Source organism: Silurus meridionalis, chromosome 10 (genome assembly GCF_014805685.1).
Source record: "Silurus meridionalis isolate SWU-2019-XX chromosome 10, ASM1480568v1, whole genome shotgun sequence".
NCBI lineage: Eukaryota > Metazoa > Chordata > Actinopteri > Siluriformes > Siluridae > Silurus > Silurus meridionalis.
The window spans coordinates 28,438,461-28,582,639 of NC_060893.1; the positions used below are offsets into that span (position 1 = coordinate 28,438,461).

At 39.3% G+C, this 144,179-nt stretch overlaps 2 protein-coding genes and 1 long non-coding RNA gene across 7 annotated transcripts; all 3 read left to right on the top strand.

The window, feature by feature from the left end:
• The first annotated feature begins 2,876 nt into the window (after positions 1-2,876).
• On the top strand, positions 2,877-11,657 carry LOC124392081. The gene is made up of 5 exons (XM_046858762.1): positions 2,877-2,948; positions 3,156-3,509; positions 6,956-7,111; positions 7,188-7,240; positions 11,532-11,657. Exons 1-5 carry the CDS (start codon positions 2,879-2,881, stop codon positions 11,655-11,657), a joined length of 759 nt encoding a protein of 252 aa, XP_046714718.1. The 5' UTR covers positions 2,877-2,878.
• An 8,089-nt stretch (positions 11,658-19,746) lies between these two features.
• LOC124392179 lies at positions 19,747-97,674 on the top strand. 5 transcript variants are annotated; one of them, XM_046858941.1, is made up of 6 exons: positions 19,747-19,863; positions 21,089-21,172; positions 21,289-21,630; positions 22,608-22,928; positions 23,899-23,940; positions 26,290-27,501. In XM_046858941.1, exons 2-6 carry the CDS (start codon positions 21,127-21,129, stop codon positions 26,292-26,294), a joined length of 756 nt encoding a protein of 251 aa, XP_046714897.1. In that variant the 5' UTR covers positions 19,747-19,863; positions 21,089-21,126; the 3' UTR covers positions 26,295-27,501. The 5 variants fall into 5 exon arrangements, with proteins under 5 accessions (XP_046714897.1, XP_046714896.1, XP_046714893.1 ...); XM_046858940.1 differs by having other exon boundaries at positions 27,134-27,498; XM_046858937.1 differs by lacking the exon at positions 26,290-27,501 and adding an exon at positions 24,020-24,687.
• On the top strand, positions 81,384-96,305 carry LOC124392196. Its single transcript, XR_006927117.1, has 3 exons — positions 81,384-81,440; positions 95,967-96,050; positions 96,166-96,305. It is a non-coding gene; the product is annotated as an uncharacterized LOC124392196 (long non-coding RNA).
• Positions 97,675-144,179: the final 46,505 nt, after the last annotated feature.

Below are 144,179 nucleotides of genomic sequence, written 5' to 3' on the forward strand. Positions count from 1 at the left end.
ACCTAAATGCGGCTTTTGAATTATATCGACAATTGGTTGATATTGGTTGATATCAGCAGAACACTTCAGCTCTGGTTAAAAAAGCACAACAATGCATGTACTTCTTGAGAAGTTTTAAGAAATCTCATCTGTCCCCAGGGATTTTAACAAGTTTCTACCGCTGCATCATCGAGAGCATCCTGACCAACTCCATCACCGCATGGTACGGAGTCGTTATAGAGTTCCCTTTGGGAACTCTATAACGATCCTTCATTTGCTTCAGCTGTGATGCATATATAAACCCCGACCATGAAGGTGTTCAAAGTGAGTTGCAATCATGGGAAAGACAAAGGAGCTTCCACAAAAGCTGAGAGAGGAGATTATTTCATCACATCTGAAGGGCCTTGGGTATAAGAAGATTTCCAAAAGAGTTAACATTCCAAAAGAAACCATTGGGAGCATTATAAGGAAGTTTAAAACCCATGGAACAGCTGCAAACCTGCCTGGCCGTGGAAGAAAGCTCACAATTTCATCAAGGGCCCTTAGCAACCTAGTCAGGACAACTAAAAAAAACCCCATGTGACTGCAAGACAGCTACAGGATGACATGATGAATGCTGGTACAAGTGCTTCAGTGGCAACTATAAGACATGCACTGAATAATCAAGGACTTCATGGTCAGACCCCGAATTGCACTCCACTCTTGACCTCAAGGAACATCAGGAGTCGACTAGAATATGCCAAGAGGAATTTGGATAAAACTACAGAGTTCTGGGAGACAGTTCTATGGACTGATGAAACCAAACTGGAACTTTTTGGACGTATGGACCAGCGGTATGTCTGGCGTGCAAAAGGTCAGGCTTATGACCAGAAGAATACCATTCCCAGCACGGAGGTGGGTCAATAATGATGTGGGGCTGTTGTTCTGCGGCAGGAACTGGCAATCTTGATTGTGTACCTGGCATCATGGATTCCCAGAAATACCAAATCATTTTGAAGAAGAACCTGATGCCTTCTGTTGCCTTCAAATTAATCCTTGTTGATCATTGGATCTTCCAGCAAGACAATGATCCCAAGCACACCTCCAAAGCTTAGTTGGGGAAAAGATGCTGGATTGTCCTGGAGTGGCCTTCTCAGTCACCAGATTTAAATCCAATTGAAAATCTTTGGTGGGATTTGAAGAAGGCAGTTGCAGCACGGAAGCCGTCAAACATCACTGAGTTAGAGGCTTTTGCACGTGAAGAATGGGCAAAGATTCCAATCGAGAGGTGGAAGAAGCTTGTCAACACTTATCGAAAACACTTGTTAGAAGTTATAAAAACTAAAGGGCGCTCCACATGGTACTGAAGCTGGGGGTTGAATAATAGTGCACATGCTCATGTGTTACAAGACTTACAATTTTCATTTGAACTTCAATGTTAAGTCAACTTCTGTTGTCAAAAATAAATATGTATCAATAAATATTTATTGTTATTTCACACATTTTTTTTTTACATTTATTTTCATTGTCTTTCATCAACATCACTGTATTGTCTATAATATGGTTATATATGGATAAATATTAGATTACTGTATGTGTAATGTCAGCATTCATCTCTGAACTGATGAGACCATTCATACCCTGCTCTTAGTTTCATTTATTATTGCACCATTACTGATTTATTATTTCAATTATTACTTTATAATACAAAGCTGTGCTGAGTAAAATTTTTAAATGTGGTACCAGCAAGACTGTTTCACACTGACCTGCATGTTTTTTTGTTTTTTTGTTTGTTTTTTTTAAGCAGTGTGTCATTTCCTTTGTGTGTGTGTGTGTGTGTGTGTGTGTGTGTGTGTGTGTGTGGTTTTAACAGCAGATAGAAATAGGAATATGAGTTTTGCATTGTGGTTTCTGTTCTTGACCATGCAGAGTTGTTTCTTTTCCTTCATCAGTGCTTTCAAACAGAAAAATCTCACACAATTTTTATACAAAACTCAATTCAGCATATTGCAATATGAAGTCTTAATATGACACTGCTTAAAAATCAAAAGTTTCCATTTTCAATTTATAAAGCATTTGATGTAAAATATAATAATTAACTTTTCTGACTTTGTCATGCAATGTAAAATATTTGTATATTTTATATAATTGCTGACCATATTATTCAGTTATAATACAATTAATGTATTTAAAGAACATTGCATTATTAATAATTATGTAATTTTTTTTCAATAAAAATGTAAAATATGTTACAATAAGCCGTATGGTTACACTCTGCCCTGGGCTCCATCAGTGTTTGTTTTTTTTAAGTGTAAGATGGACATTAACATGTGTGTATTCTGTTCTACAAAGATCTATTTGTTTTTTGATTAGAATTTATTTGATACAGTATGTACTGTTGTGCTTTTATTTTAACATTAATTACATTTTGTACATTGCAGCTTCTATATTTTACAGGCAAGTAAAACATTCTACCCACTGTATCACCATGCTGCCTCAATACTGGAAATTTAATAAAACACAATTTATGTAAACTACAGATATTAGACACATACATTATTACACTGTGTAGAATTATTATTTTTTTCTCACATAGATGTTGTCAAAATAGGAAGGAATAAATAACATACATTTGTAATATTACACATTTTAAAACAAATAAATCTAATGATTTCTTTACCATACAGTATCACATGTGACCTACACAGAGTAATTTTTGGCGTTGCTTTTTTTTTTAACTCTGCTCTGTTTACTTGTCAGTTCTGTATTTAAATGTATTTATTTCCTCAGTATGAAGGAAATATAAATGTCAGGATGTAAAATAAGATGTAAGAAGTGTATTGAACTCTACAGCAGAAGAGAAGGACAGGATGTAGGAGGTGAAGCAGTTAAAGCAGAACACTAGAACATCTCTGTTCACATGCTCAGAGGAGGAAGTGTGTTAGAAATGGCAGCGTATCTGCTTCTGTTTACTCTGCAGCTGCTGTTTGGTGAGTTCACTACAAATAAATAGAAGATTTTGGACTAAATCATTAGTACTTTCCACATTAGCTGTGTTCAGGACGTCTGTATAGAGATTAGTGCACTCAGTTCTACAACAAACATGTTTTAAAGGGAGTTGAGCTGTGAGCTGTGTGTTTCTAGAGTTTACAGAGTGGAGATGAATCTTCTCTCTTCATGTGCTGTTGTTCTTTCAGGTCTCATTAGGCCGAGTCTCCTTCAGAACATTTCAGCTGATCTCATATCTGTTTCTCCAGGAGCAAACATCACTCTGCTCTGTAACATCACTAATTACTCAGCAATATCCTGGTATCAGATGATCTCAGCAGAGTCGAGGCGGATTATATCAGCCAGACAAAGCAGCCTGAACAAACACTTTTATGTGGATTATAATGTAGATGAGAGTCACTTTTATTTAACAGAAAGCAGCAGTTCAGTCAGTTTAGTGATTATTGGAGTTCGAGAGACGGATCTGGGGTTTTATTACTGTGGAGGACGAAATGATGAGACACACATTCAGTTTGGGAAACTCATCAGACTGAACTTTACAGGTCAGTAACTAAACTTCATTTACACACTTTACTGATGTTGTCTTGGATTTTGTACATATTTATTTACATAAATTTCAATCAATGATATTAAAAAATATCAGGTATTATTTAGACATTGAACACAAAATTTATAGCACTTAAACTAACATATACAAACATTTACAGTGCCATAAAAAAGTATTTGCCCCTTCCTAGATTTTTTCAATATTTGTTGCAACAATGTTTCAAAATGTTCATATTTCACACAGGTAGACAAAGTAAATACAAAGTGCAATTTTTTTATGATTTATTAATAGGAAAAAACTGTCCAAACCTACCCGACGCTATGTGAAAAAGTTACCACTCAAATATCAACCTAAAGGTTTAAAAAATCAACACATTGTATCAGGATCTAAAGAAATTTTAGAACAGAGCAGATAGTAAATGACATGTATTAGTCTGGAAAGGGTTACAAAAACATTTCTAAAGCTTTGGGACTCCAGTGAACCACGGTCAGAGCCATTTTCCACAAGTGGAATAAAACTGGAACAGTGGTAAACCTTTCCAGGAGTGGCCAACCTACCATAATTATTAAAGGGTAAATAAAAATATTTCTCAGTTGGTTTGAAGCATTTCTTGAATCATCCCTTATTTTTGCAAAGCAGTAATTAGAAAGTGCATTTCTCAAAACAATGTGTACAAACAGCACAAAACATTGGATTTCTTGCAAAAGACTGAACTTTTCTTAAAATCCACAGTTCATCTCCAAAAATTTACAGTGGGGCAAAAAAGTATTTAGTCAGCCACCAATTCTCCCATTTAAAAACAAATCCAGAAAATCAAATTGTCTGATTTTTAAAGAATTTATTTGCAAATTAATGTGGAAAAGAAGTATTTGGTCAATAACAAAAGTTCATCTCAATACTTTGTTAAATACCCTTTGTAGGCAATGGCAGAGATCAAACGTTTTCTGTAAGTCTCCACAAGGTTTTTACACACTGTTGCTGGTAGTTTGGCCCATTCCTCCATGCAGATCTCCTCTAGAGCAGTGATGTTTTAAGACTGTCGCTGGGCAACACGGATTTTCAACTCCCTCCAAAGATTTTCTATGGGGTTGAGATCTGGAGACTGGCTAGGCCACTCCAGGACCTTGAAATGCTTCTTATGAAGCCACTCCTTCATTGCTCGGGCGGTGTGTTTGGGATCATTGTCATGCTTAAAGACCCAGCCACGATTCATCTTCAATGCCCTTGCTGATAGAAGGTGGTTTTCAATACGATACATGGCCCTATTCATTCTTTCCTGTACACGGATCAGTTGTCCTGGTCCCTTTGCCAGAAAAACAGCATTAAAGCATGATGTTTCCACCCCCATGCTTCACTGTAGGTACGGTGTTCTTTGGATGCAACTCAGCATTCTTTTTCCTCCAAACATGACACGATGAGTTATTACCAAAAAGTTCTATTTTGGTTTCATCTGACCATATGACATTCTCCCAATCCTTTTCTGGATCATCCAAATGTTCTCTAGCAAACTTCAGACAGGTCCAGACATGTACTGGCTTAAGCAGGGGGACAAGTCTGGCACTGTAGGATTTGAGTCCCTGGCGGCGTAGTGCGTTACCGAAGGTAGCCTTTGTTACTTTGTTCCCAGCTCTCTGCAGGTCATTCACCAGGTCCCCCCGTGTGGTTCTGGATTTTTGTTCACCGTTAGCATCTTAAAGAAGAAGTGACAGGTCTGTGAGAGCTTGAAATCTTGCTTTTTTGTAGGTGACCAAATACTTATTTTTTCACCATAATTTGCAAATAAATTCTTAAAAAATAAGACAATTTGATTTTCTGTATTTTTTTTCTCATTTTGTCTCTCATAGTTGACATGTACCTATGATGAAAATTACAGGACTCTTTCATATTTTTAAGGGGGAGAACTTGCACATTTGGTGGCTGACTAAATACTTTTTTGCCCCACTATAAGTATTTGTGTCAATAAACATCTCATTCCCATTAGAATGAAAAGTCCCTTTGTTATTGTTCACAAACAAAATCATCAAAATGTTTAGTTGTGTTATCAGTATGATGCACAGTTTCAGTATTTCTTAATATGAACTATGGTATGGATCACAGTTACTGAAAATGTGCAAAATTTTTATTTCTTCTGTTTGATATCTGAATTTCAGCAGCACAAATTAATTTATTTGATTGCATATTTAATTTATATTGACTGTAAAAGACCAGGACATGATTCAAATTTTTACTATACTGTACTCTGAGTGTATTCTCCCTCCAACTGAAGGCTCACAAGATTCACCTTTGACCTGTTTTTGAAATTGTTGATTATTGGTTGATCTGATGTCGTTCACTCGCATTCATTAGTGACATTCAAGATTCAACTGCACAATTAATCAATTCAATACATTTACAAAAAAAAAGTTTAAAAGAAATTTTAGATGACAGATGATGAGAACTGTTTTAACCATTTTGCATTTCATGACTTATACAATGAACTGATGCTGAGATGTTTTTGGTTTAAAACTATTCAGGTGAAACCAGTATAAGTATGATAATGTAGAAAACAGCAGACACTTGTACAAAATCCATTAAATGTATGTACTAAAGCGTTTGCAATTTGATCAAAGCTACAAGAAATGTTTTTATGATGAGCACAAATGACTAAATGATTTGGAGGTTAAACAAGAAGTTTTGAGAATTTAATTTCTGATCTGAGAAACGCTCCAAAGCAACTGAGAAAAACTGTAACACAGTTTACTATTATTATCAACATTTGAACTGTTTTCATTTTTAAAACCATTTTAAATAAAATGCCTGCTTGTTTAAATAATATATAAAATAACCTTTTATAATCTTTTATAAAAAAAATAAAATAGAATAAATCAAATTAATGCAATACACTTTTTTTAATATTGATAAAATTTAATGATCAATTAAATTTGCATAAATGAAATTGAAAAAAAATGTAAATAAACTGAAATTTAATTAAATAGTTTACATTTGTGTGTCTTTTACATTTAATATTAAATCTGTAAATAATATCTACTTAATTATTTTACTTATTTTAGCAAACTTTAACAAACGTTTTCATTTACTCACTTAATGTATGGAATTGTCCAGATTGTCTCCTTTTAAAAGAAATTCTTGAAGTTGGACATAAAACGCTAAAGAATTCATAGCGCTAGCATTAGCCGATAACCACTTCCTGCTTACAGGCTAATGCTGGTGCTATGGACGCTTTAGTGTTTTTACTCAGATGTTTGTAAACATTATTTAAAAAAAATATATATTATTTTATAATATAAATAATTATTGCATTCGACATATGTGTACAGAAAAGAAAGTTCTGTACCAAAAAGTTTTGTTATGAATACGTGTACTGTTACACTCCTAATATATAATATACTATAAAGTACATCACTATACTGAGAGCTCTGTGTGCTTCTGTGTGTGTTTTAGGTGGCAGCAATAATGGATCTTCATCTGAGGCTTCAGATTCACAGCCGCCTGCTAGAAATGTTAACGACTGGATTAGAAATGTGATTGTAATGTGTGTGTGCTTCGTCTCCGTCCTAATAACCATCTGCATGTGTGTGTTCTGCAGCAGGGTTCTAGGTGAGACTAGAGGTGAATTTACAGGCTGAATATTTATTTATGATTTTATATTTATACTAATGAAATTCTCTTTAAGGAAAATTAACATCATGCAGCTTCTTCAGTCACACCACCGACTCCACTGATAAGGTAGGAACTCTTACATTAACTACACAGTTAGGAAAAGTTGCAACTTTTATTACATGTATTATTACAGTTTTTCTCAGTTGCTTTGGAGTGTTTCTCAGATCAGAAATAAAACTCTCAAAATTACTTGTTCAACCTCCATGTAGTCACTTGTGCACATAATAATAATAATATCTTGTTGCTTTGGTCTTCTTCTTCTTCTACCTCTTCCTCTTCTTCTTTCGGCTGCTCCCATTAGGGGTCACCACAGCGGATCATCCGACTTCATACCACCCTGTCCTCCACATCCTCATTCACACCAACTACCTGCATGTCTTCCCTCACCACATCCATGAACCTCTTCCTTGGCCTTTCTCTTTTCTCCTACCTGGTGGCTCCATCCTCAGCATTCTTCTACCAATATAATTCAAGTCCCTCCTCTGCACATGTCCAAACCATCTCAATCTCGCCTCCCTCACCTTGTCACCAAAACATCCTACATGCGCTGTCCCTCTAATAAACTAATTTCTAATCTTGTCCATCCTCGTCACTCCCAACGAAAACCTTAACATCTTCAGCTCTGCTACCTCCAGCTCCACCTCCTGCCTTTTACTCAATGCCACTGTCTCTAATCCATACAACATCGCAGGTCTCACCACAGTCCTATAAACTTTCCTTTCATTCTTGCAGATACCCTACTATCACAAATCACTCCTGTCACTCTTCTCCACCCACTCCACCCTGCCTGCACTCTTTTCTTCACTTCTAACACACTCTCCATTACTTTGCACTGTTGACCCCAGGTACCTGAACCTCCACCTTCTCCACCTCTTCTCCCTGCAACCGCACCCTCCACTGCCCTCCCTCTCATTCACACACATGTACTCTGTCTTACTCCTACTGACTTTCATTCCCCTTCTCTCCAGCACATACCTCTACCTCTCCAGGCTCTTCTCAACCTGCTCTACTCTCACCACAAATCACAATATCATCTGCAAACATAATAGTCCAGGGAGACTCCTGTCTGACCTCGTCCGTCAACCTGTCCATCACCACTGCAAGCAGGAAAGGGCTCAGGGCCGATCCTTGATGCAGTCCAACCTTCACCCTGAACCAGTCTGTCGTACCTACTGCACACTTCACTGCCGTCACACTGTCCTCATACATGTCCTGCACCACCCTCACATACTTCTCTGACACACCTGACTTCCTCATACAATACCACAACTCCTCTCTTGGCACCCTGTCGACGCTTTCTAAATCCACAAATACACAATGCAATTCCTTCTGTCCTTCTCTATACTTCTCCATCAACATTCTCAAAGCAAATAAGGCATCTGTGGTGCTCTTCCTCGGCATGAAACCATACTGTTGCTCACAGATGGTCACCTCTTCTCTCAGCCTGGCTTCCACTACTCTTCCCATAACTTCATGGTGTGACTGATCAACTTAATTCTGTAGTTACTGCAGGTCTGCACATCTCCTTTATGCTTAAAGATCGGTACCAGCACACTTCTTCTCCATTCCTCAGGCATCTTCTCACCTTCCAAAATCCTGTTAAACAATCTGATTAAAAACCCACTGCCATCTCTCCTAAACATCTCCACGCTTCTACCGGTATGTCATCTGGTCCAACCGACTTTCCACTCTTCATCCTCTTAATCGCTGCTCTCACTTCCTCCTTACTAATCCTATCTACATCCTGCTTCACCAACTCCACATCATCCAACCTTCTCTAGTTCTCATTTTCCTCATTCATCAGCTGCTCAAAATACTCCCTCCACCTTCTCAACACACTCTCCTCACTAGTCAACACCTTTCCATCTCCATCCTTTATTGCTATTTCCAGCTCGGTCCCTCTGCCTAGCCCAGGGGTGGCAAACCATGCTCATGAGCCGCATGCGGCTCTTACATTCATATCGATTTTTGTGTGTTTGATTTTTAATGTGCGTGTTCGCTTTGCTTAAGTTTAATACGGTATTTTTAAGACTTAAATGAGTTTGTGCCCCCACTGGGAAACTTTGCGATATATCAGACCTTGACATGATGGCAATCATAAATTACAGGGATGCACCGAGAATTTTCGGAAATACCTAAATCACCGAAACAACATGGCAGAAACACAATTGTAATGACGCAATAAAAAAGCGCAGCAGCACACGGTTATCTGGATAAGAGCAACATGTCTGCGGTGTGCGGAGAGCGATGTGCAAAACATGCAATGCTGAAATTTCAAGCGGGGGTGTATCTGCAAAGAGTTTCTCCAAGTCGGGTTTAATTTATCACCTGAAATCCAAACATCCAGATTGCCTTCTAAATATGAGAAGAACGCGGCGCAGAAAAGTAAAGTCAATCCGAGCATGCACACTCCGTCTGTAGAGGACGTTTTGAAAAGGCAGGAAAGTTTTCCAGTGATGGTGCCAAGGCAAAAGGCATAACACAAAAATTATGGATTTCATTGCCTTTTGAATTGAATTTTCATTTCGGTGCATCCCTAAAATATTATCGTTGGTGTGGCCCTCTGACACAATTCAGGTTTCTCATGTGGCCCCTTGTAAAATTAATTGCCCACCCTGCGGTATATTCATCTCACGCACATGCGCATTTGACGAAAATACCGTATTGAACTCAAGCGAAGTGAACACGCACATAAAAAAAACCCACAAAGTCTGTTTTCTACCCTGAAACACGTGAAATTAAAGCATCGATCTGTTCTGACTGACACATGTGAAAGAATTGCTTCGAGTGGCAACAACGGAATACGAGGCAGATTTGAAGGGATTGTTCAAGGCAAGGAATGCCAAAAGTCCCACTAAGTAACATGCATAGTAAAAGAAAAACGCTATTGTAAATTATTATATTTTGTTTGTGGACTTGGTTAAACAGAGTTTGTGTGTGTGAGACAGTGCACACAATGTTCATTGTTGAAAATGACTGTCCTGTGGTCTTAGAACTGTAGGAGTCAATTTCTGTCATTATGATGGTGTGTGACATTTACAATAAATCTGGCTGAGCAGAGGTGTGTGTGTGTGTGTGTGTTAGAGGAAGGGATGGGTGATGTTCATGTGTGCCCATGTGTATGATGTGGCTCTTTGCGGTAACACAGTCAAAAATGTGGCTCTCGGTCTCTGACTGGTTGGCCACCCCTGGCCTAGCCAATCAGTACAAATTCTTGTAGCTTTGGTCAAATTGCAAATGCTTTAGTACATACATTTAATGGATTGTGTAAAAGTGTCTGCTGTTTCCGACATTATCAGTTGTTTATGTTGATCAAAATATATCATACTGGTTTTAGTCTTAACCCCTAAAACATCTCAGCATCAGTTCATTGTATAAGTCATCAAATGCAAAATGATTAAACTATTTGGCAGAATCTATCATATAACATTTATATTATTATACATAGTTATATTTATAACTTTTTTGTAAAAGTGTTGAATTGATGAATTGTGCAGTTGAATCTTGAATGTCAATAATGAAGGTGAGTGAATGACATCAGATCAACCAATGATCAACTGGTTCTGTAAAACAGGTCAAAGGTGAATCTTGTGAACCTTCATTTAGAGAGACAATACAGACAGAACAAAACACAAAATTAAAATTTCTGAAAATAGACAAACAACTAAGAAACAAACAAACACTTGTACCGTAAAAGTGTGAATCCTGTCCGGTCTTCTGCAATCAATATAAATCAAATATCCAATCAAATCAATTAATTTGTGCTGCTGAAAATCATAGATTCATAGTAAAATGAAATAAAAAAAATTGTGCATTTTCAGTCACTGTGATCCAAACCATAGTTTATATCAGGGAAACCCTGAAACTGTGCATCATACTGATAACACGACTAAACATTTGTATGCTTTGGTTTGTAAACAATAACAAAGAGACTTTTCATTCTGATGGGAATGAGATGTTTAGTGACACAAATTCTTACATTTGTGAGATGAACTGAGAATTTTTTTAGAAAAGTTCAGGGTTTTGCAAGAAATCCAGTGTTTTGTGCTATTTGTTTTGAGAAATGCATTTACTGCTTTACAAGTATTAAGGATTATTCAAAAAATGCTCCAAAGCAGCTGAGAAATCTGTAATATAGCTTGTTGGAAATTAACCTATATTGTAAAAGACAGTAAAATCATTATTACTCTAGGTTTACTGGACTCTTTTCAACTTTAGTGTTGATCAGTGTTGTTTGGCTTAGTATAGAAAATACATTCAAACCAATGAAAGTAATGCAATGACTAAAATAACTTTGCAGTAAACAGGATGCAGCTTCCACAATAAACAGAAAATCATTACCTGAATCTCCCTACAGAATGAAAGCATTCATTATGCCAGTGTTCAGCACAAAAGAAGATCCAGAACATCTGCTACGAAAAACACATCAGATCTGGACAGTGTGATCTACGCAAGTGTCGCCTCACAGCCACAGAGACACTGACAAATACAAGGTGCAAAAACAAATTTATAAGGTTTTTAAATAGATCTTTAAATTCAGTGAAAACATTTACATAATTAAAAAAAAAATTGAATTCAAAATTGCGTTGAGAATCAAAGTAAAAAATAAATACAGCCTAAAAAAAAAATCTAATTACAGACTGATCTAAATTGCATGAGCTTCATCACATCAACTCTTGATGTAAGTCAGTTGTGTGTTCAGTCAGGGATTCCCAGGGCTCTACCAAACTCTGAAAAGGTCTGCTTCAGGAATCCAGTATCCATTGGAAAAATAAACACAGACGCAGAGTGAATGTCAGGGTGCGAGCGAAAACAGAAGGCGAAAGCCGCAGTACAGCTCGCTCGGGCTTCAATACAAGCGTGAGGGAGAGAGCGACACGCGAGCACACACACACACACACACACACACACACACACAAGCATCAGCACATGGCAGTCCTACGTTTGAGAGATTCCGAGGTGCGCTAGCTGACCCGTGATGCACGGGGAGGTGAAGCGCGGCCGGTACGGGATGGTGGAGTCCAAACGGAATGGAAGACATAGAACATGGAACAAAACCGAACAACACGCAACGACCAAACACATTCAATATCGAACGGGGGTTGGGAGTGAATGAGGAGCTTATATAGAAGCAGGGTGGAGTGATGATGAACCCCAGGTGTGCGTGATTAAACCTGGAGCTCTAGGGAGAGCGGAGGCATAGAGAGCCACCAAAGGGGGCGTGGCAGGTGGTTCCCTGACAGTGAAACAGGTCTGCAGTGACAATAGTCTCGGATATTGCTGCAAGTCCTGGAGATCACAGAGTTACTATTTAAATCCCATAAGATTTCAAAACGTTTCAAGAACTGACATCTTCAGCTCTGCTACCTCCAGCTCCACCTCCTGTCTTTTACTCAATGCCACTGTCTCTAATCCATACAACATCTCAGGTCTCACCACAGTCCTATAAACTTTCCCTTTCACTCTCACAGATACTCTTCTATCACAAATCACTCCTGCTATCACTCTTCTCCACCCACTTCACCCTGCCTGCACTCTTTTCTTCACTTCTCTAACACACTCTCCATCACTCTGCACTGTTGACTTTAGGTACCTGAACTCCTCCACCTTCTCCACCTCTTCTTCCTGCAACCGCATCACTCCACTGCCCTCCCTCTCATTCACACACATGTACTCTGTCTTACTCCTACTGACCTTCATTCCTCTTCTCTCCAGTGTGTACCTTCACTTTCCAGAATCTTGTTAAACAATCTGGTTAAAAACTCTCTCTGCATGCTTCTACCGGTATGTCATCTGGTCTTACCGACTTTCCACTCTTCATTCTCTTAATAGCTGCTCTCACTTCCTCCTTACTAATCCTATCCAGGCCTGATTTTTTATTATCTCTACTAATTGTGAGTTTAGAGATAAGTACAAAATTGTTTTCCGAATGTGTTTTACAAAGGGCTCTGTTTTCAGATAGGTAATAGAGTTATATTAGTATGGTTCGTCTGCTGAGATTTAGACTATTCAATGACTATAGACTATTAACGCCCCCTTGAGGAATTACAGAGTATGTGAAATGTGCTGAAAAGTAAGTCATAAGAAGCGTCAGTGTCATAAACCGTAGAGCATGAAGGGAATAAGAGTTTTCCTCATTCCCTAGAGCGGTGTTATTTAATCGTGTGTGCATCAAGAAGTAAACTTTGTGTTTATTGATCCTTTTTAACATGTTGTTTATTGGTTATAACCACAATTATGTTTTATTGAGTTATATACAGTAAGCCTCCGTTTATCGCGGTGGTTACGTTTCAAAACTGCCCACGATAAATGAAAAACCACAATAAACGGACGCCGCCCCAAACATGCTTTTTTTTTATTGTTTAAGCTGTAAATCATCCTCCTACACACTTTAAACACACACAGAAAACATTTGTAAAAATACAGCAATTATATGTTTATAATATTATATATTATTTCAACATTAAACTCCATAACAGCAATTCTCTATAAGTGTTTAGGTCTATCGTGCTATCTGTGAGAAACAGGGGAAAATCAGCCAAACTAATTTGTTATGTGGCAAATGCAATTCTGTGATAAACCGGGGCATGAGATTCCAACCGCGGTAAAGTGGGGGATTACTGTACTTAATATGGTTTATCCAGTTGCATGATTATTATTGTTTACACAGTTCTTTATTTGTCTTTATATTAAGTGGGAGTGTAATTGTCTTTCATTATGTATGTTTATTCATTATTTATACTGCATTGTTTGAATATGTTATGCACAATTACCAGTGTCTTAGTGTTGGTGAAATTTACAGTTGGCTAGTGTTTTTGCAAAAACAACATAACTGTTAACTGTAAATGTACTCTTTAACAGAAGTAAATCAGCTTTAGAGAGTTATTTCAAAACATCTCTTCTTTATTAAACTGTTTTAGTATAAAACCTAAATGACATTAAAGAAAATAACACAGACTGCACTTTTAGAAGTGAAGTTGAACAAAAAAAACTTGATCAAAAGTTAGGTAACACATTCCCATAAGTTTAAATAATTTCTCTAGTTTTAAGGTCTGTTAGAGGACAAACATGGATTACAAGAGAAACTGTTAATATTTAAAAAAAATTTCCGACCTGCAATGAACAAATGTCATTTCCACCACATCTCAATATACAGCTGTTATTAAAAAATAGAATAACTTATGCCACTCAAGAATTGTCTAAGATCATTTTTGTAACTAGTTTTACCAGTTTTTCCACAATGTACATTCATTATATATTTGTTAATGAGATAAATTAACTGCCCTAAGGAATAAATGCTGAACTGTACACCTGTCACACTCTGAAATGTAATATTAGATTGGGTAAAAGTTTATTTGAAAATAAATAACTTGAATATTTATACTAAGTAGAGCACAATATCATAAATTGTGAATAAATATTTAATGTGTGATGAAAACTTTTTAAATATTAAAAAAAAATGTGTGTGGTGGTGGAAATGGCAATGAATGTAACATGAATGTAGAGAAACAGTAGATATATTTATTAGAAAAATACTTAAACTTATAACAGTCATTAAACAAACTCAGCACTACACTAAAACAGGTGTTGTTGATGTATAACACTGATTTGTCTCACAGATGAATGGTTACAGTGCATACTGTAAAGAACTGACACAACTGATGGCCAGGGGAAATACAAGTAATAAAAGACGCATAAAAAATTCAACAATGTGAGATAATTATGAGGTTAATGTTCTGAAATGTTCTTATTGGTCTCTTAAATAAACAATCATCTTCTGTAAAGAGTAACTGTAAAGAACACCTTAAACTGAAACATTTAAACAGAGATGTGGAATATGGAAAATTTTGAGACAATGCTGCTTTGAGACAATGTTCATTGTTAAAAGCGCTATACAAATAATAATGAATTGATTTGAATTGAATGATGCCAGGATAAATATCTCCATCATACTTCACAGCAAACCACTGACCAACGTGTCCCTCGTTCAAGTCCACAATATGCCACAGACCTATTTGAGGTGTGTCAGGATGCGATGTACTGGTTGAGGGAGAAGCTTCGTCCCAATGCTGGAACATGACTGTTTCTGGATTGAAACATTTGCAGTCATGAGGTGCAGAGCAAAAGCAACTGAGGATTCTCCATGACATTTGGCTTGGGCTAGCAGAATGTTATCTGAAAGGAGAGGAAAAACTGTTAAGGCATGAACTTAGTTCATGTAAAATTATTTGTTTGAGACGACTGTGGACTGTCAACCATTACCTGATGAATCTTCATTGTGCCACGGATTGTTTGTAGCTCGTATGGCACATGAATGTCCATACACTCAATTTCCTCTGGCTCAACATAGAAGAGCTCTGTGGCAGACTTTTGCTGTTGAAGCTCCTCAAAGAGCACCCGAGCATTTGGTATGTCCTTCCCTCTAGCTATGATGTCATCAGCTCTTCTTTACACTGCTGCTGCTATCCCATCAGCAGGGCCTTTTCCATGGCCAGTCTCCAGAAAGTTCCAAATGAGTTTCTTCCAGCCCATCTGATATGGAATGTTGGTGAAGAAGTAGAAATTATTTTTGGAGGGGTATTGGGTGGTCGGCCCATCACTGACCACATGTAGCACTGAAGCAGTGGGGTATTGATCCTTCAGGAAAGTGAGGACTTTTGATAGATGTGCCCAAATAGCACAGGGGTCATGACGAAAAGAGGAGCTGATTGAGCAGAATGAAATCACACTGTTTTTGGTGTAGGCCACACCAGTGTGAAGTGAGGCCTGTTTTTGCGAATCACCAAAATGTACAGCTTGCATTTCGCTGCAGTACTTGCAGAAAAAAATTCTCTGCAAAGTCAATATAGAGGACAACGTCATGTTCACTCAGATTCTCTTTTAAACCACGAAGAGCAGCATATTGGTGTCTGATGTTATAGACATGTTTGCCAAGTTTTTCTTTTAGTCCTAAACGAAAGTCCTCAAGCAAAGTATGCAAAGTACCTGTAACCTTCTCTTTAACTGTTAAATGGACTGTGAATTTTTCTTCACTACCATCTTTCTTTTTCTTCATTCTCTCCTCAGCTTTTCCCTTCTACTCATACCAAAATGTTTGGGTCCCAGGGTCAAAGGTTGAGATTTCCAATTCTTTGGCTTCACAAACGGTACATTCCCTGTACATACATTGCTTGGTATTGTTTGGCGAACAGCACAGGGATACAATCAGATCTTTAATGTTGCTGCTTTTAATGACTTTATGATAAAGCAGCTTGCCTGCCATACTCTGCAGATTGGCATGTGTCTTACAGAGGCATATTAAAAATAAATAAAAGTCATATAATTCAGAAATAAAATATTATAATATAAATATAAAAAGTATTGTAATATAATATAAAAAGTATTACACAAATTTACTCTCACAATCCATATCAATTGTACTTTTTAACCATAAATGTCATTTCCACCACATGCTGTCTTTTCCACCACAGAGGTCAGTGTGGTGGAAATGACATTTCTGTAGATTTTTGTAAAAAAAAGGAAGATAGCTTCACTGATTAGCTTTGAATTAATACTTAGCATGTGATGTATGCAAAATACTCTTATTTAACTAAAAATGTTTAGCTTTTTAAAAACATCCTTGAAGGTACAGCATGTTTGGAAATGACGTAGAATAAATATATTATCTGGTCTAGCAATATTTACCTTGATTTTTCTTCATTTGTTGTTGATGAAAATGTAAAATTCCCTCCATCATGTGCTCTGATGTCCCTGAATGTTTCCACAGACAGATTCTGGTGTAACACCGGATTTATCCCGATTAACAGTCTAAAAAACAAATGTGTGTGTTTAGAACTAGTGGAGGGGAAATGATTACTCAAAGAGAACATATAGCAAAGTATATTCCTGTATAACAGTTTTCATTCCGGAAAGAAAACAAGCAACAGCACACAGATCTTTTGGGCAAAAAGTAAAACACAATAACATAAGGTTTTTCTAACGCTGGAGGCTTCACGAATTTCAGAAAAGCAGCGGAAAACACCAGTCGCGTTAGTGTGAAACAAAGACAATGAAATTCCAGTGCAATGGAGTTTGAAAAATTAACTTTATCAAAGGATTATCACATATTTTCTGAATGAAACTCACCCGGTAATTGGGAATAATTCAACCCGAGTCTGAAATCCAGCTGCACAACACAGTGGTGCATTTGGCGTATTAATCACTGAAAATGAGCAAATAGAAGATCGATTAACTTCCAATATCCACCATACATGTTAGCTGCCATAGCAAATGTAATGAATTTTGTCGCGCAAACAAAATGAAACTCACCTGTTATTGTTATGAAGACGGATAAAAGTCCCCACGTGCTCAATGCAGTTTACAAAAATACTGTATAGTAATGTTTTATTTTTCTCTGAGTAATAAATACAGCAAAATGCCGTTATATTGTGTCTACATCATTTTACAACAACAATAAAACAGCAATGTACTGCTTTTGAACATAACATTATTATACTGTTGAAATTCTGCGGTAAATTAACAGCAATTTCTAACAGTGTATCTTTGTTTATTGTACATGTGTAAAGTTCTCCGTTTACTTTAAACTTTTTTAATTTGGATTAGTGCCACTTTAGATATAAGAAAATAACAGAAGTAAACAGAAGCACGGAGAAACTGGAATTAATTTAAAGCTACTTTGAGGAAGGACATTCATATGCAGTGATGTTGGAGATGCTGCAGTATATCATCACATAAAGATTAGTTTGTACACTTTTACACATATGTTCCATCTTTCTCCTGCCGAAGACTGTTACTTCAGACGATTTGTGGTCTGATATCCATAACTGGCTTTACCCAAAGGTTCCCCATCTAAGAACTTTCACTGTGAAGGACAATATCTTTGGACTTGTAATGAACAATAACAAAGACGACTTTCTTGTTAATAAAATACTTATGACTCATTTTATAATGAGTTTATTTCTTTCACAAAAACCTTTAAAGTGATTCAAAAGAAAAATGCAAATATCTTTTGATCTTTATTGAAAAATATGATTTACAGAATAAACCATTGCCCTGTTTACTTTCATTTTATTATTTTTATTATTATTATTATTATTATTATTATTATTATTATTATTATTATTATTAAATTGTATTTATTTATCTATTTTTCCCCTCTTTCCCCTAAATATATGTGAATTTATTTCTATTTTCATGCACCTGTTCTGTCAAGTCAAGTTTATTTGTATAGCGCTTTTCACAACAGACATTGTCTCAAAGCAGCTTTACAGAAATCAACAGTGAAGGTGAATGGTGTGTATTTATCCCTGATGAGCAGCCTGTGGCAAGGAAAAACTCCCTTAGATGTTATGAGGGAGAAACCTTGAGAGGAACCAGACTCAAAAGGGGAACCCATCCTCATCTGGGTGACATCAAGAGTTTGATCATAAATCTTTCAACAATACAGAACACTGGACAGTGAGAACTAACATGATTACTGGAGTATAAGATTATAAGTGATGTTCTTTCTGCAGTCTTCTACAGTCTATATGGTTAGTAGCTCCGAGTTTTATGAGCTCAGCATTTGTGATCATCACAGATCCAGCCTCAGCTTCTCCATGCCAGAGCCCTTAAACACTCCAGGAGGTCCAATGTCAAAACTCCACACATGTAGTGGGATCCAAATGGCACTGGTACGTCTCGGTGGAACAGGAAGTTTGCGAGTTCAGCATCTACTTCTTTAAAGTCCATAATCTTCACGAGGTGGGAGGTGACTGGAGCTGGCCAAACCTCGGGGGTGTCTCGGGATGGGGAGAGAAAGAGAAGCAGTGGAGAGGAATTAGCGTAGCTGCTGTTCATGATATTAACAGCACAAGTTGATGATGTGCATGTGATCAGATGTTCTGGAGCACAAGGTTATGATGTGATGTGTGTTATGTGTAGAACTCGCTAAAAATATATGTTTTTAATCTACACTTAAACTGGGAGAGTGTGTCTGAGCCCCGAACACTAGTGTGTCTGAACCCAGGAGACTATTCCAGAGTTTAGGAGCTAAGATTTGAACAGAGATATGTCTCTACACCAGACTATTTATTTGTATTATTTTTTATTTATATACTGTGGAACAGAGATGTGTGGCTGAGCGTTCATGTGGTTTTCGCCTAAACACTTTAAATGAAAGAAAACAATAAATGAGGGCATCAAACTCTTCCCAACTTTATTACACACACCATATCCTCCAGCCAAAAGCTAGACACTCTAAGACCCCAAGTGCGCATGCCCCTTGCCTATCTATGGCAAGCCCCGAGGGGGAAAATGGATTACACACACATACAATGAGCACCAGTTGATCCAGAATTAGTACAGCATAAGAGAATTTAAATAAAGTCTGTTACATATGTCTCTACACCAAACTATTTATGTTTATTTATTATTTAGTTTTGTTCAGTTTAATTTAATTTAATCTTTTTATTATTATTATTATTATTACTTCGTCATTGGGTCTTTTATTTAGAGGAAATTACGTGGCGGTAATGTTGTAGGTTGGGCGGATCTCATCCTCTTCCTCTTCCGGCTTCGCCATTCTAAAGAGGTTTATTTACGCTGCTGTGATAAACATTTTCAAATATTAAATGTTATTAGTAATTAATGTCCTGCTTAAATAGTTAAATGTAGTGTTATTATAAATGTAGTCATGTTTAATAATCCAGGTGAGTAAAATACCATTTATTTATAGCTAAAGTGAATAAGGGTTCTGTTACGGTGACGTTACGTCGTTATAAAGTGTCAGTGTGCAGTCACGCTACAGAACACAGCAGAGTTCAGATCAGTGTGAAAGTTCTGATTTATTATCAACCCACATAAAATACACAACATTAAAACACGACCACTGCATCTGTATAAAAGCTGATGACCTCTGTGTTCCTACAGGAGTTATTTTATACACAGAGAAAAACTCGTCTCGTGTTTATTAGTAAACTGAAATATTTATTCATTTCTAAATGAATAAAAACAGCAGAAATGGTGTAATGTGGTGATAAAGCAGGATTTGAGCTCATAGTATTATTTACTGAGTGTTAATGGATTTTATTCACAGCAGTTTCTGAGTTTCGGTTTGTGTAAAAGAGTCACGTGATCTACAGGAACTCCTGATTCTCTAATTTAACCAGATAAAATCACTAAAACTGGTTTAATATCTGTAGCAGTGCTGAGAGAGAAATATTTACATGTAAATATAAAACTCTACACTGTTCAGGGCAGTTTGGGGTCCCATGTAAATCTACTTCTTTATACTGGATAAATATTTTACTGCAGTCTCTTTAAAGACTCTGATTCACTAGATCTGAATTTATACTTTTATTTATTTCTTTGTAATGTCAGCACATTGAATTTTTTTTTTTTAAACTATATTTCCTCGTCCTCAAATTTAACATAAAAGCTGTTTGGTCTGCACTTAGCTACACTGCACTTTAAATCATTTTACTGTTTAAATACTCCCAAATTACATTTAAATAAAGTTGTATACAGGAAAATGTAAAATAATGAACATATTAACTTTATAATATTTTAAAAATTCTATTATCTCCAAAGTAAATCATTCATTAAAGCAGATTTCATGATTTCACTCGTGCTCCATCACATTAGCAGCTCTGAGACCAAAATCAATCCACAACAAAGTTCTGTGTGTGTGAAAGTTCATCACTGCTGTTGTGACTCTAAAATCCACCAACAGGGGGCAGTAAAGTCATGGTGCAGTTACTGAGGTGATGAAGCCGTAGTGAAACGTGGGATTTTAAATGAGTGATTTGTGTTTTTTCAGGGTGTAAAATTGACACTAATACAGTGAACACTTGTTTGTGTGATTTTCTGCAGAAGCTGATCTTCCACTTATATTTAATGTGTTTAATAATCTGCCTTTGTTTGTGTTTGTATCAGGAAATCTGTAAAAACCCCACACCAGTCTTCCAGGCATCATGATCCTCCTTTCTATTTCCATCTTCTGGCTCTCTGTCTGTGTGGGTGAGTGACCTGGTTCAAGTCCAACAACACACAAGTGTCCTCACATTCATTACAATATGCTACAATTTTTATAAAATGCTCCAAATCATGTAGATTGTAATGTTTCCCCCCCACAGACCCTATCAGTGCAGATCCTCACATTACTGTAGAAGCTCATGTGGGTTCCACAGCTCTCCTGCCATGTAGCCTGAGTAAAGACTTCAGCAAAACTCCACATGTTCGGTGGCGTGCTGATAATGAGTTTGTGTTTGAGAGAAACATTGATGGTACACATGTGGGTCCAGGATATGAGGGACGTGTGGATGTTCCTGAGGACAAGCTGCGTAAAGGAAACTGTTCTCTGGTGTTGAAGGACGTCAGAATCACTGATCACACTTTCTACAGATCCTTCATAGTGGAACATGTGGAGGCTACAAACACTGACAAAATACAAGAAATCAACACAGTTCAACTCAATGGTGAGAAAATTATTCAACATAAAATATAAAAGTCACAGTAAATCAGATGTTTCTTATTTGCTCACATCTGAACACATTATTTAGAATTGAAATAAAAATATAGACATGAATAAAAGTTGCACTATTGTATTTACTAGAAAGCTGATCAGAAAGGGTCAGAGGTCATCTGGTTGTGATTGGAGATGTGCATCAGGACTGAGATCCTGCAGGATGGAACAGTTTAAACAAGCAGTCAGATATGAAGCTGACAGGACGAGGACACAAAGACAGTTAGAGCAGCATCCAGATGTTTATCAGGTGGTTAGGAAGATGCTGTAGTTCCTCCTCTTGATGTTTTCACAGAGCACAGTTTACACTCTGCTTTGATTTGATCATTAATTGTGAAATCCATCCAGATCACTACAATATTGTCAGGATTATGGACAGGAACTCTGTTTCCCACAAGCCACTGCAGCAGGTCTCATGTTTGTTTTTACACCTGATTCACGTTTCATGATCATTAGCACTTGTGGATGAAGATCTCACCGTTCACTGCACACTTTGTCTTCTGTTTGTTGTCTCATGCTGTCGGTTCCTGCTTGTGCTCAGGATTCGTTTTTCTACTTTACTTTCTGATTGTTCTGGATTTTGTTCCTTGGGGTTTGTTTGCACTTTCTGTAAGAAATGATCTGCACTTGTAGCTGCTCCTGCCGTGTTCCATGACAAATCTACATGAGGTTTTACTCTACAGAGTGTTACATGATATCAGATGCTGCTATCTGAGTATTTTTACTGCTAGAACACATTATTGTACTTCATCTGAGTTTTTACATGAAAGTCAAGAAGCTGAAATATTCTCAGGGTTTTATTTGTGTCCATTATTTATTATAGTTTAATATCTGTGTGTGTGTGTGTGTGTGTGTGTGTGTGTGTGTAAAATAAATAAAAATATATATTCTCATATAAAATCATTTTCTAAAAGTTTTTTGTTTCTACAGTTTACAGTCAGAGTGTATCAGCTCAGGTGGGATCCACAGCAGTGCTGCCATGTGACTGGAGACAACTGTCCATCCAAACACCTCATTTTGAGTGGCGTATTGGTGATGAGATCGTGTTTGAGCGACTGGGTAAAGAGTCATTTCAGGGTAAAGGATATGAGGGACGTGTGGACGTTCCTGAGGAGGAGCTGCTTAAAGGAAACTGTTCCCTGGTGTTGAAGAATGTCAGTGTTACTGATGAAACTCTGTACAGCAGCTACATTTTAATGACAGACACAAAGAAATCTGTGTTGGTCCAGAACATTAAACTCTCAGTCAGTGGTAAGTGGATGAGTATCAGATGATGCTGAATACGACACGTACAGTATCAGTTCCACAGTTATAAAAGAATGAAAATGACTAAACTCAGGTGAACAGAATTCTGGATTTAATGTAGATGTCAGTGTTTCTCAGTTCTGCTTGAAGCTGCACTACACAGTTTACTGTTTGGTTTTGTTAGACTGAGTGTGGAGAACACACACCTCCTGTCCTGCATTTCAGTACTGTTTTATACCTCACACACTCACTGACTTCCCCGTACTAGATCAAGTGTGTTTCCTACATTACACACAGGAATTTTTCACTTCTGAAGTGTAGAGTGACGTTCAGTCCTCATCTAAAAGACACATGAACTGACATTTGACATGAGTTTCTATGGTAATGTGAGTAATTTATTATAAATGTGATGTTCTGATCTAAAACTCCTTCAGCATCTGCAGTGTGTAAATGTTTGAGTAGAAAATGAAAACAGCACAACAGCTTCATAAACTGTATAAAAATCCCAAAGCAAACAGCAGAAGTGTTTAAACACATGCAGGAGACTGAAGAAAATCCCTCATCAGATCAACACACACTGAAGGATGTTTGCATGTGATTGACACGTGTTCATGTTCCAGTGAAATCTGTCAGTTTGACAATGACATGATAGGAGTCTTATGAGCTTCATTATTTTATTAGATTTACTGATCAATTATTGCTCCTGTACAGTCATTTGTGCTGCTGATGCACAAGGAAAAATGTGAACTAAATCCTGACTCAGCAATAATATTAACTGTGAGAATGAGTTTTATTCCACACTGAGACCAATGGAGACGAGGAGAAGTAGATCCATCAGAATTAAAATGCAGGACAGGACTGGGAGAAACTCTGCACTTTTATTTATAGGAATTTTGATGCTTCTGCAGTTATGAAGTAAAATGTTTGGAAGAAAAGAATAAAATGTAAAATACCTTTATTTCTTTTTCCGCAACAGAAAAATCTGAAGATAGGAAAGATGATCGATCAGCTCCCTCAGGTGAGTAAATCTCATATTTATTTGTTGTATTAATAATTATTAAATGATTCATTAACCTTCTAAATCTCTTTTTCTTCAGTAATCATCATTTCCATCGTGTGTTCTGTTTTCATATGTATTGCAATTTTCATATTGATGAAATATCTGAGAAATCTCTCAAACTTCAGAAACTCCTGTAATCTCAGGAGATGCAGTTGAGAGTATGTATAACAAAGAAGATCTCAGTGTGTCTTCTTTAAAACAACAAGTGACAACCATGAGATGCGGGAGAACATTTCTGATTGATGTTCACATGAAGCCGCGATGCTGAAACACCACAATATCTGCACATGAGAAGGACTCCGTATTTACCCAGAGCATTTTTTAAATCCCAGATGCCAGCAGGTTTAATGGGTCTTGCACTGAGGAGAGGCTTCCATCTAGCCAGTCTCCCATAAAGCCCATATCAGTGGAGGGCTGCAGTGACGGATGTCCCTCTGGAACTTTGTAAACACAGAATCTCTGGAGCTCAGTCAGAGCGATCATCTGTTTCTTGGTCCCTTCTCATACTACCAACTAAACAAAGATGGATCCAAAAGACGTCAATTTATGTCATTGTCATCCTTTCAAAAGACGTCCAGCGAGGATCCAGAATGAAAGTTCTTTCCAGCATTCATTACTGACGTCAGGGGGAAAATAATGATAATATTTGATGTTAAAAAGACGTCTTTTTTAAATGCCAGTTTTAAATAAAAAAAACGAACAATGTTTTTCTCAGTTAACTCTTTTTTTAAACGTTCAGTTGGCATTTAAATTGCGATTCAAGGCAGATTATTTTTCTGGTTTGGCGGGACTCCTCTCAGATTCAACCATATAGACTTTTTGGATTCATGCTGACTCAAATAGTAAACTTGAACTTGACTAAGGTGAACTTGAAAACAACACTCAGTTCAGTATAATATTAATATCAAGTGGCCATGGCTGATTACATCATAATTCATCATATGGTTTGCTGCTGGACTCACTGATTACAATATTCCCATTCAACAAACAAGGGAACAATAAACTTTCAGCAAATAAAATTCTATTATATTTCACACTCTTTTGCACACGATGCACTTTATGTGGCAAGGACACTTACTTTAGATCTGAGCTCTGTGTTCTGTATGAAGCTCCATGTTGTGTCTTGTTGCTCTATGTTCCTACATAGAACCAGGGTTCTGGAGGAACGTTGTCTCATTTCACTGTGTACTGCATCAGATGTACACTTACTGGCCACTTTATTAGATACACCTGTCCAACTGCTCGTTAACGCAAATTTCTAGCAGCAACTCAATGCATTTAGGCATGTAGACATGGTCAAGACGATCTGCTGCAGTTAAAATCGAGCGTCAGAATAGGAAAGAAAGGTGATTTAAGTGACTTTGAATGTGGCATGGTTGTTGGTGCCAGACGGGCTGGTCTGAGTATTTCAGAAAATGCTGATCTGCTTGGATTTTTACACAAAACCATCTCTAGGGTTTACAGAGAATGGTCTGAAAAAGAGAAAATATCCAGTCCAGAGGGTGCAACCAGAGTTCTGTGGATGCAAATGCCTTGTTGATGCCAGGGGTCAGAGGAGAATGGCCAGACTGGTTTGAGCGGATAGAAAGGCAACAGTAACTCAAATAACCACTCATTACAACCGAGGTATGCAGAAGAGCATCTCTGAACGCACAACACGTCGAACCTTGAGGCGGATGGGCTACAGCAGCAGAAGACCACACCGGGTGCCACTCCTGACAGCTAAGAACAGGAAACTGAGGCTACAATTTGCACAGGCTCACCAAAATTGGACTATAGAAGATTGAAAAAACGTTGCCTGGTCTGATGAGTCTCGATTTCTGCTGCGACATTCGGATGGTAGGGTCAGAATTTGGCGTCAACAACATGAAAGCATGGATCCATCCTGCCTTGTATCAACGGTTCAGGCTGGTGGTGGTGGTGTAATAGTGTGGGAGATATTTTCTTGGCACACTTTGGGCCCATTAGTACCAATTGAGCATCGTGTCAACGCCACAGCCTACATGAGTATTGTTGCTGACCATGTCCATCCCTTTATGACCACAGTGTACCCATCTTCTGATGGCTACTTCCAGCAGGATAACGCGCCATGTCATAAAGCGTGAATCATCTCAGACTGGTTTCTTGAACATAACAATGAGTTCACTGTACTCAAATAACCTCCACAGTCACCAGATCTCAATCCAATAGAGCTCCTTTGGGATGTGGTGGAACAGGAGATAACTTTCACATCAGGTTTCTATGCAGTTTAAAGTTTGTGTTTCAGATGATTAAAGTCTGTACTGATTTATTTTTATTTTATTTCAGTATAGTGACGCATTTCCAACCCAAATGTGCTCCACCCACACAGTTCTGGCATACATGATCTGGGAAGTAAAAACACTTTTAAAAATTTAAATATATATTTTCTATGTTTTCCTCTAAGTCTATTTAGCTTTTGTGATATTTACAACTATTCCCAAAGTGACCATATACATAATCCAAATGATCTGTAACACAAGACAGTCCTGCAGCAATGAAGAGGCTGACACCAGTTTAAAAGTTCTTGTACTGCACTGCACTGAAAGCTTTGTCTGTTCATCCCTGTTTATGGAATGTCACTCTTCTGGTGATGTACAGCAAAGATGCATCTCTCACAACTGTGATGGTTATGATGATTCTTAATGCACTTCAGATAAACTCTTGCTGGTGCATCGCAGATCAGTGCTTTATCATGAACTGTGTAGGTCTCCATGAATCATCCCTTGTCTGTGAGATTTTTACTCTCCATTAAAAAAGTCATCAAGATTTTCCTCAAGAAGTTATGGTTTATTGTCCCCACAATAAAGAGCCACCACAAATGGCTTGAAGTTGTAAAACTGCCAGTATTTGTCAGAACTGGACTTTGCTGCTTTTGAAGAGTGGGACACCATCAATACTGATGCTGAGGTTTATTGAATCATGATCATGTCTGAATGATGTTGTCTGACTTAGTAAGAAACAAATCTCCTTTTATAACCCATAATAAATCTATTGCCCACTACATTTCGGCTCCGATCCTACGGCTCCTGGTGCAGCGAAGAGTGTCATTGCATCCTTCAGTAGCAGGTGTCCTGCTTTCCTACATTGCTAATCATTCATTTAATAATCTTTGTGTGTTTTATTTTTGTAGACCACTGACTTGAGTTATGTTCTTACTCTGGAAAATCCAACTCAGCATCATCATTTAGATCGGGAGTGTCAAACTCAGGCCTGTAATTATATTTGGCCCGCAAGGTCATATCAAATGTGTATGAGAGCTGGCCCACCAGTATATCGGGCACATACTGCTAATACTACGCGTGGCGCGTCAGTCGAGACCGCTGAAAAACTCCACGAACTCAGCGCTGAATTTACCCGGTGTTTTACTGACTTTGCAGCCCAGAAATGCAGGTTTGAACTGCTCAGTAATCCATTTGTGGTTGACGTGGAAGCGCACCAACCAACCTCCAAATGGAGCTGATTGAACTCCAGTGTAGAGACACGATCAAGTCAAAGTACGACCCTGTGTGTGCTGCACAGTTTCCATGTTTCCTCCCCGACACACTGCTCCAACTCCGTGCCCAAGCTGCTCAAACACTCTCTGTGTTCACCAGCACATATCTGTGTGTGTAACTTCTCTTAATGAAGATCAAAACACCACTCAGGAGTCTCACTGATCATCACCTTCACTCAATCCTGAGGATTTACTATTATAAATAGTTCAGAGCCTAAACCCAGACATGATGCACTTTGGTTTGAACTAATGTGCATTAGAGTAAATCAGAGTGTAAAACCTGAGCTTGAATGAATGTTGTTTTTTTTGCACTTTTTCTACTCCAAGGCATAAACTGTTAATAGTTAAAAGATTGTTTTTTTTAATTGAAGGAAATTGTTATTATTTTGATTGTGTTGTTGTTGGCCTGTGAAAAAAAGATTTACATTATAAAGGAATTAGAAAGTCTATAGAGAGAGAGAGAGAGAGAGAGAGATAGCGAGATAGATAATAAGAAACAAATACCACTGATGTGTGTTTTATTTCAAATGTAATTTCTCATCAGTTTATAATATTTTACCAGATGTTTCCGATTTAATGTTTATGCAAAACTAATGTTTGTTTCCATATGAGGTTCAACATTACACATCTTGAGAGTCTGATTGATCTGATGTCAAACTGTCAGTTGCTGAATTAATACTATTAAAACTACTTGCACTGTTTGTTATAAAATCCACACGATCTTCACTGATCAGTCACTGATCAGTCACTGATCTTTCACTATCATAGTCATCATCACTATCAGAATGCAGGAACTGATGCATTTCTACCTTCCTTCTGCACCACACTTATAAATAAACCATCTGTAACACATAGTTTGATCCTGTATGTATGAATAAAATATATTTGAATGAGTTCTGCAGGTTAAGGTTGCTGTGACATAGCCAGACTAGAAGTGTAGCTTAATTGATTTTACTTTTTTATAAATTAAAAAAACACAAAAGTGTTATCTATAATTATTGGTTTAATAATAAAGAGGGTTTTTCGGTCAAACCAAACTCATTCCTTTTACAATCAATTTGGTTTAAGTTTATTACACACTCCACACAATAATCTTATTTATTTATTTTCTTTACAGTGAGACAAATACTGTAGGTTTTAGTTGTAGTCAGATGCCAGGACCAATTTGGTGACACTTAATTGCCACATTAATGATAAGCAGGGTGTCCCATACAGAAATCTGATATATAGCAGTAAATGTAGAGCAAATATACTGCATATGTGTTCATGTTTGGATTTCACAGATATACAAATATCTTTAATACTTGTCCATATATGTTACATATATTTCAAAATATAAAACATGGCTATTTTTATAAATATATACAGTATGACAAATATATACATATATAATACATGTTCATGAATGGGTAAATAATGTTTATCCATGTGTTTCTAACACACACACACACACACACACACACACACACACACACACACACACACACACACACATATATATTTAATATTTTTTCAATTTTCAATTTTTTTTTCCAGAATAAATTATATTTCTTCTTTGGTCTCCTCTGATTTTTATTTTACTTTCTCTAAGTAGGTTTATCTTCATTACATTCACTCAAAGACACTCCTTCACTTTATGTTGTATAATGTAATTTATTAGATAGAAATACACTGAAAATAATTTACTGGTTCCAAGGGAAGAAAATAAAGCTGTAGGAACGGCCCTTTACCCTAATGTGATTATATTTAAGTTACAGATTACAGATTCTATTCTCACACTGTGGGATTTATGTATTAGACAATAATGAGAAAAACTTCAGAACCTGTTTGACTGATGTTTACACACACACACACACACACACACACACACACACACACACACACAGCTGCTTGGAACTTGTTGTTCACAATGAAAGAAAGTATGAAGTGTGTAGTTGATGGCACAAGGACAACTTGGGTTGTCCTTATCCTCTTTAGTCCGGGTGACATGGCATATTTTGTCATATTTAGATTCGTCTGACCACAGAACAGTTTTCCACTTTGCCACAGTCCATTTTAAATGAGTCTTGGCCCAGAGAAAACACCTGAGCTTCTGGATCATGTTTAGATACGGCTTCTTTTTTGACCTATAGAGTTTTAGCCGGCGACGGTGAATGGCACGGTGGATTGTGTTCACCGACAATGTTTTCTGGAAGTGTTCCTGAGCCCATGTTGTGATTTCCATTACAGTAGCATTCCTGTATGTGATGCAGTGGTGTCTAAGGGCCCGAAGCTCACGGGCATCCAGTATGGTTTTCCAGCCTTGACCCTTACGCACAGAGGTTGTTCCAGATTCTCTGAATCTTTGGATGATATGATGCACTGTAGATGATGAGAACTTCAAACTCTTTGCAGTTTTTCTCTCAGAAACTCCTTTCTGATGTTGCTCCACTATTTCTCACTGCAGCATTGGGGGAATTGCGGATCCTCTGCCCATCTTGACTTCTGAGAGACACTGCTACTCTGAGAGACTCTTTTTATACCCAATCATGTTGCCAATTGATCTAATAAGTTGTAAATTGGTCCTCCAGCTGTTCCTTATACGTACATTTAACTTTTCCGGCCTCTTATTTCTACCTGTCCCAACTTTTTTGGAATGTGTAGCTCTCATGAAATCCAAAATGAGCCAATATTTGGCATGACATTTCAAAATGTCTCACTTTCAACATTTAATATGTTTCTATATTCTATTGTGAATAAAATATTAGTTTATTAGATTTGTAAATTATTGCATTCATTTATATTTCACATTTTATACAGTGTCCCAACTTTTTTGGAATCGGGTTTGTAAAAGACAAAGTAAAAAGTGATCCTGCTAATTGAGGGATGAATGTAGTAAATATTTGGTTGTTTTTTAAGTGGTTTTGTTTGTTGTTTTGGTCTCAGTTCACACAGAAGTATTTTTTCTTGTTTGCACTCAAATTAGGATAATATACATATATCACTCTTTACCCTTTTTTTTACAGGTATCATATATTTTCATATCCACTTTATGCACAAACCTGTGCAGAGCTGTTTTTTATAGGTGAGATTCCTATAGTCACCTGCATGACTCCAACCCTTCCAACACAATGCTCTGCCCCAACACCATTCAAATCATTTACAACCATCTATATAAAACCTTAAACATATAATAATCATTGCAAAAATGCCTGAATTCAAGTATGTAAACATATACAGAATATTAAACTTCAGCAGAAAATCAGATTTTTAACAATTATAAGGGACGAGCATGCCCTCAAGCCTCTACCTAGAAATGGTACTGACCCCTGCCTTTACTCACACTGTATAAGAGAGTCAAAAGAGAGTCAAAAGTCAAGAGGCTTTTATTGTCATGTCTAATACACAGTGGTACACAGTAAAAATGAGACAACATTCCTCCAGAACCCTGGTGCTACACTAAACAACACAGAGCTACAACACACAACATAAAGCTACATAAAGTGCATTGAGTGCAAACAGTGCAGACAACATACAACACAAAACAGCATGGGACAATACACATAACACACATAACCAGTAAACCTACTTTATACTCTAAAAATGCAATACAGTGCAAAGAGGACTATAAAGACTATAACTGAGAGTACATGTAAACAAACACAATGCAGTGCAAAAACAACTGAACAATAAACTGGCTTGTAAAACTCCATAGAAACATTTACAGAAATTACACCGATATCAAAGGATTATTTGATTAGAGAAACTACAATGAGGCCCTCGTAATAATCAGTCACTATGTTTATAACACTTCAGATATACACAATATACACATGTCCTTTCATCTAATATTCACTAACTAACCTCTTTATTAGGAACAATGTGTGTGTGTGTGTGTGTGTGTGTGTGTGTGTGTGTGTGTGTGTTTGATCTGACAGGGCTGATAAATAAATGCTTGTATTGATTTATATAGTGATCATATCAGTCTTCCTTTATATCTAAAAAGTGTGTCTGCATGTGTAACAAAGGAAATGGATTTATTTTGAATGGTGCCAAAATACTTTTTTACTGTGAAATAGTTCACTATACAGTGTATATATTTTCTGTGTAATTCATTTGTTTTTATATTATACCTGAGAAGAGGGGAATTAGCGACACCTATAGGTGAAGTAAGGAAAGAATAAAACGCAAGTTGCATCGGCCATTTTCTCTCAGTTCCACCTGAACTGTTGAGGTAAACGGTAAGCAACAAATGTTCTCTCTGGTAATATTCATACACATGCTGTTAATAAACCTTTTTATTTATTTTACAAACGATATGATTTCACTAAAGTGTTTTTTGACAACTTGGAGTAGTTGAGTTTTTTTATTTATTTTTTAGCTCATAATTAAGTAGCAGCGCGCTATACGTGTGTGAAAATTATCCCTTTTTTATTTTTGTGTACTTATTGTTTCCCTTAATTGTATTATTTAACAGTTTTGTGACCAGATGAGCTGTGTAACTATGCAACCTGCGTGTCTTTTTATTTTACCCTCAGGTATGGTGTATTATCTTTTTTTTTTGTGTCGTCATTATTATTATTATTATTATTATTATTATTATTATTATTAGTGTGTTCATAAAATCAAAAAATAATGAGTTCAGCCATTTATTGAATATAATCTCAGTTCCACCTGAGCTGTTGAGGTAAACGTTTTGTGACCGGATGAGCTGTGTAACTATGCAACCTGCGTGTCTTTTTATTTTACCCTCAGTAAAACACAACGTATGGATGAACTCCAAAATGGTTTGAAGGTGGTCTTTTTTCGGGCGAATCTGACATGAGAACCAAGAGGGGTTACAATGGTGCCGTGATTCCCGCTCGTGGTCCACGTGGTGCTGATCATCGAGGAAGTGACGTTGCAGGATTCGTCTGGACGGTCGGACTGTGGTTGCCAGATTCTCCGGTTATAGACTCTTTCCCTATTTTTTTTTTTTTGACTTCACAATATAACCGATGGACATCGGACAGGTTGTTATAATTGAAAATCTTGTTTCTGCTTAATATAAATTGTTGTTTTTGTTTAACTTAGTGTTTTATTTGAAAACCTTTTTGTGGATATCATCAAAGATGGCTGAGGGCGGCACAGATACTCCCTTGTTTGGGGCTGGGCGGGGAAAATATCTGATGCAGTTTTCTGATACTAAGGGTTAGGTGGTGTTAAGTATGAGCCCAATACTTGTGCATCAGGGGAAGGTTATGATATTAATCAGACTTTCCCTATCACATCTACTCCTAAACCCTGTGTAGCGAAGGCATCTAGCGGGCATGACACCAATGAATTTGGTGCCTTGGTTGAAGAATTGGGTCGGAAGATTGGTGATTCAGTAACCGCCAGACTTTTATCGGGAGGTGGATTTGCTAGGACTTCTAGTGATAATAGCTCTGCAGGTTCTCAGTGTGCTACCCTTGATCTGTCACAGTTAAATGTTGTTTTGAAATCTGATGAGAAGGAACCACCTGTATTTAGGGGGGATGGTTCGGGGAAATGTAACGTTCAGGAGTGGGTTGATATGATGCAGCGTTATTTACGGAAGAGAAACATCGTCACTGAACAAGCTGACGAGATAATCAGTCATCTCATGGGTAGGGCGAAAGACATAGTGAAGGTAGCTTTGCGTAGTAACTCTGCATTGGACAGCAAACATCACCCAGAAGTAATCTATAGTATACTTAAGCAACACTTCAGCGAGGTGTCCTATTCTAGTATGCCACTAGCTGATTTTTATAGCACACTACCTAAACATGGTGAGAATCCTGTGGATTACTGGCTTCGTTTAAACAAGGCAGCGGATATTGCCAATGAGTGTCTTGGAGCTCAAGGGAGAAGAATGGACAATCTGAATTCTGAGGTTGCAATGATGTTTGTGAGGAATTGTCCAGATACTGAACTGGCACGCGTTTTCAAAGTGCGCCCGTTAGAAAGCTGGACAGCAAAGGATGTTCAGGAGCTTTTGGACAGTTTCCAGCGTGAACAAAAGTCCAGAGTAAGCGCTAACGTGTATTCAGCTTGTCAAAATGCTCATATATCCTTACAGAAATGTGAAAATGTTGATATTGGTCCTGAAGCTGTACTTTCATGCTTTAAACAGGGAACCACTAGACCTGATGAACCTAAACCTGAAGCAGTAGATCGGTCCGGTTTGAATAGAATGGCCGAGATGCTGGCACAGCTTCTTGAGGTTTTAAAGAATAAGGAAGAGAATAAGCCCGCGTATGTGGCATTTGGGAAAACACGAGGAAAAAAGGGATGTAGCATTTGCAGCGACACAACACATACCACTATTGACCATTGTAGATCTGATCACTTGTGTTTTAAATGTCATGCTGCTGGTCATTCAAAACGACTGTAAAAACAGGCTTCTACTTTGCGTCCTGTTTCAGGTACATTTAGTGATCAGGGAAACTGAGTCACCTGCATTCGGAGAGGGGGAGTGTGGGTGATTCTGAAAATTCCCTCAATGTTGATACTGACTTGTTTCTTTCCATAAAGAACATTTGTCCTGATTCGCAGAGAGTTGTTTTTCAGAATACTCAACGAGTTGCATGTTCAGATACACTTTTCTACACACCTGTTGTTCTTAACGACTCGGTCACTGTCAAAGCAATGTTGGACACTGGCTCGATGGCCTGTACCTTGAGTGATTCAGTTTTCAGTAAGTTAAGGGAACATAGTGCTTTGGATGCAGTTAATGAGGAGGACACAGATGTTGTTTTGATTGGTTGTGGTGGCAAACGGGTGTTCCCAAGAAGCATGCTTGAACTTAAACTTGGATGTTTATGGTTGAACTGTTATTGTCCCATGTCTTGTTGTGCCAGGTCAAGGAGATGACCTAATTTTGGGATACGAATGTCATTAAACATATTGTCCATAGGCTGAAGAGTTCGGACAGATATTGGGAACTGATTTCTGCACCTAGTGAACGTAATCGTGAGTGTGATGAGTTCTTGTTTAAGGGTAAGTATATGTGCAGTCATTACTTTTTCCACTAACTAGGTAATATGTGAGGCAACCCAAATCATTACCAATGTTGAGGCAAAATGGCCAGGATCTGTGCATGATGCAAGAATTTACCAGACATTTCAGCAGGGTATGTTTTGCTTTATACAATTGTTATTTTTCTCCTTTTTACTACATTTGTGTTGTACACTTCAGTCATTACAGGACAGTACAATGGTTTTTGCTGGGGGACAGAGGATACCCTTGTCTGCCCTATTTAATGACACCCTACCCTGAACCTGAGCCTGGACCACAGACACGGTTTAACCTGCCTCACAGCCGAATACGGGCCAAGGTGGAGATGACTATAGGGATCCTCAAATCTCAGTTTCAGAGTCTGCGTGGGCTCCGGGTTAGTCCAGAGAGGGCATGCGACATTATAGTAGCGTGTGTTGTGCTTCACAATATTGCCACTATAAGAGGAGAGAGCCACCCTCCTTGTATTGAGGAAGATGGCCCAGAGGAACACCTACAGATTTTAGAGGCCAACAGAGACAGAAGACTTTTGAGAGACAGGATCTGTCAAAATCACTTTTATTAATTTTTTTCACTGGTCTGCCAGGCAGTTTATTTCTTTATTTCCTGAAAAACAATAAAATAAAATTCAATAAAATGTTTTTTTATATTGCTTTTTTCACTCACTCACACTCACTCACTCACTCACACACTCACACTCACTCACTTTTAACATGCAACAGATTATTATTCAGACAAGTTCTCACCTTAAGGCGATGCTCCAGTAATTCAATTTCAAGTGCTGCTTTTTTAATGAGGAGTCTTTTCTCTTCTATTTGAAGCGGTATAAGGTCCATCTCTGTCACTTTTTCTTATTTGTTTTTGAAGATGGACCTTATACAGCTCCTTTGCTGGCAACTAGGAAGGTGGAAAAAATGTAATGAATGAAATTGTTTGGTCAGACAATAAAATTCAAATATGGACACCTGGACACAAATTCTTACCCTGCTTAGATTGTGTGCTGAGGTTGAAGGACCCTCATCTGTGGGCAAATCCCTAGGTATGTACTGTGAAAGGACAATGACAGTTTGTTACTCTAATGCAAAAAGGGGCCATACATTATAATGGTATGCATCATACCTCAGTGGATCTACCAACATTGTCCACTTCTGTCACAGCAGATGTGGTCTCTTCATCGTCATCTTCATCCTACAGGAGAAATATTCAAAGTATACATTATCTGGCAAAAAAAAAAAACCTAAAAGCAACTAAAAGTACCTGACAACAAATCACTTACAACTGTGACAGTTCTTTCTGGAGGGTCCAATAATACAATACATCCATCAGTATCTATAAGAACACACAACCCATTAAATTCTCAATATTATCAAAGAAAATAATACATGAAAAGAGTAAGATGTCAGACTAAGATCACAGTAGCCTATACATCATATGCAGTTAAATAAAATAAGCCTACATAAAATGTATCTTGTTCAAAAAGCCTTTAAGTGACAGAGATAGTAATTTATTAGGACAAAAATTAAAACAAATCATAGAGGTAAACTTACATTTCACCATTTTTTCACCATCACTTGTGGTGCATGGTGTGTGTGATGAACTGCCCCTGAATGCCAGCAACCACTGGTCGCCCTTTATTAAGGGACAGAGCCAGCTCCTCAGATGGGGTGAGGGAGGTGGTGGTGGACCCCCGCCAGTTAGACGGGCTTCAGTCTTCTTTTTATTAGCTACATGACAGAATGAATATACTAAATCCTGTTATAATAATAGTTCAGTAATTGTGTAATCAAATATTACCTTTTTGCAGAATGTTTTTGTGTTTCATTTTGACTTGGCTTAAAGTTCTTGTGGTTCCAGGAGGATTACAGCTTATTAAATAAGAAATATACATTATTATTTTAAACTAAAAAATAAATGGCAGGAAAAGTAAACGCTTTCATAGTGATATAACATATTCAAAAGGATGTATAAGTCATACTTCATTATTTTGCATTATAATAAAACGGGAGCCAATAACAAATTTGTAATTTAATACACTCACGCATTTACTCTGTCCGGTATATTTTTCCAAGTCAACTCTCTTGCTTTAGCTGATGCAGCTGTATTGCTTCTTTTTAATATTATTGGCTTAAACTCCTCATAAGCGTGCATTAAAACCTTCAACTCCGCCTCTGTGAAATACGCTGCTCTATTTTTTCCGCTTTAAGTTTCCATGGTGACTCATGAAATCGGCGATCCATTGAGAATGTCTTTATAAATGCACCGTGCACGCGCATTACCTCTGGGTAACCAGTTGGAGGTTGATTAAACTAACTCTTCTCAGGTGTTTTGGAACCGACATACTCATGGTATGCCTGTTTGGGGTAAATCAACCCAGAGGTTATGATTTATCAAATGGTAAGTTAACCAAGCTTTCTGGAATACCCCCCTGGTCAAGAACACTTAGTCTGGGGTAAACTTCCTGCTAAATTCTGTGGCCAACTAGGCAGTACTGTTTTGGTAGAACCGTCTAAACTTCATTCTGCCACTAGGAAAGTTCTGGTGGGTCGTGTTGTCACTCAGCTTTGGGGTGATGGCAGTATACCATTTAAGCTGATCAATCCTAGCGACAAACCAGTGACGCTTAGGCGGAACTCTAAAGTGGCCGACGTTTATCCTTGCATTGCTTTGGAGGATGTGGGTGAAACAGAGAGTGAGTTGCCGCTTCGGTCGACTGTTCAGCAGTCAGTGGTTGAGACGGACATGTCTGAAGAGCTACGTTGCAGGCTCAGGCAATGTGGCTTAGAGACTATTGATCTAGATTCCTGTGAAGTTTCTGGATCCTGGAAGACGAAGCTCTGTAATCTAGTTCTTGAATATGAGTCAATTTTTTCAAGACATTCTCTTGATTGCGGCGAAGTCAGTGGTTTTGTACATAGAATACGTCTGTTTGATGAGAAGCCGTTTCGTTTACCCTTCAGACGAGTTCCCCCTTCACAGTACCAGAAGTTGCGTGTTGCTCTGAATGAGATGGAGGAGAGAGGTATAATTCGTAAGTCAGTTAGCGAATATGCGTCTCCTTTGGTACTGTGTTGGAAAAAGAATGGCGATTTGCGGATATGTACAGACTTCCGTTGGCTTAACGCACGTACTGTGAAAGATGCACACCCCCTTCCTCATCAAGAAGACTGTCTTGCAGCACTTGGTGGCAATTCATTGTTTAGTACAATGGATTTGACTTCTGGATTTTACAATATCCCATTACATGAAGACGACAAGAAGTACACTGCTTTCACTACACCAATAGGGTTGCATGAATATAATCGTCTTCCGCAAGGCCTTTGTAACTCGCCTGCTAGTTTCATGCGAATGATGACTAGGATATTTGGTGACCAGAATTTCTTGTCATTGTTGTGCTACCTGGATGACATAATGGTCTTTGCACCTGACGAAAACATCGCATTGCAAAGGCTTGAAATGGTTTTTGGAATGTTGAAAAAACACAATTTGAAGTTGTCACCAAAGAAATGTCATTTCTTTAGGCGCTCTGTGAAGTTTCTTGGTCATTTGATTTCGGAGGATGGTGTCGCCACCGATCCTGGGAAGGTCGAAGCGATTGCTAAGATTACTTCTGCAGATTTGATGTGCCCTGATGGTGTTACCCCATCAGTTAAGAAAATTCAGTCTTTTCTCGGTCTTGTCGTGTGGTACCAACGTTTCATTGAGAATTGTTCATCCCTTGCACACCCACTCTACGCTTTAACTAGTGGTGTGAAGAAAGGTAGAGGTAGGGGTCGCAAAGGTGTTACATCATTCAGGAAACTTACTCCTGATGATTGGACTCCAGCTTGTGAGGCGGCTTTGTCCGCTTTGAAAACAGCTCTGCTTTCTAATGTAGTCCTCGCACACCCTGACTTTTCCAGGCCTTTTATTCTAGCTACTGATGCTTCATCGGAAGGGTTGGGTGCTGTACTTTCGCAACTACGTCCAGGAGAATGCAAAGCTCGACCCATTGCGTTTGCGAGTAAATCACTTACCAGAGCGCAAGCCAGATATCCAGCACATCGCCTTGAGTTCCTTGCTCTTAAGTGGGCTGTATGTGATAAGTTTAGCCATTGGCTTAAAGGGCACCGGTTCACAGCTTGGACAGATAATAATCCCTTGACGCACATCTTGACCAAACCGAGGCTTGATGCCTGTGAACAGAGGTGGGTGGCTAAACTAGCCGCCTTTGAATTCGACATCAAATATGTTCCTGGGCCAAAGAACACAATAGCGGACACTTTGAGTAGGCAACCTTTTGTAGATGGTCGTGTTAGCTACCGCATAGTTAGGGAACCCTATGTCGAGCTGGTAGCGGAGTCGGAGAACCATACTTGTGCTGCTGTGCAAGATGCTTTTCGGTTGTCAAATGCCAGTCAGCGAGTGGCTGATAGTGCTGAGGTTTCGGCGGGTGCCTGTGATCGGAAGGATTTGGGTGTGGATGTGTGTGGTAGTTTGTCAAGTGCCGAAGTGGCTGCTGTCTTTTCTAACCATCTTCACTGGAATGAGGGAGCGAAGGTGTGGGCTACTCCCCTGTCTGGATTCGTCCAACAGATTACCGACGTTGGGTTTGATTCTCTTCCTTCATACTCTCACCAAGAACTGAGAGACAGACAGCTTGAAGATGAGCATTTAAAATGGGTGATGCACTATGTCGACCTTAAACGTAGGCCCTCGAGACGTGAGCGTGCAGGTGAACCCAGTGCTGCATTAAAACTCCTAAAGCAGTGGGATAGGCTGTCTTTGACCAATGGTGTCTTGTATCGTGTTTCAAAAGACCCTTTAACATGTCACAAAAGATTCCAATATGTGGTGCCTTTTTCTCTCAGAACCGAAGTTTTGAGGGGTTGTCATGATGAGGCTGGACACCAAGGTCAGTATCGCACCCTTCACCTGTCTCGTCAGCGTTTTTACTGGATTGGGATCGAACGAGATGTCCGTGACTATGTGAAAGTTTGTGGTCGTTGCGTGCTTGCAAAGGCACCAGTACCAGAAGGTCGGGCTTTACTGGAGAGTATTAAGACTTCTGCTCCGCTTGAGTTAGTTTGTATTGATTTTTGGTCAGCCGAGGACTCTCAGAATAGGTCTGTTGACGTTCTGGTGGTTACTGACCATTTTACGAAGCTAGCACACGCTTTTCGTTGTTCGGATCAATCTGCTAAGTCGGTGGCTAAGAAGCTTTGGGATAACTATTTCTGTTATTATGGCTTCCCAGAACGCATCCACTCTGACCAGGGTGCAAATTTTTGTAGCGAACTCATCAGACACTTGTTCGACTTTTGTGGGATCAAAAAGTCACAGACGACCCCATACCACCCAATGGGCAATGGCGCTGTTGAAAGGTTTAACCGGACACTGGGTAATATGATCAGGGCTCTAGAGCCAAGACCAAAGCATAATTGGCCCCAGATGCTTCACACACTGACCTTTCTGTACAATTGTACTGCACATGAGACGACAGGGTTTCCTCCATTTTATTTAATGTTTGGTCGTACGCCGAGACTGCCAGTTGATGTGATTTTCAAGAGTGTATTGAGGAACGATTCGAGTGACTCTCTTCCCAAGTATGTAGTATCTTTGGACAGAGATTTGAAGGAGGCTCTTGCTGTTGCTGAGGTTAATACTGGCAGAGAACAGTCTCACCAGGCCAGGATGTACAACCGAAGACATAAGGGCGTGAACATCGAAGTCGGTGACAGGGTTCTGTTAGCCAATATGAGTGAGCGTGGCAAACGCAAACTTTCAGATAAGTGGGAGGGTGTGGTATATACTGTGGTCGACCGTGATCCCAGGATTTACATTTACAAGATAAAACACCCTGTATCGGGTCAGCTCAAGGTAGTACACAGAAATCTGCTTCTTTGTGTGAATTTTCTCCCTTTATGTGATGTTGTAGGAGCTGCTGATGATGAGAGTGTGTTTTCTGTGGGCGATGATGTTTCCGATGACGGCTCGTTGGCTTTTGACAATTCGGTGGCTATGAGTGGAAGCCCTGAAGTTTCTGGGTCCGTGGATCCTAGTGGCCCCCATGTAGATAAGTCATGTGATTCTCATGGTTTCTCTGTGATTGCAAATGTGCCGCCACTTAGTGTGATTCCTGGAAATACTCTTTCGGACCATTCAGTTCATCAGGAATGTACTGGTCAGGTCAATGCCTGCGATCCTAATTGTGCTGTTAGTGGAACGGTGGATGGTGCTGAGTTGTCAGGTCGTAGATCAAGGTTTGGCAGATTCTTGAAACCGGTGAATCGCCTTATTTGTTCTATGAACAGGCAGGCCCTGCACTACACTAGACAACAGAACCATGGCAAATGGTCTTTTTCTGTTCTTGGTTTGAAACATTAGAGTACACAGTTTAGGGTGTTATGTCAATTTTGGAGTGCATATAGGTATGAGTTGCCGGGATGAAGTGTAGAAGGCACTTTATTTGGGTCGTGTTTAAGAAGAAGTGAATATGCGCAGCACTTTTTTTCTTATCAGTTCTTTAGATGAACAGTTTTTTCTGATCAACAGCATTGTGCTAAGAATGGCAATTCTGGGATTTTGTCTCTGTGGGAGTTTTGTTTGTTATATTTTGGCACATTCAGTGGGGGTGAATGTAACAAAGGAAATGGATTTATTTTGAATGGTGCCAAAATACTTTTTTACTGTGAAATAGTTCACTATACAGTGTATATATTTTCTGTGTAATTCATTTGTTTTTATATTATACCTGAGAAGAGGGGAATTAGCGACACCTATAGGTGAAGTAAGGAAAGAATAAAACGCAAGTTGCATCGGCCATTTTCTCTCAGTTCCACCTGAGCTGTTGAGGTAAACGGTAAGCAACAAATGTTCTCTCTGGTAATATTCATACACATGCTGTTAATAAACCTTTTTATTTATTTTACAAACGATATGATTTCACTAAAGTGTTTTTTGACAACTTGGAGTAGTTGAGTTTTTTATTTATTTTTTAGCTCATAATTAAGTAGCAGGTGTTTCACACGTGTGCAACACGTGTGCGGGCGCGCTATACGTGTGTGAAAATTATCCCTTTTTTATTTTTGTGTACTTATTGTTTCCCTTAATTGTATTATTTAACAGTTTTGTGACCGGATGAGCTGTGTAACTATGCAACCTGCGTGTCTTTTTATTTTACCCTCAGTAAAACACAACGTATGGATGAACTCCAAAATGGTGTGAAGGTGGTCTTTTTTCGGGCAAATCTGACATGAGAACCAAGAGGGGTTACACATGTTTGTTTAAAGCCACATATAAAACTCGTATTATTTCTAACGTGGGGCTCAGCAGGGTCTCGAAACAGTTTCTACTGTCATGAGTTAGATCATTTTTCTCAAGCTGCTCAGTGTTAAAGCAAAGGAAGAAAAAGAAACAGCAGAGATTAAAGCTGTGATTTTGCAGAGCACCTCTGAGAGTCGCTGCATAATTAATCTGGTGTTTAACTCTTTTGTGTCATTACATCATGTGTGTTTATGTGCTGAACATGTAAAACAGCCTGTAATAATACAGTGTAATAATGAGAGATTAGTGGCTCGGTGCAGATGTTTGAGTTGACGAGTTCGTTACTGTTCTCTGAAGCCTCCTGTGCATGTAGCAATGTGTTAATAAAGGTATTGGTATTGAGGCAGTTTATGTGCCATTACATCATGTGTATTTGGAAATGGAGAATTTCTGAGGGCTGGTGAAGGTTGTGCTGAGATCTCTGCACTCAGAGCTACCTGTCGCAGGAGTTTCAGGCATTCTAGGTAATAACAAAGAAATAGAGTCTTCACCTTACCTTAAGTAGTTTCAGAACCCATGAGTGTTACTTCTCAGCCTGGGCACCAGCACTCCTCTGTGTTCCCTGTTTGTATGTTGGTGATATTATTGATCTGTCAATGTATTTCCTTTTTCAGGCGGGGCCGTTGAAAGTTTAATTATAACTCTGAGCTGTCACATATAATAAATGCCCAGTCCAGAGGTACATCTGCCCAGGTCTTGTAAACAGTTAGTAGCTGCTCAGCAATCTGAGTTTTGAGTCAGTAACAAAGCAGTCTAATGCCAAGCAGTATCAGTCAATGTGTTTCATTACAGATGGAGTGCGGATAATGAAATGGTCTCCTCTCAGTTTTGAAGATCACTGGTTGGAAGCTTTTAGGTGATGGTTCCTAATTTACTGAGGATTGTTCTACCTGTACCCCTGAACCCCACTGTAGTCAGCACAAACCCATTTTAATCAAAACTTTGGATTGTGTTGGACCATTACCTAAAACCCACAATTGTAATTGTTTAATTCTTTACTATAATTTATGCTGCCACCTGGTACCCTGAGGTGTTCTGTGTACATTTGAGTGTTTAAAGCCTATATTACATTTTTGTTTATTTACAACATTTAGACTCCCCAGGTAAATACAAACAAATTGTGGGAAGTCAGAAAAGGCCGACATTTACCAGGTTGCCCATAAAAGCCGCATTACTTGTGAAAATATCACTTTCTGTGGAGATGCTCCTCCCATCTCTCAGCCCCTCCTATAAACTGATAAATAATAAAAAAATAGAAAATCAATAAATCAACATTGAACAGCTAAGAACCTCAACAATAATAAAACTATAATGAGGGACATTCAATGTGGATGAGTTTCCCTTCTGAGTCTGGTTCATCTCAACGTTTCTTCCTCATACCATTTTAGAAAGTTTTTCCTTGCTACTGTCATCACTGAGTCACATTTATTAGGGATAAACTTAATAATACTTTACATTTAAATGTCTATTTGTAGTTATTTATTTCTGTAAAGCTGCTTTGGGACAATGTTGATTGTTAAAAGTGTACAAATAAAATTAATTAAACTGAATTTAGTAATATTCGTTTAAATGGTGGTTCTGTTTTTTCCAATTCACCCGAAAATTGTGTGTAATTTTATTAAATTTCATTGAATGCGGTGTTTGCAGTTATGCATTTTAAATGGTTTACTTTTAGGAGCTCATTTGATTCATTTTAACTCAGCTGTTAAAGTTGTTGAATATAATTAATATCATTGCTTCTAATCTGTTGCCACAATTATAAAGAGTAGATATGGGGATTATTTTACAGTGTGAAACGACTCTGCTGGTGACTCCTGTCTGAAGGACCTCCCTGTTCCTCTCTGTGTTTCTGTTACAGCTTGGAACTTTTCTTCTTCATGTATTAATGTGTGTGTTCAGTAGATGTTGGTGGTGTTGCTGCAGTAGTGAATCTCCTTCTTACACACCTGGTGGATTAAAGTGTTTGATTTCCAGCTGTAAAATATTTCCACATGATGATCCTCTGTGTTACTGCACTAAATCAAGTCAAGTCAAGTTTTTTTGTATAGCGCTTTTCACAACAGACATTGTCTCAAAGTAGCTTTACAGAAATCAACAGTGATGGTGAATGGTGTGACATCTCACACTCACTGTAGTGTTCAGGTGTCTGATTTCACCTGGAGCTGCTGAATCACGTTACAACAGAACAACAAATCACAGTAGAGAGGGGGAGCAACTTGTGCAAGATGTGAATAAAAACCCAGACACGCACAAACACACACACACACACACACACACACACACGTTCTTTATGGGAAAACAGAAACAGGATACTTTAAACTAAAGAAAGCTACTATCAATCCAATACAAAAACCTGATCTCTTCATTATTAGCATGGATCTTCCCACACCTACTGCAAATACTCAACAAATTCCAACACTTCATCTGCAAAAGTAAAAGTCAACTCCACCTGCATGCTGTTGATTCTTCTGACCTGAAACGCGGCTACCAAAAGCTTCAACTTCTACTTAAATGACACTGAGTTACGTGACATTTTCTTCTCTCTCCAGGGTAAGACTCAGTTTTCAGTTCTTATATTTATTTATATGAATGTTAATGTTTATCTGTGTACATCTGACACAACACTGCTTCTGCTGGATAATAAAGTATGAAGAATTGATTTTAAAGGCACTTATACATTTTCAGGAGGTTATAAACATGTCATTACTGATCATCAGTGTGTTCAGGTTCTTCACCATGTGCTTGTGTTAAAGCTGATGACTTCTGTGTTCCTACATTTTATACACGGACAAACACTCACTCTCGTGTTTATTAGTGAACTGAAACATGTATTTCTTACATTTTTGGTGAAAGCTGAAATAGTGTAATGTGGTGATGAAGCAGGATTTTAGCTCCTGAGTGTTAATGGATTTTGTTCACAGCAGTGTGTCAATCATATGATGAGTCACATGATCTCCGGAAATCCTGATTCTCTTAAAAAATAAAACACTAAAACTGGTTTAATGTCTGTAGCAGTGCTGAATGAAAAATATTTTTATGTTATTAAACTCTACACTGTGTTTAGGGCAGTTTGGGGTCCCATGTAAATCTACTTCTTTATACTGGATAAATATTTTTTTATACATTTATTTTTTATTTATTTTAGTCTCTATAAAGCCTCTGATCCATCACTCCCACTGCTTTCTACAGAGAAGTGTGTTATTACCTCAAGTATATCTGAATTTATTATTGTATTTATTACCCGTTTTGTCAGTTGGTAAAACTTTAGTTAACATATAGATATTGACTTAATAAATAAATAAATATATATATATATATATATATATTCTGAAGAAACTACACTTCAATCTGATCATTTTTACTGTTTATCTAAATGTAATTTGTGTTTAAAGTTTTGTTAATAAAAAGATTAAATAAATGAACAGTTTATTTTTTTAATTTTAAATTAAATATCCAAAGTAAAACAAACCATCAAGCAGAAAAACATTCATTAAAGCAGATTTCAAGATCTCACTCATGCTCCATCACATTAGCAGCTCTGAGACCAAAATCAATTCACAACAAAGTTTGGATTTTGTTCTGTGTGTGAAAGTTCATCACTGCTGCTGTGACTCTAAAATCCACCAACAGGGGGCAGTAAAGTCATGGTGCAGTTACTGAGGTGATGAAGCGTAGTGAAACGTGGGATTTTAAATGAGTGATTTGTGTTTTTTCAGGGTGTAAAATTGACACTAATACAGTGAACACTTGTTTGTGTGATTTTCTGCAGAAGCTGATCTTCCACTTATATTTAATGTGTGTAATAATCTGCCTTTGTTTGTGTTTGTATCAGGAAATCTGTAAAAACTCCACACGAGTCTTCCAGGCATCATGATCCTCCTTTCTATTTCCATCTTCTGGCTCTCTGTCTGTGTGGGTGAGTGACCTGGTTCAAGTCCAACAACACACAAGTGTCCTCACATTCATTACAATATGCTACAATTTTTATAAAATGCTCCAAATCATGTAGATTGTAATGTTTCCCCCCACAGATTCCATCAGTGCAGATCCTCACATTACTGTAGAAGCTCATGTGGGTTCCACAGCTCTCCTGCCCTGTACCCTGAATAAAGTCTTCACCCAAACACCACATGTTCTGTGGCGTACTAATAATGAGGTTGTGTTTGAGAGAAGCTTTAATGGTACAGATGAGGGTCGAGGATATGAAGGACGTGTGGACGTTCCTGAGGATGAGCTGCGTAAAGGAAACTGTTCTCGGGTGTTGAATCATGTCAGAATCAGTGATGATGGTTTGTACAAATCCTTTGTGTTTGAACATGTGGTGGCTACAAACACTGACAGAAGACAAGATATCAACAATGTACAACTCAATGGTGAGTAAATTATTTAACATAAAATATAAAAATATAAAGTCAAAGTGAATCAGATAAAAGTTAGAAATAATGAACATCTATTTGCTCACATTTAAACACATTGTTAAGAATTAAAATCTTGGCCGAAGGAGGAGAAGGAGAGGTGAAAGACGTCTACAGAGACGGCAGAAAAAGGAGAAGTGGAGGAGAGTGGAGGAGAAGTGGAGGAGAGTGGAGGTTCGGGTTGGTACTTTAAATGTTGGTACTATGACGGGTAAAGGGAGAGAGGTAGCTGATATGATGGAGAGGAGAAAGGTAGATATGCTGTGTGTTCAGGAGACCAAGTGGAAAGGGAGTAAGGTCAGGAACATTGGAGGTGTTTAAACTGTTCTATCTTGGTGTGGATGGAAAGAGAAATGGTGTAGGGGTGATTCTGAAGGAAGAGTACAGTAAGAGTGTAGTGGAGGTGAAGAGAGTTTCTGATAGGGTGATGATCGTGAAAGTGGAAGTTGAAGGGATGATGATAAATGTCATCAGTGCCTATGCTCCACAAGTGGGTTTTGAGATGGAGAAGAAGGAAAGATTCTGGAGTGAATTAGATGAAGTGGTGGATGGTGTACCTAGGAAAGAACGATTGGTGATTGGGGCAGACTTTAATGGGCATGTAGGTGAAGGGAACAGAGGTGATGAGGAGGTGATGGTATGTATGGCCTTAAGGAGAGGAATGTGGAAGGGCAGATGGTGGTAGATTTTGCTAAAAGGATGGAAATGGCAGTGGTGAATACTTATTCTAAGAAGAAGGAGGATCATCAAGGTCAAGAGGCTTTTTTTGTCATTTTTACTATACACAGTGGTACACAGTACACAGTAAAAACGAAACAATGTTCCTCCGGAACGCTGGTGCTACACTAAACAACAACAGCATAGAGCTACAACACAAACATAAAGTGCATCGAGTGCAACCTGGTGCAAACAGTGCAAACAAAAAACAGTACAGACAGACAGTGCAGACAGACAACACAAGACAACACAAGACAAGACAAAAGACAAAAAACCAAGTATAGCGCCGACTAGTAAACCTGCTGTATACTTGATTATACAGTCCTGTGTAAGGAGAAATGTAAAAACTATACCCATGAGAGAATACAAACAGAACAGAACAGAACAATGTAGTGCAAAAAAACAGCAGCAAGGAGGTGCAAAGACAGCATGTAAACATTCTACTGTAATACAAGGTGCGAGTATAAATAATAATAATAGATAAGTGGTGGTGGAGTGGATCGAGATCAGTAATGATTGTGTTTAGTCCCGGTTGTACAGTTCAGTAACACACATTTGAGTGAGTGTGTGTGAGTGAGTGAGTGTGTGCGAGTTCTGTTCAGTTCTGTGTATTGAGAAGCCTGATGGCTTGTGTAAAGAAACTGTTGCACAGTCTTGTTGTTGCGGCCCGAATGCTTCGGAACCGTTTTCCTGTGGTAGGAGTGTAAAAAGTGTGTGTGACGGGTGTGTGTGATCGACCACAATGCTGTGTGCTTTGAGGATGCAGCATGTAGTGTAAATGTCCATGATAGAGGGGAGAGAGACACCGATGATCTTCTCAGCTGTCCTCACTATCCTCTGTAGGGTCTTGCGATCCGAGACCAGGCAGTGATGCAGCTACTCAAGATGCTCTCAATGGTCCCTCTGTAGAACATGGTCAGGATGGGTGGAGGGAGGTGGGCTTTCCTCAGCCTTCTCAGGAAGTAGAGACGCTGCTGGGCTTTCTTGGTGATGGAGCTGGTGTTAAGTGACCAGGTGAGGTTGTCTGCCAGATGAACACAGAGGATCCATCAATAATAAAAAATTGGTCGCTCTGTGCTCGCCTGAAGTCCACAACCATCTCTTTCGTTTTGTCCACGTTCAGAGACAGGTTGTTTGCTCCACACCACGCTGTTACCCGTTGCACCTCCCCTCTATATGCTGACTTGTCGTTCTTGCTGATTAGACCCACCACGGTCGTGTCATCGGCAAACTGGATGATATGATTTGAGCTGTGCGTTGGTGCACAGTCGTGAGTCAGCAGAGTGAACAGCTCTGGGAGGCAGCTCTGGGAGGCAGCTAGAAAAGTACTTGGTGTGACATCTGGAAATAGAAAGGAAGACAAGGAGACATGGTGGTGGAATGAGGAAGTGCAGGAGAGCATAAGGAGAAAGAGGTTGGCAAAACAGAAGTGGGATAGACAGAGTGATGAGAAAAGTAGGCAGGAGTACAAGGAGATGCAGCAGCAGGTAAAGAGGGATTTGGCGAAAGCCAAGGAAAAGGCATATGAGGAGCTGTATGAGAGTTTGGACACTGAGGAAGGAGAAAAGGATTTATACCGATTGGCCAGGCAGAGGGACCGAGCTGGGAAGGATGTACTGCAAGTTAGAGCAATAAAGGATGGAGAGGGAAATGTGTTGACTAGTGAGGAGAGTGTGTTGAGAAGGTGGAGGGAGTATTTTGAGCAGCTGATGAATGAGGAAAATCAGAGAGAGAGAAGGTTGATGATGTGGAGTTGGTAAAGCAGGATGTAGATAGGATTAGTAAGGAGGAAGTGAGAGCAGCGATTAAGAGGATGAAGAGTGGAAAGTCGGTTGGACCAGATGACATACCTGTAGAAGCATGGAGATGTTTAGGAGAGATGGCAGTGGAGTTTTTAACCAGATTGTTTAACAAGATTCTGGAAGGTGGGAGGATGCCTGAGGAATGGAGAAGGAGTGTGCTGGTACCGATCTTTAAGCATAAGGGAGATGTGCAGACCTGCAGTAACTACAGGGGAATTAAGTTGATCAGTCACACCATGAAGTTATGGGAAAGAGTAGTGGAAGCCAGGCTGAGAGAAGAGGTGACCATCTGTGAGCAACAGTATGGTTTCATGCTGAGGAAGAGCACCACAGATGCCTTATTTGCTTTGAGGATGTTGATGGAGAAGTATAGAGAAGGACAGAAGGAATTGCATTGTGTATTTGTGGATTTAGAGAAAGCGTACGACAGGGTGCCGAGAGAGGAGTTGTGGTATTGTATGAGGAAGTCAGGTGTGTCAGAGAAGTATGTGAGGGTGGTGCAGGACATGTATGAGGACAGTGTGACAGCAGTGTAGTGTGCAGTAGGACGACAGACTGGTTCAGGGTGAGGGTTGGACTACATCAAGGATCGGCCCTGAGCCCTTTCCTGTTTGCAGTGGTGATGGACAGGTTGACGGACGAGGTCAGACAGGAGTCTCCCTGGACTATGATGTTTATGGATGATATTGTGATTTGTGGTGAGAGTAGTGAGCAGGTTGAGAAGAGCCTGGAGAGGTGGAGATATGCGCTGGAGAGAAGGGAATGAAAGTCAGTAGGAGTAAGACAGAGTACATGTGTGTGAATGAGAGGAGGGCAGTGGAGTGGTGCGGTTGCAGGAGAAGAGGTGGAGAAGGTGGAGGAGTTCAGGTACCTGGGGTCAAAGTAATGGAGAGTGTGTTAGGGAAGTAAAGAAAAGAGTGCAGGCAGGGTGGAGTGGGTGGAGAAGAGTGACAGGAGTGATTTGTGTTAGTAGGGTATCTGCAAGAATGAAAGGAAAGTTTATAGGACTGTGGTGAGACCTGCGATGTTGTATGGATTGGAGACAGTGGCATTGAGTAAAAGACAGGAGGTGGAGCTGGAGGTAGCAGAGCTGAAGATGTTAAGGTTTTCTTTGGGAGTGACGAGAATGGACAAGATTAGAAATGAGTTTATTAGATGGACAGCGCATGTAGAATGTTTTGGTGAAAAGGAGGTAGGGCAGATTGAGATGGTTTGGACATATGCAGAGGAGGGACATGAATTATATTAGTAAAAGAATGCTGAGGATGGAGCCACCAGGTAGGAGGAAAAGAGGAAGGCCAAGGAGGAGGTTCATGGATGTGGTGAGTGAAGACATGCAGGTAGTTGGTGTGAAAGAGGCAGATGTAGAGAACAGGGTTGGATGGAGACGGATGATCCGCTGTGGCGCCCCCTAATTGGGAGCAGTCGAAAGAAGAAGAAGTTAAGAATTAAAATAAAGTAAAATAAAAAATAAAGAAATGAATAAAAGGTTCACTATTGTTCACTATTGATCATCGATGGATCTTCAGTGGAGATCGTCAAGAGCAACAAATTCCAGTATTCACTTGGCACTGTTCACTTGGCGGATAACCTCACCTGGTCACTCACCACCAGCTCTATCACCAGAAAAACCCAGCAGCATCTCTTCTTTCTGAGAAAGCTGAGGAAAGCCCATCTCCTTCCCCCATCCTGACCATGTTCTACAGAGGGACCATTGAGAGCATCTTGAGCAGCTGCATCACTGCCTGGTTTGGGAACTGCACCGTCTCCGATTGCAAGACCCTACAGAGGATAGTGAGGACAGCTGAGAAGATCATCGGAGTCTCTCTCCCCTCTATTATAGACATATTCACCACACGCTGTGTCCGCAAAGCCAACAGCATTGTGGACGACCCCACACACCCCTCACACACACACTTGTCACCCTTCTGCCTTCAGGGAAGTGGTTCCAAAGCATTCGGGCTGTCACATCCATACTGTGTAAAGGTTTCTTCCCTCAAGCCTACACAACACTACACTACTGCACAACTGTGTGACTGATCTGTACAACCCGGACTCAACACACACTTGTACTCACTTCCCACACCCATGACTTCAGTACCACTCACATTAAATAATTACCATAAATTGTTACATGCCATTTTTGCACATCTTCACATTGCTGCTATTTTCTCTTTTAGACAATATTCTGTTTACAACATTTGTTTACATTTTTGCTACTATTCACTTTATCCCGTTACAACAGGTTTACAGGCGGAACTATCATGTGTTTTGTCTATTGTCTTGCACTGTCCTGTATTGTCTTGCACTGTTTGCACCAGGTTGCACACATGCACTTTATGTGGCAAGGACACTTAATAGTTCTTAGCCCTGTGTTTATCTGTTACTGTGATTGTTGTTTCATGTTGTTTTATGCAGTGTTGGGCAGTAACTCGTTACTAGAAACTAATACTGTAACGCGTTTTAAATAAAGAAACTCCGTTACTGCTACCGTATGGTGCGTTACCCGTTACTTTTTTAAATGAATGAATTTGGGCTGAAGTGTAGACTACAGTCTAACCTGCTTAAAGCAGCGTCGCATTGTAGCATTGGTGGATGAACCTCTGTAAACACGAAAAAGACGCACTGTGGGCGTGTCTCTATTTAATCAGGTCTGTGTGGCAGTAATGGCGAGTCGAGGCGAGAGCAAGACGAGTTTCTCAAAGTGGAAATATGCTCATTATTTCACTTTAGATGAGCATGAAGACAAAAACTTTTAAGTCAAATGTAACTGTGTCTTTCTGGTTCGAAGCTCGTATCTACTGCAATAAACAGCAACTCCAATCTGTCGAAGCTCCTCCAGAAACTCCATGCCTTGACGAAGCTAGAAGCTAACCCAGTGTTCTGTTCTACACTGTTGATAGTTTTCATACTTAAACTGTGAAAGGAACATGTTTAAGAGCTCAACACAACAGCTTTTATGATGCAGAAGCCACTTAAGTTTTTGATTGTGAATATATTATTCAGCTTGTTTTGTTATTTATTTCAGAAATGCTTGTGATATATTCAGTTTGTGCTGCTCTGACTTTAATAAAATAGTGTTTAAAAATGACTTTGTGTTTAAGTCAGTTTTGTGTTTGTAGACCATAACGCATAAAAGGGCATTAATGGGAACATTAAAGAACGTTTTTTAAAAAAGTAACTAAAAAGTTACTTTTAACAGTAACACATTACTTATGGTGTAAGTAATCAACAAAGTAATGGAGTTACTTTTTGAACCAATTAACGAGTAATTGTGAAAATCCATCCAGATCACTACAATATTGTCAGGATTATGGACAGGAACTCTGTTTCCCACAAGCCACTGCAGCAGGTCTCATGTTTGTTTTTACACCTGATTCACGTTTCATGATCATTAGCACTTGTGGATGAAGATCTCACCGTTCACTGCACACTTTGTCTTCTGTTTGTTGTCTCATGCTGTCGGTTCCTGCTTGTGCTCAGGATTCGTTTTTCTACTTTACTTTCTGATTGTTCTGGATTTTGTTCCTTGGGGTTTGTTTGCACTTTCTGTAAGAAATGATCTGCACTTGTAGCTGCTCCTGCCGTGTTCCATGACAAATCTACACGAGGTTTTACTCTACAGAGTGTTACATGATATCAGATGCTGCTATCTGAGTATTTTTACTGCTAGAACACATTATTGTACTTCATCTGAGTTTTTACATGAAAGTCAAGAAGCTGAAATATTCTCAGGGTTTTATTTGGTTCTATTATTTATTACAGTTTAATATCTGTGTGTGTGTGTGTGTGTGTGTGTGTGTGTGTGTGTGTGTGTGTGTAAAATAAATTAAAATTAATGTTCTTATATAAAATCATTTTCTAAAACTTTTTTTGTGTGTCTACAGTTGTTCAGAGAGTATCAGCTCAGGTGGGATCCACAGCAGTGCTGCCATGTGACTGGAGACATCTGTCCATCCAAACACCTCAGGTTGAGTGGCGTATTGGTGATGAGATTGTGTTTGAGCGACTGGGTAAAGAGTCATTTCAGGGTGAAAGATATGAGGGACGTGTGGACGTTCCTGAGGAGGAGCTGCTTAAAGGAAACTGTTCTCTGGTGTTGAAGAATGTCAGTGTTACTGATGAAACTCTGTACAGCAGCTACATTTTAATGACGGACACAAAGAAACCTGTGTTGGTCCAGAACATTAAACTCTCAGTCAGTGGTAAGTGGATGAGTATCAGATGATGCTGAATACGACACTTACAGTATCAGTTCCACAGTTATAAAAGAATGAAAATGACTAAACTCAGGTGAACAGGATTCTGGATTTAATGTAGATGTCAGTGTTTCTCAGTTCTGCTTGAAGCTGCACTACACAGTTTACTGTTTGGTTTTGTTAGACTGAGTGTGGAGAACACACACCTCCTGTCCTGCATTTCAATACTGTTTTATACCTCACACTCACTGACTTCCCGTACTAGATCAAGTGTGTTTCCTACATTACACACAGGAATTTTTCACTTCTGAAGTGTAGAGTGACGTTCAGTCCTCATCTGAAAGACACATGAACTTATGGAGTTTTAGGATTTAAAACAGTTTCAGTAATTTATAATAAATGTTAAATTGTTTAGGGATTAAGGGAAACTGTATAAAAAATCCCAAAGCAAACAGCAGAAGTGTTTAAACACATGCAGGAGACTGAAGAAAATCCCTCATCAGATCAACACACACTGAAGGATGTTTGCATGTGATTGACACGTGTTCATGTTCCAGTGAAATCTGTCAGTTTGACAATGACATGATAGGAGTCTTATGAGCTTCATTATTTTATTAGATTTACTGATCAATTATTGCTCCTGTACAGTCATTTGTGCTGCTGATGCACAAGGAAAAATGTGAACTAAATCCTGACTCAGCAATAATAATAACTGTGAGAATGAGTTTTATTCCACACTGAGACCAATGGAGACGACGAGAAGTAGATCCATCAGAATTAAAATGCAGGACAGGACTGGGAGAAACTCTGCACTTTTTTTCATAGGAATTTTGATGCTTCTGCAGTTATGAAGTAAAAATATTTAGAGGAAAAGAGTGAACAATAAAATGCGACATTTTTCCTGTTTTTTTTTTTTTTCTTTCAGTTACAAAAAAACCTGAAGAGAGGAAAGATGATCCCTCAGGTGAGTAAATATTATATTTATTTTTTGTATTAATAATTATTATGATTCATTAACTGTCTAAATCTCAATTTATCTCAGTCACATTATTAGATAAAACATTTTTATCATATTCATATAAATACTTTTTTTAATTAAATAATATTTAGAATAAATTATTTGTGTCTCCAGGTGAAGCTGGTGGAATGAACCTGCTGATCATCATCACTGTTTGCATCATGTGTTCAGTTCTTCTCATATTTATTTAATTTTCAAATGGAGGAAAAATCAGTTTAATTTCACAAACTGCAGAGACTCCAGTGATCTCAGGAGCTGCAGCTCACAGAATAATAGAAATGAGGAAGATCTCAGTGTATCTCCTTTAAAACAACAAGCAAACAAATGTGAGGTGCAGGATGACCTTTCTGATAGATTCTCACATGAAGCTGTGATGCTGAAACACCACAATATCTGCACTTGAGAAAGACTCCGGATTTACCAAGAGAAGTTCATACATTACAGCTCCTAGCAGGTGAAAGCTTTATTATTTTCATACATAAATAAGATTAATCTCCACTCATCACCACATAATGACTCAATGAGAACAGAATTCTAGAAATTACTTTATTTTCATTTTTTATTAAAACCAGAAATATCACATCCTTAAGTATTTAGACCTTTTGCAACAACATTTGATCATTACTGAGATGTTTCTACACCTGGATTAAAATCCACCTATGGAAAAGTGATTATTGATTGGAGATGATTTGAAAAGACACACACCTCTCTATAGAAGTCCTCACAGTTGACAATGCAGATCAGAGGAAAAACCAAGCCATGAGGTGGATGGAACTGATGCAGAGCTCTGAGACAGGAGTGTTGCAGATCTGCTGAAGGCTCCAAAACATTGCTGCTGTACTAAAGATTTCCAAGGGCACAGCGGCCTCCATAATTCTCAAATGGAAGAAGTGTTGTACAATCAGGACTCTTCCAGGAGCTGGTCTCCTGATCAAACTAAAAAGTCAGGGAAGGGCCTTAGTAAGTGATGTGACGAATAACCTGGTGGTCACTCTGACTGAGCTCCAGAGATCCTGTGTGGAGATGAACAAAGTTCCTGAAGGAAAACCATCACTGCAGGCCTCCACTGATCTGGGCCCTGTAGCAGAGTGGCTAGATGGAACCCTATTTGGTGCAAAAAATGAAAGCCTGCTAAAGGACTTTCAGACTGTGTGGAATATGATTCTCTGCTCTGATGAATCCAAGATTTAACTGTTTTAGCCGTATTTCTAAATGTTTCTCATCTCAACTCATCACCTGCCTAGAACCACCTCAACGATGAAGATTGGTGGTCATGCTGTGAATGTGTTTTTCTGCAGCAGGGTCTGGGTTCCACAGTGATCAGGACCTCAGTCTGGACTAAAGGTTTATCTTCCTACATGACAACAAGCCTAAGCACACAGCCAATTGATGACACTGGACACTGAACAGCAGAAAATCCCCCAATCCAGGTGTGTAAAGCGTGTTGTGTCAACCCCAAACAGACTCGAGGCTGGAATTGCTGCCAAAGGAGCTTCAATCAGAACTGAGTAAAGAGTCTGAATACTTTATCATTCACATTTCTGGAATTCTGTTTTCACTTTGTTATTTTGGGGTAGTGAGTGTAGATTTATGAGAATTTTTATGTATTATCATCCTGCAACATTGGAAAAAAGTGAATCGAGTCTGAATACGTTCTAACAGCACTATATAACGTATTCAGACTCCCTACATAAAACATGCATATGAACACTACAATACATTAAATATCAATAAACACTACAATACATTAAAGATCCATGTGAACACTACAATACATTAAAGATCCATAGGAACACTACAATACATAAAAAATAAATATGAAGCAGCTACTGATGCGATTCGATTCACCCCATTATGATGCCCTTTCACATGCACGTCTTTATAGTTAAAAAAAAAAAAAACAGGAAAAAATTAAATACAACCATACATTGTTTTTTTTGTTTTTTTATTGTTTTTTTTTTTTTTTTTTACTGTTGTGTCTGCAGGAAGATGCAGCTCTACCTCTGCCATGTTAATCTGTATTTTATGTGACTCTCAGGACACGCCTCTGTCTCCGTAGTGTCGTGATACGTCATATTCATGTAGCAGCAGCTGTGCTGAAAGAATGCGCTCGAGAAACTGTTCAATGAGGAGAAGTAACTCTACACATTAAATATCAGTCACAAATTATTGGTCACTTTTTTCTTCTTCTTTCGACATCTCCCATTAGGGGTCACCTAGTTTCAAACCAACTACCTGCATGTCTTCTCTCACCAAATCCATAAACCTCTTCCTTGGTCTTCCTCTTTTCCTCCTTCCTGGTGGCTCCATCCTCAGCATTCTCCTACTGATATACCCCATGTCCCTCCTTTGCACATGTCCAAACCATCTCAGTCACACCTCCCTCACTTTGTCTCCAAAACCCCCTACATGCGCTGTCCCTCTAATAAACTCATTTCTAATCCTCTCCATCGTCGTCACTCTGGGTTGTGTCCCGGGCCTCAGCCTCCGCGTGCCGCATAGGAAACGTGTTACGAGGGGGTGTTTCCCCAGCAACTGCCCCGCTGGCAGGATAAGCCACAATAGCGGACATGTAAACCTTCAGGGTTGATAGAGCCAACCCTGTGGCAAACTGTTCCTGCAGGAACTCCAGAACTGAACCACACCACATGGAGAACAAATGCCATTTAGTGGCATACAACCTCCTTGTGGAGGGAGCTCTGGTATGGCGAATGATCTTTACTACCTTAGTAGAGGGACCAGCTGCTAGGAAATGCCCCTCCTCAGGGGTCCCAGAGTTCCCCCTGCCTGTTAGAGGAAATCCCTCCTGGGAGGAATTTCCCAAGGAGGTCAAGTCAAGTTTATTTCTATAGCGCTTTTAACAACGGACATTGTCTCAAAGCAGCAGGAGGGACAGCAGGTCCATAAACCAAGGTCTGCCCAGCCACTGAGGAGATGAATCCTGGCGGATTCTCTTCAGAACTCCCAGGAACAGCGCATTAGGGGGAAAGGCGTACAGACATAGCCTCGGCCACATCTGCACGGTGTCCTGCACATGTCCTTCTCCTGTGAGGAGGAAGGATGGCTATGTGGACTTGATCTGAGACATATAGAACCTGAGACTTTTCAGTGAGCAGTTTAAACAGCACAGATCTAGGATCGGCCGCATTCCACCATCCTTCGTAAGAACAACAAAGTACTGGCTGTAGTAGCCTGACTCTCTGACTAAGGAAGGAAACACCTCGATGGCCCCTTTCCTTTGGAGGGTGCACACTTCCTTTTCCTAGACCAGAGCCTGCTGGTGTCCCACCATGGTAGGACACAACCCGTTGAACTGGGGTGAAGGGCACCCAAACTAAATTGAGTAGCCCTTCTCTATTGTGTGCAGGACCCACCGAGATACATCTGGCAGGCCTTTCAAACCTGCCTGGAAATCTCTTAGGGGAACCAGCCTCTCGAGGCGGGTCTCTGACCCTACAGCGATCTTTTGGGCGGAAGTGAAGGGAGACACCTGCTGGAGGGAGGCTGAACTCTGAAGCACCTCTTGTGGCAGAGCTAACATCCTGGCCTCCCCTTCTGCCTGAAAGTCTGATCGGGGAACCAACCAGGCTGGCTTCTGACCCTTTTAGAACAGCTGGGGAGATACACTGAAGCAGTAAATGCTTCCCAAGCAGGCCAAGGTCTCCTCCATCCCCAGCTGCACTTTTTAACTCGGATGAAGATAGGTTGCTTTTTTTTAGTCTGGGTCCTCTCATGGTTTCTTCCTCATACCATCTCATTGAGTTTTTTTTTTTGACACTGTAACCAATGGCTCACTCACTAGAAATACATTTACAGGGACAAATGCATTGTAATTAAATTCTTGTTTTTCCTACCTAGTTTCTTTTATTTTCTACTCTAATCTATTCTGATTTTTATATTTCTTTTCTTTTTTTATTCAATCTAAAACAAAACCTTGACTTTCAGTTTTTACCCCTTGTCACTAGATGCTGCTCATGTTCCTTCCCTCTCTATCTCTCTAGCTCTCTTTTTTTTCTGCCACATGGACTATTTAAAGCGCTTTTTCATTTGTTCTCTGTTTGGTTTTCGATTTTCTCCACCTTTGGTTTTGCGAATGCTCTTGTCCAAGATTATCTCTCTGATCGCCTGTGTTTTTGTAAGTTTGTCTCTGTTCTTGTTTATTTTAATTTTGTGATATTTTGTCTAGTTTTCTGTTGCTACTTTGTTCACGAATGGATGCTGTTTGTTTGTTACTTTACCTCAGTTTGCTCTCTGTTTTATTCTTTTTTTTCCATTTTTTTTTCACTTCCGCATTTTTCTTTGTGTTTCCTTTCATATCTGCAATAAATGTATCAAAATCTGTACAACTGTCTCTGAGTCTCCACACCCAACGTGTTCACGTTGATTTCCGCTGTGCGGCGCTACAGAGTCTCAGTTCGAGTCTCGATTCTGATACTTAAATATATCAAACATCCTCCGAGTTTTTAATAGAAAAAAGGGTCTCGAGCTGATTTATTCAATACAAACTTATTACAAACGTTAGTTACACATTTCATTTCTGTCACAAACATTTGATTAATATGTAAATATTTCTATATTAAACATCATTAATCAGCTCAATAAACCAGTTACAAAAAACAACACATTTCCACACCAGTAGGGGTCGCTCTAACACTAAAAAAATCTAATAACATTTAAACTTTGTAATAAATCCAAATGCTGATTTTTCTAAATGATATTAAAAAACTGCAAGCTTTTTTCTCTTTTTCTGTAGGAAATGAATCTGCACTCTGCCACTTTTACACACAAAACAGAAGCTGCTTAGAGAAACACATCAGATTTGGACAGAATGTTGTTCCCAGAAATCAGACATTTACCTGCCTGCCATGACCTGCTCCTGATTATAGATCTGTAGCAATATCAGGAAAATATTTATCATTTTATTATGTCTAATTGTGTAAAGTCCATATTTGCTCTCAATCAGCAAATCAGTACAATTCACACATTTTAATATTGTCTGAGCAACAAAACAGTGTAAAAGTTCATTTCATTTTAAATATGAATCTGATTATATGAGAATAAACCTGATAAACATACTGAGATCAAAGCAGAAAAAGAAATGAATAAAGGAGGAGAGGAGAGGAGGAGTTGTGGGTCATCAGCATTTGGCAACTAAAAAACAAGTTGTGTAAATAATGTTATTAAAAAATACAATCCAAACAGTTTATTTAATCTTAATAATAAAATACAAATATAGAGGTTTCATGTGTAAACTCCAATTCAATAACCTCATTAAAGCTTTCATTTCTAACAGCTAAATAAACTAAAAAGTATATATTTGTTACCACGTTTTAAGCATTTTTCCATTTATATACCATATCTTACAAAAGTAAGTACACCCCTCACCCATTTTAGTATAAACTTCCCATGTACAATATAATAGAACTGAAACTTGGATATATTTTAGATTAGTTAATGTGCAGCTTGTATACAGTACAGATTTACTGTCCTCTGAAAATAACTCAACATGCAGACATTATTGTCTTAATAACAACAAAAGTGAGTCCACCCTCAGTGATAACAGCTGAACATGGTGTAAAAATGCAAAGTCCAATTCATCATGTTTTTCTCTGCTTGTCAGAACCATACAATTTTGTGTATCTTGTATTAGTGCAGTTAAAATTTGGTGCTTTGAGTCCAATTCTCTCATACTGACACATAACAGACAGGAATTGCAGTAAAATCAGAATAAATACTGGCAGTATTTTATTATTAAATGTGAGTAATTACAGTAAAGCAGAGTAACTGCAGATCAGCAGCTCTGCTACAGAAACATCTTTAAAAAGAGTTCCTACCTTATCAGTGGAGTCGGTGGTGTGACTGAAGAAGCTGCATGATGTAAATTTTCCTTAAAGAGAATTTCATTAGTATAAATATAAAATCATAAATAAATATTCAGCCTGTAATTTCACCTCTAGTCTTACCTAGAACCCTGCTGCAGAACACACACATGCAGATGGTTATTAGGACGGAGACGAAGCACACACACATTACAATCACATTTCTAATCCAGTCGTTAACATTTCTAGCAGGCGGCTGTGAATCTGAAGCCTCAGATGAAGATCCATTATTGCTGCCACCTAAAACACACACAGAAGCACACAGAGATCTCAGTATAGTGCTGAGGGAAACTTCAGGCTTCTGGAAGACTCAGTGTGGACTTTACATTCAGATCATCTTATTAATGATCCATGAATAATAAGCAGTTTTGTGCTGCAACAGAAACTCGAATTGCAGAATCATATTCCAGACCAGTCTCACTGCTTTTCCTGATAAAGTCACCAAATGTAATCTACTGATTTTCCCTCTTTTTTCATGTCATTGAGGACAACATTATTTGTGATATATTCCAACACAATGTATTGTTTTATTCTTGTTTATTACTGATTTATTCTCCAAGCTCCATTTACTCAACATGTTTTTATTGATTTTCTACTTGCTGTTATAAATCATCCTCAGTGGTTCCATCCAGTCAAAATACAGTAAATATATTCTGCTGATTAAGAGACTGTGTTAATTAAAGACACACACATGTATTACCGTATAACCCCAATCCTAATCCTAATCTACCATCTATTTTCTGCCTTATTCTCTGATAAAAATTGGGAAAAAGAACATGAATCAATAGATTTAAGTTCGTGATTACATCAGGAAATGGCGTGAGACTTTGTTGGAGATTTTGTAATAATACAGATATTTAAAACCATGACATTATAAATGGATTATTTTCAAAAGTAGATTTTTATAATCTTTATAAATGTGTGTATATGTTTGTTGTCTGTTTTACTGCTGGAAAATTCATGTCCAGTGTCTGAATAATATTTTTTATAAGATAAAATTAACAAGATATTATTTAATAGCATTAAATATGTACAGTGCCCTTCACAATTATTGGCACCCCTGTTTAAGATGTGGTCATGGACTTCTAAAAATTCTCCTTTTTTTAAAAACAACATAGAACCCAAATGCAAAAAAAGAGAAAAATCCAACCTTTCATTTAAGTACATAACTTTGGTGGTAAAAAAAAATCATACATTTAGAAAAAAAAAAAAAACTTGAAATCATGTGTCCCACAATTATTGGCACCCCTAACAATTCCTCTGAAAAATTTAATTGTTTTTTTTTTTATATATTTTTCTGTAGTTGCTAAGGTTGGTCAGGGTATCTAGGGACTTTTAATTAGTAATTCATGATTTCCTGTTTCCCTGGGGTATAAATATGACGTGACACAGAGGCCTAATTCTCTTACCCATTTGTCAACATGGCAAAGACAAGAGAACACACCATTCAAGTAAGGCAGATGTGTGTCGACCTTCATAAGTCAGGCAATGGCTACAAGAAAATAGCCACTTGCCTTAACTTGCCGGTATCTACAGTCAGAGGAATCATTAAGAAGTTTAAAACAACTGGAACAGTGACAAACAAGGCTGGAAGAGGTCCCAAGTTTATCTTGCCACAACGCACAGTGAGGAGGATGGTAAGAGAAGTAAAAAAATTTCCCAAGCTCACCGTCACAGAATTGCATCAAAGAGTGGCATCTTGGGGTCTCCAAAACAACCATCAGACGCTCTCTACATGCCAACAAGCTGTTTGGGAGGCATGCAAGGAAAAAGCCTTTTCTCACTAACACTCACAAACGTAAACGTCTGGAGTTTGCTAAGCGGTACTGGGACTTCAACTGGGATCGTGTGCTTTGGTCAGATGAGACTAAGATTGAGCTTTTTGGCAACAAACACTCTAAGTGGGTCTGGCGTAAAACAAAAGATGAGTATGCCGAAAAGCACCTCATGCCCACCGTGAAGTATGGTGGAGGATCTGTGATGCTGTGGGCCTGTTTTCTTCCAAAGGCCCTGTGAACCTTGTTAGGGTGCATGGCATTATGAACGCTTTGAAGTACCAGGATATTTTAAATAAAAACCTGATGGCCTCTGCCAGAAAGCTGAAGATGGGTTGTCATTGGGTCTTTCAGCAGGATAATGATCCAAAACATGTGGCAAAATCTACACAAAAGTGGTTCAGCAGTCACAAACTCAAGGTCCTCCATGGCCATCTCAGTCCCCAGACCTCAACCCAATCGAAAACCTGTGGGGCGAGCTAAAGAGAAGAGTGCATAAGAGAGGACCCAGGACACTGGATGATCTAGAAAGATGTGCAAAGAAGAATGGTCAAAAATCCCTCTCTCTGTGTTCTCCAATCTTGTGAAATGTTATAGGAGGAGATTAAGTGCTGTCTTGTTGGCAAAAGGAGGTTGTACAAAGTATTAACATCAGGGTGCCAATAATTGTGGCACACATGATTTCAAGTTTTTTTTTTTTTCTAAATGTGTGATTTTTTTTACCACCAAAGTAATGTACTTAAATGAAAGGTTGGATTTTTCTCTTTTTTTGCATTTGGGTTCTATGTTGTTTTAAAAAAAAGGAGAATTTTTTGAAGTCCATGACCACATCTTAAACAGGGGTGCCAATAATTGTGGAGGGCACTGTATGTAAATAAACAAAATCCAAGACAACATCAGTAAAGTGTGTAAATGAAGTTTAGTTACTGACCTGTAAAGTTCAGTCTGATGAGTTTCCCAAACTGAATGTGTGTCTCATCATTTCGTCCTCCACAGTAATAAAACCCCAGATCCGTCTCTCGAACTCCAATAATCACTAAACTGACTGAACTGCTGCTTTCTGTTAAATAAAAGTGACTCTCATCTACATTATAATCCACATAAAAGTGTTTGTTCAGGCTGCTTTGTCTGGCTGATATAATCTGCCCACTCTGTAAACTCTAGAAACACACAGCTCACAGCTCAACTCCCTTTAAAACATGTTTGTTGTAGAACTGAGTGCACTAATCTCTATACAGACGTCCTGAACACAGCTAATGTGGAAAGTACTAATGATTTAGTCCAAAATCTTCTATTTATTTGTAGTGAACTCACCAAACATCAGCTGCAGAGTAAACAGAAGCAGATACGCTGCCATTTCTAACACACTTCCTCCTCTGAGCATGTGAACAGAGATGTTCTAGTGTTCTGCTTTAACTGCTTCACCTCCTACATCCTGTCCTTCTCTTCTGCTGTAGAGTTCAATACACTTCTTACATCTTATTTTACATCATGCCATTTATATTTACTTCATACTGAGGAAATAAATACATTTAAATACAGAACAGATTTTAAAAAAAAATCTGAAGTAACTAAATGAAGACCCAAATTAATAACCACAGCAGCAAAGATACACACAAGGACTTGAAACAATGAGCTGATTAAGAGGGCTAAGCTAATGCTAATCTAAGAAACTTGAACACAACAAAAACAACAGCTATACTGAAAAATAAAAGAAACCATAAATAAATACTGCATCTAATGAGGTCCGGTTCAGCACTAGTGGACTTCTGGGCTGCAGTCTAAGCCTGGGGCTCACGCTCCCTAGGCCCTAGTGCAGCAGCAGTTACGGGGCTTTCAGCAGCAGGCCGAGCTGAAGCCTCAGGGGGAACGACTCCAGCAAGTTCAGGTGCCTTCTGCCTGTCGCTTGGAAACACCGGGTCACTCTGTCCCTCAGGACTGGCGAGAACAAGATGTCCTATATGATGACATTTAAAACATTTTTAACAGGCATTACTGGGAAACTGAACCATTTGAACTGTGAGCTGCAAGGCAAAGGTAAGACTGTTGCTGACATGACTAAAATGGCCCATAAAAAGCCCATCAATGGATCCACTTCAGTTTGCCTACCAACCTGGCATTGGAGTGGAAGACGCAGTCATCTTCCTCCTAAATCGGGCTATCTCACACCTGGAAAAGGCTGGGAGCACTGTGAGAGTCATGTTTTTTTTACTTCTCTAGTGCTTTTAACACCATCCAACCTGCGCTCCTCAGGGATAGGATGGTGTACATGGGAGTGGACCATCATCTGTCTGCCTGGATACTGGACTACCTCACAGACCGACCACAGTATGTGAGGACACGTGACTGTGAGTCTGCCATGATTGTCTGCAACACTGGAGCCCCGCAGGGAACGGTTCTAGCCCCGTTCCTCTTCACCGTCTACACAGCAGACTTCATGTTCAGCTCAGCAACCTGTCACCTACAGAAGTGTTCTGCCATCGTCGGTCTGATCACGGATGATAATGACAGGGAGTACAGAGGACTTAGACAGAACTTTGTAGACTGGTGCCAACAGAGCTGCCTCCAGATAAATGCAGGGAAAACCAAAGAACTGGTGGTGGATTTCCGTTGGCACAAACAAACTTTATCACCAGTGAACATCCTAAGTGTCTGAAGGAGCGTTACAGAAGGTCTTTTCCCCCTGCTGCTATTAGACTTTAGACAACCAGTCACCATAGTACACACTGTTATTAATGTTTAACTGTGTAATAACATTACCTTTGTGAAATATTACCTGCAATATGTACAATACCACCTGTGTGAAATACTACCTGCATTACATACTTTTTTCTTCCCTTATTTGTATTTATACATTATACTGTGTATATACTGTATATTATAGTATGTGTATATTCTTTTTATATATTTGTATTTATTTTTATTTCTTTTCTTTGCTGCTGTAACAAAGACATTTCCCCACTGTGGGACGAATAAAGGTATATCTTATCTTCATCTTATCTTATCTTATCTTATCTTATCTTATCTTATACGTGCTTTAAATGCATTTAAAGCGCAGGTGAACATTTTCTCTGTGCATTTACAGAATAAAAAGATGCTGCACTTTCCCTCTGTGCAGATGGTGCTGAAAGACAGTGTTTCTGCATCTGAGACTTTTGACAAAGTTGCAGAAAAGTACTCTCAAGTCATAAACGGACTTGGGCAAGAGTTTGAGAACAGGTTTTGTGACCTTGATCAACTTGAGCCATGTGTGAGCCATTCATTTCCGATCCTTTCATGAACATGGACACAACATGCATTGCTGAGCAACTAAGTGCAACATTCAGCTTGGATGCTGGACAGGTGGAAATCGAAATTGTCACATTGCACAATGACATCCACCTCAAAGCCTATCAGGCCACACCAAACTTTTAGTACCTTGTTGACACAGAAAAGTACAGAAGTGTATGCACAGCAGCTATAAAGGTTGCCAGCCTGTTTGGTTCAACCTATCTTTGTGAGTCAGCCTTTTCTGACATGAACTTCATCAAGAACAAACACAGAACATGCCTCACTGATGCACATCTGCAAGACTCACTCAGAGTTGCAGTGTCAAGTTACACCCCAGATGACAATACACTGGTGAACAGCCAGAGTTCTTACTAGGTCAAGAAAATATGACCATATAACCCCAATCTTATCGTCCCTACATTGGCTTCCTGTTAAATTTTAAATAGACTACAAACTATTACTTCTTACTTATAAAGCACTAAATGGTTTGGCTCCCATGTTTCTCTCCAGTCTTTTAACATGCTACAATCCGTCACGCTCTCTGAGATCTCAAAACTCTGGGCTTCTAGTAGTTCCTAGAATAGCAAAGTCTACTAAAGGTGGTAGATCATTTTTACATTTAGCTCCTAAACTCTGGAAAAGTCCTGAGTTCCTGACAGTGTTCGGGGCTCAGACACACTCTCCCAGTTTAAGTGCAGATTAAAAACATATATTTTTAGCAAAGCCTACACATAACATACATCTCACACCATAATCTTGTGCTCCAGAACATCTGATCACATGCACATTATCAACTTGTGCTGTTAATATCATGAACAGCAGCTACGCTAATTTCTCTCCACTGCTTCTCTTTCTCTCCCCATCCCGAGACACCCTGAGGTTTGGCCAGCTCCAGATGATTACAGACCTTTGAAGAAGTAGATGCCGAACTCGCAAACATCCTGAACCATCTAGAGACGTACCAGTGCCATTTGGATCCCACTACATGTGTGGAGTTTTGACATTGGACCTCCTGGAGTGTTTAAAGGCTCTGGCATGGAGAAGCTGGATCTGTGATGATCACAAATGCTGAGCTCATAAAACTAGGAGCTACTAACCATAAAGACTGTATAAGGCTGCAGAAAGAACATCACTTATAATCTTATACTCCAGTACTCATGTTAGTTCTCACTCTCCAGTGTTCTGTATTGTTGAAAGATTTATGATCACTCTCTTGATGTCACCCAAATGAGGATGGGTTCCTCTTTTGAGTCTGGTTCCTCTCAAGGTTTCTTCCTCATTACATCTAAGGGAGTTTTTACTTGCCACAGTCGCCACGGCTGCTTATCAGGGATAAACACACACCATTCACCTTAACTGTTGATTTCTGTAAAGCTGCTTTGAGACAATGTCTGTTGTGAAAAGCGCTATAGAAATAAACTTGACTTGACAGCATGCAATGCCAGACTTCCCACTAACAGACAAAGAAATCGATACCATTTTTCAATTATTGAAAAAATCAAATGTGTTTGTTAAATGTAAGATTTAGTTAAAATTTAATTTGTTAAAAAATTAATTTTGTTAAAAATGCAGCAGATTTGGTGATAATTCCAGTAAAATCTGAAAGTTGATTTTTGCGTTACATAATTGATAATCTGTACAAACATGATGCAACATAGTGTATGATTTGGTAAAAATTGTTAGTGGCTGGTAAAAATGTTGGAGTGAATCATTTGAAAATGTAAATATTTGCAGAGATTTATAATAAAGTTTTGCATATTGATATTAAACTGTTTCCTACGTTGTTAAATCATTGTTGATAATTATTGTGAAAAATCATTTACATGATCAGTGTCTTCACATAGATGAATATCATTAATTATTAATAATAACATATCATTCAAGGTAAATTTGAGCAAATGTGTTATTTCAGAAGTGTGTATCAAACTGGTAGCCCTTCACATTAATCGGTACCCAAGAAGTAGCTCTCGGCTTCAAAAAGGTTGGTGACCCCTTATCTAGAGGAAGTGTAGTTTTATGCAAAAACCACATATTGCACATGGACACATTATATTGCACAAAAAAATGAAAAGTATCAAAAGTCTATAAAGAATTAGAAAGGGGGAGGAAACGATCAGCAACTAGGATAAATGAAATATGAGCAGTACAGAGGTGAATAGTGAAGGTGACTCTAAGACGGAGCCAAATCAACAAAAAGAACAAAACCAATTTCCTGCCTAATATTTACAAGCTAAACTCTCAAACAGCCTCGCACTCGGAGATGCCATGTTTCTCCTGCACGCTACTGCACACTCAACCGCACACACACACACACACACGCACTCGCAGGTGGGCGCATTCAGATGACGTCCCCCACAGAGGTTATTTAAGCCAAAGTCTTGGCGCCTTTGACACACGCTTCATAATCGGTCAACCAAATAATAGTGTCATTGAACAGCACATTAAATGTAGCTTTTGAAAGAGAACACATTCCTGTTTTTATCTGCTGCAGATGTTAAAACCACAAACACAAATATGCACACACACACACACACACACACAAACTGAGGAAAAACACTGCTATGGCTTCTTACTCTGCTTATTGACCAAAAAATTCCTACGTATGGGAAGTTCTCCTGCTCCTCAAGGACATTGTTGCATTAATTGTGGCACCTCAGTTTACTACAAAGTGTCAGAGCAAAGAAACCTTCTGCTGTCAACCTTCCCTGACTTTACATTACGACCAAAACACCACTACATTAAACACTACACTGAACTGATTAGGAAACATGGTCCACTTACTGTCTGGAAAATATGTTTTAAATCAAAACACAAGTTCTTCAAAAAGGTTATATGTGAAGCCCAGAACCACAAAAAAAAGTGCTCTTAGTCACCAGCTAGACTGCAGTTCTTTTGTTCTTTTGAAAAATTACACAAGTTTACATTTTACATTTACAGAATTTAGCAGATGCTCTTATTCAGAGCGACGTACAAAAGTGCTTTGAGTCTCCATCAATGAATAAATCAACACTGATTACAAAAAGATCAGCCAAGAACTCACTGGTGAGGAATTGTAGCATGCTTTTTAATAAATAAATAAATGCATTTGTGTTGAATTGTTTCAGGAAGTGGTTGGTCTACACCCGTTGTTTGAAGACAGCCAGTGATCCAGCTGTTAGAAATCTAGGCGAAAGTTCATTCCACCACCTGGTTGCCAGAACAGAGAAGAGTCTTGATGAACACGAGAGTGATCTCAGGCAGTGCACAATTGAATTCAGAGGTCGACCTGCCAGCAGAGAGCTGCAGTAGTCCAGGATGCTTCCAGTCTTGAAATGCTCAATAATGCAATTAATCGATGAAATGAAGAAAAAAAACCTCTGATGCAGTCTTTATCAATCAGAAGATGGACATGACTCTGTCCTGAAGAAGACAGGATGTAGTGGTGTAAAGGTACACAAAATTCATGCTTCAGTTCGTACCTCAGTTTTTATGTCACTGTTTGGTACAATTTCGGTTCAGTTGGCGGAAGAAATGCAACATAAAATCGCTTGTTGTTTTTTATGAACAGTTGATTATTAATAGCATTTGTGAACATCAACAGTTTAGATTTTTAAAACAATTTTAAATAAAATTCCTGCTTGGTTAAAAAATACAAAGTAATATTTTATAATATTTTATAAAAACAAAATATAATAAATCAGAATAATACTCAAGTACAAGTTTATTTCTAGAGATTTTCACAACGGACATTGTCTCAAAGCAGCTTAACAGAATTTATGAATAAAAGGGAATGATGTGTATTTATCCCTGATGATGAAGACTGGGGCAACTGTGCAAGGAAACATTCCTTTAGATGTTATGTGGAAGAAACCTTGAGAAGAACCAGACTAAAAAGGAACCCATCCCCATTTGGGTGATCAAGAGTGTGATTATAGTCTTTAATCACTACAGAACACTGGAGAGTGAGAACTAACATGAGCACTGGAGTGTGTGATTATGACTGATGTTCTTTCTACAGTCTGTTAATGTCTAATCAGCATCCTGATCTGCCACACCTGTGAGGTGGATGATTCTCTGGGTAAAGGAGAAGAGCTCACTAACAGGTTCGGACAGATTTGTGAACAATATTTGAGAGAAATAGACCTTTTGTGTACATAGAAAACGTCTTAGATCTTTGAGATCAACTCCTAAAAAATGCGTCCAAAAGTCTTGTGTTTATAATTGTGTTCAGTAGATCAGTATATCTTGCATCATATTTTAATTATTCTATTCTAAATGCATATTAATTGTGTTATTTTGGAACAACATCAAGCATATTAAGTGTTAAATGATATGTTTAAGATGAATTTTTATTGCAATATATATATATATATATATATATATATATATATATATATATATATATATATATATATATATATTAATATACTTAGTTATGTTTATATGGAACAACTTTAAGTACATTTAGTGTAACTGAATTGTATTTCTTATCTGATTTATAACACACTTTAATGTTCTACTCGAAGTACAGTTGAAGAATATTTGACAGAAGAAATCCCCAGTTGATTTCTTCACACCAAGCTGCTTACCTACTGCATATTTAGTCTTCCAGCCTGGTGCAGGTCTACAATTTTGTTTCTGGTGTCCTTTGACAGCTTTTTGGTCTTGGCCATAGTGGAGTTTGGAGTCTGAGTGTTTGAGGTTGTGGACGGGTGTCTTTTATACTGATAACGAGTTCAAACAGGTGGAGGACAGAGGAGCCTCTCAAAGAAGTTACAGGTCTGTGAGAGCCAGAAATCTTGCTTTTTTGTAGGTGACCAAATACTTATTTTCCACCATAATTTGCAAATAAATTCTTAAAAAATCAGACAATGTGATTTTCTGGATTTTTTTTTTCACATTTTGTCTCTCAAAGTGTACATATGATAAAAATTACAGGCCTCTCTCATCTTTTTAAGCGGGAGAACTTGCACAATTAGTGGCTAACTTTTTTTTCCCCACTGGGGGAATAAACTTTACTTGAACTTTGCTCTTAGCTCTCTGGTCGTAAACATCTGATTTTTGAGAAGTTAAAATTTCAAAAGTTAAAAGTTGGCAAACATTCAGTCGAGCGGCCTAGTGAATGTGGGAGGAGACAAATTGTTATCTGTAATTGGTCACTTTTTTCTGAATCTGTTAACAGCACAGGAAACGTCCTGGAATCCTGGAACTTCGTCCTGAACTTCAGCTTTAATCAAAACTTTTTTCCAGGCGTCTGAGACATTTTTTGCAAGAAACTCGAAAAAAAAGAAAAAGAGAAGTCAGAAGTTAAAAGTAAAAAGTATTTGCTTCTCTTCATTTTGAGTTTACCAACTCTTAATGAAATGTTTTTTTTTATTTTTTATAATAATGCAGTGATGAAACTTTTAGTAATTCTTAAATGTTTTCTTGTGATTGTCATGTGGAGATACAGAAGCGGAAGCCGAAGTAACAGCCAACAGATATTTATTAACAAAACAGCAGAGCAACACAAAATACCCGAGTGATACGGATAATCCGGTAGTGCGCTCTGGGAGCATAGGCCACAAAGACCCGAACTGGCGAGAGGCAATCCGAGAAGCCCTTAGGGGGAATCGCTACACACAGGCAGCTGCGGAGGAACAAAGCATATAAAGACATTGACATTTTCAAGTTGGTTGTAGCTGATAAATGTTTTAAAAAAAGTAAATTTTTTAAGGGAAACAAAGCTGAAGAAGAAAAAATTCATATAGAAGTATATTGTTCATGTGGAAAAAAAGGTTAATAAATGTGGACAACATGCTTTTGTAACATAGCTGTTATTACGGCTCTATGATGACTTTTAATCTCCATGCTGGACATAAAGACATGAGACATTTACATTTACATTTGCGGCATTTAGCAGCGCCCTTATCCAGAGCGACATACAAAAGTGCTTTGAGTCTCTAGCAATGAATAAATCTACACTGGTACACCAGATTACAAACTTAATATGAATATAACTCTTGAATTCTCCTGTCTGACCTCGTCCGTCAACCTGTCCATCACCACTGCAAACAGGAAAGGGCTCAGGGCCGATCCTTGATGCAGTCCAACCTTCACCCTGAACCAGTCTGTCGTACCTACTGCACACTTCACTGCCGTCACACTGTCCTCATACATGTCCTGCACCACCCTCACATACTTCTCTGACACACCTGACTTCCTCATACAATAACACAACTCCTCTCTTGGCACCCTATCGTAGGCTTTCTCTAAATCCACAAATACACAATGCAATTCCTTCTGTCCTTCTCTATACTTCTCCATCAACATCCTTAAAGCAAATAATGAGTATGTGGTGCTCTTCCTTGGCATGAAACCATACTGTTGCTCACAGATGGTCACCTCTTCTCTCAGCCTGACTTCCACTACACTTTCCCATAACTTCATGGTGTGACCGATTAACTTAATACCCCTGTAGTTACTGCAGGTCTGCACATCTCCCTTATGCTTAAATATCGGTACCAGCACACTTCTTCTCCATTCCTCAGGCATCTTCTCACCTTCCAAAATCCTGTTTAACAATCTGGTTAAAAACTCCACTGCCATCTCTCCTAAACATCTCCACGCTTCTACCGGTATGTCATCTGGTCCAACCGACTTTCCACTCTTCATCCTCTTAATCGCTGCTCTCACTTCCTCCTTACTAATCCTATCTACATCCTGCTTCACCAACTCCACATCATCCAACCTTCTCTCTCTCTCATTTTCCTTGTTCATCAGCTGCTCAAAATACTCCCTCCACCTTCTCAACATACTCTCCTCACTAGTCAACACATTTCCCTCTCCATCCTTTATTGCTCTAACTTGCAGTACATCCTTCCCAGCTCGGTCCCTCTGCCTGGCCAATCGGTATAAATCCTTTTCTCTTTCCTTAGTGTCCAACTTCTCCTACAGCTCCTCATATGCCTTTTCCTTGGCTTTTGCCACATCCTCTTTACCTGCTGCTGCATCTCCTTGTACTCCTGCCTACTTTTCTCATCACTCTGTCTATCCCACTTCTGTTTTGCCAACCTCTTTCTCCTTATGCTCTCCTGCAGTAGTTGCCCAATCATCCAACACCTCTTCAACACCACCGAGCCTCTGTCTGATCATTTTTGTTTCAATAAAATCAATTAATTTAGATAAATATGACTGAGGCAATTTTTTGTTACCATTTTCTGTTCTTGTGCCTCATATCAGCTTCAGTTTATACTTTTGTCTTTCATCACATACATCTAAATTAATAGATTTTATTGAATAAAAATGATTAAAAAAAATACAAAAAACACATCCAATGACATCCTATAGAATTATGTCTCCCCGTCCTTGTAGAACAATTTGAAGAAGAACCACATGTTGTTGGAAAAGTCTGGTGTCCCAAAACATTTGTCTATAAGCACATCGATCTCCTTTGCTCTCAGCTCTCTGGTCCTGGACGTCTGATTTATGAGGAGCTAAAAGTTGGCAAACTTTCAGCTGAATGACCTGATGTTCCTGCGACAAAGGATTATCTGTAATTGGTCACTTTTAGAAATGGAGTGACCATTTCTAAAAGTCACACACTCTCACACACACTCACACACACACACACACACACACTCCCCTGCACAGACTCTCCTGTACTCCGACTCTAAATCGGGGGTGATGTTCTCAGGTTGTTCTCTCCAGCTCTTAAGACTTTACTCACTACACAATTAATAAAAGTTTTTAAATAAAAATAAACTCATAAATAAAAGGAATGATTGATTTCGCAAAATGTAGTTGAGTAAAATATGCATATATATATATATATATATATATATATATATATATATATATATATATATATATATATATATATATATATATATAATAAATATAAATATGTACAATATTTGAGTTTGAAATGTAGTGAAGTTAAAGTTTCCCTGAATGGAAATACTTCAGTAAAGTACAGATAAAAGAAAAAGCTACTTAAATACAGTAACACATTACATTTACTTCCTTACTGTCCATCACTGATGTCTCTGTACTCTGCTGCACTTCATGGTGAGCTGAATCTGTTCTCAGCACAGGGAACATGAGTCAGGGTTTGGCACTGAGTGGCGTCACACAGCATCCTGGAACTTCGCCCTGAACTTCAGCTTTAAGACAAGCCTCTTTTCCAGGCGTCTAAGACATTTTCCCCAAGAAACTCGGGGAAAAAAAAAGAAAAGGAGTCAGAAGTTCAGTCAGTAAAAAGTTTTTGCTGCTCTTCATTTTTAGTTCACAAACTCTTAATGAAATGCTTTTTTTTCTAATGAAGCAGTGATGAAAATTTTATTAAGTAGTCATTCTTAAATGTTTTCTTGTGATACAATACGACTTATTTATTGACATTTGTAAGTTGGTTGTAGCTGATAAATGTTTTAAAAAGGTTCATTATTAAAGAAAAAAAAAGCTGAAGACAAAATTCGTCCATATAGATGTATATTGGTCATGTGGAAAATAAGGTTAATAAATGTGCTCTATGATGACTTTTAATCTCCATGCTGGGCATAAAGACATGAGACATAAAACCCTCTCAAATAGACTCCAACTTAGAAAGAATGAACTGATCAAACACACACTGTAACCTGCAAGTGTTACATTATAGAGCCATTTCTACCTGATCTTACTCTTACTTTTAGTTTTGTTGGTGTAACTGAATATATTTATTTATATATTGATTCAGGATTCATCATTTTTATGTCAATAAAATCAATTTATTTAGATCAATGTTACTGAAGCACTTTTTTACGTTACCATTTTCTTTGTTCATTTTCCCTGTGCCTCATAACAGCATCAGTTTATACTTTTGTCTTCCATCACATAAATCTGAATTAATAGATTTTATTAAATAAAAATGATTATAATAAAAAAAAGTTATAATAATAATAATTTTGAAGCAATGTTTATGGTGACTAATGACTTCCTCACTGTCTGCACAGGCACGTGTCCATGGTAAACATTTAGACATTTAAACATACAGACTACAACAACTGAATTTAAAACATTAATAACACTTAATTTTATATAATCTATAGGTCAGATTAACAATGCAAAAGATAGACTTCCGCATTTCTAGAATTTGACATTTTTAGAAACTGGCATAACATAATAAATTATATTCAGGGGTGGTACATTCTTGAGATGCTCAGACACCCACAATGCAGAATGATCTTAGACATCTGGGAAGGAACATTTTGCTAAAATTCCCTTCTAAGACAAACTGGCAGATAATTTTGTTCTATTATCTCATATATTCAAAATGTATATGAAATGAAAACATTGCTTACTGCTCTCTTCCCTGATCTTCTGTTCTCTGTATTTAAACAAGTTCATTTCAGTGTTATTCAAATCATCAGATAATTTAATTTCTATGTTAATTTTGAGAGACTCCTTTAAGTTGGTCTCTCATTACAACAGCAGCTGCACTTTGTGTTTTACTTGTGACATAAAAACAAAAAGGAAGGAGAAAAAAAATTTGCTTAACAATGCTGACTGGTAAGAAAATCAAAATCATTTACAGCATCAGAAGTTTTTTTTTCCCTGTTTTGAACTGGTCATCCAGATCTCTTCTCGTCTCTTTAAAGCATTAATCTTTTACAATAAAATCTTTGTACACATCTGTAATTATAAATACATAATAATTAAATGTATTACAGCTGTCAGTCTAATCTGGTCTGAATGAACACAAATGTTTTACCAAGAAATGAAGATTGTCATCATTTCTTCACCCTCATGTCATTACAAACCTGTGTGCATTTCTTTGTTCTTATGAACAGAAAAAAGACATTCAGAAAAAATATAGAAAAGAAAGAAAACAATGGAAGTTAACGGAAATCAAGAGGCAGTATAAAGACTTGACACTAGAAAGAACACATCCAAAATATACAATAATTATACAACTTTATTTACAAGGAGAGGATGAAGCCCAAAAGGGAGGTGCTGACAAGTGCCTGGAACATTGTTGAGGCCAAAATGTATGTATTCATAACTTCCTGCTCAGGCCACATCAGGTGATAAAGGCATCCACAAGGTGGTGAAGTAAATTACAATAAAAGTATTCTATTGACTATTTCAGGAAGTTTTACTTCGATGTGGTTATTTATTTTAAATGTGTCGAATAAATAATCTCATTCATTAAAGGAAAAAGCAAAGAGAAAACCATCCTTCCACCACCCGTCGAGCAGCCCCACAAGAGTGACATGGGAGATACCAGGTGCCTTTAGTAGACACGAAAGTGGCAATTGCCCGGCCAATGGCCCTAGTGGTTTCTTTAGATGCCCTGAGAGCTAAGTTTGTTGCACAGCAAAGCTCTGGCTTCCTGGCCGCCGGTGTGTCTCCCACGTCTAGCTCCCATAGGACTTGGTGGGCAGCGCCCCCCGGTTGATGACGCAAGCACTTGAGGAGAGCCAGAGCAAACATCTTTACAACCCAGGAAATCGTTCCATAAATTTTTTTTTAAGGGCCAGGCTGAACAAGGCTTCCCCCAAACCAAAGGGGACTGTTGGAATGCTGTATTGGCTGCGAGCTCCAGGTCTTCAAACAGCACATTTCATTAGCAGAAGGCCAGAACTTCTGGCCTCAAAGAGTGTTCACTGGGAGCGGAGCGCTCACATGTCCCTCGGGAACCAACCTAGCATGCTCCGCTCCCAGACAAGCGACATGGAGATTACCTCAGCATCTACTACATTTATTTTTTCATCAATGCTGATCTTCCACTTATATTTAATGTGTTTAATAATCTGCCTTTGTTTGTGTTTGTATCAGGAAATCTGTAAAAAAAAAAAAAACACAGGAGTCTTTCAGGCATCATGATCCTCCTTTCTATTTCCATCTTCTGGCTCTCTGTCTGTGTGGGTGAGTGACCTGGTTCAAATCCAACAACACACAAGTGTCCTAACATTCATTACAATATGCAAAAATTTTTATAAAATGCTCCAAATCATGTAGACTGTAATTTTTCCCTCCAAAGACTCCATCAGTGCAGATCCTCCCATTACTGTAGAAGCTCATGTGGGTTTCACAGCTCTCCTGCCATGTCACCTGAGTAAAGTCTTTACCCAAACACCACATGTTTGGTGGTGTACTGATAATAAGGTTGTATTTGAATGAAGCGTTAATGGTACACATGAGGGTGCAGGATATGAAGGACGTGCGGACGTTACTGAGGACGAGCTGCATGAAGAAAACTGTTCTTTGGTGTTGAAGGACATCAGAATCACTGATCACACTTTCTACAGATTCTTTGCAGGGGACAGTGTAGCTAGACAGCATCGGATGGTGGTCTGTAGGATGGTTTTGGCGGTGAAGATGAAGAGGAGAAGAGTGAGGACTGAAAGAAGAATTAGATGGTGGAAACTGAAGGAGGAAGAGTGTAGTGTGAAGTTCAGGGAAGAAGTCAGACAGGGGCTCGGTGGTGGTGAAGAGGTGCTGGATGATTGGGCAACTACTGCTGAAGTGATAAGATATACAGATAGATAAGTATTGGTGTGACATCTGGAAATAGAAAGGAAGACAAAGAGATGTGGCGGTGGAATGAGGAAGTGCAGTAGAGCAGAAGGAAAAAGAGGTTGGAGAAACAGAATTGGGATCAACAGAGTGATGAGAAAAGTAGGCAGGAGTACAAGGAGATGCAGCAGCAGGTGAAGAAGGATTTGGCGAAAGCCAAGGAAAAGGCATACGAGGAGCTGTAGGAGAAGTTGGACTCTAAGAAAGGAGAAAAGGCAGGACATGTATGAGGACAATGTGACAGCAGTGAAGTGTGCAGTAAGAATGACAGACTGGTTCAAGGTTGAGGTGGAACTGCATCAAGGATCGGCTCTGAGCCCCTTTCTGTTTGTAGTGGTGATGGGCAGGATGATATATGAGGTCAGACAGGAGTCTCCATTGACTATGATGTTTGCGGATGATGTCATCCCTAATGGGAGAAGAAGAAGAGTTGGGAAGAACCTGAAAAAAGAAAAAGGCTCTCTTGGTCGTCACTGTCAACAGCTGATTCAGATCTTCAGGCTGAAAAGAGGTCTTGCTGAGCAGATTTTGAGGAATCGTCTGCAAGAAGCCAACGTTTATACATTTAAATTAATTCCATTGTTTGCTGAATTTTGTAAAGCAAACTCTTATGAATACTTTAATGCTCTTTAGTAACACACACAATTATGATGGAAATTGTCTTATGCTCATTATGACAAATGTAGCCTTTAGCCAATGTGTCTCTGTAGCCAACTCACCTCTGACCTCTGACCTCACTGACATTTTGACATTGTTGCTCTTAGAATGCTTTCACTACTTCTTGGTGATTTCCCAACTGAGTTCTTCACAGCATGTTTTGTAAGTATTATTAATACATTTTTACTGTCATAGTTTTATTATATTATTGTTCCTAATATGTGTCTATTTCAGCAAGAACAATAAAGAAATCACCAAAAACAATGTCATCTTTCTTTCAGCTTCTCCCATTAGGGGTCGCCACAGCGGACCATCCGCATGTTTAATTCGGCACATGTTTTTACGCTGGATGCCCTTCCTAACTGTCAGGGATTCCCCTGTTACGCCCCCCTCGGCCGCTGTCAGAGATTCCCCTGCCACGCCCTTCTCAGTAGCTGAATCGCCCACCCGCGATTTCGGCTGCGATGGATCGGCAGCCGAACCCGGCTTCAGATTTTCACAGAGAGTTCCATGCTGCTCCTCGCGGCTCAAAGCCACAGACGCCGGATAATGAACGCCACGCCCCTCCGTGAGCGCGAGGGGATTTCTGGCTCGCTTCTTTGGGAAAGGAGAAGAATTGGGCAAATTTCTGAAGAACATCGGCGAGTATGTGGAGGAAAACTTTTCCCAGTTTCCCTCAGAACGAGCCAAGATCGCCTTCTGCGTTTCTCTCCTGTCTGGTGATGCTCTCTCAAAAACCAGCAGATTATGGAGCGCCAATGGGGGCAATTTTGGCTCACTCGCCGAATTCTGCGAGCTTATTCTGGGGATGTGTGAGATGGAGAGGGCGGATCTCCACAACAGTCCCCTTGAGGATGAAGAAGCTTCGTTCTGTGGTTCTTCAGAGCGCGCGGCTCCGTTCCAGGTTTCCCTCAGGGCGACGTCGGGCCCCCAGGTCCCCCTAACGACGGCAGAGCTCTCCAGAGGCCCTCCGAGGGTGTCGTTCCGGTTCAACGTCCTGCCGAGGGTGCCTCTGTGTTCCGGGTCTCCGTCGAGGATGTCGGTCTGCTCCAGGCCTCCAAGGGGGTCGTCTCTCCGCCTCCTGTCGTTGTACCGCTGCCTAGCCGCGAAGGGGTTGTCGTACAGCCGCTGGGCCGCGTAGAGATCGTCGTACAGCCGCCGGGCCGCGTAGAGATCGTCGTACAGGTCTCCAGGGGGGTCGTCTTTCCGCCTCCTGTCTCCGCCGCGGACGTCGCTCAGCCCCTGGTCTCCGCCGTGGACGTCGCTCGGCCTCTGGTCTCCGCCGTGGACGTCGCGCCACCGCTGGTTTCTGCTAAGAACTTGGCTCAGCTTCCGGTCTTTTCGTGGGCCGCTAACCCATTCCTGCTCCCGACCGAGGACGCTGCTTTGCCTTGGGCCCCTTCCGATCTTCCCCTGTTCTGCTGCAATGCTCACGGGGCCTCCTTTTTCCCGGGTCGATTGAAGAGGCCTTCCTCAGAGTGCCCCGGCCCGCCTGCCATTGGTGGGTTTTGGGGCGTCAGGTGCCGCCCCTGGAGGGGGGGTACTGTCAGGGATTTCCCTGCCACGCCCCCCTCGGCCGCTGTCAGAGATTCCCCTGCCACGCCCCCCTCAGTAGCTGACAGGGTTCCTCGTTATCCCGTGCCGGCCTGAAACGACCGACAGCTGTGGCTCGTTACGGATCAGACTATATAGACTCACGTTCTCGAGTCACAGGCTGTCGGTTCTTGAACGTCATGCTGGTGATTTCCCGTGGCTGTTTTCCCTGCTGGTTCCTGTTCTGGACTCCTTTCCCGTGAGGACTATCCGAGGCCATAGGAGTTTACTTTCGTTTTCAGACTCTAGGTATCCCGAGCGGATACCTTTTGTTTGTGGACATTTGCCTGAGTGGCGTTTTGTGTTTGGATAATAAAGGGACAATGATTGAGTTACTTCCGCGTCATGGTCATCAGCCTGACACTAACGCAACTCTCCCCATTTATCTGGGCTTGGGACAGGCACTAAGGCTTGTGCAACCCTAATGGCTGGGGTTGGTTCCCTGACCGGGGATCGTACCCGGGCCGCAGCGGTGAGAGCTAGACCACCAGGGGACCTCCAAAAAAACAATGTCATATTTTTGTTAAAAGATATTCAAACAAGGAGTAAGGAGACGGTTTCAAATACAATTATTTAGGAGAAATTTGAATTTATTACGCCTTTCAAACTCTAAAATACAATCCAGGATAATCTAATAAATGTATGTATTTTTAATTATATCAGTAGTTCATGTCATATGCAATGTTTGAGATACAAAATCAAACATATTGTTTACATCTAAAATTTCAATATTACTGAACTCCTGGATACATTTGTGCATAATTCACAAACAGTTACATTTGCCTACAACTAAACACATTTAATAAAATAAATGTGTAGAAAAAAACTGTACTTTGCTAAAATGTACTTTATCTTAGATCACTGGAGACAAATTAGTCTTATTAGCATAATCTATAACATTCTCACAAAGACAATATTAAATAGAATGAACATTCATTTATATAGAATCATCAATATATAACACAGAATTGGGCAATCAAAGGAAAGTACATATGGGTCAACCTTGGGATGGTTAGAGATTTAATTATAAATGCAGCAGGCAGCAATCTATTATTAGTTTAAATTTAAAAAAAATATGTGTGTAATTTTGATTTTGACTATATCTCGAGGGAATCTCTTGTGAATGGTCATATCTATGGATAATCATTGAACACTACAACGTTCCAGAAAAATATACTAAATTGATTAAAACATTAAATATAAACATCACACACTAATAAATGTAACTGTTTTAACAGGACTTTAGCAGGACTTTTCTACCATATTGCGTATTTTATTTTTTTCCATGCAAAAGATAATTGAGAGAAAACGTGGGTTCGTTCTTCCTTGTCGAGTTTGTTCACGGTGGATTGATTCAGAAAATAATTAAAGCTGATATACAAGTTGCCAAAGAGGAGACGAGGAAATTCATGGGTAAGTAACTGAACCTTGATGTTTCTGTTCATGCTACTGTTAACTTTAGCTGTTAATCAAAGCCCCTGCAGACTTGTGCAGTGCAACCCGTTTTTTTCCTGTGTCACAAAACTGTTCAAATTAATTAACATTTTTAAAATCAGCAACAAAATGATGTGTCCAATAAGTGTTGTTTCTTATACTCAAACAGCGCTAAAAACGTTTTCACACTAGACCAACTGATACACATGTGCAGTCTTAAGTGCACGTCTCAGTACTCTACACTACATTGTTAGTATCCTGAGCATTAGTGGCAGATGTTTGTTGAATCCTTCAAAAAGCAACTAAAGTTTCTACAGTTTGTACCAATACAAGGAAAATGTGGAGACCATTGTTGTGTTAGAGCCAGTAGCAGTGGAATTCAACCAGTCTACAGCATGACCCCAGTCTAATCCTTCCACACATCCAAGGTAAAGACAGCATTATCAACTTGAACATTATTATAAGAAAAGTTATATTTCATAATTATATTATAGATAATGAATCTTTATTGCCTACTTATTCTGTTTATGCAGTTCAGTGTTGTTTTTATTTTATTTAAAGCATCTTGTTGATTAATGAAGTTTTAGACATTTTGCATATCTGTCCCTATCCATCACAGTAGAAGCGTTATCTGTTTCTGTTATTCTAATGAAGGAAACGTGTTCACATGGGCCTCAACATCTGTTGAGGCCCATGTGAACATGCTACAACGTGAGTATCAGGAGACAAAACCAGACATCTCGACTGTCACAGAGAAAACATGGCATGAGGATCTCCTGGAGACATCGAGAAATCAAGGAACCTGAATGTTACAGAGAACTGATCTATTTCAATACAGGAAATTGTGAAATTGATGTCAAATTCTGTCAAAGAAAACGAATAAAAATAAACATTTCTAAAAATATTTCTAAAGGCTACAGTATAGAAACCGAACAGCATTTTAGGAAAGACAATTGCTTTTCAGTTTTTTGACGAGGTCGACCAAATCCATCCTTCTTCAAGCAGATCGCCAAACTTGCCAAGGGAAAATCCCCCTTAACAAAACAGTGCACTGAAACAAGACAGGATGCTCTGGCTGAAGATCTACCAGGTGGAGATGGTCATCTCACTGAAGTTTTTTCTCACTCACTGTAGTGTGTATGAGTCTGACTGCACGTAGAGCTGCCGAGTCTCATGACGACAGAACATTAATTCAAAGCAGAGCAGGGAGGAGCAACATTTACATGAGAAATGTGAATGGACCGGCACACACACACCCCCCAACACCACCACCAATTCCAACATAGAAAAAAAAAAAAAATAACCCACATGCTGCTGATCTTCTGGCATGAATGAATAACCTGAGCCACAAGACATTTTCTTCTCTCTCTAAGGTAAGACTTTTCACTTCTTATCTATGTTTTATAAACATTAATCTTCATCTGTGGACTGACAAGACACCGGTCTGCTGGGGGTAAAAAAATTACAAAAAGTGAATTGATTTCAGAGACAAGAATAATTTATGGAGGTTATAAACGTTTACATTACAGATCAGGATAATCAGTGTTCAGGTTCTCCACTATGTGCTTGTATAAAAACTGATGACTTCGTGTTTCTACATGAGATATTTTGTACATGAACAAATATGTGTATATGATGTGTGTGTGTGTGTGTGTGTGTGTGTGTGTGTGTGTGTGTGTGTATGAGTGAACTAAAATATGTGTTTCTTCACTTTATTGTTTTTAAAACTAAAACCAGTAGAGATGATGTAATGAGGAGAAAGAGCAGGATATATACAGTATGTATCAGGTTTTTGCTTCATAAATCAGATGTTCCTGTTTATTTTCTTTTATAAAAAGGTTACTTTGCTCGGTACACATTATCATTTTTTTCCAGAACCGAGGTTTTCCCACAATTTGCTTTTCCACAACATATTCCAAACTACACAACTGTGAACAGTTTAATCAGAGGTGGCAAAAGTACACAAATACTTTACTTAAGTAGAAGTACAGATACTGATGTTTTAAAATACTCGGGGAAAAGTTGAAGTACTGATTATACTTTTTTACTCAAGTAAAAGTAAATAAGTATTGACTCGGACATGTACTTCAGTAAAAAGTAGTTATTACTGCTACCTGTTTTAGTGTACCTGACCCTCACATCATATTAATATTAGATAGATAGATAGATCGATAGATAGATCGATAGATAGATCGATAGATCGATCGATCTTTATTGTCATTGCATTGTACAGGTACACAGCAATTAAATGCAGTTTGGCATCTACCAGAAGTGCAAAAAGTAGCAATCATGCAAATAGTGCAGATAAACATGTAGCATATGTACAGCACATGAATAAATATAAAGGCTATAGCAGTGCAGATTATTATTATTCAGGTCTGTGCGGCAGTAATGGCGAGTCGAGGCGAGAGCAAGACGAGTTTCTCAAAGTGGAAATATGATCATTATTTCACTTTAGTTGAGTATAAAACAAAAACTTTTTAGTCAAATGTAAGTTGTGTCTTTCTGGTTCGACGCTCGTATCTACTGCGATAAACAGCAACTACAATCTGTCGAAGCTCCTCCAGAAACTCCACGGCTCGATGAAGCTAGAAGCTAGAAGCTAGAAGCTAACCCGGTGTTCTGTTCTACATTGTTGATAGTTTTCATACTTCAGCTGTGAAAGGAACATGTTTAAGAGCTCAACACAACAGCTTTTATGATGCAGAAGCTACTTTAATTTTTGATTGTGAATCTAATATTCAGCTTGTTTTGTTGTTTATTTCAGAAATCCTTGTGATATATTCAGTTTGTGCTGCTCTGACTTTAATAAAATAGTGTTTAAAAATGACTTTGTGTTTAAGTCAGTTTTGTGTTTGTAGACCATAACGCATGAAAGGGCATTAATGGAAACATTAAAGAAGGTTCTTTAAAAAAGTAACCAAAAAGTTACTTTTAACAGTAACGCATTACTTTTTGGTGTAAATAATCAACAAAGTAATTGAGTTAATTTTTGAATGAAGTAACGAGTAACTGTAACTAGTTACTATTTCTTAGTAACTAGCACAACGCTGTATATATATATATATATATATATATATATATATATATATATATATATATATATACAGTGAGGAAAATAAGTATTTGAACACCTGAGAAAGTCAATGTTAATATTTGGTACAGTAGCTTTTGTTTGCAATTACAGAGGTCAAACGTTTCCTGTAGTGTTTCACCAGGTTTGCCCACACTGCAGGAGGGATTTTGGCCCACTCCTCCACACAGATCTTCTCTAGATCAGTCAGGTTTCTGGCCTGTCGCTGAGAAACACGGAGTTTGAGCTCCCTCTGTCGAGAAAAATGTTTGAATTAACCTTATCTAGAGTGTGTTTTAATCCAACTAATATCCATCCAATAAATTTACCTAATAATTAGTATAGAATCTATTAGATACAATAGAAGCAGCTTGATTAACACCTATTTTAGCTTATGTGTTTTTAATCAGTCTCATGTAGTCTATGTACTTCAAGTATAATTCACAATAGCGATCAGATTTTAATAAATAGAGTAGAGTAGAGTCTGACTGGTGTTATGAGTGTGTTGGATAGACAAGAAAGAACAACATACAAGGCTTAAGCATGTTTATTGTGCAGAGAAGAGGTGAGATTTACGATGCTGTTAGTGAAGAATGCTCCTAAGAGATGTCCCAGGATGTCTGTAAAATAATAATGTAGTTAAACTTATACAAATAGACAATTTAAGTAAAATAATATAGCTTGATTTAATAAAAATGGAATAGCAAATAGCATTATAAAAGCAGAACACTTACACAGAGTAGATGTAGGGAAGATAAAGTAGGCCGCAAAATGGTTGTCCACGCATAAAAACCTGAGAGCAGGAGGAAGCGGTGCCTGGCTGTACCAGAGGGGGTGAAAGTTGTATACACATTCTTTTCTTAAGTGACATAGAGAAAAGGCCGTAAATAAGGGTAATGGGGGAACAGGAAAACCCAAATATGGAGTCCCAGGAAGGGGACTTTGCTGGGATGAAGAAAATAGGAAAAAAGTAAAGGTGTCATGTAACACCAGGGTATAAGAATGAGTGTGTGCAAAGTGTGTGTGCGCTTGATCATTTTGATGTGATGAAGTGACCACCTTCTATGGGCTCATCAGAACGTGTCTGGAATAAAGAAGTTTTTGCTCTTTCTCATCCAAGACTGAAGATTTTTCATTGGCTTTTGAGGTCCATTTCATTTTATTTTATTAAGTTAAGAGTGCTACATTGGGAATTATCTGAAACAAAGAATCCACCCATGATGTGTCTGCTCAGAGACGGGTTCTGAGTTCCAACACCTCCAAAGATTCTCTATTGGGTTTAGGTCTGGAGACTGGCTAGGCTGTCGGGAATCAGAGCCGGGGCGGCATAACGAGGCAGCATGACTGCTGCCGAGGGGGGCGTGACAGGTGAATCCCTGACTGCTACCGAGGGGGGCGTGGCAGGGAGGTCCCTGACACATATAGATAAAGATAGTGCAGATGTAATGAGAAGTAATAAAGGTTTACTATGTAATATGTAGATTTTATGTATAATTGTACAGAGGTTGTCAATCAAATTAAATATTTAATCGCAACTTAATCGCACATTTCTATCTGTTCTAAATGTACCATATATTTGTACTTCCTGTTGTAATACTTTAAGCAACATGGACATGGAGAAATATGGATGCAACATAGAGCATGAAGACAAAAAACTCTTGTAAATATTTTAAAGTAATAATGGCGTTTAAATGACGGAAATCATCAGGAAACCAAACGGAACCTTTACTATGTTTCCACACGGACAGTTAATGAGGTGACACCGAGGAAACTGCACCTCTTAAAGTCAAGAAGCTTTCATATATATAATCATAGACATTTTACAGATTTGAATGATGTATTGTTCTTATCTGTACGATCAATACAGTAATTTAGGTTTGTTTCACCATTATGAGGTAGTAACCCACAGAACGCCACCTAGAGGGTAAATTGTGTGAACCGTGGTGGATTTGGTGTTTGATTTGAGACTTGGCGCAAAAATAAAACAAAAGTTTACGCATTAAAAATATTTTTTTTATGTTTATGTTTTATGTTTATTTATTCATTTTATATCTAAGTAAAGAAGGGACGCCGTGAAATAAATTTATGTTTTGCTGGAGGTTTTAATTTCACCTCTTTTATATTTAGTCATTTATTTATGTATTTATATATTTTATAAAAATGGTAAAAACAGAAATGTGCGCTGAATTGATACGCGTTAATAACATTTAGTGCCGTTTAAAATAATTTTAATTTTGACAGCCAAATATATATATATTATTACAAAACAATTTAAAAATGTTGTTACTTAATGAATGTGTCCAGACTTAACAGCCACATATAGAACACAAGCAGAGTAAAGATGATGATGAGGATGATGATCAGGTGATCAGAAATGTGTCTGATCTCAGTCATATTTACATCACTGACTCCCTCTGTCTCATCCACATTAGCTTTACTTCTTGTTGCTTTCTGCCTGCTGATTCTTAGCTACGTAATCTAGTCTACATCTGTGGTGAGTGAGAGACAGGACTTTATACACCAGTGGAGTGTAAAAGACGCACAATGGCAGGAAATCTGTTGGTGGGCTGAAATCGGCGCTCAGTGGAAAAAAAGATTTGATATTTCACCAAATCAATTAATTAAAACTAAAGTAACGAGCTGGTGTTGAAAATGTAAAAAGTAGAAAGTACAGATATTTGTGTAAAAAATGTAATGAGTGAAAGTAAAAAGGTGTCTGAAAAATAAAGATTGGAGTAAAATACTGATACCAGAAAAATCTATTTGTACTTCATTACTTCACACCTCTGGTTTTAATAGCAGTAGATCTTTTTCAGAAATAAGTTTCTTTTTTATTCGCTTTTTCACAGCATATATTAAATCTTCTTTACACAATCACACAGACTTTTCCTGCATTTCTATATAGAAATATCAAAATGGAACATTTGTGTGTGATGTATAACCCACAAATGATTGTTTAGATTTATTTTACAACATGAAAATGTGCAAACTGAACACAAATAAATAAAACTACTTCACACTGGACGTCTTCTCAGCAAGATAAACCTGTACATAGTGCAATAAAACTCTAAATAAACAAATTATCAGTGATAACAAAACTCTTCCCCCATGTTCACTATGTTCATAATAATCACCTTTTAAAGCACTTTCAGTAATTCAGGAACTAATTGATGAAGTTTCTGTATTCAGCAAAGACACTTTCACATTTCTCACAGTCAGTGGTGGTTGCATGGACTTTGCAGAAATTGCAGCAGCAACAGGTTTTGTAGGCCAGTGTGCAAACTGGTCAGTGCAAACATCATCTAGAACTCTAATATAGACTTCACTGGTGGTGTTGCTGGTGGTAAAGTTCTTCCACAAACTGTTGGGCAGCTGCTTTGTGGCCTCTGACTGGAAGCTGCTTTATTTCAGTGGCTTTTGGACACCAAGTAGTTTACAGTTACACTGGGAGATCAACCATGCAACATGCTGGTTTACCAGAACAGCTAGAAATACCACCTACATGGCACATGCACCAGTGGAGTCTCATAAATGTGTTCCCAGGTTAAAAGGAAATATACTTAGGTTTTACTATTTTACATGCAATTATCATATTTTAATTATTTTATTCTAAGTGCATATTAATTGTGTTATTTTGGAACAACTTCAATGATATTAAGTGTTAAATGATATGTTTAAGATTAATTTGAATTGCAATATATATATGTTGTAATATACTTATGTTTATATGGAACAACTTTAAGTACATTTAGTGTAACTGAATTGTATTTCTTATCTGATTTATAACACACTTTAATGTTCTACTTGAAGTACAGTTGAAGAATATTTGAATCTTGACATTCATGTGTTCCCAGAATATTTACATTCTCATATCAGCTCATTAGTAATGTATCAGCAGAACAACTACAAGAGCTGCAGGAATGTTTTAGAATATGTTTTACAAACACACACACACACACACACACACACACACACACACACACACACACACACACACACACAGACACAATGTACTACAAAACTAAGAAGTAAGAAGTAAGTAAAGTACATTTACATTTGCGCCATTTAGCAGAGTATAATAAAATATAAAGTATAATTTCAACAAAGAAGCAAACAGTTACAGAACAAACATCATTTCATCCAAACAAAACACAAATGTCACCAGATCTTTACAGTGAAGGGCCACATTTCTTTCAGTGAGCCTCATTATTACATGTTCTGAAAATGAAGGCTCCTGCCTCAGACACTGTGACATTCAGGAATTCTTTTTTACTGTAAAAAGAGAAAAACAAACTTTTTAACTATAAAAGCATTTTTTCTGTTTTTATTGTTTTTATTTCATTTGTCTATAAGCACTTCGATCTCCTTTGCTCTCAGCTCTTTGGTCCTGGACGTCTGGTTTATAAGGAGTTGAAACTTTTAGCCGAGTGACCTGATGAATGTGGAACGAGTTTATGCGACAAAGGATTATCTGTAATTGGTCACTTTTAGAAATGGAGAGATTTATCAATAAAGTAGAGAATAACTGCAATTCATTACTTCTAATGCTACACTGTAAACTACACTGCACTCGGCTGCAGCACTAGTATTAATACTGGGACCGTTTTCATGCTCGCAGGTCTGCAACCACAGTATTTTCCACATTTGTCGTTTAGCCAAAGGTCATGTTCTGCTTCTGGACTTTTCAGTGTGTTCCCTCTCTCACGGTTTTGGGCAGTAAAAGAGCTGGTTTGAATGGCTTTGTACTCTGCTGCACTTGAGCTGAATCTGTTCTTGGCACAGGAAACGTGAGTCAGGATTTGTCACTAAGTGGTTGCACACAGCTTGCTGAAACTTTGGCCTGAACTTCAGCTGTAAGATGATATTTTTGCATTAAGAAATGCTTCAATCCCATGAAGCTTGGAAAAAAATAAATAATGCAGTAAAAAGTTTGAGCTGCTCTTCATTTTAAGTCTCAATCTCTTTTTTACTACTAAAGGATTAATGTAACTTTAAAATGATTGTTATATAGTAATTTTTTTATATTGTCTTGTGCTAAAATTGGTTGTTGTAAAAGTTTTTAAAAAGTGAACTATTTAAGGACAAACATTCATCCATGTAGATGTATATTAGTCATGTGAAAAATAAGGTCAACAAATGTGGAATAAAAACAACATGCTTTTGTAACATGGCTGTTATTACGGCTCTTTGATGACATTTAATCTCCATGATGCCATAAAGACCCTCTCAACTTAAAAAGTATTAACTGGTCAAACACACACACACACACACACACACACACACACACACACACACACACACACACACACACACACACATTTTAACCTGCGATTGTTATATTAAAGAGCAATTTCTACTTGATTTTACTCTTAAATTTAATTTTGTTGGTGTAAGCGTATTTATTAATATTTAATAATAACACATCCAATGACATCCTCTACAATTGTGTCTCCCTAATTGGCAGTATTTTTTCCTGCACATGTCTTGCCATTTTCTCTGTGCCAAATATCAGCTTTAGTTAAATACTTGTGTTTTCCATCACGTAAATCTAAATGACATTATGAAGGGATGTTCATAAAGACCTCCTCACAGTATCCACAGGCAAGTGTTCATGCTAAAATGTTTAACATACAGAATACAACAATTTTCATTTAAAAACATTAATTACACTTAATTTCACATAATTTATAGGTCGGATTAACAATGCAGAAGCTAGAATGAGTTAGAATAATTCAGTATTAAAATTAGAATAGAATAGAATAGAATATTATAATTAAAGAAGAAGAATTTTGTAACATCTAAAAACTGATCATGGTTTAATAATGAGACAATGTTCATTATTAAAAGCGCTATACAAATACAAATTAATTGAAAATGAATTGAATTTAACTCAAGGTTTGATTTAATAAATAAATGTCTCATATTTACATTATAATTTCTGTTAAATGACCTTTCAGATCTTTCACTACATCATCATTAAGCTCAACATGAGTTTTCTGGTGTCACGGATTGACCAGGCTTCAGGAACTGGGAGTAAAAAAGGTTGCTGGTTATTGCTCTTGAATAAACCAACACAAAAGAGTCAGACAGGAAACTTCAGGAAATGACATACTTATCTAAATCAAGCGTTATCCGAAGCGTAGTGCGGAGTGTGGGAAACACATGTCTGGATGATCTATAGCTGTAAACTCTAGATAGGATGGTGAGTGAAGGTGAAGGGGGTCTATAAAGCGGATGGGTAAATGAAGGACATGTGTAGTTGATTAGTCAGAGGGAGAGGCTCAGCGAGAGTGTTGGAGGGAGGTGTGACTGGTGGCTCTCTGACATCTGGGCAGATTTCCTCTGCAGAAAGCTGTTCTCTAATTCCAGCGCAGCCTGTATGTGTTACATTAGATACAAGGATAGAAGAGTCTCAGCAACACCACGTACATTATATTAGTGTTATTGATATATTTATTATTAAACAATAAAGCATCCAGTGAGAATTAAAGGGAATATTATATGTTGTTTTTTCTGGTTTATTTAAAAAAAAAATATTTCTAATTAAATTGTCTACTGTGACTTTATGGGTCATGCAATTTTTGCAATATTTAACCTCTGTTACAGAAATTTAGGGAAATGATGTGTTCCTTAAACATGAAATACAAACAGTAAATATGAGCCTGAAGATGTTCACACAATCACAATGCATCATGTCTTTGGAAAAAAGCAGCATATGATCCCTTTAAACATCTGTTTTCAATCTCAAAGGAAACTCAGACTTTAGACATCTGGAATGGAACATCTGCCAACAATTTTTTTTTTTATAAAATCTGGCAGATAATCTCACTCTATTACCTCAGATATTTAATGTGAAATTAAAACATTGCTTACTGCTCTCTTTCTTGATCTTCTCTTTTCTGTGTTACTGCTGTCTTCAAGTTCATTTCAGTTTTATCCAAATCATCAGACAAAGGAGATTTATTTGTTTGTAAGTTCTGAAAGACTCCTTTAATTTGGTCTCCCATTTCAAAAAGTAAACAGAAAAAATTGGCAAGCAAATTACATTGTTCAACATAATGACTTAGTGACAAATCATTTACAGCATCAGGGGTTTTTCTCCATGTTTTGTACTATTTTCCAGATGTCTTCTCGACTCTTGAAAGCATTACATTTTCACAATAGAATATTTGTACACATTATAAATACATATTAATTAAAGGTATTATCTAGTCAAGTCAAGTCAAGCCAAGTCAAGTTTATTTCTATAGAACCGGACATCACAACAGACATTGTCTCAAAGCAGCTTTACAGAATTTTAAGAGTGAAGGTGAATGGTGTGCATTTCTCCCTGATGAGCAGCCTGTGACTGTGGCAAGGAAACATTTACTTAGATGTTATGAGGTAAAAACCTTGAAAGGAACCAGACTCAAAAGGGGAACCTGTCCTCATTTGGGCGACATCAAGAGTGTGATCATAAATCTTTCAACAATACAGAACACTGGAGAGTGAGAACTAACATGAGCACTGGAGTGTGTGATTATGAGTAATGTTCTTTCTACAGTCTTATACATTCATTAGTGGTTATTAGAGGAATTAGCATAGCTGCTGTGCATGATATTAACAGCACAAGTTGATAATGTGCATTTGATCAAATGTACTGGGCACAAGGTTATGATGTGATGTGTGTTATGTGTAGGCTTTGCTAAATAGATAAGTTTTTAATCTCTTTTAAGAGACAATGCAACCCCTGGGAAGTGATAGCTGGCCAGCGTCTCTTCAACCCGGGGCATCGACCCATAGCCATGTTTCTTCAGTCGCATTAAGTTGGAGTACAGCACTGCCTTGGTAATAAAAATCTGGGCCAAATGCAGTTTTGCAGACACATGGAAATTCCAGTTATCCATGCGTCAGCTATGTCCCTTTTAGTGCCAAATCATAAACCGAATTCAAAATAATGAAAAAATAGGTGCTGACCATGTATTTGGTGTAAAGAAAAGGAAGCCCAACATTAGAACTCTGTTAACTCCATTTATCAATGAGCTTTAGGAGCTGCAGCAAAATGGAATATAATGGACACACCCAGAACCAAAAACATTATTCTACGGTGCAGTCCCTGGTGTCTCATTTATAAACGTGGTGTACACAAAAAACTGTGCTGGAACATGCATATACCACTTCCTACACCAAGGCTGTAATTTAATAAAAACATACTTGACAGTAAGTAAACAGTAGGTAAACTGTAAGTAAACTGAGCTCTGCATACACACATTCTGGAGACACAGAAGGTGAGAATGGGGAAATAGCGACACCAATGGTGAGATGGTGAACTGAAGTCGGATTGTATAGAAAGTAAATGTGAGAAAATGATCATAAGTATTGACGCCTTTCACACATTTAATTTTACACCGTATCATACATAATATCCACTTTATCATCAATATTAAATCCAGCAGTTGTATTTGGATTTATACTGAGTGATAATTGTTTCATAAACACCTTTTTGTAAAATCCAACTCAAATCTTAAATCAAAATATTTTATATACGTCTCACCATCACATTGTCCACTATGGGAGTGCAGTAGGAGCAGATGCACGACTGCATGGAATACCAACACAGTCTTTTACGTGTCTCACAGAATGAGAGGTAAGTCCACTTCAAGGCTCTTCTCTGTTCTGGCACCGAGGTGGTGGAATGAACTTCCCCTAGATGTCCGTACAACAGAGTCCCTGACTATCTTCAAGCGACGACTGAAGACCTACCTCTTCCTGAAACACTTAAATTAGCACTTTTCAAGTTTGCTTTGTAGAATTCAAGAGTTATATTTCTATTATGTTTGTAATCTTGTGTACCAGTGTAGATTTATTCATTACTAGAGACTCAAAGCACTTTTTTACATCGTTCTGGATAAGGGCGTCTGCTAAATGCCGCAAATGTAAAATGTAAATGTCTCTCAGCACGACTGCCTTCATCTGGCTCCGTCTCCATAGCAACGGAGGCAGAGGATCATAGATAATGCTGACAGAAATGCCAAAGGTAACCTTTTTCCCCATTTTTATCAGAGAATAAGGCAGAATGTGTGTGTCTCTAATTAACGTAGTCCTCTTAAATAATTTGGAGAATATATTCACTGTAAAAAAATAAAGCAATAAAAACAAGGATAATATCTAACGCTTAAATGTTGAGTAAATGGAGATTGAAGATTTAAAAAAATCAGTAATAAATGAGAATAAAACAATATAGCGTCTGTGGCATCCAGTGGCAGAAAGAAAAGTTTGGCGGAGGCTCCAAAAATACTTCCTACTGAAATACAGCCCATAGAAATTCGACCTCAGTGACATGAAAAAAGAGGGAAATTTGTGTCTATGAACACAAATCAATAGATTTGTTTTTTTTAACTATATCAGGAAATGCAGTGAGACTGGGCTGAGAATAGAGGAATAGAGGATCACATCACATACAGGACCATTAGATTACTGCAGAACACTTTGTAAATAAATAAATCAAATGCCCCCTCCAGTTCTTCTTTTTTCAGATTTTCGTGTTTAAGTCTCTGTTCTAGTGTGTTTGCTCATTTTCCTTCATTACTGTGTTTTATTTTTGGTTTATTTAATGTTCTATCTCATGCTCTTGTGTTGTCACTCAAGGCTCTGTGGTTGGTTCTCTAATGATTTGATATTGTTATTTTTAGTCATTTTTATGCTGTGTGTGATTATTTTGTGTTTTCTTTGTTCTGAGTTTGTCTCTCGAAAACTATTTGACCTCGTTCCTTTGTGGTCTCAGCTCCCTCTATGTCTTCCTCCACTTCCTGCACAATCCCCCACACACACCAGTTATGGCAGTGATTCTGCTATACAGTAATGTTTGCTCAGGGGGATTTGGGACTCCCACCAGTTGTAGTCACGCCCTGGTGGTTGGAGGACAGTTTTCTCCTTTAATAAAGATTCTTTATTTCACACATTTAAAATTAACACATCAAAGTAAAACTTTCTTAAATACTCAATAGGATACTTTTATTGTAATTTTACAGCTGTGCATCGAAATTAAACACAATCCTCATTAGTGCACGCACACACACACACACACACACACACACACACACACACACACTAGAGACACATCAGACAGCATATATTAATATGGATCAGGATCATTTTGCATCGACTAATTATGTTTAAAATATGAGACTGTTTCACGTACGCACACTTGCAGGTGATCTGTGATCTGTGTTACACAGGTTTATAAATCTGAATAATTTGGGGCATACACTGAATTTAGCTTCCAGTGCACATACACTTTTAATAAGGATCCTACACACAGTTTTATCATTCGGAACCCCTGATCTGTAGTTCAGATTCAGTGGCTTCTCCACAAATAAAAGATTTTGCACACTGTACAAATGAGTTTGTTTAGTATTTAAACATTTCTGCTGTGATGAATTTGCTGATATACCCTAGAGGTGTGGGAAGAAAATGTCTTTTTCTCTGTATGGTTGTATTTTGCTGCCTGAGGTTCTTGTCTGGCTGTGGAAATGATCTACATCACTTGATTCATGACTGTCTAAATCAGGAGTGTCAAACTCAGGCCTGTAGTTATATTTGGCCCGCGAGATCATATCAAATGTGTATTAGAGCTGGCCCGTCAGTAAATAGCACATACACCGCTAATACTACAAATCCCAGAATGCTTTGTTAGTGCTTTGGCGCGTCAGTCGAGACCGCTGAAAAACTCTGCGCTGAAAAACTCAGCGTACTCCGCGCTGAATTTACTCGGAGGTTTACCGACTTTGAAACCCAGAAATCCAGATTTAAATTGCTCAGTAATCCGTTTGTGGTTGACGTGGAAAGCGTACCAACCAACCTCCAAATGGAGCTGATTGAACTCCAGTGTAGAGTCACACTCAAGTCAAACTAAGACTCTGTGTGTGCTGCACAGTTTCCATGTTTCCTCCCGACACACTGCTCCAACTCCGTGCCCAAGCTGCTCAAATCCTCTCTGTGTTCAGCAGCACATATCTGTGTGTGTAACTGTTCTCTTTAATGAAGATGAACAAAACACCACTCGGGAGTCTCACTGATGAACATCTTCACTCAATCCTGAGGATCTCCTCAGCTCAGAGTCTAAACCCAGACATGATGCTCAGCTCAGAGTCTAAACCCAGACATGATGCTCAGATCAGAGCCTAAACCCCAGACATGATGCTCAGCTCAGAGCCTAAACCCAGACATGATGCTCAGATCAGAGCCTAAACCCCAGACATGATGCTCACATCAGGGTCTAAATCCAGACATGATGATCAGATCAGAGTCTAAACCCAGACATGATGCTCAGCTCAGAGCCTAAACCCAGACATGATGCTCAGCTCAGAGACTAAACCCAGACATGATGCTCAGATCAGAGCCTAAACCCAGACATGATGCTCAGCTCAGAGCCTAAACCCAGACATGATGCTCAGCTCAGAGCCTAAACCCAGACATGATGCTCAGATCAGAGCCTAAACCCAGACATGATGCTCAGATCAGAGCCTAAACCCAGACATGATGCTCAGATCAGAGCCTAAACACAGACATGATGCTCAGATCAGAGCCTAAACCCAGACATGATGCTCAGATCAGAGACTAAACCCCAGACATGATGCTCAGATCAGAGCCTAAACCCAGACATGATGCACTTGTATCTAAGAAGAGATGCAGGTATCTGACTTCAACCAATGTGCATCAGAGTAAATCAGAGTGTAGCAAACTGAGCTTGAATGAATGTTGTCTTTATGCACTTTTTCTACTCTAAGACATGGACTGTTAATAGTTAAAAGATTGGCTTTTTTAATTGACGGAAATTATTATTTTTGGTTGTTTTGTTGCCCTGTGAAAAAAGTTTTACATTAAAAAGGAATTTGAAAAGGCTACAGAGAGAGAGAGAGAGAGAGAGAGAGAGAGAGAGAGAGAGACATAAGAAACAAATACCACTGATGTGTTTTATTTCAAATGTAATTTCTAATGTGTTTATAATATGAAACTTTGGTTGTTTCAGATTCATTGTTTATGCAAAACTAAAGTTTGTTTTCATATAAAAAGGTTCAACATTACAGATCTGAAGAGACTGAAAACATGCACAATTGTAAAGTAAATTTTTCAATAAATATTGAGTTTGGCCCACGACTTCGTCCCAGTTTTTAATTTTGGCCCTCAGTGAATTTGAGTTTGACAGCCCTGGTCTAAATCATAAGACCCACCTGATTCATCACCATCCATGTCTTTGTGTGTCTTCATGGTCATCAAGTCTTCATCCGAGCCACTGTCACATCCTTCATAATCACTGTCTTCTCCTTGGATGAGTTTTAGTGTAGTTTGAACATCAAATTGTTTCCTGTACTTGTTGATGTTCTCACTACAAAAAAGTTAAAGTCACCTCAAAATAGGTTCAATTTATAATATTCTAATCTCATTTGTTTATTTTAATTATGAATATACAAAAGAGTTTCATAATAAATGTATTTAACAACTTTATTAATGTTACATTATTTTTATTATATTTATAATATACATAAAAGTGTAACACCTCAGAATCTACATTTATTTTTTTATTTGTTTGTGATATCAGCACATGGTCTTTCATCACTGCTGCTGATTAAAATCCACCAACAGGGGGCAGTAAAGTCATGGTGCAGTTACTGAGGTGATGAAGCGTAGTGAAACGTGGAATTTTAAATGAGTGATTTGTGTTTTTTCAGGGTGTAAAATTGACACTAATACAGTGAACACTTGTTTGTGTGATTTTCTGCAGAAGCTGATCTTCCACTTATATTTAATGTGTGTAATAATCTGCCTTTGTTTGTGTTTGTATCAGGAAATCTGTAAAAACTCCACACGAGTCTTCCAGGCATCATGATCCTCCTTTCTATTTCCATCTTCTGGCTCTCTGTCTGTGTGGGTGAGTGACCTGGTTCAAGTCCAACAACACACAAGTGTCCTCACATTCATTACAATATGCTACAATTTTTATAAAATGCTCCAAATCATGTAGATTGTAATGTTTCCCCCCACAGACCCCATCAGTGCAGATCCTCACATTACTGTAGAAGCTCATGTGGGTTCCACAGCTCTCCTGCCATGTAGCCTGAGTAAAGACTTCAGCAAAACTCCACATGTTCAGTGGCGTACTGATGATAAGATTGTGTTTGAGAGAAACATTAATAGTACACATGAGGGTCCAGGATATGAAGGACGTGTGGACGTTCCTGAGGACGAGCTGCGTAAAGGAAACTGTTCTCTGGTGTTGAAGGACGTCAACATCACTGATCACACGTTATACAAATCCTCTGTGCTGGTACATGTGAAGGCTACAAACACTAACAAAATGCAAGAAATCCACAGAGTTCAACTCAATGGTGAGTAAATTATTCAACATAAAATGTAGATATAAAAGTCACAGTGTATCAGATAAAAGAGAGAAATATGGACATTTTATTTGCTCACATCTGATCACATTATTTAGAACAAACAAATAAAATAAAATGAAAAATAAAACTACAAAAATAGACATGAATAAAAGGTGCACTATTGTATTTATTGGAAAACTGATCAGAAAGGGTCAGAGGTCATCTGGTTGTGATTGGAGATGTGCATCAGGACTGAGATCCTGCAGGATGGAACAGTTTAAACAAGCAGTCAGATATGAAGCTGACAGGACGAGGACACAAAGACAGTTAGAGCAGCATCCAGATGTTTATCAGGTGGTTAGGAAGATGCTGTAGTTCCTCCTCTTGATGTTTTCACAGAGCACAGTTTACACTCTGCTTTGATTTGATCATTAATTGTGAAATCCATCCAGATCACTACAATATTGTCAGGATTATGGACAGGAACTCTGTTTCCCACAAGCCACTGCAGCAGGTCTCATGTTTGTTTTTACACCTGATTCATGTTTCATGATCATTAGCACTTGTGGATGAAGATCTCACCGTTCACTGCACACTTTGTCTTCTGTTTGTTGTCTCATGCTGTCGGTTCCTGCTTGTGCTCAGGATTCGTTTTTCTACTTTACTTTCTGATTGTTCTGGATTTTGCTGTTTATTTTTGGGTTCAATTTTTCTTATAGTTTATATCTGTGTGTAATATAAATAAAAATATATTTTTCCTACATAAAACCTTTTTCTAAAGGTTTTTGTGTCTCTTCAGTTTTTCAGAGAGTATCAGCTCAGGTGGGCTCCACAGCAGTGCTGCCATGTTACTGCAGAAATATCTCCATCCAAACACCTCATGTTGAGTGGCGTATTGGTGATGAGATTGTGTTTAAGCGAGAGGGTAAAAACACATCTTATGGTGAAGGATATGAGGGACGTGTGGACTTTTCTGAGGAGCTGCTTAAAGGAAACTGTTCCCTGGTGTTGAAGAACATCAGTGTTACTGATGAAGCTCTTTACAGTGGTTTCATTTTAACAAATGACAAAAAGAACCGTGACTTTGTCCTGAAGGTGAAACTCTCAGTCAGTGGTAAGTGGATTAGTCTCAGATGATGCTGAATACAGTATCAGCACATACAGAAATCTGACTCATAGCAATACAGTGGAACCTCGGGTTACGAATTTAATTCGTTCCGGTACTTTATTCGTAACCTGAAAAGTTCGTATCCGATACAAATTTCCCCATAATAATGAACAGAAACTTGTAATTCGTTCTGGACAACCAAAAATATTACTTCAATAAAAATAAAGCCAATATTCACTAATATTATTTACTTTTAACATGTTATATTAAAATTATACCACATAAAACATACAAAAGAGGAAAAGATCTTTACCGGTACTTTCCCTTTGAGAAGACTCGCTGCAGGAGACGACGTTTGTAGAAGGGGAGGAGGAGAGTTATTGTTTGGAAGGAGAATCTTATTATATTATATTATTTATATATTATTATATATTATATTATAGAATATTAAAGACAGTGTTATTAACACGAACGCTGAGACAATTGTTGCATTAGAGGAAAATGAGAGCTGTTTCTTTAAGGCTACTATCAGTTGGTATTGAAGTCCAGAGTGAAATTCATTATGGGTATTGTACTTGGAAAAGACTGTAACCCTGCTAATCTATCTTCATAAAAACAAGTAAAGTGGTTATGCATCGGCTAATGTTGTCCATCTCATCATTCCACGAGCATCAACTAACGAGTTGTTACGCTGCTGCCGGGAAAAGTTCAAGCGGATAAGTAACACGATGCTCTCGCTAGGGACACAGGACGCTAACTGATGTGACGAGCTGTGTGGATAGAGCAAAACAACCAACCTGCCTGTGATTTTTGGTGAGCGGCGTTCGTATCGATATATTGTTCGTAACCAGGGCAAAAATTTTGATGAACTGCGATTCGTAACCTGAATTATACGTATGCCGGGGCGTTCGTAACCTGAGGTTCCACTGTATATGCAAAGTACATATAATGCATACGTTTTCCCAAACACACACACACACACACATTATATATATTTATAAAACTTTTATATATGGGTAAATATATAACACACACACACACACACACACACACACACACACACACCTGTAATACATAAAATTTGCTCTTTTCTAAAAACGTATTACTTACTTTATATAACAATCGTACATTTTCTTAACTATATTAAATAAATAATAAAAAAATCTACAATTTCTGGTTTACAATTGCTTACAAAGAAAGCAGCAGGACACAATGCAGTACTTAAATTAAAGCAAGTGTTTAAAACCCGTGTAACAACAAGGATCCAAATCTAACATAATGTAACACAACTGTAACATTAAACATTATTTTCACATTTTTAAAGTAACATTGAGAAATGATTGCATGGTACAATAACCAATTTGCACTTTCTCCTGATCTGCAGCTGCAACAGTGCATTTGAGTGATTTTCACAAAATTGAGTCAAAATTGTTGGAATAATGTCCCTCCCAAAACTCACATATCTAAAAGTCAAAAAGAGATAAAGTTAAGTTTTATTAAAAAATTTCCCAAATCAGTGTCAAAATTGCAAAAATGTGGAATGATGTAACACTGATTCATGTACACAATTAGTTTCAACATGTCAAACCTTTAAAATGTAGATAATTTTCATATACATTTGACTGTTTGTGTGTGCAACATTTTGGCATATTTGCAAATGATATTTCTAATAAAGTAAAATGAACATCGAGAGACAAATCACACACATCATGTGCTTAAAAATGATGCAGAAAGGCGAGCGTATATCTTACAATGATTTAAGATACATATTTGCTAACAGATGAGAAATTCTATAAACATTTACCATTAGAGAACATGCATATGTTTGTTTGAGAATTAGAATATAAGCAAAGGAAAATGAACATCGGGATCAAACTGGTTGTTGTTTTTTTAACGTCATCTGTAAAACATGATGCACATAGTGATTCAGCAGCACATCTAATAATAATCAGAATTACTCTAAATATTTATTTATTTTTATAAAAGAAGGAAAATGCACCCATATTCACCCATATTCATATTCACCCATAACTACAGTCACTGCAAACCTACAATAATACGATACCATTTAGGTTTTTTTTTTTTACCTTCATATTATACAAGAGTAAGTGTACTGTGCTATTTGTATTGTATGTGGAAGTCTGGTGTGTCAGAGAAGTATGTGAGGGTGGTGATGGACATGTATGAGGACAGTGAGACAGCAGTGAATTGTGCAGGAGGAACACAGACTGGTTCAAGGTGGAGGTTGGACTGCATCAAGGATCGGCTCTGAGCCCTTTTCTGTTTGCAGTGGTGATGGACAGGTTGAAGGACGAGGTCAGACAGGAGTCTCCGTGGACTATGATGTTTGTGGATAATATTGTGATTTGTGGTGAGAGTAGGGAGCAGGTGGAGAAGATCCTGGAGAGGTGGAGGTACACGCTGGAGAGAAGGGAATGAAAGTCAGTAGGAGTAAGACCGAGTACATGTGTGTGAATGAGAGGAGGGCAGTGGAGGGTGTGGTTGCAGGAGAAGAGGTGGAGAAGGTGGAGGAGTTCAGGTACCTGGGGTCAACAGTGCAAAGTAATGGAGAGTGTGTTAGAAGTTAAGAAAAGAGTGCAGGCAGGGTGGAGTGGGTGGAGAAGAGTGATAGCAGGAGGGATTTGTGATAGAAGAGTATCTGTGAGTGAAAGGAAAGTTTATAGGACTGTGGTGAGACCTGAGATGTTGTATGGTTTAGAGACAGTGACATTAATAAAAGACAGGAGGTGGAGCTGGAGGTAGCAGAGCTGAAGATGTTGAGATGTTCATTGGGAGTGACGACGATGGACAGGATTAGAAATGAGTTTATTAGAGGGACAGCGCATGTAGGACGTTTTGGAGACAAGGTGAGGGGGGTGAGATTGAGATGGTTTGGACATGTGCAGAGGAGGGACATGGGGTATATCAGTAGGAGAATGCTGAGGATGGAGGAAGCATTGGATAGTAGGTTAAAAAAAATGTTTTCCAAACGTTTTGTACATATACTTTATTATATATGTCTCAACCAATAGAACTACAACTGTGTTCATATATATTTACAAATATTAACTATATTTTATATACTGTACATGTTCATATATGGCCATAAATCAGATTTCTGTATGTGAGGACACACATTTATAAAATAATAAAAATGACTAAACTCTTAGTATTAATGTAGATTTCAGTGTTTCTCAGTTCTGGTGGTTACTTCACTACTCAGTTTACTGTTTCACACACCTAATTATAAATCTTTACATGATTTACATGATGAGTGTGGAGAAAACACACACCTCCTGTCCTGCATTTGAAGAAGGTTTTTAATCCACACTCAAATGTATTTTTATTTGAACAAAACATTCATGTTCTAAATTGAAGGACACATTCTAATGGATCTGAATTGGATATTTTATGTCTGTAAACAATCCTTTATTAATATCAACTAAAATCATTGTGTAATTTATACAAATATAATTGAAGTCTAAAACCTCTACTGTACAGTGTGCAGCATTGGAGTATTTAATCAGCAGTTCAGAAGCATCTGCAGTGTGTAAATGTTTCAGAGTAGAAAATGAAAAACAGCACAACAGCTTCATAAACTGCATACAAAAAAAATCCCAAAGCAAACAGCAGAAGTGCTCCACTGAATGGAGACGAGGAGAAGTAGATCCATCAGAATTAAAATGCAGGACAGGACTGGGAGAAACTCTGCACTTTTATTTATTAGAATTTTGATGCTTCTGCAGTTATGAAGTAAAAATATTTAGATGAAAAGAATAAAATGTAAAATACCTTTTACCTCAACAGAAAATCCTGAAGAGAGGAAAGATGATCCATCAGCTCCCTCAGGTGAGTAAATCTCATATTTATTTGTTGTATTAATAATTGTGATTCATTAACCTTCTAAATCTCCATTTATCTCAGTCATTTTGTCAGATAAAAGATTTTATCTCATTTCTACCCAGACTTTATTTTAATATTTTATTAAATAACATTTGGAATAATTTGTGTCTCCAGGTGAAGCTGATGGAATAAATCCGCTGATCATCACTGTTGGCATCATGTGTCCTGTTCTTCTTATATTTATTGCAATTTTAATATGGAGGAAATATCAGCGCAAATTCTCAATGCACATATAGACTGCAGTGATCTCAGGAGCTCCAGCTCAGAGAATAATAGAAATGAGGAAGATCTCAGTGTATCTCCTTTAAATCAACAAGCAAACAAATGTGAGGTGCAGGAGAACATTTCTGACTGATGCTCACATGAAGCTGTGATGCTGAAACACCACAATATCTGCACTTGAGAAAGACTCCATATTTACTATTTACTAATTATATTTTTATGAATAAATTTCATTATTTCAACATAAAACTCCATAAGAACAATTCTCTGAAAGTTTTTTGGTCTATGGTGCTCACAGTGGATTACAGTGGATTACTGTTTTATATATATATATATATATATATATATATATATATATATACAGTGGAACCTCGGGTTCTGACGCCCGGCATACGTATAATTCAGGTTACGAATCGCAGTTCATTAAAATTTTTGCCCTGGTTACGAACAATATATCGGGATACGAACGTCGCTCACCAAAAAATCGCAGGCAGGTTGGTTGTTTTTGCTCTATCCACACAGCTCGTCACATCAGTTAGCGTCCTGTGTCCCTAGCGAGCATCGTGTTACTTATCCGCTTGAACTTTTCCGGCAGCAGCGTAACAACTCGTTAGTTGATGCTCGTGGAATGATGAGATGGACAACATTAGCGATGCATAACCACCTTACTTGTTTTTATTAAGATAGATTAGCAGGGTTACAGTCTTTTCCAGTACAATACCCATAATGAATTTCACTCTGGACTTCAATACCAACTGATAGTAGCCTTAAAGAAACAGCTCTCATTTTCCCTCTAATGCAACAATTGTCTCAGCGTTCGTGTTAATAACACTGTCTTTAATATTCTATAATATAATATATAATAATATATAAATAATATAATATAATAAGATTCTCCTTCAAACAATAACTCTCCTCCTCCCCTTCTCTGACGTCGTCTCCTGCAGCGAGTCTTCTCAAAGGAAAGTACCGGTAAAGATCTTTTCCTCTTTTGTATGTTTTATGTGGTATGATTTTAATATAACATGTTAAAAGTAAATAATATTAGTGAATATTGGCTTTATTTTTATTTAAGTAATATTTTTGGTTGTCCAAAACGAATTACCGAAGTTTCTGTTCATTATTATGGGAAATTTGTATCGGGATACGAACTTTTCAGGTTACTGAATAAAGTACCGGAACGAATTAAATTCGTAACCGAGGTTCCACTGTATATATATATATATATATATATATATATATATATATATATATATATATATATATATAGTAACTGATTTTTTATTCTTCAAGCTTCATTTACTCAACATGTTTTACTGCTTTATATTCGGGAAGCTACTCACAAAAATTTATGTTCCTGAACACGAGTCAATAGATTAAAGTTTGTGACTACATCAGAAAATGGCGTGAGACTGTGTTGGAAATTTTATAATAATTATAAATAAAGAAAATTAGAACAACCACAATCTCCATACATAAATGTAAAACCATGAAATTGTAAATTTATTATTTTTAAAAGTAAATTTTTATAACCTTAATAAATGTATGTACAGTGCCTTGCAAAAGTATTGACCCCCCTTGGTGTTTTTCCTATTTTGTTGCCTTACAACTTGGAATTAAAATTGATTTTTATTTGGATTTCATGTAATGGACATACACAAAATAGTCCAAATTGGTGAAGTGAAATTAAAAAATAACTTGTTTCAAAAAATTCTAAAAAATAAATAACGGAAAAGTGGTGCGTGCATATGTATTCACCCCCTTTGCTATTAAGCCTCTAAATAAGATCTGGTGCAACCAATTACCTTCAGAAGTCATGTAATTACTTAAATAAAGTCCACCTGTGTGCAATCTAAGTGTCACATGATCTCAGTATATATATATATATATATATATATATATATATATATATATATATATATATATATATATATATACCTGTTCTGAAAAGCCCCAGAGAGCAACACCACTAAGCAAGGGGCACCACCAAGCAAGCGGTACCATGAAGACCAAGGAGCTCGCCAAACAGGTTGTGGAGAAGTACAGATCAGGGTTGGGTTATAAAAAATATCCAAAACTATGAACATACCATGGAGCACCATTAAAGCCATTAATAAAAAATGGAAAGAATATGGCACCACAACAAACCTGGCAAGAGAGGGCCACCCACCAAAACTCATGGACCAGGCAAGGAGGGAATTAATTAGAGAGGCAACAAAGAGACCAAAGATAACCCTGAAGGAGCTGCAAAGCTCCACAGCAGAGATTGGAGTATCTGTCTATAGGACCACTTTAAGCCGTACATTCCACAGAGCTGGGCTTTACGGAAAAGTGGCCAGAAAACGAAAAAAATAAGCAAACATGTTTGGTGTTCACCAAAAGGCATGTGGGAGACTTCCCAAACATATGGAAGAAGGTACTCTGGTCAGGGGTGTGAATAGTTATGCACGCTCAAGTTTTCTGTTTTTTTGTCTTATTTCTTGTTTGTTTCACAATAAAAAATATTTTGCATCTTCAAAGTGGTAGGCATGTTGTTTAAATTAAATGATACAAACCCCCAAAAAAATCCATTTTAATTCCAGGTTGTAAGACAACAAAATAGGAAAAACGCCAAGGGGGGTCAATACTTTTGCAAGGCACTGTATATGTTTGTTGTCTGAATAATAACTTTTATAAGATAAAATTCACAAGTAATTATTTAAAAGCATTAAATATGTATGTAAATAAATATGTACAAAATCCAAGACAACATCAGTAAAGTGTGTAAATGAAGTTTAGTTACTGACCTGTAAAGAACCCAGCCATTAGGGTTGCACAAACCAGTGCACTCTTAGTGCCGGTCCCAAGCCCGGATAAATGGGGGGTGTTGTGTTATGAAGGACATTGAACATAAAACGTGTCAAATCAAATATGCGGATCACAAATAAGAATTTCATACCGGAACGGTCGAGGCCCGGGTTAACAACAACCGCCACAGGTATCGTTAGCCAACAGGGTACTGGTGGAAATTGGGCGAAGAAGAAGAGGAGGAGAGTGAGGACTAAAAGAAGAATAAGATCAAGTCAAGTCAAGTCAAGTCAGGTTTATTTGTATAGCGCTTTTCACAACAGACATTGTCTCAAAGCAGCTTTACACAAATCTACAGTGAAGGTGAATGGTGTGTGTTTATCTCTGATGAGCAGCCGTGGCGACTGTGGCAAGTAGAAAATCCCTTAGATGTAATGAGGAAGAAACCTTAAGAGGAACCAAACTCAAAAGGGGAACCCATCCTCATTTGGGTGACATCAAGAGTTTGATCATAAATCTTTCAACAATACAGAACACTGGAGAGTGAGAACTAACATGAGTACTGGAGTATAAGATTATAAGTGATGTTCTTTCTGCAGTCTTATACAGTCTATATAGTTAGTAGCTCCTAGTTTTATAAGCTCAGCATTTGTGATCATCACAGATCCAGCATCAGCTTCTCCATGTCAGAGCCTTTAAAAACTCCAGGAGGTCCAATGTCAAACTCCACACATGTAGCGGGATCCAAATGGCACTGGTACGTCTCTAGATGGTTCGGGATGTTTTGAGTTCGGCATCTACTTCTTCAAAGGTCCGTAATCATCACGAGGTGGGAGGTGACTGGAGCTGGCCAAACCTCAGGGTGTCTCGGGATGGGGAGAGAAAGAGAAGCAGTGGAGAGAGATTAGCGTAGCTGCTGTTCATGATATTAACAGCACAAGTTGATAATGTGCATGTGATCAGATGTTCTGGAGCACAAGGTTATAATATGTGATGTGTGTTATGTGTAGGCTTTGCTAAAAAGATATGTTTTTAATCTACACTTAAACTGGGAGAGTGTGTCTGAGCCCCGAACACTGTCAGGAAGACTATTCCAGAGTTTAGGAGCTAAATGTGAAAATGCTCTACCACCTTTAGTGGACTTTGCTATTCTAGGAACTACTTGTAGCCAGTTAAAAGACTGGATAGATACATGGGAGCCAAACCATTTAGTGCTTTATAAGTGAGAAGTAATAGTTTGTAGTCTATTCGAAACTTAACAGGAAGCCAGTGTAGGGACGATAAGATCGGGGTTATGTGATCATATTTTCTTGACCTTGTAAGAACTCTGGCTGCTGCATTCTGGACTAACTGAAACTTGTTTATTAATGATGCAGGACATCCACCTAGTAATGCATTACAGTAGTCTATTCTGGAGGTCATAAACGCATGGACGAGCTTCTCTGCATCGGATATAGACAACATGTTTCTTAACTTAGAAATATTTCTAAGGTGAAAGAAGGCTGTTTTTGTAACTTGGTTGATATGATATTTGAAAGACAAGTCGCTGTCTAAAATAACTCCCAGGTCTTTTACCGTTGAACTAGGGGTTACAGAACAGCCGTCTAAACGCAGGTTGAGATGCTGGAGCTTCTGTATACTAGTTTCTGGGCCGATAAGCAAAATCTCAGTCTTATCGGAATTTAAAAGTAGAAAGTTATGGGTCATTCAATCTCTTATTTCCTTAACACACTCAGTTATCTCTAGTTAATTGAGCTGTATCGCCTGGTTTAGATGAGATATATAGCTGAGTATCATCAGCATAACAATGTAAGCTAATTCCATTCCTTCTAATAATATTACCTAACGGAAGCATGTATATTGTGAATAATTGGGAAACTACTGCAGGAGTGATGAGGGAGGCAGCTAGAAAAGTACTTGGTGTGACATCTGGAAATAGAAAGGAAGATAAAGAGACATGGTGGTGGAATAAGGTAGTGCAGGAGAGCATAAGGAGAAAGAGGTTGGCAGAAGTGGGATCGACAGAGTGATAAGAAAAGTAGGCAGGAGTACAAGGAGATGCAGCAGCAGGTCCAAGATGGCGCCGGTGAGGTCGGCTGCCGTCACGACTGCTCCGGCTACGGTTCTTCTTTTTTTGTTTATTTTATACTTTTATTTAATTAGTTTTATTTCCATCTACACAAGATGGACACCATTAGATATGACAGAGACACTCTTATATCTATTGGTGTACAATGCACTCACCTTTCCCCGCTTTTAAACCCGGACCCATGCTGGCCGAGAGATCCTGAGGGAGAACAAAGGACGCGACCCGTACCGGCGTCCGCGAGGGAAACGAGCCGGCGTCAGGAACAGGCTGAGGGCACACGCACACCGCGCTCCCTTACCTAGTATCCTGTTAGCCAACGTCCAGTCACTGGAGAACAAGCTCGGCGACCTCAGGGCAAGGGTCAAGTTCCAGAGAGACATTCGGGACTGCAACCTTCTCTGCTTCACCGAGACATGGCTGAACCCAGCGGTACGGACCACGCCATCCAGCCGGCCGAGTTTTTCTCGGTTTACCGCATGGACAGAACACTGGATTCGGGGAAGTCAAGAGGAGGTGGAGTGTGTCTGATGGTGAACAACCACTGGTGCGACAGCGAGCATTGTTCCTCTTTCACGCTCCTGCACACCAAACCTGGAACTACTGACCATCAAATGTCGGCCCTTCTATCTACCTCGGGAATTCAGCTCGGTCATAGTCAGTGCCGTTTATATTCCACCTCAAGCGGACACGGACACTGCAGTATGGGACTTACATGAGTCATTAACGCAACAACAAACACAGCATCGGGACGCTGCGCTCATTGTGGTCGGAGATTTCAACAGTGCCAACCTCAAGCGCGCACTCGAACTTTTATCAGCACATCACCTGCCCCACCAGGGGCGAAAGAACACTGGATCACTGCTACACAACATGTAAGAACAGCTACAAGGCACAATCACGTCCACCGTTTGGGAAATCGGACCATGCTGCCATCTTCCTCATGCCTGTTTACAAACAAAGGCTGAAACAGGAAGCTCCGGTTCAGAGGAGGTCGCGCTGGACTGACCAATCGGTGGCCGCTCTGCAGGACGCTTTGGATGACGCAGACTGGGACATGTTTCGCGCAGCTCTGATGACGCCAACGTGTTTACGGAAGCGGTTGTGGGATTCATCGAAACTAACGGATGATACGGTGCAAAACCACTATCAGAACGTTTCCTAACCAGAAGCCGTGGGTGGATAAAACCATCCGCGACGCCTGAGATCCCGCCCGCTGCCTACAACACGGGCTCGCCACCGGGACATGGAGGAGTACAAGGCTGCATCCTACAGTGTTCGCAGAGCGGTGAAGGATGCAAACGGCGCTACGGGAGGAAACTGGAGTCACAGTTCCAACAAGGTGGCTCAAGGAGCCTGTGGCAGGGACTAAGGACAATAACGGACTATAAAACACCATCTTCCAGAATGGTGAATGCGGACGCTTCTCTGGCAGACGAGCTAAACACCTTTTACGCACGTTTCGAGGCTGCAGCTAACCACGCTAGCGGCGCTAGTGGCACAACCAGCATGCACGCTGAGAGAGCCAGAGAGGTAAACACATTCATCATCTCAGAGCATGACGTGAGGAGGGCATTCAAGAGAGTGAATACCAGGAAGGCAGCAGGACCAGATGGAATCACAGGTCGGGTTCTGAAAGCCTGCGCTGACCAGCTAGCACCGGTGTTCACTGAGATATTCAACCTCTCTGGAACAGTCTGTTGTCCCCTCATGTTTTAAACAGTCCACTATTGTCCCTGTCCCGAAGAAACCCCAGCCCGCCTGCCTAAATGACTATCGCCCTGTAGCTCTGACCTCAGTAGTAATGAAGTGCTTTGAGAGACTGGTCAGAGACTTCATCACTGCCTCACTACCGGTCACACTGGACCCACTACAGTTTGCGTACCGTCAGAACCGTTCGACTGAGGACGCAATTGCACATCTTCTCCACACAACTATCAGCCACCTGGACCAAAGAAACGGGAATTACACAAAGATGTTGTTCGTGGACTACAGTTCAGCGTTCAACACCATAATTCCCTCCACACTCACCTCTAAGTTGGAGGTCCTGGGACTCAGCCTGCCGCTGTGTCAATGGATCTCTAACTTCCTGACGGACAGACCACAAGCTGTACGGGTGGGAAAACACACCTCATCCACCCTCACCCTCAGCACTGGAGCCCCCCAGGGTTGTGTTTTGAGCCCCCTGCTGTACTCGCTGTACACACATGACTGTGTGGCCACTTCCAACTCCACATCCATCATCAAGTTTGCTGACGACACCGTTGTGGTGGGCCTGATCTCCAACAACAACGAGACGGCCTACCTACAGGAGGTTAAAAACCTGGAGAGATGGTGCCAGGAGAACAACCTTCTCCTGAACGTCAGCAAGACTAAGGAGTTGATCGTGGACTTCAGCACGAAGCAGGAGCGGTCATACCAACCGCTAAACATCTGCGGGACTCCAGTGGAAAGAGTGGACAGTTTCCGGTACCTGGGTGTTCACATCACACAGGACCTGTCTTGGTCCTGTCACATCAACACCCTGGTGAAGAAGGCCCGGCAGCGTCTGTACCATCTGAGACGCTTAAGGGACTTTAAACTACCCTCTCAGGTGCTTAAGACTTTTTACACTTGCACCATTGAGAGTGTTCTGACGGGTAGCATCACTTCCTGGTTCGGGAACAGCACCATGCAGGACAGACGAGCCCTCCAGAGGGTGGTGCGTTCAGCTGAACGTACCATCCACACCGAGCTCCTGACCTGCAGGACATCTACAGCATGCGGTGCAGGACCAGAGCCAGGAAAATCGTGAAGGACCTCAGCCATCCCAACAATGGACTCTTTTCTCTGTTGCGTTGGAAACGCTTCCGCTCCCTGAAAGCGACCACAGAGAGAATGAGGAGGAGCTTCTTCCGCAGGCCATTCGGAGTTTAAACCAGGAAACATCCAGGATCTAAGAACTGGCCCATTCTCCATCATCACACTTTTTCCCCTGCACAATCACACTTTTCGTGCTACGGCACATTATACACTGGACCTGCACAGCACAGTGCACTTTACTTTTCATATTTTCATTTTCTTTTCATATTTATTTCATATTTCTTATATTCTTTTTTTTTATACCACACCATTCCGCACAAGGACACTTTACACCACACCTTAATGCACATGGACACTTATGGACAATCAAAAACATGCCTAACATTCCGCACAAGGACACTTTACACCACACCTTACTGCACATGGACACTTATGGACAATCAAAAACATGCCTAACTCGTTTAATGTTTACTGTTGTTTACTGGTTAACTGCACACTGCCATAAAATATTTTCCGTGTATGTGTATATATAAGTATATATGTAATGTATGTATATATACATATATATTTAGATATCCTGATTTAGATATCCTGATATCCTGATATCTTTATTTATCTGCCTTTTCTTACTATATTTTTCTTTAAATTTTGTTATTATATTTATATTTTTATCCCCCTTTTTTACCCTTTTTTTTATTCCCTCATGCCGGACCGTCGTTAAAAGCATTTCACTGCATGTCGTACCCTGTATGTATGTGTATGTGACAAATAAAATTTGATTTGATTTGATTTGATTTGAGGTAAAAAGGGATGTGGTGAAAGCCAAGGAAAAGGCATATGGGGTGCTATATGAGAGTTTGGACACTAAGGAAGGAGAAAAGGATTTGTACCGATTGGCCAGGCAGAGGGACCGAGCTGGGAAGGATGTACTGCAAGTTAGAGCAATAAAGGATGGAAATGGAAATGTGTTGACTAGTGAGGAGAGTGTGTTGAGAAGGTGAAGGGAGTATTTTGAGCAGCTGATGAATGAGGAAAATGAGAGAGAGAGAAGGTTGGATGATGTGAAGATGGTGAAGCAGGAAGTGGATAGGATTAGTAAGGAGGAAGTGAGAGCAGCGATTAAGAGGATGAAGAGTGGGAAGTCAGTTGGACCAGATGACATACCAGTAGAAGCATGGAGATGTTTAGGAGAGATGCAGTGGAGTTTTTACCAGGTTGTTCGACAAGAGTCTGGAAGGTGAGAAGATGCCTGAGGAATGGAGAAGGAGTGTGCTGGTACTGATCTTTAAGAATAAGGGAGATGTGCAGACCTACAGGGGATCAGGGATTAAGTTGATCAGTCACACTATGAAGTTATGGGAAAGAGTAGTGGAAGCCAGGCTGAGAGAAGGTGTGACAATCTGTGAGCAACAGTTCATGCCAAAGAAGAGCACCACAGATGCCTTATTTGCTGTGAGAATGTTGATAGAGGAGTATAGAGAAGGACAGAAGGAGTTGCATTTTGTGTTTGTTGATTTAGAGAAAGCGTACGACAGAGTGGAGAGAGGAGTTGTGGTATTGTATGAGGAAGTAAATATGTGGTGGGTGGTGGTGGTGCAGGACATGTATGAGGACAGCAGTGAAGTGTGCAGTAGGAACAACGGACTGGTTCAAAGTGGAGGTGGATTGCATCAAGGATCGGCTATGAGACCTTTCCTGTTTGCAGTAATAATGGACAGGTTAAAGGAGGAGGTCAGACAGGAGTCTCCCTCGACTATGATGTTTGTGGATGATATTGTGATTTGTGGTGAGAGTATGGAGCATGTTGAGAAAAGCCTGGAGAGGTGGAGGTACACGCTGGAGAGAAGGGGAATGAAAGTCAGTAGGTGTGAGACAGAGTACATGTGTGTGAATGAGAGGGAGGGCAGTGGAGTGGTGCAGTTGCAGGGAGAAGAGGTGGAGAAGGTGGAGGAGTTCAGGTATCTGGGGTCAAGGCAGGCCAGGCAGAGGAACCGAGCTGGGAAGGATGTGCTGCAAGTTAGAGAAGTAAAGGATGGAAATGTGTTGACTAGTGAGGAGAGTGTGTTGAGAAGGTGGAGGAGTATTTTGAGCAGTTGATGAATGAGGAAAATGAGAGAGAGATAAGGTTGGATGGTGTGGAGATGGTGAAGCAGCAAGTGGATAGGATTAGTAAGGAGGAAGTGAGAGCAGCGATTAACAGGATGAAGAGTGGAAAGTCGGATGAACTAGATGGCATACGGTAGAAGCATGGAGATGTCTAGGAGAGATGCTAGTGGAGTTTTTAATCAGATTTTTCAAAACAAGATTCTGGAAGGTGAGAAGATGCCTGAGGAATGGAGAAGGGTTGTGCTGGTACCGATCTGTAGGAAAGAGGGAGATGTGCAGATCTGCAGTAGCTACAGGGGAAAAACGTTGATCAGTCACACCATTAAGTTATGGGAAAGAGTAGTGGAAGCCAGGCTGAGAGAAGAGGTGACCATCTGTGAGCAACAGTATGGTTTCATGCCAAGAAAGAGCACCACAGATGCCTTATTTGCTTTGAGAATGTGGATGGAGAAGTATTGAGAACGACACAAAAACACTGGGAAACCCAAAGTTAGATATGGGTTTCCGGTTTGATCGGGTACGCTGGCGCGTTTTGGCTGCCGCTCCTTTTGCCGTTTGTTTGGTTTCTCTGTTGATGTTGGAGTTAACCTGCTGATTTTAAAACGTATTTTAGTAATGTCGCGGGTCTTCTTCACTCTCCCTGGATTATTGCTCTTACCTGTCTGCATTCTCTGGTGGTCCCTGGAGCTACATCGAAAGAGTCTATCCTGTTGCTGTTGTGGATCTGTTGTGGTTCTAGCCACACGGATTATGGTTTTAAGGTACACCGCACATCAGTTGCTCAACTTAAAACAGAACTACAGGTTACACAAAGATGCTTATGATCTATGTTGTAATACTGGCCTGTTGAGGCAAAGACGGTACATACATCGGAGCTCTGGTCGCAGCTACTGCCTTTCTAACAACATGAGTGGATGGTTGTGTGACTGGTTTTGTCTGTACGGGTGTTCCTCAGGGTTCCATCTTAGGCCCCTTACTTTCTAGCATATACATATATCCGCTTGGATTGCTCTTAAGAACACTTGGGCTAAATTATCACTTTTATGCGGACGATACTCAGATTTATATTCACTCTAAGCCTAATCAACATTTGGACCTTTCTTTTTTAACACACTGTATTGCTGAGATAAAAACATGAATGTCTTAAAACTTCTTGTGCCTCAATAGTGATAAGACAGAGGTCTTGCTTATTGGCACCCCTCACCAGCTTCGCAAAGCTGGTTCATTATCCCTAAACGTAGACAGCTCTGTTCTGGAAGTACAAACCAAAATAAAAAATCTAGGAGTCATCTTTGACTCAAGTCTATCTTTTGACCCTCACATTTTTAGAGAAAGCATACGACAGGGTGGAGAGAGAGGAGTTGTGGTATTGTATGAGGAAGTCAGGTGTATCAGAGAAGTATGTGAGGGTGGTGCAGGACATGTATGAGGACAGTGTGACAGCAGTGAAGTGTGCAGTAGGAACGACAGACTGGTTCAAAGTGAAGGTTGGACTGCATCAAGGATCGGCCCTGAGCCCTTTCCTGTTTGCAGTGGTGATGGACAGATTGATCATTTATTTATCATTTAAATAAAAATAAAATGTATTTACAGTGCCTTGCGAAAGTATTCGGCCCCCTTGAACTTTGCGACCTTTTGCCACATTTCAGGCTTCAAACATAAACATGAAACTATAATTTTTTGTGAAGAATCAACAACAAGTGGGACACAATCATGAAGTGGAACGGAATTTATTGGATATTTAAAACTTTTTTAACAAATAAAAAACGTGCAAAATTATTCAGCCCCTTTACTTTCAGTGCAGCAAACTCTCTCCAGAAGTTCAGTGAGGATCTCTGAATGATCCAATGTTGACCTAAATGACTAATGATGATAAATAGAATCCACCTGTGTGTAATCAAGTCTCTGTATAAATGCACCTGCACTGTGATAGTCTCAGAGGTTTGTTTAAAGCGCAGAGAGCATCATGAAGAACAAGGAACACACCAGGCAGGTCCGAGATACTGTTGTGGAGAAGTTTAAAGCTGGATTTGGATACAAAAAGATTTCCCAAGCTTTAAACATCCCAACACTGCAAAAAATAACTGTCTAGATACAAGAAATAAATGCATTAGTTAAGAAGATATAGACTAGAAATAAGTCAAATTATCTGCCAGTGCAGTAAGATAATTGCACTTGATAAGATTTCTTAAAATAAGAAAACATGCCAAGCCTTTAAAAAACATAGAATTAAGATACTTATTTGAGGCAGTATATTTAGTGTAATTTACTTAAAACGAAGTTGTTAATTCTTTTTTTTAAAGTTTGCTTTTCTTAATTTGTGTGAAAAGATCTTAATACCAGAGCTATACCAAGATGGCGGCGCGTGCACAACGCGAGGCCCAGCGTCTCTCCAGATTTTGCGATTTAGTAGCAATTTCTCCATCAACAGCAAGTTTATTTACTCAGAACAGGCTTGCACACATCTCATACAGCCGACAAGCATTATTAGACATCGGCTACACTCACAGATACGGACTTTCAACCAACTTTGAACTCCCTCGGGAAATCGCCCGAACACCGCGGACCGCTGATCCAGCTCGGCCGACAGTGAGACCGCTGATCCAGCTCGGCCGACAGTGAGACCACAGTGCCGGCGGCAAAAACGAGGCGGCATCAGGGCTAAGCTATGGCTAAACCCGCATCAACCATCTAGGACCGCTGGACAACTGGCAGAGGTTTTTACTGACATTTTCAACCTGTCACTGGCCCAAGCCACAGTTCCTACATGCCTAAAGACCACTACTATCATTCCAGTGCCTAAGCACTCAGCTGCTGAATGCCTGAATGACTTTCGCCCAGTTGCACTCACCCCCATTGCTATGAAGTGCTTTAAGAAACTGGTACTGAATCACCTCACTGCGGGCCTACACTGGACCCATACCAGTTTGCTTATCGCCCGAACAGGTCAACAGAGGATGCAGTTTCCACAGCTCTTTATTCAGCTCTCACCCACCTGGATAAAAAGAACCCCAAAAAGAACAAAAACATACAAGTCTTCTAAATAGACACACACACACACACACACACACACACACACACACACACACACACACAAGAGTTAAACTCACTGAATTTACTTTAACATTTACTTATGACAGAACATGACTCCCCACCCACATACATTTTACCAGGGCTCTGATAATGGCTGTGCCATTTCTCCCTTCAGTAGCCCTACTACTTCCCAGTAATTACCAATAAATTACTTTCCAATGAAGTCTTTCCACTCTGTAATGGCTTTGTTATATAAAGCTGTGGCATCCCTCTCATGATTTGGATACCCTAATATTTTTGTCTGAATTATGCAATTGCACTTAAAACTGGAAATTAATAAATTGTAATTAATAAATGGGTTGTACATAAATGATTGATGATGACACAAAACCAAGATTTGTAATAAATAATGAACAAGTCAAGTGATTATTAAACATTTTTTTACTGGGCAACCTTAAGACAAGAGTCAAGTGTGATTATTGAGCAAAACAAGTTATTATAGCTAAAATACAATCTTTAAACATACAAGGCTGCCCTGAAATTCTGTCTCTGACAGAAAATTAGCTTACTTTGCAGATTAGATCACTGTCAGGAATCCACCTGCCACGCCTCCTTCAGAGGCTGCCTTTGCCTCTGCGCGCTCCCAAGCGTGCAGCGCAAATCACGCACAGCTGAAGCGCATTATCCACTCATTCCCTGCCTCCATATAAACCACTCACTCACCCACACTCCCGGTACGTTATTGTACGTTCATGCGTGGTCGTGTAGGTTCATGCTGGTGTGTGTTCGCGTTTGTGCTTCTCCCGCTACATGCCTTCTTCGCCCGGACTCCTCGCTCACTCCACGGCCGCGTTTGTCTTCCCCAACGCACCTCGGACTACTGACGCTTCTCCGTCGCTTCCCCCCCGTGCCGCGCTTCCTCCATAACGCACCGTGGATGTTATCTTTGAACTGTCGTTTGCCGGATTATCCCGATCTACACGGGTATTTTGTGTTGGCTCTGCCTTTTGCTAAATAAAGTTTGTTTGCCGTTACTCCGGCTTCCGCCTCCGCACCGCGCCTAACAATCACTAACTTTAAGATTTACTAACTACTTAAGAAAATAAAGATAAATATTCATAAAACAATCATAATAATCTTACATAATCTGCTCTTGCATAGTAATTTATTCTTAAAACAAGATTATGATTTTATGGCTATAAATAAGATTGTAAGTCTTGACTAGATAAAATGTTTTTACAGTGAAGGAGCACTGTGCAAGCGATAATATCAGACCACTGCAAATCTACCAAGACCTGGCCGTTCCTCTAAACTTTCAGCTCATACAAGGAGCAGACTGATCAGAGATGCAGCCAAGAGGCCCATGATCACTCGGGATGAACTGCAGAGATCTACAGCTGAGGTGGGAGACTCTGTCCATAGGACAACAATCAGTCGTATACTGCACAAATCTGGCCATTATGGAAGAGTGGCAAGAAGAAAGCAATTTCTTAAAGATATCCATAAAAAGTGTCGTTTAAAGTTTGCCACAAGCCACCTGGGAGACACACCAAACATGTGGAAGAAGGCGCTCTTTTCGGCTGAAACCAAAATCGAACTTTTTGGCAACAATGCAAAACGTTATGTTTGGCGTAAAAGCAACACAGCTCATCACCCTGAACACACCATCCCCACTGTCAAATATGGTGGGGGCAGCATCATGGTTTGGGCCTGCTTTTCTTCAGCAGGGACAGGGAAGATGGTTAAAACTGATGGGAAGATGGATGGAGCCAAATACAGGACCATTCTGGAAGAAAACCTGATGCAGTCTGCAAAAGACCTGAGACTGGGATGGAGATTTGTCTTCCAACAAGACAATGATCCAAAACATAAAGCAAAATCTACAATGGAATGGTTCACAAATAAACATATCCAGGTGTTAGAATGGCCAAGTCAAAGTCCAGACCTGAATCCAATCGAGAATCTGTGGAAAAAACTGAAAACTGCTGTTCACAAATGCTCTCCATCCAACCTCACTGAGCTCGAGCTGTTTTGCAAGGAGGAATGGGCAAAAATTTCAGTCTCTCGATGTGCAAAACTGATAGAGACATACCCCAAGCGACTTACAGCTGTAATCGCAGCAAAAAATGGCGCTACAAAGTATTAACTTAAGGGGGCTGAAAAATTTTGCACACCCAATTTTTAAGTTTTTTATTTGTTAAAAAAGTTTGAAATATCCAATAAATTTCGTTCCACTTCATGATTGTGTACCACTTGTTGTTGATTCTTCACAAAAAATTACAGTTTCATATCTTTATGTTTGAAGCCTGAAATGTGGCAAAAGTTTGCAAAGTTCAAGGGGGCCGAATACTTTCGCAAGGCACTGTATATTATATTTTATTGTATTAAAAATGGATGATTTTAAACAGTTAGATCAAGATTTCTAAAGATTACTGAATTATACTGAATTGAGTTGTGTTTAAATAATTGTGTGTATCTGCAGATTGTTCTGTTTGAAAACACTGATGGAGGAAAAGAAACAACTCTGAAGGGTCAAGAACAGAAACCACAATGGAAAACTCATTCCTATTTCTATCTGCTGCTGCTGTTGTTGTTAAAACCACACACACACACACACACACACACACACACACACACACACACACAAACAGGAGAGGAAATTACACTGTGCTAAATAAGAACAGGAAAGTGCAGGTCAGTGTGAAACTCAAAGGAAGTGTTGATCACATTTGATAATTAAACTGATCACAGCTTTTACATTAAAGATCATTAATTAAAATAATAAACATCAGAGTGAGGAAGAAATGTTCTTTTACATCTTCTATCATTTTAGATCATTTTATATTTAATGTGTGTGTGTGATCTGTTTAGAAGCTCAAGCACTGAAAGCACTAAAAAAGTGATAAAAGGACACTATTGTTTGTGTACATCTGCTGTTGGTGTAGTAACCACACTGTGCATCAGGTAAAAACCCCTCAGCTGGGGAAAGTGTCAGATCTGTTCTTCTCTCAGCATCTATTCATCCCTCACTGACCTCAGCTTCTTAACTGAAGCTTCTTCTTTACTTTATTACATTAAGTGGCTGTAAAGATGATGTGTGTTTCTACACAATGACAGTAAAATGATTACTGATCGCATTTCTAAAAACAAATTACAAATATAAAATCCTGCTTTCAGGAAAATATCAACACTCGAGAGGATGAATTTAAGATGATGTTCAGATCTCCTAAAAGACACGTCTCTGTCTGTGTTCCACTAACAAGCATGGAGGACTAAAGCTAGTGAGTCGATAAATAAACCATCATTAAAGAAACACACTGTCAGGGATCCACCTGCCACGCCCCCCCTCAGTAGCTGTCATGCTGCCTTCGCTATGTCGCGCCGGCTTTGAATCCTGACAGCTGTGACGCGTTAAGAAAAGGACTATATAAACTCACGTTCTCGAGTCACAGGCTGTCGGTTCTTAAATGTCATGCTGGTGATTCCCGTGGAGCCTCGACCGCCCGCATTCCCCGCTGGTTCCGTCTCCTGACTCCGTCTCCTGACTCCGTCTCCTGACTCCGTCTCCTGACTCCGTCTCCTGACTCCGTCTCCTGACTCCGTCTGTCTCCTATGTGGATTACTCTTTGCTGTGGAGTTACTTTCATTTTCGGATATCGCTTTCCTTTGGATTACTCGTCCCGAGCGGATTACTTTGTTTATAGTTCTTCCTGACTGGTGTGTATTTTGAATTCTAAATTCTAAATTAAAGCATGATTGAGTTACTTCTGCTTCCGCGTCTTCAGCCTGACACACACTCAGTAATCTGTCAAACAATACAGACAAATACTGCAGGCCAATTCAACACCTGAAGCACCTGAGCACCACTGCCTTCTGACTGACCAGAACACAAGACAGTGACAGTGTGCAGTTTTGCAGCAACATTATTTTAGTACATTTTGTTAAATAAGAAATGTTTAACAATGCGGTATGTCTTGGTACACGATGCAGAAAAATCTAAATTCAACTATTGTAACTGTGGACCATTAAATAAATGAGGACACTTAAGAAAAATCAGCTCTCCTCGGTTATCCTGGTGAACTTCTACCGCTGCGCGGTAGAAAGCATCCTGGCCCTCTGGCAGGCATTTCAGGTGCCTCCGGACCAGGACCAGCAGACTAAAGAACAGTTTTTTTCCTAGAGCTGTCTTTTTACTGAACTCTGCCCCTCGCTGATACACTACCTCATTTCCCCCCCACACCTCACACTTCGTTATGTCGCTAACGGACTGTCTGCACAAAAACTCATGGTCATTTGCACACCTACTCTTGTTACACAAAATTGTTACACAAAACTGTGACTGTTACAAAAAACTATGCTTATTTGCGCACTACTTAGTATTGCTGCTCACCATTAACTTATTACCACTGTATATATACCCGTTCTTCTGTTTATAGTAATTACAATATATTATGTTCACCGTTCACATCCTTTTGTAAATCTGTTTATAGTAATCTGTGAATCATGTCAATAGTACATATATACTCATCTGTACATTAATGTTCATAGTACATATCTATCCACCTGTATATTATATTCATAATACACATATATTCATCTGTATATTCATATTCATAGTAGATATATATTAATCTGTATATTTATAGTACATATACATCTGTAAATTACTGTTTATAGTCCTATATTAAATTCTATTTAACTTATGTAATTCATGTAAAAACTGTAAATCCTGCATTTGCTGTTATTGCACCCTGGTTAGACCCAAACTGCATTTCATTGCCATGTACTTGTTCATGTGTAATGACAATAAAGTTGAATCTAATCTAATCTAAACTCGAGAAATTACATTTGAAATAGAACACACATCCTTTTAAATGTGATTTTTTTTCTCAGGCCAACAACCAAACAACCAAAAATATTAATAATTTCCTTAAATTAAAAATAGGCAATATTTCAACTATTAACAGTTCATGCCTTGGAGTAGAAAAAGTGCATAAAGACAACATTGAATCAAGCTCAGTTTGTTCCACTCTGATTAACTCTGATTGGTTGAAGTCAGACTCTTCTTAGATGCAAGTGCATCAATGTCTGGGGTTTAGGGTTTGAGCTGAGCATCATGTCTGGGGTTTAGGCTTTGAGCTGAGCATCATGTCTGGGTTTAGGTTCTGAGCTGAGCATCATGTCTGGGTTTAGGCTCTGAGCTAAACATCATGTCTGGGGTTTAGGCTCTGAGCTAAGCATCATGTCTGGGGTTTAGGCTCTGAGCTAAACATCATGTCTGGGGTTTAGGCTCTGAGCTAAGCATCATGTCTGGGGTTTAGGCTTTGAGCTGAGCATCATGTCTGGGGTTTAGGCTTTGAGCTGAGCATCATGTCTGGGGTTTAGGCTTTGAGCTGAGCATCATGTCTGGGGTTTAGGCTTTGAGCTGAGCATCATGTCTGGGTTTAGACTCTGAGCTAAGCATCATGTCTGGGGTTTAGGCTTTGAGCTGAGCATCATGTCTGGGTTTAGGCTTTGAGCTGAGCATCATGTCTGGGGTTTAGGCTTTGAGCTGAGCATCATGTCTGGGTTTAGACTCTGAGCTGAGGAAATCCTCAGGATTGAGTGAAGGTGTTCTAGACTCCTAAATGGTGTTTTGTATATCTTCATCAAAGAGAACAGTTGCTCACATAGATACAGCGGGGAAAATAAGTATTTGATACATCAGCATTTTGATCAGTAATTTCAGGATTTCTAAGTGGGCTATTGAATTAAATATTGCAAATATTGAATTCATACAACGGATTTAGAACATTTACAAGTTGAGTCATAATAAATAAAGTGAAATGACACGGGGAATAAGTATTGAACACACTTTATTAAATACTAGAAAAGTGTTTGTTGGTGATTACAGCTTCTAGATGCCTCTTGTATGGAGAGACCAGTCGTCTGCATTGCTCAGGAGTGATTCTGGCCCATTCTTTTTTTTTACGCAGACAAAGGCGACAGACGGCGCACCCTGACTATTTTATTCATTTTTTATGTCATGTAGTGAGCATACACAAATGAAAGTAGACCCTTTACAGATTTAAATTATGTATTACTTTGACATTTTTGATCAAATATGACCGAGCAGTTTCAGCTCTTTTTGCTGGCATCTGAAAAAAAAGCATGTTTGGGCGCTGGCGGCAATTCAGACTCCAGAGGGTTAAACCATTTTTACTGTTTAAAAAAAAACTAATTTATTTAATTTATTAAATAAAAAGGTTAAAAAGATGTATTTTAGATTATTTTTGAATTAATTATTTCCAAAATAAAATCAGGCAGAAAAACATTCATTAAAGCAGATTTTATGATCTCACTCGTGCTCCATCACATTCGCAGCTCTGAGACCAAAATCAATCCACAACAAAGTTCTGTGTGTGTGAAAGTTCATCACTGCTGGGGTGACTCTAAAATCCACCAACAGGGGGCAGTAAAGTCATGGTGCAGTTACTGAGGGGATGAAGCCATAGTGAAATGTGGGATTTTAAAATATATCCAAATTTCATTCCTATAGTTTTGTTCCTTGAGAAGATACTAAAATGGTTGCTGAAATATGAGGTGTGTACTCACTTTTGTGAGATACTGTATTCTGTATAAATCTACACTGCCCTTTTCAACAATCTTTACTGTTTATTAAAATGTCCATTTAGTATTATTTTAAGTTTTGCTGATGAAAAGATGAAATAATGTGCTGATTTATTTTAGATTATTTTAAATTAAATTAAATTTTCCAAGTAAAACAAAACATAAGGCAGAAAAACATTCATTAAATTAGATTTCATCTTTGTTTTGTTACAAGGGTGTTACACTGCTAAAAATCATAAGCCAAATAGCTGAAGTTGATGCTGTTAATGCTCAACGGGTCTGGACTGGATTGGAAGTAAAAAGAGGGTTAGGGTTAGGGTTACCTAACAATATTAGGCAGGTGGTCATAATGTAAAGTTATGTGTATATATGAGGGGTGTAACGGTACACAATATTCATGGCTCAGTCTCGGTTTATAAGTCAAAGTTTGGTTAAATTTCGGAAAGGTTATGGGGGAAGAAATGCAAACGTTTGCATTTGCAGCATTTAGCAGATGCACTTATCCAGAGCGACGTACAAAAGTGCTTTGAGTCTCTAGCAATGAATAAATCTACACTGGTACACAAGATTACTGTTAGGCGAGGTACGGAGGCGGAAGCCGGAGTAACGGCAAAGAGAAACTTTATTTTAACAAAAGGCAGAGCCAACACAAAATACCCGAGTAGATCGGGACAATCCGGCAAACAGCAGTCCAATAATAACAGCCACGGTGTGTTATGGAGGAAGCGTGGCGCGGAGGAAGCGACGGAAAAGCGTTGGTAGTCCGAGGTGCGCTGGGGAAGGTAAACGCAGCCGTGGAATGCGCGAGGAGTCCGGGAGGAGAAGGTATGTAGCAGGACCAGCATACACACGACCACACACCACCATGAACCTACACGACCACGCATGAACATATAATGAATGTGGGGTTTATATAGGCGGTGCGATGCGAGCTTGGAACAGGTTTCAGGTGTTCTGAATGTAGCCCGATTGCGATGAGCTCCGTGTGGGCGGGGCACGCAAGAGCGAAGGAGCAGGGCTCTTCCTGACACACCAAGGTTTGACAGCCACCGAAGGGGGCATGGCAGGGGGATTCCTGACAATTACAGCTTAATATAAATATAACTGGTGAGTTCTACAAAGCAAACTTGGAAAGTGCTAATTTAAGTGTTTCAGGAAGAGGTAGGTGTTCAATAGTCGCTTGAAGATAGTCAGGGACTCCACTGTATGGACATCTAGGGAAAGTTCATTCCACTACCTCGGTGCCAGAACAGAGAAGAGCCTTGAAGTGTTCTTACCTCTCATTCTGAGAGAAGGTGGTACCAGTCGAGCAGTGCTGGAGGATCGCAGACAGTGTGGTTTTTATTTATGCAGTTTATTATTAACATTAGTAAACATCCAAAGTTTAAATTTTTAACAAATTTAAAATAAAATGCCTGCTTGGTTAAATATTATTTACAATGATATTTTATTTTAAAAAAATACAAAAAAATTCCAATACATATTTTTTATTATATTGATTACATTTAGTAAATGAAATACAAAAAAAGAAAACATTTACAAAATAGTAAAAAAAAAAATGTAAGACCCTATTTGGATAATACAGATGTGTATGTAAGTTTGTGTGTGTGTATGTATGTGAGAGTGTGTGTTTGTGTTTGTGTGTGTGTGTTTTAAATGTAATATAGAATTTTCTAAACATAGGTTGTACTTAACTGAGGGTGGCCAGTGTGAACCTCCTCCAGGAGTGCTGGGTCCAGCACGTCCTGTTTGGCGACCCACGATCATTCTTCCTGTCTGTACCGCTCACATTCCACAAGGTACTCCAGGGCAGAACCCCTACGTCTCGAGTCCAGAATCTCCCAGACCAAGTAGACCAACAGCATCTCCAGGGTAGGAGGATCTATGGAGACCTCCGGGTGCAAGGAAGGATGGGTGTATGCGGTACCTAGGAGGCAGGTTGAATCTAGGGCTGGGACGTGAGAGGGTTCATCCGTCCAGGCAGCTGTAAGCCTAGCACGCACTGGAACAGGGTTAGGCCAGTGACGTCCTGGCACAGGGAGTTCTGCACATATTCGGCCCAGGGAAGGAAGCAGTTCCAGGTGGTTTGGTCTCAGTTACAGTACAACCAGAGGTAGCGTCCCAGCTTCTGTATCTTCTGCTCTGCCTGCCCTTTGGTCTGTGGGTGATATACTGAAGACAGGTTCACAATGAACCCTAGGAGTCGGACGAAAGCCTTTCAAACTTGGGACATGAACTGGGGACCCCGGTTGGACAAAATCTCCTCTGGCAGGCCAAAGTTCCGGAAGATGTGATGGAAAAGGGTCTCTGCAGTCTCTAGGGCCGTGGGGAGGCCTTGGAGGCAAACCAGCTTGCAGGCCTTTGAGAATCAATCCACAGCCACTAAGGTGCATATGTTGCCGTCCGAGCTGGGCAGATCAGTGTCAAAATCCCCCCCCAGGTGGGACCACCATCGCTGCGAAATGGGCAGGGGTACCAGCTTTCCTGCGGATAAGTGTTGTAGGGTCTTGATATCACAGGGTCAGGGCAGCCCTGGATGTAGTGTGCAACATCCCTGCTCATCCCGGGCCACCAGTAGTGAGCTTGGGCCAGAAGAAGAGTCTATCTCCCACCAGGGTAGCCCGAGCCCGGGACCTCCACGATAAATGGGGGTAACACTGAACCTCCTCTTTAGCTCCTGGAATGCCTGCTCAGCCTCTGGGGTCCATGCAAGAGTCTTGGCTTTCCCCTTCAGGAGGGAGGTAAGCGAGGCAGTGACCAGACTGAAGCCCTGGATACACCGTCTGTATAAGTTGGCGAATTCTAGGAAGCACTGAAACTTTTTGGGAGTGCCTGGGTGGGGCCAGTCCTGCACCGCCTTCACCTTCCTCTGGTCTATCTGTATACCAGGCTCACTGGTCACATAGCTTAGGCACTGCACCTCCTGCCGGTGGAACTTGCACTTTTCCGGGTTGGGGTAGAGGTTGTGTTCCCGGAGCCCCGCTAGGATTTGGGTGATGTGGCCACAGTGTTTTTTAGGGTCTCGGAAGAAGATGAGGATATCATTGTATGGTCAATGTACACCTTCATGAACACTTCGTTCATGAAGGTTTAGAACACTGCGGGAGAAATGAAAAGACCATACGACATGGCGGATGTGCACCAGGTTGTGCGCACTGCAGAGGTCTAGTTTCGTGAAGATCCGCGCACCCCGTAGATCCTCTAAGGTGGCTGTGACCGGGGAAGCGGGTAGGGAAGTGGAGCGAATTGCGAGTTCAGATTGCGATAGTCAATGCAGGGTCGGAGTCCTCCTGCTCCTCCACAAAGAAGAAGCTGGAGGCTGCGTGGGAGGAGGATGGAGTGACAAAGCCCTGCCGGAGGGCTTGTTGGACATAGTCCATCATGGCTGTGCGTTCGGCACCGACAACGGGTACACTTGCCCTTTCGGCAGCTTTATGTCCGGCACCAGGTTAATGGCGCAGTCCCACAGATGGTGGAGTGGCAGGCAAGTCGCCAACTGCTTGCTGAATACTTTCAAGAGTGAGCGGTACTCAGGAGGAATCTCTACCTTTTAGCGAATCCTCCAGGCTTTCCACTAGCATGGCCAGTAGGTAGATCAGGATGGGACATGGATGGGGACAGTGGTGAAGGTAATGCTCCCTGCACTGGTTGCTCCATTTGAGGTCATCACACAGGAAAACTTCAGTGCGTGTAGTGCCAGACAGGGGAATCCCAAGATAACGTTTGCTGTGGAGTTCTTGGGGACAAGAAACAGAATCTCCTCACAATGGAGCAAGCTGACCTGGAGGATGACCTTCGAGGCACAGTACTTCACCCAGCCATGCCCCAGGGGTCTCCCTTGGATGGTTTGTGCTGCCAACTCTTGTGTCCCTCTTTCCTGATGCAGCTGCAGCTAGACAGTCTGGACAGTCCTGGAAGATGAAATTGCCTGTGGAGCCAGAGTCCACAAAGCCGAGACCAGAAGGGACAGCATGGGGTAATGAGAGCAGGAGCTTAGATAAGTGAGTGACTTCTGTGGCGAAATCAACTGAACTCAATGCCGGTCGTAGGGGTCGGGGCGGACGGTGTGGAGGAGAGCGGTTTTGTTCCAGCCACTGCTGGCTGCCAGGGTGAGGAAGTGGAATCTTTAATCAGCGAGCTGGGAGGACCCTTGGCGCAGGGTAAGAAGCTGATCAATCGTGATGAGGGCCCCAGTGTCAGTGCAGAACACATCTGTGAAGTGGCTGGTGAATAGCGCATATGATGTGGTTACTGCGCCGTTAGCGCTCCATATAGCTATCAGCCAGGACAGTGCCCTCCCGGTGAGTAAGGAGATCAGGAATGCTATCAGGGATTGGTCGGTGGTAAACTTGTGCAGTTGCATCTCTATATAAAGGTTGACTTGCATAAGAAGGCTGTTGCACTCAGCCGTAAATGCGAACCCGGAAGAGCCATCGGGCCGCTGGAAGTGAAAGGGGAAACCCCGCGGGTAGAAGCCCAAGCGAAGGCCTCATGGAGAGCGGCAGCGAGTTCTTTGATGGCATCTTCTGTCACGCATGGACCAAGAGTCGGAAACCGGTGTATGTAAACCGGACACTTTATTAGTTTGAATACACAAGGCAGAGGGGCTAGAGGAAAAGCACAAACCGGCAAATCGGGATAATCCGTAATGCGGGTACAATCTGTAATGCGGGTAGTCCAGGGATGATTGCCAGTGTGAACTGTAGATTTGACGGTGATCGAGTGGAACTGGGCTCCTTATAAAGCGGAGAGTAGATTGAAGACAGGTAAAGGTGATTAGTAGGAGGGAGGCATGGCTGGTGGTTTCCTGACACTATCACTGTATTTATTTTTAAATTATTTCATTTAGATGTTTGACTTTATATTTTTTCAAAATGGTGCAGTAAAATGACTTGATTACAGTTTTTTCTGATTGCTTAAGCACATTTTTTTGTAACTATTGGCTATTTTTGCAAACCTCTACACACAAATAAGAAAAACTTTCACCCTATTATCAAAACATTGTAGTTCTCTTGCAAAAGCGAACACAGCTAGATTAACTCTTCACACCTTCGTAAAAATGGTGTTTTCATATCAAACAGTAAACACAAGCCATCATCTACTAAGCACACAATGTGCCAACTACACACTGATGGTATGAATACAAAACACATCTGGCTTTTGCTTTCTCTGTGTACAGATGTCAATTTGAGGTCATACTTTTGTCATAGTGTCATATAAACATACAGGGATCCAAACTTCAAGTATTGGTGTTTATTCACACTCATCAAAACCAAGACAAAGTCAGAACACAAAATAGTAATTTCACAAAAAAAGAAAAAAAAGACAATCAGCCTACATCATGTCGTCTTTCTGGGTCCGCCACAAAATTTCGCCACATCGCATGCAATATCCTCCAGTCCAAGGCACCGGGAAAATATCTCCTTGAATGCCGTATCCAGGCCTGACATGATGCCTGGTCAATATCTCCACATGCCTCCTCCATTGCCTGTAAAAGGGCTACCTGTTGATGAGGATGACGGTCGTACACTTTCCAGCGCCAGGCAGAGAAGAACTCCTCGATGGAATTTAAGAATGGAGAGTATGGAGGGAGGTTGAGTGCCATTAAGGATGGGTGGTCTGTAAACCAGTTGCGGACCAAAGCAGCCCTATGGAAACTAACATTTCCCATATGATGACATATCGGGTATGCTCTGATCTCTGAACAGTTAGCATGTCATGTAAGGTGTCCAGGAATGCAATAATGTGTGCAGTGTTGTATGGGCCTATGGTTGCATGATGGTGAATGTTACACACACAGAAAAGAGAGAGATTTCTGGTGGCACATAAAGCAGTTTATTTTGTTGTCACAGCTGTCGAAACTGTATAAACAATAAACACATAGGAAAACGTGTGAGTTATCGTGTGTGTTTCTCTGAAGCTGGCAGTGTGACTTCTTCATATGCTCTATAAAGTGTTCTAAACAGACAATACACAAAAGACATGTCTCGTATGCTTCTCCATTTACAAACTGAACTTACAGATTAAAGATCAAATACAAACGAAAACATTAGTATTTTCAATTCAAGTATGAAATACATAGGCCACATCATAATATAATATTGCAGCATAGCCCATGACTTAAACCCATTAAACAATGGTGGCATAACCTTTATACTTTTCCAATGTAACCTACATTAGTTAACAACCAAACATTATACATGTTCTACTGCATATATATTTACTCTCTCTCTCAATTACTATTACACACTTTAACACATTATATTGTCTCGTCTCAACCTCGTGCGATCTTGGCTGGTGGCTAACTCACACGCGATATGACCTTGAATCGCTGATGCGATTATTTGTGCTTTAGTTTACATATTAACACACAGTAGAACATTATATAAACACATGAACATTATATTAACAGTGGCTTGTGCAGATATATCACAGATCTCACCTGTATAAACAATAAACACATAGGAAAACGTGAGTTATCGTGTGTTTCTCTGAAGCTGGCAGTGTGACTTCTTCATATGCTCTATGAAGCGTGAGGCTGTTCTCTATCGCCCCCTAGCGTCACCCGCCAACCCACACAGATCTCAATGATATATTTAAATGCACAAATAGCAAGCATGAAAAAGCTAAACATTCTGTATATTTACATCTGCTAAACATAAAAAACAAAGTCCTAGGTAACTAAATTCCATTCCTCTACACCTCCCCACTTGAAAAAAAATGTTTTTCCACATTTTACGACAAATGGATCATTGTTCCTGGGTGACCTGGTTTCTGCTACAAGACAAAAGGTAGGTTATCAGTAAGCATTAATTAAGTGCATTCATTTAGTCAGCCCCTTTTACCATGGTTTATTTCTAGAAAAATAAAGGGTAACTTACTATTGTAACATTTTCTGACCAAGCACTTCAGCATTTATTCTGTCCTTACTACCCATAATTAAAGCATATAAACAGTCCTATCTATAATAGATAAGTCTTACCATACATCTAGACTCCAACAGTATCGGCCACATATCCACTAAAACTTGTCAACTTTTTTCCTATTCTGTTTACTTACAGGTCACCTATATATATATATATCCTTTTCTATCTATTTTCTCCTTTGTTTGTCTCTAATTTATTGTCCTATCTTTAATTCATCCCCAGGGCCTCCACAGGTTCAGTCCATCTGTGGGCTGTAAACTTAACTCTTTCAGTTCTGTGGTTGTCCGTATCACTGTTGGTTCTCCCAGTGCATCATAAGTCAACATCTTCGGCTGGTGTCTCTGTCGTTGAGGGTAAGTGGATGATTGAGTCCTCTCCTGTTCACCCTCTGTTTCTCGATCCTCCTGTTCAGAGATATTGTCTGCCTGTGAGATATTGTCTTCCTCTGCTGTCAGGATATCCTGGTGTTCCATTTCTTCATGTACAGAAAAGTGCTCAGGTGATTCTGTTCTTTGTGCTAGAGGTTCGAATGGTTCAGCCTCGGGATTTAGAGTGGTATCAGTTTCAGTATGGTCTGAGCCTGGTGGAAACCGATAGCGCAGTGCATATCTGTCATCATCATCACTCTCTGAGTCGTTGTATTGTTCTGGCTTATCACTTTTCTTGACTCTGCCCACAACCCTACGCTTTTGCTGTTTCTGACATACATGGTTTTCTACTGGTAAACTATCGCAGGGTAGCAGAAGATTTCTGTGTACTATCTTGCTTGGTCCACCCTTTTCAGGCTTGATTTCATATAGGGACTGTCAAGGCTCTTTCTGCTGATCACAGTGTATACACAATCTTCCCAATGTGAACGTAGCTTTCCCGGCCCTCCTCTTTTACTGAGGTTCCTAAGCAGCACTCTGTGGCCAGGCCATAGTTCAACACCGTGCCTCTCTGTTTGCGGTTTTTGATGCAATGTCGTAGGCTTCCTGCATCCGGGTCTGCCAGTTTCTCACGTAATCTGCATAATTCTGTTGTTTTTTATCCAATGGCAGGTTAAACATGAGATCGATGGGGAGTCGTGGTGAGCGGCCAAATAACAAATAATATGGGGAAAACCCAGTTGCTTCACAGCGGGTGCAATTGTATGCATGGATTACCTTAGACAGTGAATTTTTCCAGTCTGCCTTCTCAACATCACTCAGTGTCCTGAGCATGGATAAGAGCGTCCTGTTGAATCTTTCAACTTGTCCATTTCCCATAGGGTGATAGGGCGTTGTGTGAGATCCGCGTACACCACAAGTCTTCTGCAGCTGATCCATCAGGTGGTTCTCAAATTCCCTCCCCATATCATGATGGATTTTCTCAGGAAAGCCAAACTTGAGAGCAAAATCTCCAAAAACATGTTGCACCACAGTCTTTGCTGATTTATTTCTCGTGGCATAGGCCTGAGCAAAATGGGTGAAGTGATCCATTACTACAAGTATGTATTCATATCCATTCTTGCAAGTTTTGAGATGGAGAAAGTCGATGGACACTACCTGGAATGGGTATGTAGTTTGAATTGGGACCAATGGAGCTTTTGGGGTCTTGTGCGGTTTCTTCCTTTTTAAGCATTTACACACGTGCATCACAAAGTTCTCAGTTTCTTTTTGCATCTGAGGCCAGTAGAATCTCTCACGTATTAAGTCTAGTGTCCTCTCCACTCCCATCTCTTGATGTAACTCTTTATAGACAGTTTGGTGATGTTCTCTCGGTAAAACAAGTTGGTTTCTCTTTCCTGCTCTTCTGTACAGGACCCCTCCCTCATCCAAATAAAGTCTTGTCCACTGTTTCAGAAGAGTCCTAACATCCGTCGGCTCTTTCCTGAGGGTGTGGCCAGATGGACGACTGTTGTTCCTTTTGAACGTCAGGACACGGCTAATGACTGAGTCCTGCTGTTGAGATTGCTTTATCTGGTCTAGAGAGAGACGCAGTTCGGAAGGCAGTAAAACTTTATCGTCCACTAGCTGCATGGCCTGTACATCGATTCCACTTGTCCATAGAGAAGCATCATTCACAGGTAATGTTACGCCTTGCACTGTAGCACTGATGACACCTTGATTTACCTCTTCTGTGCACAGTTTCATGTATTGATCAATGTCTAGTGGCATTCTTGAGAGACCGTCTGCGTCTGCATTACATCTGCCGGACGATATCTGATGGTGAAGTTGAAGTCAGCTAACTCTGCGACCCAGCGATGTCCTGTTGCATTAAGTTTGGCTGTTGTGAGGATGTACGTTAGGGGGTTATTGTCTGTGTATACTTCAAAATGTGGAACATGGAACAGGTAATCTCTGAAGCGTTCACAAATCGCCCACTTTAAAGCCAGAAATTCCAATTTTCCAGCATGCATGTGGTAGTTTTTCTCTGGTGGTGTAAGTGTTCTTGATCCATATGCAATCACTGACATCTTCTCTTTACTTTTCTGATACAGGACTGCACCTAGACCATCCTGTGATGCATCGCAATGGAGGACAAATGGCTTCGTCAGGTCAGGGTATGCAAGGATTGGTGGCTGTGTTAAATGATCTATTAAGTTATTCAATGTATCTTGGTGAGTCTGTGTCCAGGTTATGGGTGTTTTGGGTGGTACCTGTCCTTTTGACTTTCTACTTTGTTTCTTTCTCTTTCCCTTTGTCTCGACAGGTAACATACTCTTTGGTGGTACGGCTATCAGCTGGTAGAGAGGTCTTGCCAGACGAGAAAAATTAGGAATATATGTCCTGTAATAGGAAAGAAATCCCATCATCTTTCTCAAGTCTCCTACTGTAGCTGGTGATCTGAGCTTTAATGCCTGCACAGGTGCTATTTCAGCAGGATCCATCGAGTATCCCTCTTCTGACACGATGCGGCCCAAGAAACGTACTTTCTTTTTAAACAGCTCACATTTGTGCGGACTCAGCTTGACTCCATGCTTCTGATATCTTTGGAGGACTGTACGAATATGATTTACATGGTCATTAAAGGAAGAGCTATGTACAAGGTTGTCGTCCAGGTAGGGTTGACAGATGGTATCACGTAGACCTTCAAGACAAGCTTCCATGTTTCTCTGGAATTCAGCTGAGGCCGAACTAAGGCCAAACAGAATCCACTGATCCACTGGTATAGCCTCCAGGGTGTAATAAAGGCTGTCAATGGTTGGCTCTCTGCGTCAAGGAATCCTTGGTGGTAGGCCTTACCTTGGTCCAAGACCGAAAACCAAGAGCTGCCACTCAGGGAGTCTAACATGTCCTGGATTCTTGGAATGGGGTGCCTATCGGGTACAGATTTGCGGTTCAGTTCTCGATAGTCGCAGCATAGTCTCAGGCTACCATCCTTTTTCCTTACACATACTACTGGCGAGTAAGGGGATCTCGATTTGCTTATCCACCCTTTGTTCAGCAGGTCCTGGAGGTACTCTTTCACTTCCTGTAAGAGTGGTTTAGGCACTGAGATGTACGTCTTTTGCACAGGTGTCTTGTCATGCAGTGTAATATGCATATGCAGTGAGGGAATGCAACCAACATCATTATCATCAGCGGCAAAAGCATTACACTCTTCTCTTAATAACTGTCGCACTACCTGTTGCTGTTCCTCAGTTAGGTGTTCGAGCTTTATTGGGGGATCCCACTGATTGGGTCTCTCTGTTTTGCCTGATGTGACACTCACTTCACAGGTTTGCATGAGATGAGGGTTTTGTGTTGTTGCTGCTTGTGTTTCACATTCTCGTAAGGGCTCTGCTGTGACTGGATAGGCTGTCTTTATCATTTGGAGATGTCCCAGGGTAAGACGTGGAGTCAGTTCGAGACACTGTTTGGTAGTATTGGCGATAGTAACCGGTATCTGGGTTGTCCTTCCTGCAGTCACTTTGACTAATCCTTCCTGAATCACTAAACCTTCAGGTAGTGGTGACGGCTCACAGGGGACAAACAGTAAGGTTTGTTCTGAAAACTGTGCTCCAATGTGTACCCGTGCATGGATGGTTGTTATGTGTTCTGCTTTCAGCTGTACCCTTTGTTTCCCGGCTCGAACTGTTCCGACATTCACATAGGAGTTTGTTGTTTTTAACAGCTTAAGCATTGACTTTGCGGTTGTGATGGATACAGAGAAGGCTTGGCTTATCCTGTTTATTGTGTTTGGCTTGCATCTTTGTTTTTCCCACTTGTCGACCACCTCCTCAATGACATTAAAGCCAATAACAGGGTTTTCAGCTACATTAGGGTCACTTGTCACGAGAATGGGTACCTGAAGGGCTCCTTCTGTGTCATCACTGGGCAGCCGAAATCTCACCTCCACCCAGCCTTCAAACGGGATCTCTGTGTGGTTTGCAGCCAGTCCTGTGAGTGTTCCTGGGCCTAGGAGCTCCTCAATAGGTCGGATGAAGACATGTGGTAAGTATTGTTTTCTCCAATCAGCATTGATAATACTCGCTTGAGCTCCTGTGTCCCACAAGGCCTCCACTGTGATGTCATCTAGTTGGCAGTGAACCAAGCATCTCCTCCCAATCAGTTTAAGAAGTTTCGTTTGGTCAGAGGGGGACAAATAACATACTGGCATATTACTATCGGGGGTTATTTTAACTGTTTGCATGCTGGACTGTTGTTTACCTTATCACCGTGTTGGACTTGACAGGGTCTGAAAGCCTGCTGCATCGCTGGTACTGGTTGGGACCCGGAAGGAGACTGGACTACTGCGGGCCCCTGTTCAGCAGTCCCGCCCCGTTTCCCGACATCTGTCGTCTTTGTCTGCAGCCTCGAGACAGGTGTCCCTCTTGCCCGCACCGGAAACAGTGTCTGCATTCTTCACCTCTCTGCGCTTCCTGACATGATCGGCAACCCCTTGGCAGCCCTTTGGCCCTTTCAGCCCTCTGTGGTAATGGTTGCGGATGTGACCTGGTTGCTTCCATTGTTTCACGAAAGATCTTTGTCATTTCCATGACGTTTGCCTTGAGGTCCTCAATGGCTTTGGTGGTATCAGTGTCAGCATCTTTACCTCGTCCTTGCTTCTTTTTGTCCCTAACTACAGAGTTATTGTTTTCCCTGACTTCAGCCTCACTCACCAACTGCCTACTTTCACAGGGGTGCTCGACTGTCTGAACTTCACTTAGCTTAAGCGGCTTTGGTGTCACAGCCTTCCTCAATTTGGTCTGTCTTTCTAATTCTAAGTTAGCAGCTTCTCCTAACTTCTCAATTAACACCTCATCTGTCACTTTTGGATCCTCAAGGTATGGTTTGATCTGAAACTTGACAGCATCGCTTAAAAGTCCTGTCTCAAGTGAACGGAGGAACTTTCGCTGTATGAGTTCAGGGCTAAATTGTTCTCCATCTTTTTCATCTCCAGACTTCCAAAGCAATTTCTCCCTCAGCTCTATAGCTCGAAACAAATAATTCTGGGCAGGCTCTTTGGGTTCCTGTGATATATTCATTAACCTGTGCAGCAAGTCTGATGAGGAGTCAATCTTGTAGTGCCCTCTCAGAATCGTCTTCAGTGTGGGTAGCGTAAGGTCTCTTTTAATCTCTAGCAGCTCTCTAAGGTGGAGGCCCGGACTCACAGCCCTGACGACTGCTTCGATGATTTCAGCCTCCGAGTAACCCTTCTTTAATCCAGACTCTATCTGATTAGTTAGACTGGTGTATGACAGCTTCTCTTTTTGACCTGCTTCTCCAATCTGTCCAAATATTCTGAATTCTTTTCTCAGGGTCATCTCAGGCATCGAATCAGGCTGTCGGAGTACGGTCTCCCTCCTGCTTGTTCCTTGTCTACTGCTTTGAAGTCTCGCCTCCAGGGCCACAATCTTTTCCTCCAGCGTGCGTCGGACATCATCTTGTCTCTTCTGTAGCTCTACATACTCCTTTTTCAGTTCCGAGATTTCATCAGGTTCTGCAGGTGGGTTCTCTGACTCTTCAGGCTTTTCATATTGCTCCAGGAAACACAGAAGTTCACTGAGAAATCCTTCATAATCTTCTTCTGTTTCACCTTCCTCAATTTCCTCCAGTGTTCTCTCTGCTAGTCGTATCAGTGCTCGCCTTGAGTTGTCTGAAAATCCCTTATCTGCTGGCTCACTGCATTTTAGATGTTGACATACCTTGATGAGCTGGGGTTTGTCTAATGTTAGGAGCTTGGAGCTTACACAATCTTGAAGTTGTTCCATTTTTCTCTCTTATTGTTAAATCCAATCCTGATTTTGTATCTTCTTATTTGTTTAAATCTGCTCTCTGTATTGATGTATCTTCTTTTATTTACAGGTTCGTCTCAAGGAGGAGCTGTTTTCCTCTCACTGTTGACTCAACAGCGCCTCCTGGCTGGCTCGCCATGTTTATGTTACACACACAGAAAAGAGAGAGATTTCTGGTGGCACATAAAACAATTTTATTTTGTTGTCACAGCTGTCGAGACTGTATAAACAATAAACACATAGGAAAAACGTGAGTTATCGTGTGTGTTTCTCTGAAGCTGGCAATGTGATTTCTTCATATGCTCTGTGAAGCGTTCTAAACAGACAATACACAAAAGACATGTATAGTATGCTTTTCCATTTACAAACTGAACTTACAGATTAAAGATCAAATACAAACGAAAACATTAGTATTTTCAATTCAAGTATGAAATACATAGGCCACATAATATTATAATATTGCAGCATAGCCCATGACTTAAACCCATTAAACAATGGTGGCATAACCTTTATACTTTTCCAATGTAACCTACATTAGTTAACAACCAAACATTATACATGTTCTACTGCATATATATATATTTACTCTCTCTCTCAATTACTATTACACACTTTAACACATTATATTGTCTCGTCTCAACCTCGTGCGATCTTGGCTGGTGGCTAACTCACACGCGATATGACCTTGAATCGCTGATGCGATTATTTGTGCTTTAGTTTACATATTAACACACAGTAGAACATTATATAAACACATGAACATTATATTAACAGTGACTTGTGCAGATATATCACAGATCTCACCTGTATAAACAATAAACACATAGGAAAACGTGTGAGTTATCGTGTGTGTTTCTCTGAAGCTGGCAGTGTGACTTCTTCATATGCTCTATGAAGCGCGAGGCTGTTCTCTATCGCCCCCTAGCGTCACCCGCCAACCCACACAGATCCCAAGGATATATTTAAATGCACAAATAGCAAACATGAAAAAAACTAAACATTACATGAAAAAGCTAAACATTCTGTATATTTACATCTGCTAAACATAAAAAAACAAAGTACTAGGCAACTAAATTCCATTCCTCTACATGAACAACACCATTTTGGCTTATAGCTGCACACATGGTTATGTTACCACCACGTTGTCCTGGGACATTGATGATGGCACGGTGTCCAGTAATGTTCCTGCCACGTCTCCTGGTTTTACTGACTTTAAAACCGGCCTCATCTACAAAAAGTAGCTCATGTCCCATTGCATCTGCTTCTAGTTCCATCACTCTCTGTACAAGACAAAACAAATGCAACACATCAGGCCCATGCACAGCACTACAGTATGCACTTCCAAATTCAGAACCAATGACACTATAGCTTACCTGCACATAGTTATATCGCAGTTGCTTTACACGTTCTGGGTTTCTCTCGAAAGGAACTCTGTAAATTTGCTTCATTCTTATTTTCTGGTGCGCAAGTACACGACTTAGTGCAGAAATGCTTACACTGTGTATATTTTGAAAGATGGTGTCATTATCAATTATGCGCTGCTCTATTTCACGCAGTCTTATTGCATTATTGGCAATCACCATGTTCACTATATGGGTCTCTTGCTCTGGAGTGAACATTCTTCCTCTGCCCCCAACATCTGGACGTCTAGCAATTCTGCAAAAGTAACAATTTCAGTATTTTTGCATGTATGGTACTGTTGTGTTTCTCATTAGAGTATGGCAGTGCTACAAAGTACTTACCGATTCTCATTTCGAATGTCCTAATGATGCTTGCCACAGTGTAGCGGCTCAAATTAGGCTGAACCCGTTGACCAGCTTCCCTCAGGGTCATCCCATGGTTGATGACATGGTCCACTATTGTAGCTCTGATGTCATCAGTTATTCTATTTCTTACTCTTCTTACCCTTCCTCTTTCCCCTCCTCGTCCTCTTCTTGCTCCTCCTTGTCCTCTTCCTCTAACTTCCTCTAACCCTCTCGCTTCTTCACCTCCACATCCTCTCCCTCAGCCTCCTCGGCCTCTTCTTGCTCCTCCTTGTCCTCTTCCTCTAACTTCCTCTAACCTTCTCGCTTCTTCACCTCCACGTCCTCTTCCTCCAACTTCTTCACCTCCACGTCCTCTCCCTCGGCCTCCTCTGATTCTCACTCTTTTCACTCTTACTGCTCCTTCCATTGTACTCCACACAGACAGCTTACCTGTGGCTTATTTATAGTGCTTAGGCTGATTGCAAAGTGAACTAATTATCTAAAACAGTTTTCACATGTGAAAGTGTGCCAGACAGTCGGCAAAATAGTGTTAATGATAGCCATACATGTGTATAATTTTGCTAGGAGTGTGTTGGAAATTTGGTAATTGAGTGTGAGCAGTGAGTTGTGTTTAAAGTTCTGCAAAAAGAGTGTTGTGCAGTGAATTGTGCCTACAGTTTTGCAAAGTATGTGTTACAAAATTGCAAACTGAGTGCAAAGCAGTGTTTGTGCTTTTAGTTTTGCAAACTCAGTGAGTGGTTTTGCTATATGTATTAATAGTTTTAGAAATTGTGCTACAAGAATCACGATTAGCGCTTAAGCATTCAGAAAAAAATGTATTAGTATTGATGATTGAATAGAGTACTAGTCAGGGTCACATTGCATGAAGATCAATTGAAAGATTTAGAAAACCTATAAAGGAAAGATTTATGAGTGTTTTAATATAAGGAAATAATCCAAATGCAAGAATGCACTTCGATGATGCACTTTTTTTGATGCCTTTAATTTTCTCTGATACTGTACAGAAAAATTACTTGATCATTTAAAAGAATGAGCAAACATTATTTATATATATACAGTATATATTAGGGGTGTAACTGTACACACATCTAACATATAAAATCCTTTTTTATGTGCCAAGCAGAGCTAAATTCTAAATTCCCTCAGGATTGTGTTAAGTGGCAGACTGCAAGTTTGTTTCGTTTTGTGTTTGGCTCGCACTTTAAACACAGTGTCACTCTCTTTTTATTATTATTATTATTATTATTATTAAACACGAAGAAACAAACAACAATGCCGAGGTACAATAAATAAACTAGAGTTAGTGCACTGTCACTATGGCTTCACACTCTGTACCAGAAATACGATTTGTTTGGTTCATGTGTAAAATCGCAGCCACTTGCTGGTTATTGCTAATGCTAGTGAAATGGATCCTTTAGCGATTTATGTCTATCTTCAAGAATTTTTCTTAAAAGGAGAAATCCTGACAATTTCGCATATTCAGGAAGTGAATGAATGAAGGATGGAAAGAATGAAGACATTTGTTACAAAATGCTAAATTAAGCAGAACAGTTCAGTAAATCATATCTTAAAAAAATTTAACATTAAATGTAATACACACACACACACACACACACTTTTATATACATATATCTGTATTACCCAAATGGGGTCTAACAAATGTAAACTATTTTATTGAATAATTATAATATAATGTAATTAGTTCAATTTAAGGTTTTATTAACTATATATTTATTTATTCAATATAAAACATGTATTGATTTATTCTATTTCATATTATATATATTCTTCATTTTTATAAAATATTATAAAATAGAAAAAAAATTATAAATATAAATGTGGCAGCGTGGGCGTGGCCGAGCGTCGGTTTGTGAATGGAGAGTGGGGCCGGGAGCAGGTAGGCGGGGGATTGCCTCACCTGAAGATTATGTGACCTAATGAGTGTTCTCTGTTTTCCAGTGATCGGGGGGTGCATTTAAGGAGGAGAGAGTGTGTGTGAGACGGTTGGTGTGTGTACGCGCGTGAGCCAGAAGACGTGCTGCATGAGACACTAAAACGAACATACACGCAAACCTATCAATAAAAGTGGCTGTGAAGCCTTTACACCTGACCTGTCATGGCGTTTCTTTTCCCGCATCTATACGCTCTCCCACAGTAAAATATTTGTATTTTTTTACTTTTAAAAAATTTTATGTTTTGCATTACTTCCCGCCCTAACCGTATCGAAAACTGAAAACTGAGGTACATACAGTGAGGAAAATAAGTATTTGAACACCCTGCTATTTTGCAAGTTCTCCCACTTAGAAATCATGGAGGGGTCTGAAATTGTCATCCAACTTTCTGACTCTTGACCACTTGACTTGATGACATAGAGGCAAAATAATTGATTTAACCCTTTTCATAACAGAATTATTATTTTTGTTCGGTTTATAGAAAGGTATATTCCACCCTTTTACTTTTAAACTGAATAAAATGCTTCATGTAAACTCACCTAGTGTCATTATGGGGTACTGTTTGTTGAATAAAATATTGAATTTAATTAATTTTGGAATAAAGGTAAAGTAAAAAGCTTTTCTATGTAAACCCTGTTATTTGAGGAAATGTACTGTGTGTCATGATGGTACACACAATCAGTAAGTCAGGTTTGTTGGTTGTTACTAGGAAAAAAAACTAACACTGTATTTGTAAAAAAAAATAATAATAAAATAGGGCTGTCAATTAAATCAAATATTTAATCGCAATTAATCGCATGATTGTCATGAGTTAACTCGTGATTAATCGCAACATAATCACACATTTCAATCTGTTCTGAATGTACCTTGAATTAGTATTTTTCAAGTTTTTAATAGACTAATCGTAACAGATTAGTTAAACTCTCTCCCTAAGATAAGATAAGATATACCTTTATTCGTCCCACAGTGGGGAAATTTCTTTGTTACAGCAGCAAATGAAAGAAATAAAAATAAAAACACCAGTGAAACAGGTTCTGAAGTTTTTGTCTTTGAATGCGAGTGTAAGAATAACCTCTGTAAACTGTATGCTTAAATGTAATCTGAAGATGAAGGCTATTCAAATATTGTAATTGCCTTTCTCATTGAACAAGGTCAGAGTGCAGTTTACAGTATCTATTTAATTATAAATTAAAATGTAAATAAAGAGGTGTCTTTGGGACAATGTATTGAAGCTGCACCTGCTTAGATAACGTGAAATAAAAATCAGTCGAGACCAAACAAATGTTTCCAAACACCTTTATACACCTTCACTTAACAAATATTACAGGAAAAGCCTTCACCTTGTAGCTTCAACATGCTCTTAGTAAATACTGAGTCTTTCTCATGTGCTGATATTGTAGTGTTTTAGTATCACAGCTTCTTGTGAGCATCAATCAAAAATGTTCTCCTGCATGTCACTTCCTTGCTTCTTTCGTTTTTCTTCAAATATTCCATGAAATCTCTCTCTTAAGCTTGAATAAATCTTTTGCACTTTGAGAGTTTACACTGACATTTGCACCATATGAAAAATGTGAGACGTGTAAAAAGCACAACAAAGGATGGGAATAGCGATGATGACTGGCATGTTTATTTTACTGGCTTCACCTGGAGACACAAAATAATTTATTCTAAATATTATTGGATAAATTTTTAAAAAGGTCTGGGTAGAAATGTGAAAACCTTTTATGTGACAATTAGACTAAAACACATTAACATTTAAAGAGTTGATGAACAAAATAATAATTATTAGTACAACAAATAAATATTATATTTATCCACCTGAGCTAGTTGATGGATCATATTTCCTCTCGTCAGATTTTTCTGTGGACAAAAAATAATAATTTTAGAAACATTCTATTGTTCATTCTTCTCTTTGGTTATAAAATATATTTAGTTCATAGCTAATAAAACTAAAAAACGCTGAGTTGTCCTGCAATAAAAAAGATTCTCAACTTCTCTTCATTACAATTACCTGATAAATTCTTGAAACATAAAACATTTTCCCTGTAGTTACTGCAGGTCTGCACAGATCAGTACCAGCACACTCCTTCTCCATTCCTCAGGCATCCTCTCACCTTTCAAAATCTTGTTAAACAATCTGGTTAAAACTCCACTGCATCTCTCCTAAACATCTCCGTGCTTCTACTATATGTCATCGGGTCCGACCGACTTTCCACTCTTCATCCTCCTAATCGCTGCTCTCACTTCCTCCTTACTAATCCTATCCACTTCCTGCTTCATCATATTCACACCATCCAACCTCTCTCTCTTATTTTCCTCATTCATCAGCTGCTCAATATACTCCCTCCACCTTCTCAACACGGCCTACAGGGAAGAGATCTGAAGACTGACAGCATGGTGTGCCAACAACCTGACCCTCAAAGCCTCGAAGACTAAAGAGCTTATCGTGGACTTTCGGAAATCCAACAGCAGGAGACATTTAACAGTCAACATCAATGGAACTGAGGTAGAGCAAGACTCCAGCTTTAAGTTCCTGGGAGTTCACATCTTTGATGATCTGTCCTGGCACCAGAACACTTCAGCTCTGGTTAGGAAGGCAAAACAAAGCATGTGCTTCTTGAGAAGTCTCAAGAAAGTTCATCTGTCCCCAGGGATTTTAACGAGTTTCTATCGCTGCATCATTGAGAGCATCCTGACCAACTCTATTACTGTATGGTACAGAGGCTCTACTGTGCGTGAACGTAAAGCACTGCAAATGGTGGTTAAAACTGCCCAACGCATCACTGGCACCCAACTACCTGCTATTGAACACCTTCACTACAGCAGATGTCTGCGCAGAGCTCACAACATCATCAAGGACTCTTCACATCCCAGTCATAAACTGTTTAACCTCCTTCCATCAAGAAGGAGATACAGGAACTTACGTACCAGAACCAGCAGGTTCAGGGACAGCTTTTTTCCATCCACCATCACACTACTGAACTATATATATATATATATATATATATATATATATATATATATATATATATATATACAGTGCCCTCCACAATTATTGGCACCCCTGTTTAAGATGTGGTCGTGGCCTTCAAAAATTCTCCTTTTTTAAACAACATAGAACCCAAATGCAAAGAAAGAGAAAAATCCAACCTTTTATTTAAGTACATTACTTTGGTGGTAAAAAAATCACACATTTAGAAAAAAAAAAACCTTGAAATCATGTGTGCCACAATTATTGGCACCCTGATGTTAATACTTTGTACAACCTCCTTTTGCCAACAAGACAGCACTTAATCTCCTCCTATAACATTTCACAAGATTGGAGAACACAGAGAGGATTTTGACCATTCTTCTTTCTAGATCATCCAGTGTCCTGGGTCCTCTCTTATGCACTCTTCTCTTTAGCTCGCCCCACAGGTTTTCGATTGGGTTGAGGTCTGGGGACTGAGATGGCCATGGGAGGACCTTGAGTTTGTGACTGCTGAACCACTTTTGTGTAGATTTTGCCACATGTTTTGGATCATTATCCTGCTGAAAGACCCAATGACGACCCATCTTCAGCTTTCTGGCAGAGGCCATCAGGTTTTTATTTAAAATATCCTGGTACTTCAAAGCGTTCATAATGCCATGCACCCTAACAAGGTTCCCAGGGCCTTTGGAAGAGAAACAGGCCCACAGCATCACAGATTCTCCACCATACTTCACGGTGGGCATGAGGTGCTTTTCGGCATACTCATTTGCCAGACCCACTTAGAGTGTTTGTTGCCAAAAAGCTCAATCTTAGTCTCATCTGACCAAAGCACACGATCCCAGTTGAAGTCCCAGTACCGCTTAGCAAACTCCAGACATTTACGTTTGTGAGTGTTAGTGAGAAAAGGCTTTTTCCTTGCATGCCTCCCAAACAGCTTGTTGGCATGTAGAGAGCGTCTGATGGTTGTTTTGGAGACTCTGTGACCCCAAGATGCCACTCTTTGATGCAATTCTGTGACGGTGAGCTTGGGAAATTTTTTTACTTCTCTTACCATCCTCCTCACTGTGCGTTGTGGCAAGATAAACTTGGGACCTCTTCCAGCCTTGTTTGTCACTGTTCCAGTTGTTTTAAACTTCTAAATGATTCCTCTGACTGTAGATACCGGCAAGTTAAGGCGAGTGGCTATTTTCTTGTAGCCATTGCCTGACTTATGAAGGTCGACACACATCTGCCTTACTTGAATGGTGTGTTCTCTTGTCTTTGCCATGTTGACAAATGGGTAAGAGAATTAGGCCTCTGTGTCACGTCATATTTATACCCCAGGAAACAGGAAATCATGAATTACTAATTAAAAGTCCCTAGATACCCTGACCAACCTTAGCAACTACAGAAAAATATATTAAAAAATATATATATATTAAAAAATATATATATTTTCAGAGGAATTGTTAGGGGTGCCAATAATTGTGGCACACATGATTTCAAGTTTTTTTTTCTCTAAATGTGTGATTTTTACCACCAAAGTAATGTACTTAAATGAAAGGTTGGATTTTTCTCTTTTTTTGCATTTGGGTTCTATATTGTTTTTTAAAAAAGGATAATTTTTAGAAGTCCACGACCACATCTTAAACAGGGGTGCCAATAATTGTGGAGGGCACTGTGTATATATATATATATATATAAATATATGACTGTTTATTCAGCTTGCACATTTCTTAAATGCCATAATCTTATAACCTTTCCCTTCTGCACATTCGCTCTTTAATGCCATAGCCTTAGAACATTTATCTGTACTTCTTAATGATGTCCACACATCTCTGCACTGTTATAGCCAGTGTTGGGCAGTAACACGTACTAGTAAAGCATTAATGTAATGCAGTTACTTTTGACAGTAACTAATACTGTAACTCCGTTACCGTTACCGTATGGTGCGTTACCCATTACTTTTTGAAATGAATGAATTTGGGCTGAAGTGTAGACTACATTCTAACCTTTTTACAGCAGCAACGCATTGTAAGATTGGTGGATGAACCACTGTAAACAAGATGAAGACGCACTGTGGGCGTGTCTCCGTTTATTCAGGTCTGTGCGGCAGTAATGGCGAGTCGAGGCGAGAGCAAGACGAGTTTCTCAAAGTGGAAATATGATCATTATTTCACTTTAGTTGAGTATAAAACAAAAACTTTTTAGTCAAATGTAAGTTGTGTCTTTCTGGTTCGAAGCTCGTATCTACTGCAATAAACAGCATCTCCAATCTGTTAAAGCTCCTCCAGAAACTTCATGCCTCGACGAAGCTAGAAGCTTGAAGCTAACCCGGTGTTCTGTTCTACATTGTTGATTGTTTTCATATATAAGCTGTGAAAGGAACATTTTTAAGAGCTCAACACAACAGCTTTTATGATGCAGAAGTCACTTTAGTTTTTGATTGTGAATATATTATTCAGCTTGTTTTGTTATTCGATATACAGAAATCCTTGTGATATATTCAGTTTGTGCTGCTCTGACTTTAATAAAATAGTGTTTAAAAATTTCTTTGTGTTTAAGTCAGTTTTGTGTTTGTAGACCATAACACATAAAAGCGCATTAATGGGAACATTAAAGAAGGTTCTTTAAAAAAGTAACTAAAAAGTTACTTTTAACAGTAACGCATTACTTTTTGGTGTAAATAATCATCAAAGTAACTGAGTTACTTTTTGAATGAAGTAACGAGTAACTGTAACTAGTTACTAATTCTTATTAACTAGCACAACACTGATTATAGCCTTTATATTTATACACTGTACCTATGCTTACATTCATATCACATGCTGTAAATATGCTACATATTTATCTGCACTATTTGCATAATTGCTAATTTTGCATCTATCTATCTATCTATCTATCTATCTATCTATCTATCTATCTATCTATCTATCTATCTATCTATCCATCCAACTATCTACAGTTGTGTTCAAAATTATTCAACCCCACTGAAATTGATTGTTTTGGTCGGTTTGACATTGATTATGATCATTCAGTCATCCTGCTTACAATTAAATCAAAGAGGCACGTGTAGGTCAGACAAATATAACATAACATTTATAATGAAATAACCACAAATGTCTTTTCTGAGCTCACATCATTATCAGTTTTATTCAACCCCCAAGTGACATTCAATCTTAGTACTTAGTACAACATCCTTTTACAGTAATAACAGCTTTTAAACGTGAAGCATAGCTTGACACAAGTG

Coding starts and splice junctions, on each gene's coding strand:
- LOC124392179 (XM_046858937.1), top strand. CDS start 21,127: ATGATCCTCCTTTCTATTTCCATCTTCTGGCTCTCTGTCTGTGTGG. Junction 21,173..21,288: donor CTGGCTCTCTGTCTGTGTGG/GTGAGTGACCTG, acceptor TCCCCCCCACAG/ACCCTATCAGTGCAGATCCT. Junction 23,941..24,019: donor TGATCGATCAGCTCCCTCAG/GTGAGTAAATCT, acceptor CTTTTTCTTCAG/TAATCATCATTTCCATCGTG.
- LOC124392081 (XM_046858762.1), top strand. CDS start 2,879: ATGCTCAGAGGAGGAAGTGTGTTAGAAATGGCAGCGTATCTGCTTCTG. Junction 2,949..3,155: donor TACTCTGCAGCTGCTGTTTG/GTGAGTTCACTA, acceptor TTGTTCTTTCAG/GTCTCATTAGGCCGAGTCTC. Junction 7,112..7,187: donor GTTCTGCAGCAGGGTTCTAG/GTGAGACTAGAG, acceptor ATTCTCTTTAAG/GAAAATTAACATCATGCAGC.